Here is a 131,873-nt window from a genome sequence, read left to right as displayed (position 1 = left end):
ATAAACATAAATGTTAGAGCAGCTTTTCACCCTATGCATTGTGTACTCAATATCCACAGATACGATCGAAAGGACTTCTACTCTCGATTGCTATGATTTCGGTCTGAATGTGTTTGTTGATGAAGTGGAAGGAGCAGAGAAGCCTAAGCCTAAGTTAATAAAAACAGAAAACACGAAAATTATGTGGGTTGCGGACGGAAGTTGTAAAGTAAAAACAAAAACAAAAGATATATAAACTAAGAAGTTACTGGGTGTTTTGGTGGTTATTGGAAATAAATCTTCAAATGAAAACTGCCACTTGTGTTTTTTATATGTTTGATTTATTGATAGCAATCAATCGAACACTTTTCCAAAAACTTTAAAATACTTTTTATTTCAGAAGCAAAAACAATCTTGTAGTCAAGTCAATTATCAATGGATAAATGCATAAAAAATCAATCCAAAGAGAATAGACTTGAAGACATGATTTGTTCAATTTTTCATATTTATATTTTAAATCACACCATTTTTGAGTAACCCATCTGATGCAAAAGTCTCATCGTAATCCAAACACCATCACCGATAATTTTGTTTAAAACAAAAGCCTACCAGCAATGGTGATTAGACCAGCACGAGCGATTACTTTAGTTTGTAAATAATAACGATTTAATGTTGGATAGTAACTCTTACAGGAGCACACACAATCTTTTAAAAAAGTCAATACTAAACGGATTGATGCCTATGATACAGTCGAATAGGAATCAACCTAAAGAAACGAAAAACTTAATGTTTAAATATTGAATTTTAAATTACACACTTTTTTAGTGCCCATTTAATCTTATTTCTGAAACCGTTACCGACAGATTTGTTTTAAACAAAAATCAGTCAGCAGCGCTTTCAAAATCACGATTAATTTTTTTTATTCAGTGATAGTTTTTGGATTTGATTATAAGTAATTGCCAACCCTTGTTTTTAAATAAATAAATTTATTCTTTGTAAAACCAATCTTATATTGCAAGCAAATGCCAATGCATTGATGCAAACATAATAACAATGCATTGAAAGTTGCCTGCAAGACATGATTTATTAAATGTTTTAAATACACTGCAGAGAAATTACACAATAATGATAGGTACCCCAGAGTCCAATATTGTAATGAATAATAATATTTTGACTAAGGAGTACCTAGCATGATTGTGCATTGTTGTTTTTTGACTTGTTGACTCAATATGTTTGAACTTTAGTTTTAACTTTCAGATTAACACTGTTTTATGAAATAAGCAGCGTGTTGTCAGTAATGGTTACAGGGCACACCGTACAAAGACTTAGATGAATTAAAAACCTTGTTACAGCGTGCCCAAAAGCATTATTGCAGATTAAACCAGATCAAAAATTTTTTTTGGCTGCATAAAACATAAGTTTTTAGGTGTTTACCGTTTGATTCAAAGAATTTTTAATTTGGCGCCTGGGTTTGTGCCACCGCTAATCGTTCCCGATATCTCGGACTTTGCAGTGTGGTTATCATCGAAAATCGAAAATCGATTAGCTTTGCCATCTCTAATTCGGTTAATATTTTTTTTTGTTATTGTGCTGAAGAACCGATTTACCAACATATAATATACAGCTCCGCGATTCTGGTGACCTGGAGAGCAGGAGGATTACTTTGTAAGGTTGTGGTACACACAGGTTGCGATACATACGGATGTTCATGGTGAAACTGGCCGCTGGATAAGATGTGGAAACTGCTGCAAGGCTCGCGAAATGCAGTTTCGCGAGCTCAAAGGAGGTATCCAGCCGCCTTCCCGGATGCAGTGCGTCTGGCTAGTGGACAAGTGGATCCGGCGGATGAGCAAGTGCTGAGGAAAAGAAAGTTTCAGCCCCAAAAGGCGGCGGATCTCAGTGAGGAGCTGGCCGTCCAGCTGCCCAGCAAGTCGCGAGTGGTAATCTGCGGCGGCGGCATCACCGGAGCCTCTGTGGCCTACCACCTAGGTCTGAGTGGCTGGGGCGGGGAAACACTGCTCGTGGAACAGGACCGCGTAAGCGGCGAGCTGCCCTGGACCGCCTGTGGGCTGGCTGGGCGATTCGAGCCCAGCTACACGGAGCTCAAACTCGCTGAGTACTCCATCGATCTGATCAAGCGGCTGGCGGAGAGCGGCTTGCCCACCGGTTGGCGGCCGGTGGGCAGTCTGAATCTCGCCCGGAGTTGGGACCGCATGACCGCCTTCAATCGCATGAAGTCGCAGGCTCTCGCTTGGGGCATGCACTGCGAAATCCTCTCGCCGGAGCAGTGCGCCCAGCACTGCGAGCTGCTCTCGCTCGACGGCATAGAAGGTGGCCTGTGGATCCCCGAGGATGGCGTGTGCGATCCCCAGCTGGTGTGCCAGGCCTACATGTCCGAGGCGGAGCGACTAGGCGTCCGCATCGTCGAGCATTGCGCCATAAAGAAGATCCACAGCGAGCACGGGAAGGTGAGGAGCGTGGAGACCACTGCCGGCGATGTGGAGTGCGAGTACTTTGTGAACTGCACGGGCTTTTGGGCACGCGAGGTGGGCACTCTGTCCAAGCCGGTGGTCAAGGTGCCGCTCAAAGCCGTGGAGCACCACTATCTGCACACGAAGCCCATCGCGGGACTCAGTCCGGATACGCCCTTCGTGCGGGACTTCGACGGAAGGATCTTCTTCCGCGAGTGCGAGGGCCACATCCTCGCCGGCGGCTTCGAACGCGAGGCCAAGATGGTGTACGAGGATGGTGTGATTCCCCTTTCGCAGACAGCGCGCCAACATCCGCCGGACTGGGATCACTTCCACGAGCTGCTCGATGCCCTGCTGCTCAGAGTTCCGTCCTTCAGGGGGGCCACGCTGGACCGGTTGACCAACTCGCTGCAGGTCTTCTCCCCCGACTGCAAGTGGATCCTCGGAGAAGCGCCAGAGATCCAGAACTATTATGTGGCTGCTGGCAACAAGACGATGGGTGTGTCCGCATCCGGGGGCATTGGTCGCGTCCTCACCGATCTGATAACGAAGGGCTCCACCTTCTTGGATCTGCACATCCTGGACATCAGTCGGTTCCTGGGGCTGCACAACAACCGCAAGTTCCTGCGGGACAGGTGCAAGGAGGCGCCGGGCAAGCACTTCGAGATCAACTATCCCTTCGAGGAGTTCCAAACGGGCAGGAACCTGCGCATGTCGCCCATCTATCCGCAGCTCAAGGAGGCGGGCGCCGTCTTCGGCCAGTCGATGGGCTACGAACGACCCAACTACTTCGACCAGCAGGACAAACAAGGTACCGATCCGTTCAGATTTACTAAGTATTATTGTTATAGCGGTTAGCGTAGATTAGGGTTGCATAAAGTACAACTGGGAAAGCACACAGTTGTACCAAACGGAACCCTTATCCTGGTAACAATTATATGACAAATAGTGGCTGTGAATATCCACATATAAATTGATTTGTTAATTTGTAGTCAATTGTTACATTGATGTTATAACCAAAGCTCCCAAACTAGATTGGAAAGCACACAGTTTAGTGGCCCCGATTATAATATCATTGCAACAATGATGGGTAAATAATATTTGTTATAGGTATATTTTATATTTATATTTTTAAGTAATTGAATGCTGGTTACTATAATGGTTCTTTTCTGCTCTTCAGATGAGTTTGGGCTGCCGCGATTCAGGATCGCCCAAACGCGGACCTTTGGCAAGCCGCCGTGGTTCGACCACGTGGCCTCCGAGTATCGGGCGTGCAGGGAGCGCATCGGCATCGCCGACTACAGCTCCTTCACCAAGTACGACTTCTGGTCGAAGGGCAACGAGGTGGTCGAGCTGCTGCAGTACCTCTGCTCCAACGACGTGGACGTGGCGGTGGGCTCCATCATCCACACGGGCATGCAGAACCCCAACGGTGGCTACGAGAACGACTGCTCCCTGGCGAGGCTCTCCGAGAAACAGTAAGGCAGACCAGTGATTACATCCCATTCAACACAGTGTTTAACGAATAGTCTCGCTTAGCTACATGATGATTGCACCCACCATCCAGCAGACCCGCTCCATGTGCTGGATACGCAAGCACATGCCGGACCACCTGAGGGCCAAGGTGAACGTGGCGGATGTGACCTCCATGTACACGGCCATCTGCATCCTGGGTCCCTACTCGCGCATCCTGCTCTCCGAGCTCACCGACACGGATCTCACGCCCAAGAGCTTCCCCTTCTTCACGTACAAGGTGAAGTCCTCCAAGTGCTAAATGTTATTCTCAATGACCGATGAGTAATTTGTTTTTTGCAGGAACTGGACGTCGGCTTGGCCGACGGCATCCGAGTGCTGAACATCACCCACACGGGCGAACTGGGCTATGTGCTCTACATCCCCAACGAATACGCCCTGCATGTGTACTCGCGACTGTACCAAGCGGGCCAGAAGTTCAACATCCAGCACGCAGGTGAGCTGCGCAAAAATCCAATCCCTTGCTCAATTCTGTAAGGAAATGCCATTCCAACTTAGGCTACTACGCCACGCGAGCTCTGCGCATCGAGAAGTTCTACGCGTTCTGGGGCCAGGATCTGGACACCTTCACCACGCCGCTGGAGTGCGGACGCAGTTGGCGCGTCAAGCTGAACGTGGGTATCCCATCGAAGTATTAATGCGGAAATGCCATTGAATAACAACCTTAACCCACCAGAAACCCATCGACTTCATTGGCCGCGATGCGCTGCTGAAGCAACGCGAGGAGGGCGTCAAGCGGATGTATGTGCAGCTGCTGCTGAACGACCACGACCACGAGGTGGACATGTGGTGCTGGGGCGGCGAGCCCATCTACCGCGACGGCGTCTACGTGGGCATGACCACCACCACCGGCTACGGCTACACGTTCGAGAAGCAGGTCTGCCTGGGCTTCGTGCGCAACTTCGACGCGAACGGGAGCGAGCTGCCGGTGACCAACGAGTACGTCCTCTCCGGCCACTACGAGGTGGAGGTGGCGGGCGTGCGGTTCGAGGCCAAGGTCAATCTGCACTCGCCGAACCTGCCCACCAAGTTCCCGGACCGGGAGCGCGAGGCCTACCACGCCACGCGCGACAAGCCCGACCAGGCGGATCTCCTTTCGTTCGGCGGCGTGACCACCGCAGTCACCGGCACCGGAATACCCACGGACGGGCAGTAGGGATCCCTGCGGAGCTGGGCTCCCGACCGAGATCATCTGCCAGCTGGCTGTGTCACACGCAAGGCTGCTCCCCCTCTTCGTTCATCTCTAGTTTAACTCGAGAGTCTCAGTGCGATATTATTCGATTTAGTGCTTAAGGGAATCGAGCGAATATGAGTGACTAAAGGCCAGTGGTTAACAACAACCACAGGCAATCACTGAGAAGATACTTTTTAAGGCCGCCGGGATGCGAAAATTAGTTCATAACCCGAAAAAGGCTTTACCATAATTCAAAATTAAACAACAAGACTTGGTTTCCTGTTATAGAAGCATCGGAAAAAGTGCTGGTTAAAACGTTACTTTCTCGGTGAGTTTTTACATTTCTTTCGATTTGAATAGTTGTTCTGGTGTTAGGCAGACTTGTTGAGCTTTAATTAATTCGATTAAATTATATATAAAGTGAAGAGATAATACGTAGGAGAAGCCAGGAAAGCCCCATAATTATATGTTGTTCGGTTTTGTTTGTTTGTCAGACGTCGGTGTCAATTAAACTTATACAATAAGCTATACATACGATTCTATATCCGAGTGCGTCTAGGAATCTTCCGTGATGTTGGGAGAATTGGAGAAAAGGAGTTTTTTGCACATTGTTAAAAGTGGCACAAGAAATGTTGAAATGTTTGCTCAAAGCTGGCTCGGCTTTATTTAGCCAAAAAAAAAAAAAAAAATAACGATTAGATAAACAAAATTTAAGGAATGTTTTCGAGCAGTTTTTCAGGCGTTTTTGATTGATTTTTTACTAACCCAGACAATTGACTTTGTACATTTTGGTGTGCGACCATACAGATCACACCTCATCAAATAATAATTTATACTGTACTATATTTATACAAATAAATTTACTGTTTACAAAAGCTCCATAAGATGTTGATCCCCCAGAGAAGTGGCTGAAAGTTGGAGCAGCTGTTTGGCGCTCGGGGTTTGTTTGCTTTTCGGTTAGTTTTGGGTCTTGGGTTTTTCGGGCAGGTGTGTGCTTATGCCCGAAACCTCTCTCGTCCCAGGAATTGCAGCACATGTTATGGCCAAGTTTCGCTGGCTTGACTTGGCTACTTGCTTTTGCTTTGCTTTGCTGCCAAAGTTTGCTTCCCCAAAAATACAGAATGGAGAACTCGGGCTACCGGTGGTCGGTGGTCGGTTGACGGTGTCTGTTGTTCCATCCCCAGATCTCCCCGCTCCCATTTGTGTCCTCGAGGCACTCTCGGCCACGCTTGGCTAACTCTTCTGGCCAAGTTATCCGCTCTCTGCCCCGCAGCTGTGTGGGATTACAAACTATCTTTTTGTTAGTAATTAGCTGCACACGATAAACGTGACATTATTATTGTTGCCAGGCAGTTGGGCAAAAGTTTGGCTGCGAACTGAGACCCGCTGCCCCATCGACCATTTGTTGGATTCGGCCTGTCTGTCTGCGCTCTGCCGTGTGCTGCTGGGCCCATTTGAATTTGAGAAGGAGCTCTGCTCGGCTCGTTGGGGCCTCGGTTTACAAATGAGCATTTGTTAAATCAAAAATTCAAGTGGCAACGCCGCACTCCAATGGCGCCAGCAAGCCAGCTCTCCATCATCCGCAGTCCACATGCACATCCCGGCCAGAAATGATCAATTTTTAGAGGCCCCCTGCTCCCCTGAAAGTGAACCCAACTGTCTTGTGGTGGTGGTGGTGGTGGCTCCTCCTTCAGGTCGTGTAATTTATGCCCATTTATTGTGTGGTCGCTCCTACCGTCTTGCCTGTGGTTTCTGCGGAGGGCAATCACTGAATTTGCATACAAATGTCCCATCCCCAAACCATCCTATCCTATTCCATTCCATCCCAACCCATCGCATCGCATCCCAGCCAGACTCGGGGATTCAAAGTCGGAATCTGATTCAGAATCTGATTTCGATTTTGAGCGCCAGCAGACGCCGGTCGCCATCGTCGCCGCAAATTTTCGGACCGCGCGTCTAGGACCAATTTCAATTTGTGGTCTGCAGCGGCGACTTGCAACTCCGCATTTTGGGGACTCGGCGGAATATTTCGGAAAATATTATCAATCAAAATTCTGGCTGATGTTAAATGGCGGAAAGAGAGTGCACAAGGCGGGTCATTTGCTCAGTTTTTTGATACTGTTTGTTCTTTATTTTTCGAATTAAGAATAAAATAAAATATTTCGTTTATTTTATTTACTCTATTGATGCTTTAAGTGCGTACTGGCACTTTCTTTCTTTTCTTTTTTTTCTGTCTGCAAAACCGTGCGCCATTTTTTTCTTTGTTCTACACGTACGCCATTTTTTTTTTTGGTTTCACTTTGTCGTAATTGACAAAATATTTGATTTTCTTTTGCACCAAGAATAAAAAGGAATCCTTTTAACTTATAATATAAAAATACAACTCATAAATGAAATATTTTTCACTTCAAACTATGAATAAAAAGAAATCCTTTCATCTTATTTTATTAGTCTATATAACTCATAATTGACAAAATATTTGATTTCCTTTTGCACTTTAAACTAAGCCTAAAGAGGAATCGTTTTAACCTATGTACATATTTTATTATGTCTATACAACTACACGCGCGTGCGCTAGTAATTTTATCACATTTTGCAATCTTACTAGCTTCCCTCTCTTATTTCTGCGCATTAAGCTATGAGTAGAAAATCCCGCGCGCATGCGCTGTTTATCATCGCTACCCTTTTCACATGCGTTTGGTTTTTAGAGAAGAATATAAAACTGCTCCCGCATAATTTGGCTTTTGTTGCTAAATTATTGTTTCTCTATATAAGATTTCGCAAGCATTTTCAACTTGTATATAAACACTTACCCAATTCGGCTGCCCATGCGCATGGTTTTTAATTATTATTCCTAATTTTCGCAGAATTTTTTCTATTTGGCTTTGTATATGTTACTGCTTTTCCGATTCGAAATATCACAAATATTTGGTAGCCCAGGATATTGGCTTTCTTACCATGGCTGTTTGCTAACGATCCGCAGACGGATTAATTAAATATATAGGGATTAATTTTCTGTAACTTTTTAACACAACTTGACTTGATGCGTGCCAAATCGAAAAAGAAGGATTCAAGGCAGAGATCCAGGAATTTAAAATGGAAGATTTATTTCCGCTGCAGCACTTTTTAGAGATACCATATCGAAAAGCTCTTGAAAGCCGAGTCATAGATTGAAAAAGTCATATCGAAAAAAATTAAAATACATATTTGATTTTACAACAATGTCAAAGCGCAACAAATAACAAGTTGGCAGCTTTTTACAGTATTTAAATACCACATACTAGCAAAGGGCCTATTAAATAAAATTCTAGGAATTCGAGGAATTCAGTGTTTGTAAAGGAAAAAAGTTTTTCTATATAAATGGGGGAAATCAAAGAATGGACGAATATGATGTGGACTCCAAAAATTAAATGACAATAAATAAAATTAAAGTGAATCCCATAGTCTTAATGGATTTTCAGATAGTTCCAGGACAAGTGAGTGCCACTTTTACCACAATTCAGTTCTTATAGGAAATACAATTTTTACAGAACCGACTGCTCCTTCCTTCTCGTCATTTTCTTAACATCCCAAACATATCCAGACCTGTTTTCTACCCAGAATTCCAACGAACAATCAAGGTCCATGTCCTTGTGTCCACTGCTTCAATATTTGCCCATCCGGAGGACGAAGTGGGGTCGGAAAATGGGGAGGGCAGTCGAGGGAGATGGTCGAGCTCGAAGCCTCGGATGTTTGCACAAAATTAACAAATGCCGAAATGCCGAAAAGCCGGAGCCCATGAGCCGGATTAGTTTCGATGGGATAATGATTTCAAATCTGTGGCCGAAAGTAATGCGCCTCATTAGAGGTTAAGCTCCTGGCTCCGTGGTTTTCCGCCGCCTTCGGCCATGTGGATCCCGTCCGGATTTCGTTCGGCGGGCAAGAGCTTTGTTTGCCTAATTTTCCACGTTGATTTTCTAGCCGCAAAACAAATGAAACGTTCGCTGCATATTAAGCATCTAATTTAATTTGCCCGAGTCGAACCGAACAACCACAAACCGAAACGGAGCCGGGAAAAAAGATGTGCAGAAGTCAACCCTCGGGACCTCGACCAGTGGGTGGTGGGTGGTGGGTGATGGGTTGGTTTTGTGGAGTGAGCCTTTGGGTCTTTGGACTGGCTTAAATGCTTCATAATGAAAATCTGTGATATCTTGCGGTTCGGCTCTGATTTTTGCCGTCTCTTCTGTTTGCCGTCGCTCAAGTGGCTGATGTTGATTGTCTGTCAATAGAAGACGGCGAGTCGCACTGGGATTACGGCTTTCGAGTGCCGGGCACGTTTCAATAAGTTATTAGTGACCCAGCCTAAGCCTTTGATTGCCCAGCCACCCGCCATCTGTGTGTCCAAATCAATCCTAATTTGTTTACGCCACTCTCGGGCGTACATTTTGTCAAATTGCATTTGTATTCGCCGACATCTCGGTCTCGGATTGGTTATTTTGGTGCTCCAAGTGCCGAGAAATTAAGGGTTCAACTTAAAAGTTAAAAATCAAATCTAAAAAGGGATAAGGGATATACACTTCTTACCATTTAAAAATTTAAGAACTAATGTACATATTCTGTTTTCGTTTTCTCTCTTTTTTTATGAAGGGATGAGCTATTCAAAATTTGAATTAGTTTTCGTTATTTTTTAACTCAGTCTGAGTTTATAGGGAAGCTATGGAGGCGGTTTTCCTGCTTCCATCGCCTCGTTTTAATTGTTAAGAAATTCTTACAGATTTTTCGGTGACACTGTTGCCGCCCAAGTGACCCACCTTCGCTTTTCGTGACAACAAGCCACGCTTCGCTTTCCGCGCCTCTGCATGCGACGAGTTTGTCACTGTGATTTATGCCTGAGAGGGTTGCACCACCGCGCCGCCAGTGGGTGAGAAGTGGGTGCTGTGGGTGGTGGGGTCGATGAATAGTCAAAAAACGCGAGCACACAAAGCCGAGCAAGTGGAATAGATTTGGCAGTCAAAAAGGCAGCCGAGCAGAGGATGCTGAGCCAGTCGGGCGGTCGGTCGCAGGCGTCAACAGGAAGCCAAGGTCGAATGAGGGATGAGGGAGGAGGGGAGGGGGTGGCAGGAGTGGGGAGGCGAACCGAGGATGAGCTGGCGCAAAAGCCAACGGAGGAGGGTTGCGATTGCGATTACAGTGTCATTGGCAGCGTCGACGGCGTCACTTTGCGCACTGCCAAGTGCAGCCACCAGAACCGAATCCAATATCCAAATCAGAGACACCCAACCCCAACCACAACACCGACCCAAAACCACCCACTCCCAAGCCAGAGGAAACTGAAAAAAAAAAAAAAAAAACACCAAGGGCGAATCCACGCCCAACAGCTACAATTGAAAATTTTATTTCATTTTTATGGCTTTTGCAAATTAAATTGTTGTCAGCGCATACAAAATTAACCACAGCGGCGAGATTTGCATAGCCAGCCGAGAGGTGTGACCTCTGAACCCCGGCATTCAGCACCCATCACCCAGCACCACCCACTCGGCAGCTCAGCAGCGATGTTATAGCGATGGTTATAGCCGCCATATCACCCGCTGGGCCTGCGGTCTTTAACATTTAGCAAAACATTTGATTGCCATCAGGATAATCCCGAAGCGAAGGGAGGGCGCCCAGGATGCGAGGATGGGTTGCCGAAATGCCGGAATGCCGGGAGCCCTTGATTGCCCGGGAGGATTATCCCATCACCATAAAGTTGCCAGCCGAGGGCCCTAAATAACGTTTATTTTAAACCAGAGTCGGGCGTCGAAAGGGGTACTAAAAATGGAGCTGAAATCGATGTGTGATTTAGAAGAGGTTAAAACGTGGCTTAAGCTAGTTTAGCGATAGAAGAAAGTGTGAGCATTCCTCAGAGTTTAACAAAGTATTCCCTTCATTTATGTATCAAATGTTACTATTTGATATGTTCGAGTTTATAAACCCAAACTATCGGTTTTAAAAAACTCTTTTCTGTCAGTGAGCAGTGCTTTAAAACTGGCAGAGGAAAATCATTGATAACTTCGATGTCCAACTTTGAATTCTCCCTTTCGCCCAGGACAATTTGCAATTAGATCATATCCGAGGGAAAACGGACACCCAGGATGCGGGGATTTGAGCCAGATCCCGCATAAAAAACTAAGCACGCAGCAATCAATCGATTAAGAAGGCAAAGGCGAAAACTTTCGACTCCGCACGGGCGATGGAAAATCTTGGGGGAAAATGAAGGGAGGGGAGGAGGAAGGGTGAAAAGGATGAAGGCGCACCTATGGTGACCAGGTCGAGGTCCTGCGAAAAGGACGCCCCAGGGACCCGCAGTCTCAACTGAAACAAACTGAACCAAAATGAACCAAACTGAACTGAGTGGCTGAAGGAAGTCGTCTGGCTGGCTTTTGTCTAATGCGCCGCTTATCTCGATATTATTTGGCCATAAAAAAAAGGACACGGACACATGTCATTTGTTATGCGGCCAGCTTGTGCGAGGGTGTGGCGTGCACTGGGAAAAAATCGGACTACTTTCGAATAGCAGATGCTGGGAGGCAGCTAATAAGTGATTTATCTTAGAACCAGCTACGTGAATTCATAAATCCTTTAATGCTGATAAGTTAAAGTGTAATACTTGATACTGTGCATGCAATAATACATCGAACTACTGCATTTTCCAGAGTGTACAAATCACCAAAAGATCTTTGGACACCACAAGAAAGCCGAAACTGGGATGCGCTCTCTCCAAAATCGTTGGGATTCTACGGCCATCTTTTGGGTGAAACCGAATCCCCCAGCAGAGCAAATTGCAACATTTCACATGTCACAACGAGGGCAATTTCCCAAACCATAATAAAATGGACCATGTCGAATCCTGCGGGTTCCGTTGATTTCCCCCCCTCCGGAGTAAAATAACCCTGTGTCAGCCACGCGCGTTTCAAATCCCTTTAGTTACACTGTTTCGAAATTAAATATTTACATTTTGGATGCGGATGCGGCGGGCATGGGGCCCAAATCTCGACTCACATGTGGGTGTTTTCGATGGACACATGGACACTTGTCGGAGGCAGGAGCGGAGTTTCCAGAAGGATTTCGGAGCTTAATAGCTTGGCAAAGTCTATGCAAAATATTCAAAGTGAGTGCAAAATATTTAAGTTCCCAGTTTCCATTGTTATTTGCTCTGTTCTGTTCTGGGACTATAATTATCGTACTTTATCTGACCGCTTTATCTTCTGAATACTTCTGAATTCTTCTGAATACTTCTGAATAGTATAGAACCCCCTTGAGGACGCCCATGTCCACCCACACGAGCTTAGATCATCAGCAGAATGGCCACCATTCGGTTTGCAGTGCGCGTTTATTTAGTAATTTGTTTGTCCCCCGACTTAGTCACGGTTTATGGCTGACATTTATTTTATGAGCGTGAAAAATATATCACTCGCCGGTGGCAGGGTGGCATTGTTCCGGGCAGGTGGCTGCTGCACCACCACGCGCCGCACCACCCGGCTGCACCACTTAAGCCAATTTTGATAGTTGATAGCGGCTTATTGATGGTTCTTGTCCATCGTCGATTTGCGCGTTAGTCTCGCTCTCGGTTTTGTTTATTGAATCAGGAGGCGGACAAGATGGATGCCAGTTGAATCACATCCTAGCTGCATTTTAAGCCCAATCTATATCTATATATCCTTGATGCAAAGATGCAAAAAGCCTCTCAAATGGTGGCCAACGTCCTTCGGTTTTTTCTCCGTGTGTCACTTCCTTTCCGAGGGCATTCTCAACCGCTCGCAGGCGCATCAACTATGCCGGAAGGACCTTTACAAACTTATTGGCCTATAAACAAATCGCATAATTGCACAAAAGCAATTATCCTCGGGATGAGGATGAGGATGATAAGGGGATGAGCCCCGGCTAGCTCATTGTGCAGCAACTATGCCGTCGCATATCCTATATCCTGCATCCTTGCTGCTCAGTGATTAGACCTCAGGCCTCAGTTCTGATCTCCTTTCCCTCCGACAGCAGCGGTGCTCTGATTTTTCCACCTTGCTGGCCAACTATGCAGCTCATCCGCTTCGCTGCACGCCGCCAGAAGGAAGTGCTGCCTTCGCAGGACTCGAATCGCTGGCAAAGCAGTTGGAAAAACAAAACAACAGGACAGGCAACAAAAACAAAAGCAAAAACAAACACAAGGACAGGCCTTTGTTGGCGGAAAGCGAAAGAGCGGTGAAACTGAACCGAAATCAAGCTGTTGATAGCAATCACACACTCGAGGATGGCCAATGTGGGTAAGTTCAGGGGGAAATATTTGGTTTGCTACTAATAATAATAGGGAATAGGGAAGGGAAGTCATTTACCTGAGATCAAGGAATAGTAGGTTTCTCTGGGAGATCAAATCGAGTGTCCTGGCATAAATCATTATCAATACAGAAGCAAATACCTGAACGATTTCAAATTTCTTGCAGTGCGATGCAGGCATCTCTTTGGCTTCCGGATCCTGTTGCCCGAATCAGTGAATCTTCAACTGTCATTCATCATTCTCCTCGCCGAGTGCTGGCCATTTCTTTAGTTCGACTCTCCAACTCTTCATTTGCATCTCGTGGAGGAAAGTGAGGTAAGTGAAAAGGTAGAATATAGCATTTAGCATTAAGGGTTTAGCATGTGGGGTTGACATCCTGGAGTGGAACAGTGGCTTTGTTTGTCGAGCGTGCAGTAATTAAGTTGAAGTGGCTGAAGAGCCGACTGCACAGCAGATCCCCGATAAGCGATAAGCGATAAGCGGAGGGATCAGGATGCGGCCGAAGTGGCTGCGGATAATCCCCGAGGATCGGAAGGATGTGGCCTTACCCCTCGATCCTTTGTGAGGCACAAACTCAACCTCGATCGGGGCAATTGGCCTGACATCTTCAAGCTGAAGGGTCGCTGCCTGGCAATTACTGCTAAACGGATTGACATTTAAATGATGGAAATCCCCTTGTAATTGATTTGTAAAGGATTTCGAGTTCTGTTCAAAATCTGAAAGCAAAAACGAAAGTTTTGGGACAACAAACCATGAGAGATAATCAGGGAAACAGTTGGTTTGGCCCGGCATTCTCTTTAAAGCAATCTCATTAAGCTCTGCCATTAGTGATCGATATTTGCTGGAAGAACGGTAAAGTGAATCGCCGGAGAAGATCACTCTATTCCCGCCCCTCCCCCCTCGCCCCCAACTGGCGGCCTTTGCGGCCAATTAGCTGCTGCCACAAAATGAAATCATTTCTCACAGCTATCGCTGGCCGGGCAAAAGTAATTAATTGCCAGTGGATTCGGATTGTGGCATCGGATTGTGGCAGAGAGTGGAGTAGTCTTGCCTGCCACTCGATTCTCCCCCGGTTGAGTGATTCTCCAAGCCAACAGCCAATCGAATCGAGAGTCGTTCCGTTCTCCGCTCTCCTCCGAAGAACGAAGACTGCGAAGACCGAAGAGTTGGAAGACTGCGACTGCATCCGAGAGAAGCGCATACTTTCCAAGGCAATTATTGAATGCCAGCGTGTCAGCTTCGCTGCCCGCCCCTTCGACTCCCGACTCCGATTCTCCTGATTCTCCTGTCTCCTCTTTCCCGGTTCGCCGATCTTCAGACTTTGTAGATTCTACCGCTTCAGAGTCGCCAGGGCGTCGCCGGCTAAAAGAAGCGGGACTTTCGGCCCGTCTGCAGTTTTCCTGACGCCAACAACGCCTCATCGTGTTTGTTTGGCCGCCAGAGCCGTCAGAGCCGCCACCGCAGCGACGCCAGCACCACCACCAGCACAGACGGCACCACCGCACCACTACCACCACACAATGGCTGCCGCTCCGAGTGGTAGTGATGGCCATCTGGCCCCTAACCGGGCAGAAACATTCGGTTAATGGGGAATACTTGCCGAAAACTAAGTTTGGGATCAGTTTCAAGGGAAGATTTATTTATTTAAGGGAAACTTTTAAATGGAATTTATTTCAAAAACCGAAAACTGTACTCATAGCGGTCTAATAATTTAAATATTATTGATTTCCCTAATAATACCTTTTATTGGGACTTTATTTTGTTGATCCTTATTTTTTACCTTATACATCAATGCCATCTCTGGCTGGCTAAATGGCTCTACGCATCTGCAGCTCCTTTGTTGCCCCAAATTGGCCTTGAGGCAATGATTGGCTGCCGCTGCAGCCGAGATGCCAGCACCACCGCCTCCCTGCCCCCCCCCGCTGCACCACCTATGCACCCCCCTCGCCGCCACTGATCTCAGCTGTCGTCGCTTGTTAGTGCGCACGCGTGTCTCTCTCCCTCTGAGCGCGGCCAACGTGTGTGTTCCGCTCTCTCTCGCACCGACTGGCCCCCCAGTGCGGCCCTCTCGCTCCCACCGCCGCCAGCCCTTCCGCTCGCACCCGGTGGATCGGAGGATTGGAGAGGCGTTGATGGCGATGGCGCTGAAGCTGGCGCGCATGCGCAACGCAACCACAAAATCGCATTGCCCTGGCCAAAAACCAACAAAAAACCAACAAAAAGAGAAGCAAGAGGCACCAAAGAGGCAGAGTGAAGGCAACAAAAAAGTCGAGCTGGCACAACGTTGTAAGACATAGTTTGTTTCCAGCCCCCCATCCCCTCGCCCCTCGACCCCTGCGCCCATGTGGTTGTGTGTGCGGGACCTCCCGCAGATAATTGCCCATCATCTCATCAAGTTCCGCCCAGATATTTAAGCACGTTGCTGGGGCGGCCGAGAAGTGCGGGGCCTCGAAAGCAATGAAACCCACAAAACAAGACACCAAAATGATGAACGCGACCACGCAAAGTAGAAGTAGCTGCCCGATCTGGGAGTCGAGGAAGGAGTCTGGCTCCAGACTCCCAGCTCTCGTCTCACCGAGGGGCGATAGACGAGTTGCACCTGCCTCGAAATCCCATCGAGGGGTTAGTGAAAGAGTATACTTCCAAGAGTATACAGAGCAGTAGAGCTGCCTAAATGAAATCCACATTATTATGGTGTTTTCTGTTTATTTCAACTTTTTATTTTATAAATACCTTTTGAATCTTTACAAATCAAAGCTTAAGAGTTTTGAAAACCTCTTCCGAAACTTCTCGATCGGCCTTGGCCTGGCGCCACCAACACTCGGCAGCAGCTTGGGGCGGCGGCTGCAGATCGGCTCCAAGTCGCACAAGTCCCGGCTGCAGCTCCAACCACAGGCATCAATAGCACCACCGACGACGACGACGACGACGAGGATGAGGATGAGGACGACAACAAAGACGAAGACGACGACGAAGACGAAGACGATCCAAGCACGTTAATCGAGTCATATCGATTTTGGCGTGGTTCGTGTCTCGGACGTTTTGCCTAACCACCGCCCTCCGCCTACCCAGCGGTGCAGTGGTGCGGTGGTGCAGTGGTGCAGCGAAAGGGGGAGGGCTCGATCCCATCAGCGGACTCGTAACTAAATTGAATCCAATTGCAGACGAGTCGGGCCAAATAACTGTGAGACATAATGAATGAGTGTTGGCCAAATTGCATCTTGGCTCGCCAGCGGACCAGTCGCGGGTTAATGGCTGGCTGCCGAGGGGTTAAGGTCCAGGGGTCCACCGATCCGTGGGGTGGTGCTCTTCGTCTTGGCCCGATGGCAGTGCTGCTAATATCTCAATTGGCCAGCGGACGGTTCAACAAACTGGATCGGGCCACCCACCAGTATTTTCGGATATATTCTATTCCATATTTAGATCAGCACTTACCGAGATAGATACAAAAAACTAAGTTATTTTTAATGATTTTATAAATTTTTTTTTGTATTTTAAATGATTTGTTTGCGTTGTTTGGGAAAGAAATGACTTTCAGCTGAACAAAGTATAGTTTTGGAAACCAGAGAAGCCTTACAATCTTTTTAATTGAAAGCTATTTTATTGCCATCCTTTAGTTGGTTGATAAAAACCAATTTGGAATTGATTAGTTGACAATTTTGGTAGAAAATCCTATCTTTTTAGTGGTTTTTTGGTTGTAATAGGGCCAAAAAGTGACTTACAGCGGAACCAAACACTGTTTTGAGCACCTTATGACCACAGTTAACGAGCCCAATCACTTTTTTGACGATTCAAAAAAAATGATTTTTGGCCAAATTTTGCAATTTTCATAAGGGGTAACATCGTCATTTTTTGCGAAAAATGGCAAAATTTCAACTTTTTTGGGTGCTTATACCATCGGATAGGAAATTTTATTGCGAATTCAACGATGTATGCCATTCCACATTTGGAAGAGTACTTCCTTAGATAATGCAAAAAAACTGGGTTTTTTAAAGCCATTTTTTGTAGTTTTGGGCAAAAAAAAACTTTTTCCATTGGTAATTTGTCTGTTATTTGGGCAAGAAACAACTTACATCCAAACAAAGTATAGTTTTGAACACCAGGAAAGTCCAACTATCTATTTTATTGAAGAAAATATAATTGTCATTTACCTGATCCCTTAGCTAGTACCAAATTACCAGGCAAAATCAGCTGATCAGCTTAAACTTGTATCGTATAAGCGTTAAGTATTTAGATGTACTCATGTTTCTCGCTTTTCTCACAGTGCATCTGTTGCTGCTCCACTTTTCGCAGCTGACGAGAACAACAGGCCGAAGGCATTTGCTAGCCCAAAAAACTTCTAATTGAAGGCAAACATGCGCTGGCCGCTGGCCGGAAAGGGGATCTTGTCCAGGTCCGTGTTCCGGGATGTCCAGGAGGTCCTTGAGAGCAGCGCTGTCTGGCGGGCGCTCGCGATGATTTCTCCTCGCTGTGCATATTGTATTCCCCATTAGAGAAAGGAGCGCCCGCCTGTCAAACTTTCAGCCATGTCATGTTTGTCATGTCGCCGTGGCTCCACCTTTTTTGTTGCCTCCATTCCCAATCCCTTCACCCCTCCCCCCTTCATTCTGCATCCCATGTTTTCCACTTGATTTTCACTGCTCCTGCCTGCTTCCCTGAAAATCCTGTGCCGCTGCCTAATGGGCGCACTTGTCCGAATGCGTAGTATCTTTAAAGAGTGGGTGGCTGGGTGACATCTTGTGCTCCTTCTTCGTGGAGCAGCACTTGACCCGGTTCTTTTATTTTTTCGACTGCGACGATGCTGCAGCTTGTCCCGAAGCTTTGACTATGTGTGGCACAAAGCTAATTGCCTGACTGTCGGCAGAGTATTCCCCACTCAACCCCTCCGAGCGCCGACCCCCCAAAGCCACCCGCCCGATGAAAGTGCCCCTGATTTTGTCACACATTCGAGCTGGGGCTCTCAAAATATTTTCCACTTCGTTTAATGCCAGGCCAGAAGCCAGCAACTTCGCAACTTGTACAGATATGAGGTCAGATATTCTGAATTTAAAGTTTAAGTTGTCTCCACGCATAGAAACAAAATGAAATGAAAATAATCCAATGTCTGAAAATTACTTTCTATAAAAGAGCTTTTGGTAAATCTAGCAAATGTTGGTGGAATCACAATATTAGGAATAATAATCGCGCTGTTCAAGCAATATAATAAATTGCCTAAAAGTGGAGAGGGACTCTCGCAAAATGAAAAAATGAATTGTGGCATAATGAAAACAAGAAATATGCCGACAGTTTTTTTTCGGTTTTTGTGTTTTTGTTTTTGTTTTCGTGAAGGTATGAAGGTCCCAAGCGTAGGATCCCAGGGACCACCGCCTAGGTTTTTGGAGCCTGCTGCCCCATAATGTTGCTGTGGCGGCTTTTTGATTTACTGAGGTTGCCGGGGCGGCCACACAGAACGAAAAAAACAATGACTATTTTGTGGAAGTGTTACGTAAATATCTGAGCCTGTATTTATGCCTACCACGTTTCAAACTATATATAATAGTTATCTTCTATGCAAAACTGTTTACCAAGTGCATGCTCGTCTTTAGTTCATTTTGTGGCACACTACCTGTTTGAAGCAGTGCCTCAAAAAAAAAAAAAAGGATGAAGCGCGGCAAGTGCCACCACACACACAAGTGGCCGAGATATATGGCATAAGTAAATATATCCCCACTGGCACTGGCATGAAGGATGACGCCAATTGGCCTGCGTTGCTTAGCGCCAACGAAAGGCGCTGCGGCCAACACACAGCCAAAAGGGGAAGGAGCAGCAGGCAGGCGAAAGAGACGGCCTGTGCAGCTGCGAAAGAGACGGGGCGACATTGGGAAACATGGCATTTTTAGCCGGCCAGAAGCCTGGTGGCGCCTCAAGTAGCCCGGCATGAAAACGAAAAAAGGCTACCAAAAGGACTGTGGAGCGCATAACTCCGCTGAGGCGGCGGCATCGGCTTCTGATCAAACAAACGGCAACGGCAACGTCTTCAATGCACAGCAACAACATCGGTACAACATCAGCAACATCCAGCCAGCTCTGAACCAGAGCTCTGAAACAAAAGCGCGTTGGCTGCCAGTGAACTACACGAAAAATAGGGATTTCGATGGGGCTTTTCTGCGGCGTTTTCAGGTGGAGCTTAGAGCTTCACACAGCAAGAAAATAATGTGCAACAAGGATTCACTTAAATTGCTTATAACTCAATTGTGATCATTATCCGAAGTGATGTGGAGGTGATATCGTTATAAGGTATTTTGTACTAGCAGATCTATTTGATTTTTTTGTAAAAGTTGGACTGATATAGGGTCCAGGAAAAAGACTCATTCAATGAACCATTTTGCAATGGCATTTTCTGAGGAGTTTCAAGGAGCGTAAAACTCCAAAGTCTTTGGCAATCCTTTTGTCGTGTTCTTTTCATGTCCTTTTGCCTTTAAGTGTGCACTCGTTCGAATTTTTTTCGGATTGGATCGTCTTTATTTTGAGACAACGACGCCGGCAAACCTGCTCCTCCTGCTTTTCGAACCCTTTTCTCTCTGCGTCCAGCGACATCTTCGCCTAAGTTATTCAAGTGGCGCCAGTCAAACATTTTTTTGTGCAAGAACAACAACAGCAACAAAATGCTGCCAGTAAGCCACGGCAGCAACAATAAACACAACAACTTTTGGGCTTTCAAGACAACAATGAATGGTGCTTTACACACACACTTGCTCACAGGGAAAACCGGAGCAGAAATTAGGAGAAGTACTCGCCAGCTATTATTGACCATCAAATTGTCTTAATATCAAAAAAATGACAACTTTCCTACAAAGATTTAAAATTAGTTTATCCCACATATGTGTAAACAAACCTCTTTTCTGGACAAACAAAGCCACCACAATAGTTAAACATTTAGAGCAATTTACTTTACTTAATTCTCAAACACTTCTAAATTGTGGATTTCGGGCAACCCTCGTTCTGTTTACATATAATTAGAAAGTGTGCGGAATATATTTTACTGCAGAGGAGTTGGGTAAAAGGATTTGGGGGTTGGGTTTTCGGGGGTGAAAACCACTGAAAAAGTCATTGACAGATTAGCCGACGATTTGGTGTCACTTTGCCCGAGGACTTTTGAGGATGCGCCGGACGCAGGAGGAGGAGGCTGTCGCTGACATCGAAGCATCGAGATGTCCTTGTCGTCTGCATCGGATGTTTCAATTCGCAAGTCGAGCTTCCTTCCGATCACGTGGCCAAAACGCCAGCGGCGGCCGCTCACTTCCGCGCGGCCGATAGCTTCCGTCCGCTGCCAATGCTTCCAACAACAACATCCTCATTCCCATTCCCATTTTTATTTTCATTCTCATTCGGAATCGGAATCGGAGTCGAAGTCGGAATCCAATTCCCTAGTCATTCTCTCAGCCAGGCATCCTTCCATCTGCTCGTCCAACTCTCTATCCAAGTAGTTGTCCGCTGGCACACAGAGAAAAATAATGCAAAAAGGGATGGTTTAAATAATTGTTATGTCATTGCTCGAGATAAGCTTGGATTTAAGTTTCATTTTATCTTATTAATTGCTCTTTGCAAACTGAATCTACTTAAGGGATATGAATAATGCTAGGATATTACTTTCTTATTTTTGTTGCTATGCCTATTTTGTGATATTTGATTTATATATTGTAGAACTGCAACAAAATCTTAAAAGTAAACGAAAATAGTCAGTGGCTTAACAGCTCCCCTACTAATTCGCTATAATTTTCTGCCCGTGCGTAACCATTTCCCATCCTATTTTGCCCGCGTGACAATTACTCATGAATACATTTTGCGCCTGATAAAAGTGAATGCTGGAGAGTGAAATGGAGAGGGGGAGGGTATACTTTTGATTCGGAGGGGGTGCGTTTAAGGGCAGCGGACAGCCGTTTGCGTTTTATTTATGGTTTTATTTGCGGCATCACAAAAGCCTGCCACGAGCCGCGACTCGAGGACTTTGGGAGGACTAGGATGGAACGGGAATGAGGATGAGCTCGAGACGACGAGGACATTGTACGTCGGAGCGTCATATGTTCGTAGCCCTGGATATCTGCGGACATATCTGCCACCCCGTCTCCCCGCTGCATCTGTGGCTCTATCTCTATCCGAATGCGCTCCATAACCATAAAGTCAATTTATTTATTAAGTTTTTATCGCAAACGTCGCGCAAAGTAGAACAATTCTCAAAAAAGAAACATTTTGGGTATTCTGAGAAGGAGTCGAGGTTGAGCTGGCTTGTTTGTTGGATATTAACTAGATTGTTGTTGATTTGATTTGATCGAATCAGCTATGTATGTGTTTTGGCCACTTTGTGTGCTATGAATCAAGGACAACTTTAACCACAGAAAAATTTGTTAAGGGCGTTTGCCTGATACTTATTTTAATTTAGTTCTAATTATAAAAATATAAAGAAACAAGAATGGAAGCTAGCTTCTGCGAGCCGAAGCTTATATACCCTTGCAGTAATGACATATAATAGTACTAGCAGACCCGGCTACGCGTTGCTGTAGCTAAAGTTATTGTAATATTATATTGAAGTATACAATTAAAGAGGAACTGTAGGTAAGGCAGATAGTCTTAAGTCTCTAACAGTAATATTTATTATTTTAAACTATATATACTTTCAATTTCAATTTAATTTAGTACTAATTGCTGCACAATATTTTTGGTTAACCTGTCTTTTGCTAACGTTGTATGTATTCCTGCATGTTTCGTGGACTGCCAATGTAGCTTGAAGGTAAAATAAAAGCATTACCGATGTCATTAGGATTTAAATTTCCGTCTATATTTCCAGCAACAGCATCTCGTAAGTGAATATATTCTTCTGATCGCAATTTAGCCTGGTTGAATCGAATGAATCGCAAGCGTTCGCCAATAGTTGGAGCGTTGAATCTTCCAGCATGTTCACCTAATGGTACTTTATCGGCTTTTATAACGATTTGGTAGTTGTCATCTTGCAATCGTGGCGAAACTCTTTTGATTAATTGAAGTAGTTGATTCTGATCTTCTAAAAAATGTTCCAGTAATATCACAATTGCTTCTTCCTTTGCTTGTACAATGAAATTATACTGGCACCGAGTCGTTGCACGCTCTTGACAATTGCCCATAAAATAAATTTGAAGAAATTTCGGATTAACATCAGGCATTGGCATCAATGATCCAATTTTGTGGTACACTTGGCCTTGTATTTTAAATGTAGTTTCAAAATTACGTCCATCGGATGCAAGATCACAAATTTTAGTTGCCCCAAATGATGTCATTTGGAAGCAAGAATTAAATTTGCGTATTTTACGCAAAAACAATTTTGAATCATTTGAATTCCCAGCAAGAAGGGATAATAAAGGTTCTGGCGGAGGGGGTAGAGGTGGCAGCACGACTTTTCCTGCTGCACAGCACATACCGGTAGTTTCATTTCGAAATTTCAACGCCTGACAATATTGACATACTTTATCCATTCCACCAATAGCAATTTTTGAATGCGCAGAGTAGTTAATATCTGGTGCATATTCAAAAGCAAGACGAACGAATGATGTACGTACTAATGAGCGGCTGATCCGTTGCCTTTGTCGTTCTTGTGCTCGTACTGTATCTATGTTTCGTTCTCGTGCCGCTCTTGTTCTCGTAATATTCTGTTGCAGGCGTTCGCTACGCTGTTCTTGAGATTCTTGTGCACGACCTTCCGCTGTCCTAATTCTTTGAGCTGTATTTCTTGTATCGACTTGTTCTGGCAACTGATGAGCTCTTTCAACACGTTTGCGTCGTGCCTCTCTGTTGCTCACGTTGTTGAGATTAGATTTTTTCGGCGGCATTTTAATTTACTATTATAATTATTATGTGACAATACCTGTATGTGTATTTTTTATATCTACAGAATTTTGAATAATGAAGCACAGATAACTAAAAAGCAGGAATGATTTCACTGTATGACAATAATTCGTCACTATAATTTGAATTTGATTTACACTTCGGTCTACGTACGTGGTTGGCTATGCTAACACCAAAAATTAAAAAAGTAGAAATATTAGAATTTCACGCTATTTCGTTTACTACAAAATAAATTTTATTTATACCTTAACCTCAATAACACGTGGTAATCAGGCTATTGTCGGTTTAGCATAGCAGCAAATTTGCCAATATTTCGTAGACAAAACGTGGTGTTGCTCTTGCTTATTTTTTATAGCATACTTTTGCGGGCAATTTGAAAATATTAAAAAAAAGTAACCACCTACTATTGCATTCTGTTCGCCTGGTACTTCAAAATGAGGTTTGGTTGAATATGTTGGTATTGGCGGAACGAATTCGAAGGGACAAATTGGAAAATCCACTTCTAGGTACCAGGCGAACATAATCCATTATAGACAAATAATTAGCAATAAAATAAAATTGCGACTATAATTAAAGATCTAAGCTATCCTATCTCTCAAGTTGGACCAGACTGCTCATGGTATGCCAATTTAATTTAACATCGGTTAAGTAGTTTAGGAGTCCATCGCGGACAAACATCGTGACAGGAGATTTATATATATAAGATAATATATAACAAAAATATAATAATGCAATAACATAACAAAATAATATATTATATATATTGTAGAATTTGGACATCTTTGGCAACCTGGATCGCAGTTTCCGTGGATTTTGAGGCTTGGCTGGACGATCCGGTTACCGCTCCTGCTCCTACATCAACGAAACCTCGTGCAGATGCCGGTAGTCATCGATCAGGCAGCTCCGCTGCAGACCCACGGAGGCCAGCTTCTCAGCGGTGAGGATCGATCTTATAGAGACGCGCCAGGGCCTCGTCCTTTAGGTGGCAACAGCCGGCGAACTTTAGCTTGCGAAACTTGCTGTCATCTGACTTGCAATTCGGATCGGTGTTGGCATTTTCACCTGGCTTGGACATTTTCGAGGTCTAGGGCTATCGATTTTCGGTCTAGGAATTTCTGGCAAGCTTCAAAAATGAGCTCGAAATGTATATGCTCGAATTTCAAAAGGCTCATTGGATATTTAACACCGAGACTACCCGTTTTGGAGTTGTGAGTTTTATTTTAATGTAGATTTCTTTAGGATTATTATACCCTTGCAGAGCAAAGGGTATTATAACTTTGGCCAGAAGTTTGAAACGCAGTGAAGGAGACACCTCAGACCGCATAAAGTATATATATACCTGATTCCCTTGTGTGCCTCCTGCTAAGGGCTAATAAATACTACAAAAAATGGCTTTGAAGAACCCAGTTTTTTTTGCATTATCTAAGGAAGTACTCTTCCAAATGTGGAATGGCATACATCGTTGAATTCGCAATAAAATTTCCTATCCGATGGTATAAGCACCCAAAAAAGTTGAAATTTTGCCATTTTTCGCAAAAAATGACGATGTTACCCCTTATAAAAATTGCGAAAATTGGCCAAAAATCATTTTTTTTGAATCGTCCAAAAAGTGATTGGGCTCGTTAACTGTGGTCATAAGTTGCTCAAAACAGTGTTTGGTTCCGCTGTAAGTCACTTTTTGGCCCTTTTACAACCAAAAAAACACTAAAAAGATAGGATTTTCTACAAAAATTGGCAAAAATCCTATTATCTCAACGGAAGTTTCCTGACCATTCTTTTCCATACTCATCTACCCATCGATCAACGAGAGCAGCTGAAACCACGTTGGGGGATTCATCGAGGAGCAGCAGACAATTATTTGCCTTGGACGGGCAGAGTGATTTATTTATTATTAAGGTTTTATGTTACTTTAGAGATAATTTTTTAAATATAGGATATTTTATTATAGATTTTATGTTATTATTAAATGAAAATGAAATTAAATAAAATGTTTTTTCTTGGTTTGGGGCTATATTGAAAATTATGAGTGGTTTATAGAATATCCTCATAAGGAGTGGCTAAAAAGGAGATGATGGCTCAAATCCCTAAATTCGATGGAAAAAAACGAGTTCGAAAAGTATTACTGACCATTTGGACAGCCAAATTGGCAATTTCTGAAAACAAAGTACCAGGCAAACAGAAGTTCCTAGAAGGTGGAATTTATCAAATTAATTTATAATTTTATCCGAGTTTCAAACCCAATACTATTAGTGATGCTCAACACACAATCCCAGTATTTTGCGTGGATCGAGCATAGTCAAGTTTCGAACCACGACCCTTAGTACCATCCATAGAGGAAATTGTTGCATATCTTAGGGGGCTGCTGATTTTGGATATCTTATTTTGTTGCCACCTACTAGAGATTTCTGTTCGCCTGGTATTCTGTTTTCAGAAATTGCCAATTTGGCTGTCCAAATGGACAGAATCAGACGTGACGATAAATATTATTTAGATTAAATCGAAATACACCTGCTACACGTTTCTTTTTAGCTGGTGTCTAAAAAATTCCCCACACGCCTCTCACATTAAAACAGTCAATAATTTCATTAGTTAGTTTTTATTATCTTTAAAATATCGATTTCTAAATAAATAATAAGTTCGTTTCTTATATTAATAATCTTATTATAGTTTTTTGTTTCATATTATAGTATATTGTATCGCCGACTTCCTCCTCTATGAATCTGGCCCGAAACTTTGCCATGTCCTTCGGTTTCCAGCTGCCCTCGTTAATCGATGAATCCTGAAAGAAAAAAAATATTTAATATATTAAAAAAGGTCAAATTCTATTATTCTTATATTATATTTTGTATTATTATAAATAAGTTACTTATGCAAGTATATATCTTATTATTATTTTATGTTATTATTACACATTATTCTCTAATCATATACTTCAACAGAAAATCTAAAAACCTGATTCCCTTGTGTGTCTCCTGCTAAGAACTAATAAAATTGTTAATAATAATAGTGATAAATTTATTTATCCAACAAAACCGAAATTAAAACGAAATCGATGTGAATTACGGTACTGTACATACGATTTATTTTCCCCTGAGATAGAGACAATTTTTATTTTAAATAACAAAGTTATTTTTTATGATTTTATGCAATTTTTTTCATATTCTAAAATGATTTTTGTGTGTTGTTTGGGAAAGAAACGACTTACATCTGAACAAAGTATAGTGTTAGAAACCAGAGAAGCCTTACAATCTTTTTGATTGAAAGCCATTTTATTGCCAGCCTTTAGTTAATTCATAAAAACTGATTTGGGAAAGATCAGTTGACAATTCTGGTAGAAAATCCTATCTTTTTAGTGGTTTTTTGGTTGTAATAGGGCCAAAAAGTGACTTACAGCGAAACCAAACACTGTTTTGAGCACCTTATGACCACAGTTAACGAGCCCAATCACTTTTTGGACGATTTAAAACAAATGATTTTTGGCCAATTTTCGCAATTTTCATAAGGGGTAACATCGTCATTTTTTGCGAAAAATGGCAAAATTTCAACTTTTTTGGGTGTTTATACCATCGGATAGGAAATTTTATTGCGAATTCAACGATGTATGCCATTCCACATTTGGAAGAGTACTTCCTTAGATAATGCAAAAAAACTGGGTTTTTTAAGCCATTTTTTGTAGTTTTGGGCAAAAAAAAACTTTTTCCATTGGTAATTTGGGAAAGAAACAACTTACAGCCAAACAAAGTATAGTTTTAAAAAACAGAGAAACCCACCAATCTATTCGAAAGAATGCAATTTAATTGTAATTTAACTGATCCAATGTCCGCTTACTTTATATCCAACACTTGAAAGCCTATATCTTTTGAAGACCGATTCGGATTGGAATACCTCAAAATGCATGTGACATTTTATATAGATTTTTCGAACTTTCCTATGGCAGCTATATGATGTAGTTTTCCTATTTTTATGACATTTTTTTTCTCGGTTTAAGGGTTGTTGTAAAAGTCGAAATTCATAAAAACATGCACGTGGGATAAAAACAACGAAGTTATCAATTTATTTCATTTTTTCCTATGGCAGCTTTATGATGTAGTTATTCGATTTTGATAAAATTTAATTTGAAATTCAATAGTAGTTAGAAAATATCATCTGGAAGATGATGACACCCTCTGCAAGGTTATAAAAATGGTAGTTCTAACTATAAAAATATAAAGAAAAAATCTGTGAGCGGTCTTTTCCTTCTTGCAGTACTAATTTAATTTGATTCGCGGCCTTAAATGCTGCCCACCCTAAATGCAATTGAGTGGCTTTCCCAATTTCGAAAGTGCTGCGATCGCGCAGCCAGTTAACTGCCTGTTTAATGGCACGGAAATGAAAACCTCTCAGCGTTTTCCAGCAGTTCTTTTTCTCCGTGGGAAGGGCATTGGATGTCCGGGCATTTGTTTTAATTAACGAAAATTAAGCGACGACGCCTACGCACACAGTTTACTCTGCGTGGCATAAGTCCTCAGTCGCGCCGTCTCTTTCTGCGTTGAAGTGCCCCTCTCACTCTCACTCGCTCATAATCTTCTATTTTTTGGGCTCTCAATTCTTGAGTTTCCTTCTGGCTCGCGGCAGCTGAACGCGGGTGCTTGTTGTCCGTATGTAAATTAACTTAAATACCCTAGAAATTAATTAGCAGCGATTGAGATCGCTCGATAATGATAATACAACAACACACGAACCACCGAGCCACCAAGCCATCGACCACCGACTGTTCCGAGTGGTTTTCAGTGGTTCCGCCCCGGCCTTAACCCTTTGCTGCCCAGTCCCTTAACCCATACTTCTTACTGCTCTCTTTCCCTTTTTTTTCTGCTTTTTTGAGAACGTCGTCGCTGTGGCGGCGACAGTAATAATGATGCGTTTATCCAAAACGAGCATCAGATAAGCGCCAGCCAGAGGCGATCGACAAGTTTGATAAGGAGCTGTCTGATAAGAGAGGGACGGCTATAGAGCGGTGCACCCGGAGAAAAAGTGTTGGCCAGAGCTCAGCAAAAAGGATATTTTCTTTTTGGATCGAAAAAGAATGTTCAGAACAGGCTGTCTATTGCATTTATATTTTTGTTTACATTTTCAGGATTCTTATATTTTAGGTTTTACCAATTCGATTCCCCTCAACAATTTCTCGCAGTGCCAAAGGAGCGGGCAGCGTGTGTGCACATCATTCAAATGCCAATTAAAGGCGCCGGCTTACACGGAACCTGAGAACGGTCGATCGAACTGGAACCGAAGGAACCTCTGCCGAACCCACCGCACCAACCGAACCGATCCCATCTGAAGAACGGATCCCGAAAGGCTGAAAGGCAATCAGCTGTCATTTGGAGGCAAACAAAGTGGACATGACCAGCGCCCCCGCCCCCTGAATTTGGCGCAAGGGGCTTCAGTCTGACACCAGAGTAAATACCCTTCGGAGATCCGAAGCAGGTTAATGGGGCTTGAAGTCCCCCGCCCGAAAACTAGGGAATATCGCTCTAATTAGTGGAACTTAGCCAGTTGACAGACAGATGCAGTCGAGAAGGGGTTAGCAAATGAGTTATGCTGTTCTAATAGAACAGAATAGAATTCAGGTGTTTAAAACTCTTGTACAAAGAAAAACAAACTGGGTTTTGTATACTAGGAGGAGTAATAAAATAAAAAAAAAAAAATAAAACTCTGGTAAAATTATAGGGAAATTTTAAATATTCAAAGTATTTTGATACCTAAGCCATCGCCGATTTATATGGATAGTTGGGTCATCTAGAAACCTGTAGCGCCTCAAGTCGGTGTGTGCCGATCGAGCTGATCGCTTCCGAAAATGAGGCAAAAACAACTGGCGATTGGGCCGAGATCGAGATTGAGAATGAGAATAAGAATGAGAATGAGAATGAGAATGGGTCTAAGACGAGGCCCAAACCGAAACCCAAGCCCCAACCGAAAGCCAAACTGAAAGCCAAAACGAATGCCGGGCCAAAAGCGAGACTGACACTGACTGGCTTGGCTGCACCATTGTGATTGCGATTGTGTTGGCCCGGCTCAAAAGCGGCGCTTGGATTCGCGACTCGGCGTCGAAGTCGTCGTCTTCTGGGAGAATGGAAGAAGGGAGGGAGGGGAATTGGGGAGGGGGAGAATCGGGAGCATCGGGCGGATTAGGAGGCGGGGGCCTGGGTATTGGGTAATGGGGATTGGGGATTGGGGAATGGGGAATGGAGCAGCCAGCCGAATGGCCATTCATCGATCAAGTTGCAAGCGCCACGACGAGAAAGGCGAAACGTGAGGCACCAGAAGCTGCGGGTCAGAACAAAAAACGAGTAAAGTAAAACGGCCTGGAAAAAAGGCGAATAAGAGAGAAAAAACAATCCCGATTCTGGGATCTTGGCTTTGACTTCATTTGAATACCCCAAACTCGCACTCACATTTGCAGTTCTACTTGAGTTGCGATATTTGTTTCTTCAAGGTGAAATGTATGAAATAAAAACCATATTTTTTAAAGAATTTAAAATAGAAGGATAACTTAAAGTTTTACAAAATATATCAGTAAAGTGTGTTACTCATAAGGTGAATTGAAGTTTGTATGCTTGAGCTTTATGCTATTAAAATGTTGGTAATTTATAAAGAACATTCATTCTTGCGTGAATTATTTCCCAATTACTCTTTTCTGTCAGTGTACCCCTCTTGTTGACCTGTCAGTGTCGCATTTGCCGTCACTGTCGCCAAAAAAAGAGCAGACCCAAGCGTCGTCTTCATCGCAGCCCCAATCGGAAGGCTCATTGTCTCGGCTGAGGAATCGGGCAACGGGCATCGGGCATCGGGCAACAGGAATCGGGTATGTATATAGATATATACTCGCGCAATTCCCGATGCTGTGAGCTGGAAAACAGCGGATCATCAGATCGGGATCGCAGCGCCGTCTTTGATCGACTGAACCACTGAGAGATGGAGAGACTGAAGGACTGAAAGACTGAGCAACTGAAAGACCGTTCAAACAGTTCAGTGAGTGGAATCCGAATTTGAATCTGAGTCTCAAGCTGAAGCTGAAGCTGAAGCTGACGTGGTCTGGGCGATACCGTTGTATCGTATCCCTCGGATTCGCATCCACATCCGCATCTGCATCTCCATCTGCATCTGCATCTGCATCTGAGTAGCTAAAACTGGAGCTGTGTCTGAAACCGAAACTCAAGTTTTTCGGGCTGCGGCAATTGATTCGCAGTTTCATGGGGCGCTCTGCATTGATTTTGATCGGCCACGACAGGCGCGCCATTCGGTCGCTCGTCGGCGCCTTTCCCTCGCAGTTCCTCAGTCCTCTGGCTGAACTTTCCCCCGCTTTTCCCCGCGCCTTTGGGTCCTTTTTTGTGTGTGGAAACCCCTTCCGGGGAAGACGCAAATTTTATTGACAGCGCCTGTTGGCAGCCGGGGAACAGGGATTGGGAATCAGGGATCGGGGATCGGAAATCGGGGAATCGAAAACGGAGATTCAGAGCCACTGAGTCGCTGATGAGCGAATCATTTGGCACTCGTGAGAACAAGCGATGAGTGCAATGAGTGCACACTCACATGGCCACAAAGCCATTACGGCCATTATGGATACTGAATCAAATGCCAGATCGGATCTGCAACAAGATTTGAGTCACTTGCCGATTTTCAGCGGAGCCAATCATCACACTCCCGATTAATTGAAATAGCTACCTCCTAATCTCTATGTTTATTTAGCACACTGACTTAGTTAATAGCCTATGGCTATTACCACTTTAATTCTGTTTGCCAAATTGCCAAAAAAGCGAAGCTTCTGGGCCGAAGAATATTGAAGATGGGAGACTGAGGGGTTTTCCAAGGGACTTTGGGTTCCTATCTGGGTTGAGAAGACGGCAACGGGGCAGTCGAAACAAACAAAAAAGAAAAAAGAGAAAAAGAAGAGCATTTGCCGGGCCATTTCACTTGCAGCGTGGCATCACTACAAAGCGCCCCACGCTAATTGCGGCAATTAAGTGCACAGAAATCTAACGACAGAAATTCGCGGCATGTGGGACTTCGGGGGGCTTGCGGACTCTATTTCGAATAATTCCTCAGGGGGGAGGGGGCTGCAAAAGTTGAAAGGGGGTTGCGGACAGGCAGCAGCTACCTGCCTTTTGTTGTAAGGAATTCGGCGCTAAATGCTCTGCGCCCAGTTGCGTTCACCCTTTGAAGTTAAATAGCGCCGATCGGTTCAGATCCTGCGACCATATAGAAAATAATAGGGGTGCGGGGGGATCGCAGATCGGTCGAGATCCAAACGACATGCAACAGGCGAAAAACACACAAAAAAAAAAAACCAAAGGAACGTCGCCATTCTGACAGCATGTCAACAGCAAACAGCAGTTTGATGAGTGAGATTTTAAACTGATACAAAGCGAATTTCAAACTCCCTAAAGATCTCAGTTATACAAAAAATCCAAAATAAATATTTAATACTTATTGAACATCTGATGAATTCAAAAATCCTAAAGATCTCACTTCCACAAAAATGTGTTTTTGAAAGCTTTGACTTTAATCTTAAATAATCTAAAATAAATATTTAATACTTATTGAACATCTGATGAATTCAAACACCCTAAAAATCTCACTTCCACAAAAATGTGTTTTTGAAAGCTTTGACTTTAATCTTAAATAATCTAAAAGAAATATTTAATACTTATTGAACATCTGATGAATATTCAAACACCCTAAATATCTCAGTACCACAAACATGTTTTTCAAAAGCTTGGACTTTAAATAGTCTAAAATAAATACTTAATACTTATAGAGCATCTAATGAATTTTGTTATATATTATAGTTACTGGCTCTACTTACCGAAAGATTCGGTTCTCCCAGTTTTGTTCAGGGTATGCAGCCAGCAATTTGATAGACGCCAGTTGATGTCGCCGGAGATTGGTCAGGATGCGGACCTTCTGCTCTCCACTGTCGCCAGGTTCCCCTCCTCCGCCTCCATCCAAAAACTCTGCCCCTTTGACAGTCCTTTTTTTTTGCTGTAGCTCCCAAACTCCTACACTTTTGCTTATCTGAATGCCGGCAAGAAATTTGCGCCGCTTTGATATGATCGCCGACGATGACAACAGCGACAGCAGCAAAAACCACATTTACACTGAAAGAATACAATGTCATTCATTCATTCTAAGTTCCGAAAAACCATTATTAACTTCAAGTTGAATCATAGCAGAATGTTATTTTAAAATACATTTATATTTTGAAATTTTTTGGATTTAAATTCGCATTCTGCTTTGATATCAACTTGCATCAATATTTTACCAGAGTTCAGTGTGCTGGGAACGTTGCTGAGATTTTTGATGGAACAATATTTTCGCTTGTCCGTTGTTGTTGTTGCTATTGTTGTTGTTGGTGTTGTTATTGTGTCGTCCGGGCATGTCAAGCGCCAATTGGAGCCACACTTTGGGAAGAAGGGTGCAAGGGGGAAAAAGGGGCAAGGGGAAATGGGGTGCCAGCCGAGGAGGGGGAATAGGACAGCTCGGTTTTTCGGGCTCAGTGGCTGCGTGGCATGGTTCAGTGTTCCTGGTGGCTCTTCTGGCGGCTCCGGTGGCTCTGGTGGCTCCGGTGGCTCCGCTGGCTTCTTCCTGTGCTGCCGCTGACGATGACGAAGCGTTGACAAGGCGATGACAGATTTCTGCGAATTTTTCGCATTAGGCTTTGAACTCGAGCATTTGTTTTTGCAGCCAGTGGAACTGGGTCGACGATGAGGGGCTGCACAGAAAGAAATAGGAAATAAGAGAATGCTGAATTCATTAAATAATACTCTGGAAGTATATCTTAACTAAGCAACTAATTTATGATATTTAACGTATTGAAGAAATTCAATGGCTTGACCATATAAGGAATGTATATCTTGTTTTACTATATATCTTATTTAAATCTTGTTTTTTTTCTGCTGGTTATCTTGATTTTCTTCCAGTGTTTAGAGGATTGTTTGAGAGGGGGAGAGGGGGCGGTACCGTTGGGTACGGCGCTACTGTTTTCGCTCAAGCGCTTCGCTCGCTGGCGGCTCGGAACGGCGGGCAAGTGGCGCTGCCCTTTGATGCTAACGGTTCTAGAGAGGCCTCGATTTCCGCGGAAACTGCTAATAGAATCACAGCCTTCCTCCTCCCTTCCTCCCCTTCACCCTTCCTCTCCCTCATACCCTTCATCTGGGCAATTTTATCAAAGGGCTGACTTTGTCTAAGCGCCTGCTCCAGTCGCCTTTCCTTAATTTCCACCAGAGGATGCTCGATGTTCGTAGGACGTTTACGATGCTGGAGATTCTGGAGATTTGACTCTCGAGACGTAGAGCTCTGGGGGGAGTTGGTTTTTGGGTGAAAAGGGGTCCGCGGGGGCGGGACAATGCCACCTGATGGCGACACGTAGCTCGTTTATGGCAGCGCCTGATGGCGGCGCCTGTGGGAAAATGATATCCAGCAGCAAAGCTCTAACAAAGCTGCACTCAAAACATTTTAGCTATCACTTTTTAATAATAACCAAATTTATAATGATTCAATAAAAATACTTAACTTGAGAAGGTAATGAATGGTTTTGAGTTAAACATTTAGAGTAATTTAAACAATAATATATACAAATAAAATATAAAGGTTTCCCGTTTTTGAAATAGCTCTTGTATCAAATATTGTTTGTCTGTTTTTAGTAATGAGAACCACGTTTTAAGTGTGAATTTGAAAAGGGTGTGGCTCTTGGCTCACGGAACACGGTTCACGGTTCACGTTTGAAAACCCGACTCCATCTGCAACTGCAGTTCCATCAGGTCCATGTCCACGTTAATGTCTTTAGACCCGAGATCTCGGCTGCCGATGCCCTTTGACCAATCTGCGCAAAATGCCAGCAAGTGAATGGCACAAACACAAACACAGACAACCGGAAAACAGAAGCCGGCAATTCAAAATGGTAAGTTGGCCAAGAGTTGCTAATAAGGCGACATGTGAGTTATGAGTGCCAAGTGAGTGGCTGTGAAGAGGCTTGAATGTCAGATGCTACAAAGCTTCAGATTTCAACAAGATTGTTTCGTTTGGTTCAAACGAAAGAGCTGTTTAGCTCTTGTAAAAAATAATAGAATTCTATACAATAAATCCCTAATTCCAAAGCTTCACTTAATGAGTTCCTCAAAGTAATTAGAGAAAATAGAAATACTTTGGAAGCAAGACAAAAAACGGAGTGTGTGAAACCAGTAAATCGGGGAGTTAACCAGCGACACCAGCGATCAGATCGCCAGATAGGAGATATAGATAGCATAGAAGCGACATTTGTGGTTAATGGCGGGATGGCGATGCCGAGAAAGGGATATTATTATCAGACGGGATAATATACTGTGTGCCTCCCCAGAAACGGAGGCAGTTGGTCATTAGGCAGAGCATTGTCACAATATTTGCGATTTCAAACGGCTTTGGTTCGTTGGTTGGTTGGTTGGTTGGTTGGCGTAGGTCGATAACTATCTGGCCGATTGAGAGAGATAGCCGGGATAGTTAAATCCATACATCCAGACCCTCGGTGACTTTTTCAAGTGCACACGCGTCGCAGGGCTAAAATGACAAAGACGGCGGCCGCCGTCAAGCCATTGAGATTTAATTGCACAAACGCCAGTTGAGCAATAAAATTTATGACCTACAAATAATGGGTCTCTGCCGTTTTTACCGAATGAGGCGGGGGTGAAGCTCGGTGCACTGGGACACAATCGATGCTCTTTGATGAATGGCCGCACTGACAACTCAAATGAAATGGCCCTGCGGATGGAGACCGAGACTGAGGCTGAGAAGATGTGCGTCAATTACGCGTAAAGTGCCCAAACAACTGGGAGGTTGGATATGGATAATGGATCAGATCGGAGATGGAATCACACAATTACGATAAGCTCGCCTTCTATGGAATTGGGACTTGCTTTAACTATTTAATAGATATTATAGATATAGATAGATATTCTATTATTGTATATGACATAACTTTTTCTGATGTCAGTTTCCCCATTTAAGTGCTCACTTTTTAGTTAGTTAACCCGCAGAGATTATCGGTTACCTTAAAAACGAATTCCAAAAACCTGGACCTATAATTACTGATAATCCTGTGATCTTTGCTGGATTCCATTTAGTTATCGGTTTATGGGGGTATATGTGGGTTGATTTGCGAATGGGGATGCAATCAAGTAGATTTAATTGTCGCCAACCCTCGATTTCAATCGATGAGATGGATTTCACCATGCTTCACTGTTCTCCGGATTTTTTTCGTTTTTTTTTTATGTTAGTGCAAATGTTCTCGATTTCATTGATTTCAATTACTGCATTGCATTGCCCAAATATCGATTACAATAAAAGCAGAGTGCAGCAGACAACAAAAGCAGCAGAAGGCGGGATTTCAGCAGCAGAACAACAAAAGGCGGAGTGCAACAATGGATTAATGGAGTGGTCCAAATCGTTTAAGGCCATTATGGAGCGATCCCGGCTACCTGGGCACTGAGGCGGCGGTGTTCCTTCCCCGGATTTAGGATCGCTTAATTTCCTTTTCTTCTGCCTGCCTCCGCAAATCCTAGAGTCTGGATTCCTCCCGCAGATGCCAAATGCTTTATTTACACGTGTAATTGATAGCTGATGATAGGGCAGGTGGCGCTCCCTCACCAGAAACACTATAGGTAACCCAAGATCTACCTTCACGATGCATTTCGGAAAGGTAAGTAGTACTAACGAGTGCTATTTAAACTCTCTGAGAAACAACTATGGTTGGTTCCGCCATATAGTAAGGACCCCTTGGTCAAACCGATCCGATCTCTTGTCTTTCCCAATTGCCAGTTGCCCAGTTGCCCAACATTTTGTCAACCGACCGACAACGAATGAACACTGCCCCTAATTACAGGCTCCCTCCCACCCACAACCGCCCACCTCCCACCTCCCCCCTTCTTTTATGCGGCAAATCGCAAAAGCGTAAAAATATATGACAACGCCCGAGCAGCGCTCCAATGGTCACAGCTCGTTATGGACTACACACAGCGAAAAACCATGCAACTTCTTTTCTAAATTGATTCTGAACCACCAATAAATTAACCTACGATACCTGCAAGTTGAACTTCTAATATTTCTGCAGAATAAGAATTATTTTTGAATTGAAAACCCCTAACAAATATATAATATATTGAATGATATTCTTTACTATTAATTTCAGTGCCGCCATTATTACTGGTCGCTCCACTGGCCGCTCCAGTTGACGCCCACAAGTTGCGTCGCCTCTTTACATAATGGATATGGAGCAGGGATAGGAGCGAATCGGGGGAACTCCCATGCGAACACTGCAAACAATGCAATTGTTGTGCAAGTGGGGGGACGTCCAAAAGTGGCCGCAATATTTTCCAGTCCCAGTGGAAATCGGGAGTTACGCTCCGACTGCGCTCTGGGTGAAAGTACCAGTGCGACTTTTCAGTTGGACAGCGATGCCATTAACTCACAACTACAAAATATATAGACAGATCTTTTGAAGAGAACATAGATCCAACATAGGTTTAGCCTACGGAATTTCTGATTTGTATAATTATAGAAAAGTCTTTGCAATAGTTAAGAAACTATTTGCTAACAGATCTTTGAGGTAAAGTAAAATGGGGTTTTCTGTCACTCTTTTTCTTCAAAGTAAAGTGAATCCCATGATTCAAATTCCCAACTTAAAAGTTCTTAATTTGGCATAATAAAATCTGCAGTTATGTTTAAAGAGTGCGCCTAAAGAGTTCCTGGCACTTCAATTGAGTTCGTCTTCTGGACTCGACTTTAAGACTCGTCTTCTGGGTGGGCGATTCTTCTCGATCGCCCAAACTGCGTGGCTACCTCAGCAGGAGAATGTGCGAGGGGAATGGCTATAGAGGGAGATGGACATAGAGCGGGAAGAGGTGGGTGCGAGAGAGAAGGCATTTTGCATAACGCGACATCAGCATGCAATGCATTACACGCAAAAAAAACCTGACATATTTCAATAATTTATTCAAAGATCTTTACTTGAAATAAGAAATAAAACCAAGGCAAGTTAAAAAGAAATTAAACGATTAATTAGGTTCTGGTATATAAACTTATTTTATATATTTCTAACTCAATCTGGGGCTTAACTATAATAGATTTGCCTCTTTTGTGCTGTGCAATGAAGAGTCTCCACTGGCTCAGTGGTCTTTCATTTTCTCAGGCTAGCCATCAAAATGCTGGCAGCAGCGGGAAACTCGAAGGGGGACAACGACCAGCTAAATTTGAGACCAAAGTGGAGGCGACGCGTCGCCATCATCATCTTCATCAGGCGAGTCAGAAAAAAATTGAAGCAGCATCGTGCATTTACAATTTTCTGCGAAATTTCTTGAAATCTGAACGAACCCATCCCATCCTATTCCCTCCCATCCCATGCCCCTTCTTGTCCACACCCACTCCCTGGGTTTTCCATTCTTTTCTGTTGTTGTTGTCTTGTTTGCTGGAAATTCTTAGCTGTTGTTGTTGTTGTTGCGGCCCGCCCGCCATCATCGCTTCGCAATTATAATTAAGTTTAATTGAGTGATTGACGTTTTTAGAGAGTGCGCGGTCACCCACAAATCTACAACGACACTGCCAGCATTAAAGTCTTGTTCCCCAGATTGTTTGTGGCGAATTGAAACCCGATGGCCAATTAAATCCATTATAACTACTTTAGAAGCAGCATTTTGTGGCAGAAAAGGATGCTAATAAAAATTAATAATTAAAATGCCTTATTTCTCTCTGTGCAGCAGCAACAGAAGAGATTATGAAATCAACGAACAAACAACGAACGACTGCGACGTCCCCCGTCATAATCAAAACAAGTCAAAAATGTTGAAAGACAACAGCAACAATGGCCGTTTGTTCAAGTGCCTCCGCTCCTCTGACAACTGAAATCCCGCCCCCTTTGGCGTCCCCATTGGAATCCCCCTCCCCCTCTTTTTTTGGGGGGCGGGCAGCGTGGGTGGCCCCTTCACTAGACCAAAAGCTTAGGCTGCGATTGCAGCATGCGCTTTTCCACTCCCCCACTCTTCCACTCCCCCACTTTTCCGCCCTCCGCTGGCCACTGGACATTACACAAACTCGAGGCAGCAACCAGCAACTACTGCAGCAGCAGGAGCAGCAGCAGCAACAACAAAAGCAGCAACATCTGCAACAGCAACAGCAACAGCAACATCAACATCAGCCGACACAACAGCAACATGGAAATGTTGACAACTTTTTTGGCTCGATTTTGGGTGGTCCGTGCTGTTAGTTGGAGCTTGCGGAGGTGATTGGCTAACTGTTCTTACGAAAATTGGAAAACCACTGGCCAAAACACTGAAACGGTGAACAGAATTTTCCTCTTTTCTTGAAGGAAAATACACTTCGCGTTCAAATAAAACAATTTTTAGCCATATTATGGATGTTGTACGGAAAGTATAGAATAAAATGTTTAATATAATACCTAGATTTCAGACAGAGCCACAAAAAAGTGCCACCATCGGTGGGAAGCTTTAGTCGAACAGCCACATGTATAGTACCCCTCGACTGTCTTTGATTTCGCCCTGATTAAGTTCCCGCCGTCGGGTTGTGGGACTGGTGGCCAGAGCCATCAAAGCGGGTCATAAAATGCTCCCATTCAGCGATTTTTAACAAGCCACTCGTGTGGCGGAGGCCCATCGATAGACTCATCACATCCGCGCGTAATAAAATGCACGCACGCACGTCCGACACCCAAGAAGATATGGTGGAGTCGGGCAGGAGGGGATCCACTTTATAGGGGGAAAGGGAAAGGGGGCATCCGCAGTCATCTAATCAAGTCTGATGATCGCATCTGGGGACCCCTAAAAATGCCCACCACACACACTGATTTATCCGCTGCAGCTTCCCTTTCTTCTGCAGCTTTTCTTTCTCCGCTCTCCGCATTTCTTTTCTCCATTTCTCCTCCGTTTGTGCGCCATTTGTAACACCTAACGGTTTGATTTGTATAATCGTTTAACCCAAAGCACCACAATTAACATAAGTTGCTGCCTTGATTGGTCATAACAAGACTTTCTGATTCCTAATGGAACTTAGTTGTGTGTTGTCTTGATGAACTAAGTATAAAAAGAAAGGGATTTCGTTTAGCTACTGGAATTCATAATCTTACAACATATTGTGCTCTTTCGAAAGGCATTAAAATGGCAATGAAAACATTAGTTTCGGTTTGGTCATTGTATTCAATGGCTTTTCTGAAGGTTCTCAACTGCAACCAATGAACTTGGATTGGGAAAGATCTTTTTTGGCCGGGCTGCGATCCATCAAAGATCACCTGCCCGCATCGAGCGATCATAACTCCGGCGAAAGCCGGCGGTGACATCTCTCAATCCCCAGATCCCTCCATCCTCCAACCTCCATCTTTCATCCTCCAGGATCGAAATCGAAATCGCAGTCACCCAGAGTTACGAGCTGCTGTCAAGCGCAGGGCGAACCCAGTGACGTGACCCTTTGTCCGCAGTGCCTCCATAAATTGGATCTCTCGGAGTCGGAGTCTCGATTCGGGATGGGACGACATCGAATGGGATGGGATGGATGATGGGTTCAGTTCGGAATGGTTCTGTTCTGTTCTGTTCGGAACGGATCGGATCGGGCGGGAGTTGAATGAGTGAGTTCGGCGGAAAGTCGGCCGGTCACGGTGGTCTATGTATGTCAATTAAGAGCCAGCGGTTCGCCGCCGCTGATTTATGCAATTGTCTTTACACAGAGAAATTATTTGAGGCGATCCCACATAATATACTGCATCATGTTGGACTAAATTGGTATATTAAGTTACTTGATTTGCAGCTGTAAATATTGTTTAATTATTTCAAAATAATTCTCAATTAGAGATCTTTAAACATCGAAGAACTACTTTATAGACTTTTTTCTTTGTGTGAAGCAGCGCCCACGGCTTTGGGTTAGAGATCAAGAAAGAGATGGCGACTTCCTTCCGTTACAGTTGCCCAAAAAAGTATTTTCTCGGACATTGGCCAACTAATTGGCGGACGTTGCCCGCTTTGGGCGATATACTAACTATAACCCAAAAAGCCAAGCAGAAAGGCAGAAAAAAACCAGAGAAAACGAGGGACAAACGAGGAGGCGGGCGGCCACTGATAATAACTTCTTCAGCGAGCCCCATGAAGTGAAATTATTCGGGTAAACATGCACGCTAATTACAAAACCCTCAAACGAGCAGCCAGAAAGCCCAAAAAAAAAGGAAAAAAAAGAAACGGAGGAGTAAAAAGCAGTGGCGGAGGAGGAGGGAGAGAGGGGGATGGGGATTGGGGGAATGGAGGCAGGGGGCGGCTCAGAAAAATGATATAATATTTTATGAATCAATTCACGAGAGCGCCAAGTGGACCACCGTCGCTGTCAGCGGCGACGCCAGTCGCCAGTCTTCAGTCTTCAGTGTTCAGTGTTCAGTCTCCGGGGCTCCACAGTCCAGTCTTCAGTCTTCTTTTCGGCCCCTTCCGCCTGCCGCCCCCCGCCACGCCCCTTCACTGTGGTCACTTGGGAGGCACACGAATATCGCCATCGTCGTGCAGTTAGCGAATGAGCCACTTAAAGAGCCACAAATAATAATAACGACTTTAACGACAACCACAACAACAGCCGGAGAGATCAGGCCGCTGCCACACAGCGCGCTGCGGTCTTCGGGGCTTCGGATTCTTCGGACCCAGTCTACAGTCTGCAGTCTACAGTCCGAGGACTCGGACTCAGTCTTCAGGCCTCTCAGCCTCAAGTCTCTCCGCCGATCCACACAAAGTTGAGATGCGCTTATGACTGACCCGGCGTTCCTCGTTTCCCTATTTTTATTTTTATTTTCTTTTTTATTTGTATGAATTTTTTTCTTTTTTTTTTGTTCGGTTATGACTGGGTTTTCGGGATATTTTCGGGCTGCTTTTTTTCTGGATTTTGGGCCTCCTGGAAGAGGAAGGGTCTTTCTGGGGCCAGCGCCGCGCCCTAACAAGCACAAATCAACAGGTTTATTATGATATGGCCCAGAGGATCGGCCAGTGGCTGTCAAACTGTGCGCGGGTCATTAACAACAAGTCAATCATGCTGCGTTCAAAAGCGGGGGGCCACAATTATCGGCGACATTCTAAACGCCAACGAGAGTTTTATGAATTTTAAATAAAATTAAGCCTGCTAACTTATAACACTCCTTTAGTTTTCCATGCTAAATGTATAAATATTTAGTCTAAACTTAAACAAATCGCCTGTTTGCCAAGCAAATTTCAATTTAAGTCAAACAAAAAATGGAGCCTGGAGTTGTGGCAGGAGTGATTTGCAAACTAACAAAATCTGTTGCAAAACTAAGGTTCGCCCCGATTTGAGCACTCGGATGGCAGGCGATGTGATGTCAATCAATATTTGCACCTTTGACCCGACGCCTGCGTCATTAATAATGGCCGCCGGGTGGACAAACGACATACTCACACCTTAAACAAACAGGGAAAACAGGGAAAACGGGGAGAACAGGGAGAAAGCCAGGGAAAGTCCACATTCGACCGAAACTTTGTTTGCAAATCGTGTTATTAGTTGATTTAGCACTGCTGAAAAATACAGAAAATACAGAAACCGACAATTTTTGCTATGCTCAAATCGCAATATTATCAATATGTGTTTACATTTAGTGGGAAATTCGAAAGACACACAAACTATTTACCACATATTTGTTTTAATAAGACTTGAAATACTTATACTCCTTTGGCCAATCCCCTTAAGATTGCTGAACAACGGTGGCAGATGTCTCCTCTCTGTTTGCCTGGCACCTGGAAATCTGGCATCTAGCCTAGACTTTCGAGGGAAGGATAAAGACTTAGGGGAAATCCCTTTCGACAATGGTAACAGCTTAATTAGGTCTTTTGCCCAACGCTTACCCAATTAGGAATTAGCATCGCGGCGTTGTTTTCGTTTCGGCGAGGAAAGAGGAGATCCTCCGAAAGTCCCGAGGAGGAACCGCGGCCATATAAGCTTACACAGGCTCCTCCTGACGCTCAATGAATGAAACTTAAGCACAGGATATGCGGCGCTTTTTGATCCCCGATTCGTGGATCGGGGGACGTGGGCGGAGCTGCCTCGGAAACTTAGACAGCCAGGGAAAGATCAGAGGATCCCCGCCGACGCAGCAACTTATGGTAATTCGAGATTCCCCATCCCCGAAAGGATATGTGCAGATGTGTGTGTTGGTGTGTGTGAGTGAGCGAACGGATCCATTCAGCGGCAGGATAACTCAATAACACAATGACTAGGTCGTTCAACTGAGGAGTCAAAGAGCATCTGCATATTGTATGGCGAATTACGCTGATTAGCTATAACCTTCTGTTCTGATAAATAGAACTAGGAATCACAGTGATAAATATGACTTGAAAATCATGCTCATTCTTTAATATTGATGGCTGATTTTGGCCTGTGATGCCTTCAAATTCTTGAAGGGATTGCCTCCCTCCTACTTTTTAAGGGAGTAGATGCATTGACCTCCTTCACACGCAAGGACGAGAAGGAGGTGGAGGGAAAAGGAGGGGAAGAGCAGGGGAAGAGGTGAGGAGAGGCGCATACAACACACACTTACATGGCACTAGGCAATAATGGCCGGACCGAATGGCACACGGGGTTCCCCCGTAGGGATTTCGCCACATAAGAGCGTCTACATAGCACACACTCTCCATACTTGTGCGAATATTTATGTGTATGTATGTGTGTGGCTGTAATCGTCTGAGAATTCCACCCCGTGAACGAATGTTCGGTGTGTGGTTCTTGTGATTTCCTGCAGAAAGTGCCTTCGACGGAGCTCTAAGTGGCCTAATTAGCAGCCGTGCGGCGATCAACACCACTCGTCACCATCATCCTTATCGCATCGAGTGCACCACCCCCTACCGCCCAGCCACCCAACCACCCGATGACCCCTGCCCCACTCCCCGTCCATCCGCCACTGTTTGCACAGCACTTACACCACGTGCATGTGCATGTGTGTGTGTGTGTGTGTGCCAGAGTATTTTGCATATTATTTCACGCCATTGTAGCGCTTTCAACGCAAAACCGAACAAAGTAAAGTGAAAAAAAACACTGTGGCCAGGAAAAAAGATGGCTAAAAAATGGCATGGAGTGCGGAAAGGGGGGAGGGGGAAGGGGAGGGGGGGGATTGTTAAGAACTGACTGGGGTGAAGATGGAAGCAAACTACGAAACAATGAGGCGACTGAGTGCCATAAAAACTCTGTCGCCGAAGCCTCGGAAACCAGGGTTACACATATTCCAACGTCTCCTCACGGGATCACTGAGAAAAACCCATGAGCCAATTGATAGAAGGCTCTAAAGTGTGCTTGTGATATGGAATTATTAAAAGATTTTTTTTAAATAAATCATTTCACTTAAATTATAATTTTAAATCACATTCAACACTTTATTTGCATTCTTCAAAGTTGCCTTTAGTTCCCTTTACTTATTTCTGTATTTTTTTTAAGTTCCTCCACCGATAAACAGTATTTACAATAATATAATAAAACGCCAACTTTTCAGATAATACACTCCCTTTGCTCAGTGCTCGAACAGAGTCTGCAGTTTTTTGTGGTCTTTGGCGTTAGTCGCCGCACTTTGGGCGGCAAAAATGCTCGACACACAGCAATGGCGACCTCCATAGTTTACGGTTTGATTTAAGCCAACCCCCCTTACCACCGCCCTCTCCTCCTCCTCTCACCTTGAGGTAAATGCAGGTGTAACCCTCTTGCATTTCGTTGGGTTTTTGCCGGCTTTTGGCATGGCTTCCGTTTTGGGCTGACGTTGCTACTGCCACTGCCATGATTTGTTGAATTTTCTTTTGCCCTTTTTTCTCTGGCGCTGTTTTCCCTTGGAAGGTGTTGTCGTTGTTGGCCCACACAGTGGATCATTTAGTGGCTCCACATCCACTTGGTTCGCCCCCAGCCGCCTCGATATTTTTACACAGTGAAAATAGCAGTGGGGATGATGCGGAACTCTCCATTTAACTTTGACCCTTTGTGAAAGCAATTGATGACCAGCTTAAAAACTAAACCTGCTAATTCAGTAAATACTGAGTAATACAGAGTTTTTTCTAACTGCACCACCAGGAAAAATCTCTCCCAGTTCGGAAAATCCATCGTCATAGAGTCGTCCAGTTGGATGCCCGTTGTCATAACCATTTTGCACCGGACTTTGGCATTCCTCGGCAGAGACGACAACAAAGGCCAACAATCGAAGGTTGGTCCGAAAAACCAATGGAAAATAAGGAACATCATTTTTCGGCCCGACAACAAATAAAAAGGACAGCCTCTCGGCACTGGGATTCCCAAATCAGGAGAGGAATTCAGGACGAAAAGCTCAAACGGACTTAGTTGCCAGTTTGAACTGAGTTTGGTCAATCCTTGTCTTTCAGTCATTCTTGAATATCTGGTGATGTGAAATTTAAAAATGCCTTCATCCCAAATGGGGAAGGTTGAATAAAAAAGGGTGTTACATTGAATCTACGATCTGCAACGTCTTCATAATTCTTCATAATTCATAAGGAAAATGGTCCACATGAGGAGGTATCAGCTAAAGATTTCCCAAAGATCTGAACCGCTGGCATGGCCAACTGGTGACTAGTGGCTTTTGACCGCTTGGCATTTGGCGTGGGAGGGGATTGGAGAGCTCTGAGGTTGCACTGCTGCCCGGGTACAGTTGCCATCGCTGGCTGGTGCAGTTGGGTGCCTCAATTAGTGGCACTCCACAAGCGCAAGCGCGCTGAAAAGGGGGCGAAGAGGGTTTTTCGGTGCGACTGGTGGGGCTGGTGTTCTTCTTCTGGGTAGGCCCGTCCCGGGATTGGGGATTGGGGATTGGGGATTGGGCGAGGGAGCAGCCAGCACAAGTGTGTGCCATTTTAGCCGAGAGAGTCGCACACTCGGCGTGTGTGAATGACATGGAGGAAGACAGCAGAACGACATATGCACAAAAGCGGCAGCAACAACGACACATGAAGGCGGCATTGTCAACGCTGCAAACTGTCACACGGGAAAGGGGGTAGAAGGGGGGCAAGGGGGTAGAGGAGATGGGCTCAAAAGGGGGTGAAAGCGAAGACAAGTGGCTCTCAGTCGGGGTCACCACCCAACCCCCAACCCGCAATCCCCAATCCCCAATGCCCAACAACCAACTCGCAACCGCCGTCCACATCCTCCCACAAAACTGCGAATGGAACTGAAACTGGCATGCAAATTACTGTCGAGCATGCTCATCTAAATTAGCAGCGTTCTGTGGGGGGAACGGGGGTGAGGGGAGGGGGGTTTGGTTTAGGGGGGTTTTTAAGGGGGCCAACGGGGGTCTCTCACAAGAGGCTTCACGGGGTGAAGACGGGTGAAGGGGGGAAACTAAAGAGGCGCTGCGATTCGAAGAACTCCGGAGGCTCTGCGGCCGTAGGGTGGCATATGCATAATTATTTTTATTATTATTCTCTATGCCCGATCCCCGTAACCTCGCCCCTCCCCCCTCGACCGCCGCCCCTGGGCAACCCCATTAAAGGCACAGATTGCGACTTCAGCGCCTACTAAACACCAAACAGTGGGATATAACAATTATTCATTTCTATTTGTTATGATTGTTTTATTTCAGTAAAAGCGATAATAACTCCCAAGGTTAGTCTTAAATCCATTCTTTTCAAGGCTTTTTGTATGTTAAATTACAACAAAGTATTAATAAACATTTACTTTGAGTGTTACCAATGAGAATTTATTTTGTTTTAAATTAATTTTTAATATGGAATATATTTTAAAATGCATCCCACTGTTCTCCATCTTCTCTGGCGGCTCGGAGACCATGGAACCGACGCAATGTGCCGTAAAAATAATTATGGCTGCAACTGCACAATTTTCCTAGCCACCCTTTGGCCCCCGCCGCAGCCGCCCATGATTTGCCACACCCCCCAGACGCTTGCAACGCTTTCTGCGGCCCTTGACAGGGGCTTTTCCGCTGGAAAAGCGGCGGGAAAATGCGATTGGGGGAGTGGCAGACGGTCTTGTCACAAGAATCTAATGTGCAGGTTTATATTTTACCGCATACCACGCCCCCTTTCGACATAAGGAAGCCAAAGCCAACGCCAAAGCCAAAGCCGAAGTCCCAAAAGGGGCGAAACTTGCCGCGCAATGGAATCAGGCTCACATAATTAACGTACGAGTATGTGCCACAAATCGGGGTGGCAGTGCAACTATTAAAACCTATTAAATGCCTGACAATATTTTCTGGCTTTCAATCGTAGCAATAATCATTTAAATTTGCCTTCAAAAACTATGGAATTTCGAATTTTATATTTGCCACTTTCATATTGGGAAGAGAGCGTTCATATTCTTAAACATTTAAAGTCTAATCATTCCTGGCAATTCTTTGCCGCTTTAAGTCTCCACAAATCGTTGTGAAAAATCCCAGAGCAAGCAGGCTAATTTTCAGCCGACTTGCAGAGGCAACTTGAATTGGCTTTTGGGCAAATCTGAATGGTGCCCATTACGGGCTTAGGTGGTTGGGTGGTGGCGTAAAAGGCTTTGCATTAACACCACCCAAACACCCCAAATGCAGCCAACCAAATGTCAAACGAGGCTGCCTTCCTCCTCCTCCTCCTCCTCCTCTCGTTCTCTCACTAATTTTTTTTTTGTATTTTTCCTGCCGAGGCTTTCTTCCCTTCTTTCTTTAATGGGATTTACCTAAATGAGAGCTAATAATGCCCCGGTTGGGTCCGAGAGTGGAAAATATTTCCGGGTGCGAGCCGGGAGGCTGTACAATTTAACATGCCATTTGATGTTGAGCTTGTGCTGTTTCTGTTTCTGTTTCAGTTTCTGTTTCAGCTTCAGCCTCTGTGCCATGATTATTATTGGCACATTAGCCGGCCGACTCGCAGCCAAGTGGCGAGCCAGCCACTCCAGCCACACACTCGACACTCGCCTGGGTCCCCGGATTCGACCCCTGACCCCAGGAGCTGCCACTGCAACAAAAGCAGCCCTCAAATGCAGAAGCTTTTCGGAGAAGCCAAAGAGTAAAATATAGAAATTATCATAAATCCCCTAAACTATTATTTGGTTCAATTTGTAATTTAAACCTTAAAGACCCAAAAGCTTTTACGAATGAATTATATTTTGATATATTTGGTACTCCATATGTTGCTGACTAAATTGTTGAATGGTTATTTTACATTTTTCCCAAGATTTCTTTAAATATTTAATATTTAACAGAAGAAAATTAGTTCATTTAATTCTATGATTTCTTGTGACATAGTAAATGAATTATATTTGATATTGACTTGTGACAAACGAAACATTTTCCAGTGTGGAGGATATTTGCGAGGCGCAGCGGAAGCGTGGAACGGAACCTGCATATGTAAGCAAAAGCCAGCGGCAGTTTTTGGGTCCAACCCTCTTGCACTCTGGAGGGGATTGGGATGGGGACTGGGATGCGGATGCGGATGGGGATGGAGATCGAGTCCAAGAACAGGACGACAATTGTCGCGTCTAGAGGCACTTACGCTAAATTGCATTTCACTTGTGTGCGCGTGCCGGGAAAAAAGCAAATAACCAAACTGTACTAACACATGCACTGTACAAAAAATGACTTACAATTCAACTAGTATTGAGATTGCACTGAAGCGCACTTTGTCTTTATCTAAGATAGTCGAACTTTTAGTCGCTTTTAGTCAATTGTCTCCAGTTTTCTTTTCGGTGCACCATTAGCTACAGTAAAGCCTCGACGAGTGCAGCACGCAACCTACTTTGGACCAGGTCAAAATAGCTCAACGCGCATCTCATAATTATCTCCTCGCTTCGTTGCCGTTCTGAAGAGCCACAGCCACGGAGACAGTTTAATAATCATCAGAATAGCCACCGAGGGGTGAAGCCGGCCACCCGATATTTTCAGCCTTTTTTCAGCTTGTTGCATGTGGCTCGGTGGCTCGGTGGCTTGTGTGGTGCCACATGTGTCTTCTGTCTTCTGCGCCCGGTTACAGTTCCCATCCGAAGCCCTATCCCTATTCCCTATTCTGAGTCCAATCCCCCGGCCGTGTCCGTGACGATGTCCGTGTCCGTGTCCGGTTTTCATAAGTTAGCCAAACACGCCATCTCCGGCAACTGAGAACTGGCAATATTGAATGGAAAACTTGCAACTGGCAAATCATGAGTGTCAGCTGGCCGAAGGCGAACCTTTGACTCCCCAAACTAAAGGTCCTGCCACAATTACCTTACAAAGGTATTTAATGGATTGGGTTCAAATGAAAATATTAGAAAGCTTAACCAGAGGAATTTACTTCATTCTTAGAGAAAGTACATATAAAACCGAAATATTACCAACTCCTAGAGAGAGGAATCAGATCAGGAATCGGATCAGGTAGAGGACGATGTACCAGGTTATCAGGAAAATGACCGCATAGTAGATAACGCCGAACAGATCTTCGATAAAAGGTAGGTCCGGTACCGATGTCCACGTTTCGTTCTCCTCCGTCATTTTATAGAATATTATCCAGATAAAAAAGTAGTCAATTGAAATAGGTTTAAATGAAAAACGGAAAAGTGCCAGACGACTTGACTCGCAAACTTCAAAGCTTCACCTGGTTTCCACAACAAAAAATCATTATGTATTCACCTTTATTTCAGATCCTTTGTCGCAGAAAAAAAATACCTTTTGCAGAAGGCACTGACAATTTTCCACATTTTTCCCCGCTCATTTCACAAAAACCAAACAATGAGAAGAGAATACAAAATACAACAAAAAAAAAAGAGACTGTTGTCAATTCATAACTGAAAATGAAACGTTTTCCGCTGGGCCTGTTGTTTGTTGTTACCATTATTATTGCTACTACTACTACTACTATTATTGCTGTTTTGTTTCATGCAACTTTTACCATAATTGCGGGTAGCATTATGACATCGGGAAGCGACAAGCGAAACGCAACCTGAACATAATTACAACAATTTGTTGTCTAGTGTTTGACAACAACAACAACAACAGCAACGACAATAACAACAACTCGGTGGAAAAGAAGCCGAGGAGATGATTGTTGTCATGGTTGAATGATGCAACTGGAAAAGGCAGAAAACAGCAGCAACATCGGCAACAAAAGTCACGCACATTGACATCGCCTGGAGAAACCGAAAAAGATGACACGGTAAGGCAGCCAAGGAAAGGTGGGAAAGCCTGCATCACCCCTTCAATGCACTGAGCGAAAATGCAGCTACTTTGTTAGGCTTTGAGAACTAAAAATATAGCAATCACGCCATGATGAAATGAGTTCTCACCAAAAATAAATTGTAACATCAAAATCATTTCTTTAAACAGAGACATGGCTGGGAATGGCTGCTCTTTTTCGTTTCAGTGCAGTCCTTCCCCCGAGGATACGGAAATACATCTGTGGCAATGTGGCAGCTCCTCTGCGATGCTCGTCACACTTCATTTCGACGCTTTCAACGCTTGTTGCGCCTCCAAATTAATTGCCACAGCCTGTGCAGCGCCAAAATTTAATGCAAAGTTTAGCAAACACAAGGAGGGAGTACATCTTGTCCCCCTATCGCCACCCGACCTTATCCCTCGGGATCGGGAGCTTCGACTAATTAGCAGGCGAGGCGCAGGCGCCAGAGCCGGGTAGCACAAAAAATTAAAAATGGGGCTATATTAAATCGGGAATCGCGAATCGGGAGGATATGCGCGCCACATGCCTCATTATCAACAATTGCACATTGCGCCATATTTTACAGTTAATTCTCATCTGCCGCAGCAGCTACACTCGATGAATAATTACTTGATTTAAGCGTAGAGCCGAAAATGTATAGAAGGCAGATCTTAGTTCAAATCTATTTTATAATTATTTTGTTTTCTACCTAAAAAAATATATTCAGGATAAAGAGTGATCTTTAAGCTTTTATTATTACTTAAAAAAAAAATGGTTTATAAGTCCTGCAAATTTAGAACTAAAAGTAGTAATAAAATAAAATATTTTTAATAGAAACCGCTTAAGAACATCAAAGACTAAAGGTCTTTTTAGATAAATTGTTTGTCCTGGCAGTAAAAACATATATAATTCTATTATAGCAGCAAAATGGAATTCTAGATTTTACTCCCTTTTCTTAATTTAAGCCTAAGATTTCGCGCCAAAAGGTCAAACTAAATAAAAACAGCATCCTTAGAGAAGGAGTGGAAAAGGAAAAACGTCGGTGGAGGGAAGTGGAAAAGAAGAGGGCAAGGAAAAGGACATTCTTACTGTGTGACAAAATCGCTACCTTCGTGTGCGAATATTTTTCCTTCATTCTAGTTGCTCCATCTCTTTCACGCACACACACACGCGAAGGTAAGGCTCCGCCCATAAAGCGATCGTGAGGTGGCGAAAAAAATTCACCACAGCTGGGAGAAAAGCGCTCAACTTGGTAACACACACACACGTACACGAAAGGTCTTGCTTTCACTCTTTCTCTCTCACCGCACAAGCGCATTTGCGCAAATGTGTTTCCCTCTCTTTCCCGCTTGCATGATGGAGTGTAAAATGGTCGCCTTTCAGGGGGCGTTACTCTATATGCGTCTCTCTCGTACCAATGGCCAGTCAGTGAGTGAGAAAGAGCGAGAGGGAGTACGGTGAGGATGGGGGGCTGGGGACAGAAGATGCGACGCTATAAACGAATTTGCATATTTCTACTGCTTAACGCTTATTGCATATTTTATTCATTACGTTCTGGCGCTTCGGCGGATGAAAAAGCAAGGCGAAAAGCGAAGGAAAGTGTCATAAGGCATTCGGACTACCGTTACGGGCAGCTTGGCTCCCTTTCGCACACACAGCTTCTCACATGTCCCCTTCTTTTCGCCTTTATTTCTGTTTATTTGACTTTATTCTGCCTTTTATCGATAATGACTCCATTTTGTCCTGAGATTTTCTAGTCTTCCAATTATTTGACAAAAAAATTACCGCAAAAAAGGATTTACAATGTTTCGAGAGACTTATATTGAAAAAGTGTGCTATCTTAGTTATTTAAAAATTTTTCAACTAAGAGTTTGGTCAAGTGCAAAAATACCATTCCTTCAATTTGGCTGTTTTTTTTAAGTTTTTTTTTATGTTGAAATAGAAAAAAAATGGTGACGGTAATTCGGATGCTGTATTAGGTTTCAGTATCTTATAGCTCTATCTTTTCCTTTCGATATCGAACGTCAAAAACAATGTCTTGTTTTCCTGCTTTCATGTGGCTCCTTTTCCCGAAATTGGTTCCACGTTTATTTGTAAATTTGTTTATTTTCCCTTGGCAGGGACTTAATCTGTGCTCCAGTTTTTGGATGTCCCCCCAAAATGGCCACCACACGCACACATTTAACCGTTAAACTGTTGTCCGCTCTTTTTTTTTGGCCAACGAAGGATGCGGTTCGAATTTTCGTGAGTAATCCTGCGTGTTGTTATCCTGGCTCAAAATTAAGGTGAAAAAAAATGAAACCGGCTCTGAGTGAGTATCAAATACTCAGTTGCTCACTCACACGCACACGAGTATTCGACACACACTCATTCGCTCAAAACGAAACGAAACGAGGCGAATTCGTGTCTCTGTCGCCGTCGACGTCGACTGCACTGCCGTGGTGAGTTTGGAGGCAGCGCGCAGAGAGTTGAGTTGAGTGGCGAATAACGTCATTCAAAATTGGAATTCTGTTAGTAAACGTCGACACTTCATATGAAACGAAGAGCGGAGATCATAGCGGAAAATCCAGGGGTGAAGGTGGGTTTATCAACAAAATAAAGGGGGGCTACTAGAGGTTAGGTGATTTAAAGAAAGTCTGAGAGGAAAAGAAAGAGGGGAAAAATGGGGATGAGCCAGAAAAATATAGAATATAGAACCTATGGGGCAAGAATATAGTTGTGGGGTAGAAACCAAAGCAAGAATTAAAACCATAGACGGCAGAGTGCAAAAAGCACAGATAAAAAATATTCCCCATTGGTTAGGTGACACCATATAGCGAGTACAGACTACCCACGACTTGGGTGTCAAAATGCTTGTCATTCGGACAGCCAGCCGATGGGGAAGCCTATGCTAAGCTGGCCTAAGCTTTTTGCCCGTGTGGTGAACAACATAAGCCCCCCTTGAAGCCCGGGGGGATTCCCCACTTTCGCACTCTGCTCGCGTCGCTGCCAGCGTCGCAGCCGGCGTCTTGCACTTTGGCGCTCGTCGGCGTCTTGGCCCGGTTATACTTTTTTTCTTTTTGTTTTTCGGGCTTTTCGGCTTTTTGGATCGTTCTCGGCCAGCAGTCGCCGCCTGTCACACGCTCACGTCAAACGCTTTTGCCGTCGCGTCGCCAGAAAAAACAGATATAAAATGTCTCGCCGTGTTTACGTGTGATTTACCCTGTTTTTTGTCTAACTTTAAACTCTGACCTTAACCGATACGGTTTTCAATTTTAACCGTTAATCGTTAACCGTTTCGCTGTCGTAACGGGAAAGCAGAGGAAGAAACAACACCCTACATATTCTGTTTGTTTTGTTTTTTTGTGCAACCCAGCTTTCTGAAAACATGACAAAATTCAAAAAAGTGCTTGATAAGTGCATAGAATGTGGAGTATTTAACTAACAATAAACAAAACAAAAAAAAAAAAACAAGGTGGGCATTGTAAAGAAATTATTTGCCGGATATTTTCCAGAAACCGTTTGAATTCCTGAATTCCAGTAATGTTTTATGTATTTATGCTGCCCTGGTAGTGAAAATGTATTATAAATTCCTTAAGGACTATAACTTAAACCTTTTGCTGCTGTTACTATCGTAAATTTATGATGAAAAGTTAGTTTAGCTGGTTTGATTAACAATTGATTAACATAAACAGGATTACAACCTCGAGATTGAAAAGGCAGGAGATTAAAAACAGACTGCATTGAAAATAAGAACTTTGACTTCCCTAATCTCATCTTTATATCACTCAAACAAAATCTTGATAATTACCCTATGACACCAAGGATTTTATTGAGACTGACCCATCCCGTGATTCCTCTCCCACTCCACTCCACTGAAGCACAACGAAATCGGGGCCATTATCCAATTAGCTAACTCTTTCCAAACCCGTAACATCAGTTTATCGCCTCGCCAATTGTTTTTCCCATACGCTTTTTTCGCTACTTAACTGATGTGACAATTTGTAGCCATTAGCCGGAGGCAGTCAGTCAAACAGTCGAGAGATTCGCGGGTTGTTCAGGCATGAAAACAAAAGCAACGGGGGGAGGTGGGGGGTTTTGGGGTCGGCGCTCCAGAGACGGGGAGATCACGATCGCATCTTGACACGCAGCTAAAAGTGTAAATCAGCTCGCCTTCGATTATGTCAACAATCTCTTTGTATGTCCATATTATTTACATTTGTCAAATCAAATTTGACAGCTGCGGAAAACATAATATCTCAAGTCGGCCGTCTGCCACGCAGGCCGGTTTTTGTATGGGGTTTTTTTTTTTTTTGCCGGGGAGCTTGCGAGGGGATCGAGGGGCAGCCTAGGACCACCGATGCAAACTCGTATCCAGAACTGGATTTGTCGCTTGGCTCGGCTTTGTCAAACGAACCGAGCCACTTACTCTTGAGGAGTTGACAAGCATTCGATCAATATGATATTAGAAAGTTCTTTTCCAACTAGATGGGTCTTAATGCTTCATAAACCCAGCAATTTATCCAGTTGTTTGTATTTTCTGGAATAAATTATCATTGTCATTAGCGCTTAGTGACTTTTATGAGTGTTTAGAAACACGGTGCTTAACCCTTTGCAAAGAAGCAACCCTTAAACATTTGTTCTTAGCAAGGAAAGTTTCTGCCTGTTTCTGAGGCAACCTCTACTTGTAGGGATTATATGGTATATATTTGTGTTGATATTTTTCTTCCCTAGTTAGTTTCCCGGAGAATTTCGTTTTCACCTATTATAATTTGCTAACCATTTCCCAAAAAAAGATGCAATAACAATACTGGAAACTTCTCGAAGAAATACCTTGGTGTATATTTCTAATACTCTCTCGATTCGAACTGCTTATCCTGACTTTTCAATTAAATGAAGAGGTTTCCAGCCGGGGTGGCTCGATGGTAATGGTAAATGGTAAGCTGCTAACGGACTTAGGACATGAATTGGGCTTCGATTCGGGATATGATTCGGCTGGATATGCAAGTATGCTACTATAAAGTGCCAGCTCCATTGTTGTTGTTATTACCGGCGGAGAAAGCGGAAGAGGGGATTGTACTTTGGATTTGGGAATGGCCTGGATGCGGCACTTATCCTTTTTGGGGGTTGAACACAACAACACAGCACACTTAACCGATAAATACGCACCACGTCTGCAAATGTGTATGTGTGTGTGCACATCCCATGGACAGATCCTTTGTGGCCGCTCTGAGTATCGTATCGTATCCTCCTGTCCCGGTATCCTGGCCTATCTATTGACTGACTAACACGCCAGCTGACTCGGCAGGGGAAAACCAGGGAAGGCAGTCGGAGAAGGTCCTGCTGTCCCGGGCAAAACCGAACCGAACCGAACCGAGCCCAACTGAACTGAACTGACTGACATCCAGCAACTTCCTCTGGCCTTAGACTTCAGTAACAGCACACGCAATTTTCCTTCAATAAAACCCCACTCCACACCACACCACACCAGAGCACACCAACTCAACCCAACTCCCCCCAAACGATTGCTTTTCGGGGGTGGTTCTCATTCGGGCGATTTTTCAACGTGTTGTAATCCCATTTGCAGGATTGCGGATTCAGGAATCAATTACGAATTTAATTTATAAGCAAAGCTCGCTGGCAAATTTAAGAGAATCGAGCTCTCTTTTCCATTTGACAAGGGTGCGTATGCCTGCAGGTGGGTATACAATTTCAGTGGCAGTAGAGGGCCCGATGCTACTTGTTACAGAACGAAATTGATTTCGGTGGAGAAGACGGTGGAGACGACCGACTCCTCTCGAACGAACAACTTCAAGCACTTCATCGAGCCTTTTGATGGCGTCCAAAAGTTTTGAGCTCGCAGCTGTCAAGTGCATCTCGTCAGCCCCGCGATTTTCCCCATTTCCACAGCACCCTCTCTAAGATTTTCCACCCACCGTCTGACAATGCCAGAACTAAAATTCCTTTCTGTACTTCACGCTTTTTTTCTTTTGCTTTTTGGCTCCAAGTTGGAAACATTGCTGAAATGATTTGGCCGCCAACATAAAAAAGAAGAAAAAATGAAGCTTGAACGTCTTGGCAGCTGAACAAAACCCCCTGCTCCGCCCATGGTCCCTCCCCCTTTTTGAGTGGATGTGCATAATGTATACAGCAAATTTTTGTCTAACAATTTGGCGCATTTTCACGCGATTTCTCTTCTTATTTGTTTGTTTGTTCTGGAGGGTTAGCAAATAGAAAAAAAAAGAATTACAAAAACACTTGACAGTTTCCTCTTGCTTTAATTGCTATGCAAATCGTTGGAGGACAAAATTGCGCTGGGGAAAACTTATTCAAAAGGATTCATCATCCTTGGTATTATTGTGCGTAAAATAGGAATACTCTTTAGTGGGAATTTTAATGAAAAATTCGAAAAAAGGGAAAATTTGCGGGAGAATTTCTTTGGTTAACTTTCAGTTAACTTTCTTGAAGTCACTCTACAACAACAATATATGTTACCTTTTTTAGGGATTAACGAACTTTAGTTTGGAAACTCAAAAGAATTTGCAAGCTGTTAGTTACATTTGCGAGATATCGAGACAAATAAATTCAATGGCATTTCCTTCCATCCATTTAATTTTACTCGTCTTCTTCTCTTATTTTTTCCCATTTTCTTTTGATGGCGAAAAGCTCAAACCGAGCGCAACTTTTTATGACAGCATCACTTGGCACTTTCAATACAATATCATAATAGCCAGAAGGAGCTTAGGAGGCGCGGGGGAGGGGAGGGGGAGGGGATGGGTGCTAGGGGGAGGTTGCGTGTAACTAAAGTGTATTTCTATTCCAGCGTCGACGCCTCGATTTTTGCCATTGTCGTCTGCCCATCTCGCTCTAGCCCGCTGTTGCCGTCCCTGTCTGTCGCCTGTCGTCTGTCGCTGACTTTTACATTAATGAGCATGTTTTTATTTATAAGTGTTCTTTTCTTCTGCCCACAACACAGCTTTCCTTGCCATTCTGCCATTCTGGCCTTCTTTGTTCGCCCCACGAGCTTTGTTGTAACGCCCTGGAAGAAGGTCCCATGGAAATCCCCCTCTGAAAATCACTCGCCCCTCGTATATCGCCCCTCCAATATTTTCCACCCACTGCCCTTTGGCTTGACATTTTACTGGATTCGTATTTTGTTTTTTTTTTTTTTTTTGGGGCTCTCTCTTCGACAACGCTCGATTTCATTTGATGTGCCCGCTCGCGCGTCCGTTCGGTCAGATTCATTTAGCTGATTGGTCGGAGGAGTGGCATGGAATCATCGGGAGAGTACAGAAATAAAGTGCAAAAACAGCATCCCAAAGGCAAACACAAAGGCTCCAAGGATACTGCCACAATTTATGCGTACAATGGGAGAAATAAACTTGTTGTAATAAAAAGTACTCGGTTTACAAATTCATTATTAAATAAAGTACACAAGTTCAAAGAAGGTTCGACGTATCGATGCGTCCATTTTGTCTTTATATTGATGGAAACATTACTTTGTTTACTGGAATAAATCATTTCCTTTTTTATGATTGTGTATTTACAAATAAATCTATAATTGATATTGTTTAATATCTCAAATTTCGATATCTTGGTTAATACCTCCCACAAACAACATATAAATCCTCTGAAAATCTTGATTTTTATATCAGAAAAAGATCCATTATCTAACAGAATGGGAAATTACAGGAACTCAAGTGGCGTTCCATTAGTCAGCACGCAAATCCCCAGACTTGGAGGCCCCGTCCAAGTTCGATTTGAGCTCCGAGGGGGCCCAGTGCAATGTTGTTGTTTACCCATCGCACCTATAAAAGAGCCAGAATCGGGGATTGGGGATCGGGGGATCGCGGGGAGGTGGAGATGGAAGTATAGGTATGGCGAGGAAAAGTCCGGAGGGTGTGTTGACCCTTCTGCTCTTTGGAAACTTTGGCATTTTCTTGCGCTTGTTCTTGCGGCACATTCACATGCTCTCCCGTCCATTTTAGCCATTGTGTGGCATAATTGCTGAACGCGTCGTCAGCCTGGCGCCTTTTTTATTGCAACGCCCCTTTGGCCAACACCCCATACACACACATCGCACATATACATACGCACATGCACACTCACTTACCCATACAAATCCAATCCGGCTGGCAAACAAACATCGGCACACACGCACACAGCCACAGGTCCTGTAATGAGCTTCAGCCTCAGCTTTTCCAGCTTTTCCTTTTTCCGCTGGTCAGTGCAGCACTTCACGTTGCACTCGGTTATTTTGGGTGGGATTCTGAAGTGATACCCTATACGCAAAAAAAAGAAAGTTTGATTACCTTATGGTGTATAAAACTTTTGACTAAAACCGAACTTTTCTCATTGGTTTCACAAGCAAAGTACTTGATTAGGTAACTTGATATTGATTTGATAAAAAAAACACAGATCTCGATAGCTTTACAATTAAATTGATCTTTTTGATAAAAGATCCCAGGAATGCATAATATAACTTATCAATCAAAAGTCCCTTAAAAACATTAGTTAACCGCAAACTCTTAAGTTCGGGATCCTAATTAGCGGGTATCGCACAGTCGGAAAACTGCACTCCCAATCTCGTTAGTTCTTATTTTTTTTTTTTTTGTGCAAACCCCTCTGCAGCTATGCTCTTTGCATAATAAACGGAAAGTTTGCTTTTTAGCGCATCATAAAAGTTCTGCCAGGTGTCATGTTTTCATTTACACTTTGCTCCCCCGCTTCGGCCCCCCTGGCTTTCCTTCGATTTTCCCTGTTTTTCCGCTTTTCCAGATGCACTGCATGGGGTGCCTGCTGCTGCTGCTGCTGCTGCTGCCGAGTTTTATGAGCGTCATAGAGAGTTTTGTGCGGCTGTTTGTGTTGCCGTTGTTAATGGAATCGTAGTTGGCTTTTGAAAGACTTGACACGAGTCAGACACTTGAAGGCAAACATACACGCACACACACACACAAGCACACATACACACTAGCATTCGGGGAAATGAATAAATAAATATGTGAATAAAAGTTTTCAAAATGTTTCACAGGAAAGAGCCAGGAAAGCAAGGTCCTCGTCTTCTCGATTTCTCGACTTCTCCAGGAGCTTCCTATTTCAATATTCAAACCAAAAATCGATTGACAAAATTTTCATGTGATTTATAATTAATTTCAAATGGGTTTTACTAATTTTGCTCGACCAGCGATGAGATTTTCTCATCTGTTTAGCCAACTCGGGTAGCCTCGAGAATTGATTTTCCTTAATTGCCCTGTACTCAAATCGAAAGTGGAAAATACTCGTTTAATAAACAGAACTGGCTAGAAATTGCCTTTGAATATTCTTCTTGGTTTATTTATCGATCAAATAAAGTGCACACTAACTAAAGTGCGACTTAGATGGTCATTTCATGATATTTTTGATTAGTATCAAGGCGATTTGTAGTAAAAAGTTCATTGTGAAAATACGTTTTTAATATTTAAAATAGACTATTGGCAGATATCATGATATTTTTGATTAGTTTCAAGGCGATTTGGGGTGAAAAGTTTACTGTGAAAAACACATACTTAATATTTAAAATATATTATTGGTAGATTTCGATCAAACTTATTAACTTCATCACCCAAAGAACAATTTTTTCCGTATACTTTTGCGAGGTTTGGCTGTATCGAAATTACCCTAATCTTTGCTTGTATTTCAGAGTGCTTTTTCAGTTTGTTTATGGATGGATATAGCCACTTTTGCCGGGGATCAGATCCGCTTTGGCATCCTTGACACATCCGCAGCTCTCACACACACACAGATTCCCACCCACACACACTTACCCACACACATTCACCCACCCACCATGGACATGTGGGTGAGTTCGTTGGGTGCCTGGTATCTCTCACATGTCGTAGGTGGCTTTTGGCTTAGAAACGAAGACAACTTTGCCGTTTGCCCATTGGCAAAAGCAATCGCCCCGTCTCGCTCTGGCCCGGCTATTGCCCTCTCTGTCGCACACACTGTCTCGCCTTCGTGGAGACATACAGACATTTCCATTTTCGCAGTGAGTGGGAAATTGTCAAGTGTTGGTGTTGGTGTGAATTTTGTGTACTTTGGCCACTCCTTCGCCATCGAGGAGATGCCACCTCCCGCCTCCCCGCCTCTCCGCCACCCCGGTACTCCGATACCCCGATTCCCCGCTGCTGCCACCTTGTTTATCCATCCTGTCTCGCCCCCCCTCTCTTTCTCTCTCTCTCTCTGCCTGCTCCACCGCACCCGTCTCGCTCGCACACTACAGACGGGTCTCTGTGTCTTGGCCAATCGCTTGTGTAAACACTCGAAGCCCAGACATTCCCTATGCCCTCGGAGCTTTTCACACAAAAAGTGTTGGGTGCATACACCGCCACCGCCACCCCCACTTTTCCAGCCCGCCCTACGCCCCTGACACCAACCACTTTGCTAGACCCCCCATTCCCCCTTCCCCTCGTAGTTTCCTTTTTACACTGGAAATAAATGTCAACCTGAAAGCTAGAGAATCCTTTTTATACCGAACTTTATTCAAACTACTCCAAAGGGTGCTGAAAAGTATGCTACAGTATTTTTCGTATCCCGAGAGTCCTTTTGAAGTGAAAAGCTTTTTGCACCACACCAATAGAGATGGTTTTTTGTGGTTCTTAAGATTCCTTATTCAATATCCTTTTTGACATTCATTCATTTAACATTTAAAATTTGTGATAAAACCATAGCATACTTATGGAGGCACTTAAAGGGATTATTAAAAGGGATTATGGTTCGCAAAGCGATTTTTAATCTTGAAAGGAACACTTTTTACAAAACTCCCAACACATTTACATCTATAAACTTTTCGAGATTTTGATTTCTGGTATGTTTTCTTCCAAGTGTATTTCCCTTTTAGGCAGGCGATTATTCATATTGCAGTTTTGCAGCTGAGCTCCGGAGTTTGCCATCCATTTATCTTGGCCACATTGTTGGTGCTACCAGCTCGGAGTCCCCACCCCCAACCCCCTCTCAAAAGTCTCTCCCTGCACCTCCTCCTCCTCTTCCACCCCCTCCTCCTACCCAAAGTGCCCCGCCCCCTTTGCGCCCCCCTTAGTTGTCCGTTTTGCTTGCGGCGCGGCGTGCAAAACGCTTTTGTGTGTTTAATTGCTTGTGAAGAGCGCTTTCAATGGAAACTGCCAAACAGCGAGAAGAAAGGAGAGAAATTGGCGAGGGGTGAGGGGTGAGGGGGTAGGAGCGGAAGAGCCAGAAAGGAGAATCGAGAAGCAAAACAAAAGCAGTTCAGAACAGCAGAAAGAAACACCGGACCCGGGAAATCGCCATGAGCCGGAAGATGGAAAACGTCGGAGGGCAAAAGGAATAGTAGGAAAGGTGGATCTAATAAAAAAGAACCGAACTAAGAAGTAAGAAAACGGGAATAAAGATGGATAGCGAAATAAGCAAAAAAAAAAAAAGATTGAAAAAAATAGGAAAACAAATAGTAAGCCTTAAAGTGGTTATAAGTGAGGTGGATAATTAAAAATGGAAAGAACAAATTGTTACATATATATTTAAAGAGGGCAGGAACAAAATAAATTCAAAACCATTTTATTACTTCAAAAATACTTAACGTTTTTTTTAAACAAAAAAATGATTGCACGTCAAAAGTATAAAGCAAATTTAAACAATGTAAAACTGTTATTTAATAATATACAAATATAGTTTTGGGTAATTACGAAAACTATTACATTTTCACTATAAAGTAATAACTACTAAAATTTAATTTAAACTCACACATGCCTGCATTGTTAGCCAACTTTTCTTAATCACCAACACGTTAAAAAATAGTTTTAAAATTTCTCGTTGTTGATATTGTCAAATGAAATAAAAGCTGCTACCTAAACACACTTTGGCGTGGCCAGAACTCTGCTAACTCAATTTATGAATGGCCAAGAGCCAAGCAAAATGAATGCGTATGGAAGGCGTTTTTGGCTGAATCAGAAAAGGGACTTCACTTTGATCCATTTCTTTTGTTTCACCTCGGATACTTGGAAATAATATGTTCTAAAAGATATGAAACATTTGTTTGCAATCATCAGAAATTTGGAATTATCCAACATGTAATTTGATCAAAACAGTGACTGTCGAAAATGGAAGAAGGTCTTATACAGTTCATCAAATATTCGGACTTGAAATTTAAAAAAAAGAAAGTCAATTTTGAGATCAGTGAGAAACTTGCCATAGCTTGGATTCACTTCCAAAATGATCGAAACCCGAAAGAAAAGGTTTTATTGAAATTATCCGATTCACAAAATAGTGATATGATTAACTGGTAAATCCCGTGTAAGTAGCACCGAAACGCTTACAAGGTGACTACTGGATAATCCTCTCTGGAAACTCAATCCTTGTTGCACTTCTCAGCGATGGGCGATGACGGGAAGGAAGAAAGTGAGTGGGTGGGTGAGATGGGCTCTCGAGGGAAATGCACTTTGTTTTTCACACATTGCCCTAACTGATTAACTTTTGTGTTGAGCTGAAAAAACAACAACAAGCGCGCAGGATGCAAGGACTATGCACAGAATGCACTTATACACAGGACGAGGCACTCACACACACACACACACACACATCCGCGCACATACATGGAAAGCCAGACACACACAGACAGCAACCAAAGCCGAACAAACAACATCGAAAGTCTGTCTCTCCGTCGGCTGGCAGACGTTAGTGTGTGTGTGTGATAGACAGGCGTAAAGTTAATTAAACAATAAATACACACACACACATACAGACACAGACACGCGGGCAGCCGGCACACACATACGCAGACGCGTTAAAAATGGCGAAAAACTACGGACTACACTTGGCAGCCTGGCGTGAAATTCAACACAACATAACACACACAGCTGCGGTGCGCGTGCATCTGTGTGTGTGCATTGTCTGTTGCACTGTAATTGAGCAATTGCAATGGCCACCCATTTTCCACCCACGCCCACGCCCACCAGTCCAAACGCCCACAATGGTTGGCAATTTACTTGACGCTCCAAAGTAGGCAACACTTATCAGACGACGGGAAAAGGGGTGAAAGGGATCAAAAAGTGAAGAGTAGGGACAAAACAATATTCTTTCTTTTATTAATACCACCCGGAGTTGTTTACCACTAAAAAATATTTTTTTTATAAAAAAAAAAAATTAAAAACATTTTTTATTATAGCACAGAAAGCAGTTAATTAAAGGTGTTTCGCCAGAGAGTTTTAATTGGGAAGTTTTAAGAAGGTAATAACATAGGTGATTTAGCCGTAAATTGGATAGATATATCCGTAAGATATCATAAATATTTGAGATAAGTGAACGCTGGGGAGTTTGATTTTTGCGGAACAGGAGAGAAAACTAAAGAAACTCACTATATGCGACACACCCACACACATTTATAGGTTAACATTCATGTACCTATATACTGTTCACATAAGGCTAGACATTTTCTATTCCCCATTTTACGATGCTCTTTCTCTATTTCCACCCGATATCTGATTTTTCCTCCCCCATTTTTTGGTCGGCTGCCAGTCCAACCATTGTTTTCCTTTACCATATATTACATTTAATTTTATGCTAATTTTATCGATTGCCTCAACCGACGAGCAAGAAAAACAAGCGCCAATTCGTCATTTTTCGAATCTTCGCTTGAAGCAATTGTAAATTAGTAATGAAAATGGTGGAAATTTATGGGATATTTCTCAAGAATTTGATGGATGAGTTTTCTTTTGATTTAAGTGGCCATTTAGGAATGGTTAAGGCTTCTTCTTAGACCATTCTAACCAAGATTTCATCATGTTTCCGTATTGGACTCTTGAATGTATATGTGTGTTATTGAATGCCCGTAAAGATAGGGATAATCACACACTCACACTCCACTCAGGCCCACGAATCCACAATCATCTAAACTAACACAAATAAAGGGGCCGCATCGCATCAGCAGCTTTTCAAAGTGTTAACCCATTCGTCGTCACCTTTTTGCCCCAAACATATTTAGATAATTTAACGCGCGCAGCTCGTAAATTTCCACAAAAACACACACAGGCACGCACACAGAGAAACAAGGAGAAAGGGGCCCCTACACACACAGACAGAGAGAAAGATAGAAATGCCTCCCCACACACAGACAAAAAGCAAACAGTCGCAGACTCACACGCACACGTACGCATCTAAACCATGTTAAGCAAATAAACAAAAGAGTGCGAAATAGAAAGAAAGACGCAGATACCTGGAAAAGACAGCTAAAGTAAAGTTTTTCTCTGATAATTATGAGGATTTTTTTACTTCTTTCCTTTTAACACACGCGAACATCAAGTTTTAATTAGCTTCAAAGCGCCAACAAAAAATCACTTAAAGAGAGCAAAAGAGAACGAGGGATGCTGTGTAAGTGTAAGCTTTTTCAACACACCTCACTCATACACATACACACTTAATCAATACTCAGAGAGCTGGAGAGCGTGAGAAAGGGAGAGAACTTCAAAACCCTTTGAAAAACGCCGAAAAACTTGAGATTTTCTGAAGACTTCTCGGCATTTTGGTTGGTTGTTTATTAACACCTTTTTACTTTTAACTTTTCACAGACTTTTCACGGCATTCGTGTATATTCGTGTGTGTCTTTTGTACATTTGAATTTGTCTTTTGTAATTTGTAATTGGTGATTTAGTTTTCATAACATTGTAAAATTTTTTTACATCTGTAACTCTTGCATCGAAAAAAGTGAACTGAAATTAGAGGAAATCTGAGCCCTTATTTTAGGATTTGTTTGTTTTGAGGGACGGAATCCGAAGACCAATTAAATCACCTTACACCTCGCCATCTCCAGCTGCCCTCCTCAATATCCGTCCTTATTCCCATCCTCCTTCTTAGCACCCACACCACTGAAAAAAACAAAAACAATCGAAAAAGAGAGTCGAAAAAACCAACCAAAGCGAAGAAACGAGGAACGTCGCTGCTTTTGCTGTAATTTTTCACACCACAAACACTCGCACACACACACTAACACAGACGCTCCAATGTTGTCACCTCATCTTGCATCTCTTTCGCGCAGGAGAGAGAATTAGAGGTTCCATTTTGATTGTGCTCTCCTCTCTGCAAGTGAGTGTGTGTGTGTTTGTGGTTAAACTTGTCACACAAGCAAAAGAGGAAGAAGCAAGTCGCTTGCCGTCTTTTTCTTGCACACGGTAATGCCGCCATATTGCCAGCTCGCTCTTTGTCTCCTCTTTCAGTGTGTGTGTTTGTATGTGTAAGTACGTGTGACAAAATACATTTGGCTTCTTGGTGTTGGTGACTTGAGCCGGTTGCCTTTTCATTTGCACGCCTCTCGCCATCTGCCATCTCGCTCGCACTCGCCGTGTTTGCGCTTTACTTTTGCGACAAGTTTGTCACACAACGTCGCTGCTTCTGTCGACGCCGCTGCCTCTGTCGGCGTCGAAGTCGTTGATGCTCTTCTGCTTTTTCGCACTTGCGAATTTCTTTCGCTTACCGCTATCCCCTTCGCAAGTCCGAAATCTTTTCATTTACATTTAAGGGACGCATAAAAGCTGCCAAAGCGGCTAACAAGCGTTTAGTTTTTGGCGGGTTAAGAGTGAGCAAAATGGGGTTAACAATGGATAGAAGGTGGGTAAGGTTGGTTAGGGAGAGGCTTAGACTGAACAAACAGGCAAACACTTGGTGTTATCTGACAGTTTTCTGTTATAAATGTGACAGAAATCACAAACTTAAAAAAATAGTCCCCAACTTGGTTATACAGTCTACAGCATATACGATACAAAATTGTTCGTTGACCATCAGAAGAAGTAAAGACCAATTTGTAAATACACTTAACGAGCGTTTTCTTAATTTACAATATTATTTATTTATTGAAACCCAAAATATATTGAGGGTTACCTGGCATCCTTTTCGAGCAGTGCCTTTTGATTGTCTGGAGGTCATTCTAGGTCAACTTTTGTGCCTTAAAGTGCTTCTCGCAGCCGCTTTTTTTATCTCTGAATGGGAAATACCATCCCCTTTTGTCCCGCCTGTCCTCCTCATTTATCTCACCACAACCCCAACCCTCTAGCGCATTTATCTCACCACCCCACCCCCTTTCTCCGTCCACACGACAAACATTTGACCATTGAAGCGCATTTTTCGCTTGCGCGTCATTTGTCAACTTGGCTGATTTTTTTCATTATTTGCTCCTTTGCGATTCTACCGCCCCAGTGTTACGCCCCCTTTTTTAGTCGTACCCCCAAAGGTTGTGATTTACTGTCCCTTTTTATTTGCCTTTAGCTTCTGTTTACTGACCATTTTTTTAATTTGGTTTTTTTGTTCTTAATTATGTATATTTGTTTTTTTTAGGAAGTTACCTATATGTAGTTGTTTAGGAAGTTAAACCTATTGTATTAAAATATACCATGTCACACATTTTTTTAACTTTGTTTAAACCATTGTATTTTGATGTTTTTTACTAACCCCCTTTTTAATCAGAAACTGAAGCATTTGGCTTAAAACTTAGTGTTCTTTAATTGTTATTTATTTATTTAAATTTATTTCCTCATTATTTAACTTTGATTTGCCTAATCGTTGGTTTTTTAATAATTCTTCTCTGCACATTTTCGGTATCTTGTTTTTCTTCCTCTTATTGGTTTTTCTTTTTATTATATTTAACTATTTATTTAATATATTTTCTTCTGCTTGATTTTGTCCGCTCTTAGGCTTTCTTCTGCTTTTACTCCACCTCATCTTTTTTCTTGCTGACCCCTTCCCCTATCCACAACCTGTTTCTTCTTCTTCTTGTAGTGGTGTCAGCTGCCTTGTTACTTCTAACACGCTGCTTTTGACGCGACGTCGCTGCCGCCGTTGGTTGGTGCCATTTCCCATTACACACACAGGCTTACAGACACACCGACACACACAGACACCCGCTTTCACACTCACTCACACACACACCTACACCGGCGTCAACTCAACACTTTTGGTCCGAGTTTTTGGTTTTCTTATTGGAACCCCGCAGCTCACTTACTCTCTCTCTCGCTCTCTTTCTCACTTGCACACGCCCTCTGTTAGAGAAACTCAACACTCCTGCCCTCTCGCTCGCTCTTACTCGTTTGGAGCACCCCCGTGTATCGCCGTCTTACTCGTACGCCCATATGGCATAGCATGAGAGAGCGAGAGAGCCTCAACAGTGGGCAGAGGAGGAGCAGAGCGACAGCAGCGCAGTCGACGCCGGTTTTGGCGTGTGTGTATTTCCAGTTTCCAGTTTGAATGCGACCGGCGTGTAGTTCGTGTCGTCATCGCCGCTCTGTCGCCTTTGTCGCCTGTCGGTTGTCGCTTTTGTCGTTTGTCCCCCGTCGTTTCTCGTCGTTTGTTGTTTCTCCCTTCGTTCGTTGTTCGTTGTCGTCTCGTCGCCTACCACCTCCTTCTTCGCTCTCTTTTGCGATCTCATTCGTTGTGCTCGCTTTTTTTTTGCGTTCTCTTTTTTGGTAACAAACATACAAGCATTACAAAAAAAAACAAACGAACATCAACTATTTGCGTCAATTTGGGAAAACTTACTAATGCCAAGTGAAACTGTGAAAAAAACAAAAAAACAGAAACTTAAACCGAGGTTTATAAAATTTCAACGTTTTGCCGTCGCCAAATCAAACAAAAGGCAAGCGAATGTTTAAAACGAACAACAAGCCAAAAAGAAATGAAATAAAATAAAGAATGAACAAACAAAAACAGGAGAAAAGAAGAGAGCTTTAGCATTTAAAATTAGAAAAATTTAAAACCTCAGGAATACTTTCGAAAAAAACTATTAGGCGTATACGTGATGTATGCTGCAATTGTTGTTCTACGCTGAATAACGTGCTACATTTCCTTATTTTAGTTTTAAGCCGCAAATAAGAAACCAAGATGAGAAGAAAATTATTATCGTATAGAAAAAAAAAAGCATTTGCACTTGAGTATTATAAGGTTGTATACCGACAAAGATTTTAAAGATAGGTCGATTTCTGAAATAGAAATAGATAGGAATAGGTTTTTAATAAACAAGTATGAAACTAAGCAAGACAGCAAAAAGAGTATAAATATTATTATCTCTTAAAAATGTTCATTACAAAGTCAGGTTTGCTTACATAAATTAAAGCCACAATTAGGGCAGTATAAACTATGAGCGAAGTTGTTCAAAATTCATCCCAAAATACTCCTGTTAAATCCCCTCATAACGTTCTCGAAAATCTCAAGCGGCTAAATCAACTAAATATCCTCTTTATGTTTTTTGTAGCAATTAAACACAAATTTTTTTGAAACAACAACAAAAAAATAAGAGTGCCAGTGAGTGTCCCAAAAAAAAAAAGAAAATAAAACAAAAATAAGTACCTGTAGAACAAAATTGAAACAAACAAAAAACAAACAAACATTTAAGGAAATTGGAGATTAGAGATCCCGAAAAGAGATCGCCGTGGGAAGTCCTTTCTGCATGACGCACTTGGTTGTTTGAAACGGTTATGTGATGAGATACGACGTCCAGGAGCTGCTACTTCATCAGTCTGCTGAGGATCCATTCGCCAGATTTGCCAATGGGATGGCATATCATCCATTTCTTCAGCTAACGCAACGACCCACTGACTTCAGCGTCTCCTCGCTGTTGACGGCGGGTAGCAACAACAGCAACAACAACAGCGGCAACAACAACTCCGGTAACAACGCGAACAACAGCAACACCAACAGCTCCGTCAACAACACCAACAATCTAGTGGCCGTTTCACCAACGGGTGGTGGTGCGCAGTTATCGCCGCAAAGCAACCACAGCAGCAGCAACACCACCACCACCAGCAATACCAACAACTCTAGTTCCAACAACAACAACAATAATAACAACAACACCAGCAACAACAATAACAACAATACAAATAATAATAATAACAACCATACGAATAATAATAATAATAACACAACTAATCAAAAACAAGGACACCACTTGAGCACCACCGAAGAAACGCCCTCGCCAGCGGGCACACCACCGCCCACAATTGTTGGTGTACCGCCGATACCACCGCCGAACAGTAACAGCAGCAGCAGCAGCAACTCGGCTGCCGCCCATCCGTCGCACCACCCAACCACCACCAGCGGAGCCCATCATTCGCCGAGCACGGGTGCCGCTGCCCCACCAACGGCTGGGGCGACGGGCCTGCCGCCACCCACACCGCCGCACCACCTGCAACAACAACAGCAACAGCAGCAGCAGCAGCAACACCCGGCACCACCGCCACCGCCGTACTTTCCAGCAGCGGCACTGGCCGCTCTAGCGGGCAGTCCGGCCGGACCGCATCCGGGTCTGTATCCCGGCGGCGGACTGCGCTTCCCGCCGCACCACCCGGGCGCCCATCCGCACGCCCACCACCTGGGCAGCGCGTACACCACCGCCGAGGACGTGGTCCTCGCCTCGGCCGTCGCCCACCAACTGCATCCGGCGATGCGACCGCTCCGGGCGCTCCAGCCCGAGGACGATGGCGTCGTCGACGATCCCAAGGTCACGCTCGAGGGCAAGGACCTGTGGGAGAAGTTCCACAAGCTGGGCACGGAGATGGTCATCACGAAGAGCGGCAGGTGAGTGATCGAATATAGAAATGGAATATAGAATATAGGGAATGAAGTGATCGAAGCTTTTTGGGAGGGATATATCATACCATATTATATGTGCATATGCAGTGGGTGTGAAACGCGGGGAGTATCTTATCTATGGTGTAAAGTGTCCTTTGGCGATGTACTATCTTTTTTGGGTTTCCTACTCCAAAAATTAAGTGCGGGGTTTAATACTGATACACTGATACACCAAAAACAGTGATCACAGTGATGGCAATATTCTCGTTCTACTATTTTACAGTTTATTCCTTTAAGTCCTTAAAAATGGGTATTGCGAGTTGGAAATAATAATATTGCAAAGGATTCTAATTGAGTTAAGCCCAAGTTCAAAATCCTTAGAAAAGTTTTATTAAAGATATTATAAGACAAAAGAATATCCTTTAGAAGTACACCAGTATAAAAGCAATCTATTTGTCGATGGGAGAGTACTGTGTGCTTTATTTTTTTTATTCTGAATATTTTCGCTGCACAATATTGGCAGCAAATAATTTTTCCCGAGCTTTTGGCAATCGAAGAGACCAATCTGCGAACATGAATCTCGAGGCGTTCCCGGAGGTCACAGGCCGAGCTGCAGCCTTGGCCACTTGAGCACGTGTGGCGACGTCTCAAGCTCCCGTTAGCCGTCAAAACCGCTCCCAAGTTCCACGCCCAGTTGAGCTGAAAGTAGGTGAACAGATGCCCCTGTTCTTCCCCCTTTTTGTACATTTTTTGTACATTTTTTTTATTGTTTTTTTTTGTATGATATTTTCCACATTTTCATCAGTATGTCGCCAGCCTTAGAGCCTCAGACCCAGACTCTCTCTCCGTTGAGAAGATGATGATGATGCGACGATAATTATATGGCGACGACGTTGACATTCAAGCTGCGTTGGCGCGTGAAAATGCGTTTTGAGCTTCACACCTACTTGAGAAAGTATTCACGGAGACACTCACACACGAGTGGAGTGAGTGTCAAGTGAGTGCAAGACGCGGCAGCTGTGAATGCACTCAGTCCGCCGACTGAGTATGATCGGGCAGGAGAGTTTAAGGGACACCAGCAGCAACAATTTTTTAAAGCAATTGAGAAAACAGCTTAGAAGAATTCTTCTTCGAAATGCGTTTTAAAACATAGCAACTAACTAACGAATTTATGTTAAACTAAAACTTGTATTAATTTCCTGCAGTATTCCCCTGGATAATTCTTTCCACTCAACGGTTATTCATTTCGCAGCAAGCCCAATTCAATTAGCTTGAATTGTTGCTTTTTTAAGCTACAAATTACCTGACGCCTCGGCTAAGCTTCTTTGGCCAACGCCTTCGCCGCCCCTTTTCCGTATATATGTATGTGTGTACATATACACTAACTACTACATACATATAGATGGAGAGTTACTTATAGTTTCAATGTCAGTCTGGCGGCGTAGGCGTGGCAGCAACACCAATAGAAAGTGGAAATAAGCGCAAAAATAAAATATTTGCAAATAGTTTTGTGTGCTGAAAGTTGCGAATACGTCTGGCCAGGTGTCTAGGCCCTCTGGCCACGCCCCCAAACAGCCGCCCACGCCCCTTCTTTGTGCCAGTGGTTGCATTTTGTTGTTGGTTGTTCGCACTTGGGAAAGTACACACAAAAAACACAAAACAACCGCATAGCAAACAACAGAACAAAAAACAACACAACAAAAACAACAAAAAACAAACAGAAAAACACAAAACCAAAAAGTTGATGGAAATTATATTTTTGAGCTAAAGAGTGAGCAGTGTTCCTGCTCCTGCTCCTGCTGCTGCTCCTGCTCCTGTTATATTCTTAAGCTCATTAGCAGTTTGGCGACTTGAAGTGTGAAACTAAACCAAGTGGCCAAGCCATAAGCATAAAAAACAACATTGCAACTCCCCTCAAAAAAAAAAAAAAACACCAAACCAAAACCAACTCCTCGTTTCTTCACTTTTCAAGTTGGTGGGCAAATATGTGCACTTAAAACAAATAGTTTTACTATATCTAACACAGATCATGGGACGAATATAATCTGTATGCTGTGTAAATGCACCTCAAATCCTGTGGCAAGTAAATGATTTAATAATTCAAAGTGACTTTTGAGTGCAAAATTATTTAAATGCTAGTTGGGAAGTTGAGTAGAACATGACAATTCAATTTTCTCGCCGTGTTGCCGAGTTCATGACCCTGCAAGGGGGGCGAGGGAGGAGCGGGGACTTGGGGGATTGCCCCAAAGTGTGGCATGCAATTGTTGTAAAAGGGGGCGTCGGTGGGGGGCGGCCCTAGATGAGGAATCGGGGCAGGCGAGATGGAGAAAGGGGGCGAAAGGGGGAGGCGGCAGGGGAGCCCCGAGTGGCTTGTAAAAGTTTTAAGTACTTGTACCTAGCACACATATGGAGATTATGGCTGTGTGTAAGTTGCAACTTTTTTGCACGCCACATACTACGTACGTTGTTTTTGCTATTACTGTTGTTGTTGTTGCTGTTGCAGTTGTTGCTGTTGCATGCTTGCGAGACGTGCGAAAAAAAAGCAACAACCAAATGGCAAAACAGCAAACAGAATTATTGTTGCCGCTTCTGTTGCCGTTGCCCCATCATCATCAATGTCAAAATTATTGTTTTTCCTGCCGCCTGCCCCCTGGAAAACACCACCCTCCTTTTTTCTCCTCTCCATGTGAGTGCCACTTGAATGTTTCGCGAGTGGATTTGCATTCACTTGGTGCGATTCAATCGTTTTTGTTTTTACCATTTTTTCATTTTTTTTCCAGCGAATTTCGCTTCGATTCATTGATGCAATAATTCGATGTTTCTGGCTTTAGTTTTTCGTGCACAAAAGCTTGGCAGCTGTTTCGGGAAAAAACAGTTTTGTTGATTAACATGTTTGGCCATCTAACAAATTGCTAAGTGCCACAGAAGAATATGTCACGGTATAAAATTTTCAATTTTAAATTGGTTAATAGTTTTCAACTATTTTCTTGAGAGATCAGCTTGAATTTATTTTTCATTTGAAACAAAAATCGCCTCGTTACCTTGTCCCCTTAAATAAAATCATCTGACTTCAATCGTTTACAGGCTAAAATTAAATTCCACTCAAAGCGTTTCTCTATTTCTATATTTCTATATTTCTCTCCCTCCTTCTCAATTTGTCGCTGGCAATTAAATCGCTAAAGCAAACAGCGTGAAATCTCTCTATGCTTTTCAGCTTGTTGCTGTGACTTATCAATTAATTGAAATTGCTGTCTAAGCGCAAATAAATAAAGTCTCGTCGAGCTGCGGCACTTCCACTTCCCTTCGCTTTTCCACACCCCTCGAACACTTGGCGACACTTTCGGTGCGAAGTCAAGGAAATGGCATTTCAAATGAGGGAAACCATTATAAATAAATCTATAAACAGTGTCAAAAATTATCAAGCGTTGACCTCAAGTGCGATGAAAACAGGGTGCGAGATAGCTTTGATTTCGCCAGTATTTAGCTAATTGAAAGTGGCGTTTTATAAGCACAGACATTTTCTTTAAACCCTATTTAAAAAACGGATAAAAAAACAGCTGCTTTTGGCCTTATAAATTTTTGTATTCACTTTGGATATTTAAAAAGTATGACTTGTGTAAAGATATCACCACTTTTATTGTTAAATCCACTCCCACGTAGCTTTGGACCCCCTCGATTTCAATTGATGTCAGCGTTTGTGCCTGGCATGCGATAATGTGACAGACAAAAATATTTAATGACACGCCAAAGGATACACACTATGTCACTTTTCTCTCCATATACATTTATTTTTTTTTTATTCTCGGGTCAACCCCTGGGCAACCGCCTGTCAAAGTTCACTTGTTTAATTTTCATAAATAAAAATTTCCCGTTTCCTCCATATTTATTTTTTTGCTCCTTTGTATTTTCGTTTTGGGTAAAAACTCAGCTGACGGCGACAAAACGCAATCAAAGTGCACTGGCCTGTCCCGCCCTCACACGCCCACCTCCTCCAAGCCGTAGGCTCAATTAAATGGGCGTGTCCGCCCCCTAGTTTTTTCGGTTTTTTTTTTTTTGTGTTTTCCCCCACAAAGTCTTTGACGGACGGAGTAAGAAAGGGGGTCAATTGGGGGTTGAGGGCCAATTTTTTTTCATTTTTTTATAGTGTACAACCCTTAAAAGGACCACCCACCTCCCGAAATTTTCCTGCTCCACCATCTTGGAAACGTTTTTCATAATTGTGTTAAAATTGTCGTTCGGCAAAGGGGGAAGGAAAAATTATCGATGTGCTAAGTTGACAAATACGCAAAGGCAGGGGATTACGAGAGAACCCCTACTAAATTACACTTAATTTGCTTAGCAACTTGGAAATTTCCTCGGCTCGGTGCAGCAATTTCTTTCTCTTTTTTTTGTTTTTGTAAGTCATGCCAAATTTGCTTGACCATTCCCAGTTTAATGAAAAATGCATAATAATTGCAATAGCGATATATAGAGTCGCTTCATGCGGCACATGGATACGTATATCCTTCGGGTATTGCGCACTTCTTGGAAAATTCATGAGGACGTTGGATAATTTGCGCGTAATTTGATTTTAAATTGATTTCACAGGGTAGAGCGTACGGGAAATCGGTGGGATCCTATAGATAACCCCGCATATCGTGTGTGCGTGTGGATGCAACCGATAATTATTTATTCAAAATTGTTTTTAAATGGCTAGTGCGCAATTTACTTCGGCTGGTTATGTGTAACAAAAAATGACTGCCTATTCTTATATTTGCAGTTGTTTAAAAATAACTGTACAACCTACAAGCCAGAAGATTCGCTGGCATTCCACATAGAAATTGATTCATTTTCGCACCAATGACCCTGTGGTTCTCTTGGCTTGTATATCGATAATCCCCGAGTGAGAATGCCTCTGGTTCTTTATGCGATCTTCACAAGACAACCATTTCGATCATGGCCGACAGACCGGCAACCCTAAATGCAATCCTAACCCTTCGAACAAACGCCGCTCCCTATCGTCGATCATAAAATAAAAAAAAAAAAACCGTTTTATTCAAACTACAATCGCCACCACCCTAAATCGGAAAACCAAAATTCAAATCCGACGCTGCTTAAATTACAATAAAAATGTCATAAAAAGTTTTGAACAAATTAAAAAGCGAAAAGCGTTTGAGAAAAAGGGAGACAGAGAGACATTTAAGTGGCACATTTTGGTGGCTGTTAATTTAAATTGCATTTACGCCCACTTGGAATTAAATGGAAATTAATTTGACGAACACCAAATTTCTGTTTTTTTTCGGTTCGGCTAATTAAGTGAGCGCTTCCGCCACCGGTAAAATCCAGGTCCCCCGTCCAAGAAAAATATAAAGCGCCCACGCAGCGGAAGTTGCAAGTTAGAGTTAGCGGTGCTCTTAACTTGGCTTAATGACGTCTGAGTTTTTGGTCAGAGAACCGCAACCAGCTCAAAATTGATGGTAACAAAATGCCGCTTAATGGTTTTGGTCTAATCGAGAAAATTCCGCTGTTTACACGCTTCGCTGGCTAATGAGACGCCAGTTTTGGTAGCTAACTGATAAGCCTAATGGGTGATTATCACTTTTAGGGAAAAAGTGGATTAGAATAACCCAAGAGGAACAATGGAATAAAACGGGGAACGTTGGAATGAAACGCAGTGAACACTTCAAAAAGTCCTGTTCGCAAAGAACCACTCATCGTGTAGACTTTGTCATAGGAACGCAGGAATTGGCACACATTTCGAACCCCAAATCCTTGACAACCACAAGCAACGCAAGGAATTCGAAACAGCGCGCCTTGAATTGCATGGAATGGAATATTTAAAACGCATTCGCTGGCTTCCAAGTTTTTTTTGTCGCTTCTTATATTTCTTTTCTTCTCGGACAACTTGAAAATGCATAAAGCAAACAACGCAAAATATGACAACCAACAACGACAGCAACAACCCAAAACGATGACGATGATGACGTCCTTTATAATGAACAACATGAGTTCAGAAGAACCCAAAAAGAAGAAAAGAAAGAAAAAACACAAAACCAAACAGAAAAAGGAGAGACAGCGAGCAAAACCAAAAAAAAAAAAAAAAAATTTGCACAAAGAATGGAGCAACATACGAAAAAAAAGGAAATACCAACAACAACTACCAAAAACAGAATGCCAGGCGAGTGAGCAGCGAAAGTGCAAGCGAGACAGCCTGCGTTGCCAGAAAGAGGCAGAGCTATCGAGGACGAAGACGGCGTCTTTTTGGCGCCAGAAAAATAACGACAATGCCTGACGAATATGCGTGGAGTGGTGGAGTCTGCTCAAAAATCGGGTCGTCAAAAGGGGGAGGGGATCAAGCACAGCCAAGGTCAAACATTTAGCACTCGAGTTCCGAGCTTAAGAAGTAAAATTTTTCTGATTTGTAATGGTTTGGGGGTCAGCTTCACTATCGCAACTGAAAATATAAAACTTTTCTAAAATATTTTTTTTTTAACGATTTCATCATTAAATGCGTAACCTACGTCAGATGTCCTTAGATCTAGTTTCTTGACATCTGCAGTATTTTCGCCAGTGGGTTCGGGGAACAATGCTTTGAAGTCGTTAGTTGCACATGTGTTTGGCATTGGCGCTCACTGAGCAAAAAAGCCAAGAAAAAGCCTCTCTCAACAGCAGAGAAAGTGATCGGGCAGACGACAAACAAGTCGAAGAAGCAGCATCCCCAGTCACCCAACAGAAACAACAACAACAACAAGAACAACAACAAAAAGGGAAGAAGCAACAGCAAAGACTAAAAGAAATGTCAAAAACAATGAGAACGGTCGAATGAATTTGACAAACATTTTCTAGATGTGCGATGGCAGATCAAAGAAAAATCGCCGGCAATGTCAGCGACAATCGTTGTCTATCTCTCTTTCTCACACACTAAGCAAATTAGACAAATTAGCCGTCTCTTTCACAAAAAAAAAAAAAGGAAGCATCCTGGTATTTTGAATCCTTAAATTATATATATTAATGTTTCTTTTTTAATTTAATTTGCAAGTTAGATTTTATATTCAAAGTTATAACATTTTTATTTGATTTTTTTAATGATTTTTTGATTATTCGTTTTTTAATCGTATCTTTTTTTGTCCCCACTTTTTTTTGTTTGTTGAACCCTTTTCAGTTTGTCCTCGTGGCAAATTCACGCGTTCGAGGCAAACTCGGCTTGGCTTTTAGCATTAGTTTACACTTGATTAGAACGCTAATTGGCCCAAAAAAAAAAAAAAATAAATAAAGCCAAAGAGGAACACGACGGCAAAAAAGGACGCTCACTGAGCTGGGAAATTTTCGCGGAAATGTGGCAGGCAGTTAAGCTGGTCCCCTGATCCTTTTGATCTATGCGATATACCTGAATGAAGATCTTGCCTTTTTGGTTAAGAAGCTTTTTAGACTTTTCAGAAACTACAAGTAACGTTTTCAAAAGATTAGATATTTGCTTAGATGGTTACTGTGCTAATTGGGAGGTAACAATAAATTAAAAAAAAAAAAAACTACCATCAAGTTGTAGACCCTTATCAAGCTGCATACATAAATGTTTTAATTGGTTTTATTTGCCTTGCTAAAAAGTGATGTCTGAAACTGGAAATCTTTAAATGTCATACTCAGCAGTTTTAGTTTAATGCAATCCTCCTGGAACTCCCTTCCCCTCCCTTCCACTCCTTTCCCCTCCTTTCCCTCCTTCCACGATTGTGCTTCTATACATTCTGCTGCGCCAAAGTTTGCTGGGGCTCAAGCGACGCTTTATGAATTTTAAGTGGAAAAAATTGACGAGTTAGTTTGGTTTTATTTTTTCTTTATTATTATTATTGCGGCATGCACATGTGTGTGTGTGTTAGTGTGCATATTTATTTAATATTTTCTGGGCTGAAAAATTATACAAATTGTATGGGGCATTTGGTGATTTTTAACTGCTCTGCGTGTTCTGTGTGCCTGATTAAACTCCCAAACAAAAACAGAAACAGAAACCAGAAAAGAACAAACATCAGCACAAGCACAAAATACAGGCAATACACTCAGGTCGGTCGACCGGCTACGTTTTTGGTAACACACACGAATTTATGTTGCCACTTGATTTTTATGAATAAAAATTCTTCTTATTTCGGTTTCGGTTTTCTCGGAAAAATACAAATCAAATTTATGTAGCACCTACACCTACCTACACCGTGGGTGAAACACCCATTCCAGTTTTTCCTGTCGAGGGTTTTCCACGAGGGAAATTAACACGAAGCCAAAAGGCAATTACGCACGCACATCTGCAGAGTGGATGGTGAGAGGTTGGGGAGGGTCCACTGCGCCTACTCGGGCTACAGTGGCCCCTCGCTGGCTGATCTATCTGAACTTTTTTTGGGCTAAGAGCCAATTCAAAATTCAGTTGTAAAACTCCTTTTGCGTCTAATATTTTACTTAATCAGATGCTTTCAAATTCTATTCTGATTTAAAGCTGAGTTTTATGATTCGTGTTAGTGGCGAGATTACTGTAGTGGCACTGAACCTTTGTGGTTGTTGCTTTTAGGTGTCAATGACGTGAGCTAACCGTTTGCACTCATGCCAAAGTCTTTTAAATAGTAAAACGCCAACAACAACCAACAGAACGAAGCCAAAAATGTTCAGAAACTTTTATCATTATAATTACTAAAAGGCACTAAAGCAACTACAACAACACACCAACAAGTACACCAATTAAACAGTTTCCCAAACAAATATGTAATGTTACACCAAACATTATAAAATTGTACAATACCTAAACCAACAATTACACTATAAACTAAGCCACTAATTTTACCAAAACTGAAACCAAAAAATGCTCCACGAAGTACACCGTCAATTAAACCAAAAACCCTTAAGAGCTACACGGAAAAAAAAAACTCTGACAAGAATTTAGCTTTTTCGCGTGCAAATCCTATCTCTTTCTGTGCATCTCCCGACTCTTTCTCACCCCCAACTGCTTTTTGTGTGTGCAGTCAATTAATGGCAAACAAAAGTTTTGCAGTCTGCGCTGCGTTTCGCCCAACTCCCCCTCATTTTCCGCCGACTTCATCTAGTGGGTGACGAAAAAAAAAACGTTTTTACATACATATATATATACACATACATACATATATTTTCACAGCAGCAGCAAAACTTTTTTTCGCTTTATGCTTTACATATGTATGGTGTTGTTGTGCTGTTATATTTTTTTGTTTGTTGTTTTGCTTTATATTGTTTGTCTGCCTGCATCGCGTTAATTGAGTGTGAAGTTGGGCTTTTGTTGCTGTTATTGCTGCTGCTGCTGTTGTTGCTGTTGTTGCTGATTTTAATTGTTAAGCAACAAAGGCGCGAAATATGTTTTAGCTGTTTTGGCTTTTAATTAAGCTGCCAGGCCCAAAAAAAAAAAAAATGAAATAGCCGGGCGAGAAATGTAAGACAAAAAAGAGCAAAGCGAGGCAAAAAAGAAACATAAGGAGGCAGTAGATTGCGTGCAAGTGGCAGTAAAAAGTGTTGATTTCATTAAAAGCATTAAAGGCAATTGTAGCAACAAAGTCAAAGTCACTCTCTCCATCTCTTTTCATACGTTTTGGCCGCTCTGGTTAATATATTTATTTATTTTTTTTGTTTTTCTGTGATCGTGTGTTGACTGCATTTAATTGTTGTTGTGCGCATGCTTTTGTCGACGACGCCGGCGTCGCTGCTCGCGTTCGTTGTCACTTTGAGTTAACAACTCGATTACACGCTCTGCCTCTGCCGGCGTCGCTGCCAACGTCGCTGTCATCGCCGCCGGCCATGTGCAATTTTTTGAATTATTAATGAATCTCAGCAACGGCCGCTATAAAAGTGGCAAAAAAGCTAACAAGAACCAAGAATACCCAACACGTTTCTTTTCGTTCTGGTTCTGCTGTGAAAGCATGCTTTTGAAGACTGTAATTCTGTTCTGCCTGAAAATCAAGATCCCTTTTGATTACCGGCTCCAAACTTGAGATAACAACTGCAATAGAGAAATAGATGTGTCCATACCAAAATTGGTATATCTTAAACACACAGGAACCGAGATCCTTGGGATCGCGAATACCCAATCTCGAGTATAGGGTACGAAAAAAGGCAGCAGAGAGGAAGAGCATGGAGCATGAAAGCAAAGTAAGTGCTGTGTACAGCAGCAGCCGGATCGTGTTAATAAAAAACAATTAATATTAAGTGTATGTTTAGTGTGGCTCTTGACGCCGTTGCTGTTATTGTTGCTCCTGTTGCTGCTCTGCACTCGTTGATTATTTGTACTATTAACGCGTTGTCAGCAGAACTCGTTATCTGCCGTCTCCCTCTCTCGTCGCGTGTAATTACTTTTAGTTGGTCATAATTTGTCAATAGCTATTTTGTTGCACTGCCAATTGCTAGGCAGTCGTCAGCAGTCAACAACAATTGCAATCGCCCCAGCAACAACAAAAACCAATGCAACGGAAGTGCAAGTGGGCAATCGTGTGTGTGGAAAGGAAGAGGAACGACACAGAGTGGGGCAGAGAGAGAAGGAACATGGGGGAGATAGGGGAAAACAGAAAGTGGAACAAGTTAGGTGACAGGCAGAAACAACTTGGCCAGATCCGAACTGTCAACCGTCAACGGCGGGAATTCATCGCCTGGGAGATTCCATTACTCGTTGCTCGTTACTCGTTACTCGCCACTCGTTGTCGATCATTAAAATATAAATGACATGGACACTTTTTTATAACCTAAGTTATAAATAAGTTTATTTTACTCGCTACCGGTTTGTTTTGATTAGCTTTTTCCTCAGTAAAGTATACAGATTTAAAATCCGCACTCGTTGCTTGCATTCGTAGTGCTTTTTAATTAGCATAATTGAGATAACTGGATGGCCGACTCGGAGGCAAGCAAGAGAGAAGGTAATCCCCTATTTTCTCCTCCCTCTTCCGGTTCGCTTGGCTCTTGGCTCTTTTTCTCGGTCGAGTGGTCAAAACCCTCTCGCTCAACCTGTTCCCGCTCCCCTGCGCCGGCGCCTGAGCGATTTTCGCAAACTAAATCGCACATAATAGAAAGACAAAGAGGGAGGCGGAGGCCGAGACCGAGGTTTGGTCAGAAGGGGCGGAAAGAGGGAGAAGGTCAGCTGCCTGAAGGGATCCTGATCGCAACCCTCGGGGGTTTGTTTTCGCCTTTCTTTGTTTGATCCGTTTCGTATAGCGCCAGGTAAGCCACATCCTCTGTCCTCTGGCCTCTATCCCCAGTTCTCTGTTCTCATCCTGATCCCTCTCCATCCATCTCTCTCCTCGTTTAGCTTTGTTTGTTTTTCGGTCTCTTTCGGCCCTTGGGTTCTCCCTTTCCGTGTTGTTCATATGGCCACTTGTTAAGTGTCGTTTGTATCTGCATTTTATTATCATCAAAAGGCCGCTGGGCTTTTTGGCTTCCTTGTCTTCTTCCTTCCCTGCCCTTCGATCCTGCCGATCCTTTTAGTTTTTGCCCCTTCACTTAAAGTAGAAGAATGCCCTTCTTTGAGGTAAATATTAGTTCCCCTGTCCCGTATAGTTCTTTGTGCATATATTAATGAGTAAACGAATGCTTCAAATTGTCCTGATCGTATTTCGTAAATCTGGGTTTGCGTTTTAAATGGGTTACAACGCTCCCAAGTTTCCTGCTTCTTTCCAGAGCTCTTATCGTTAAGCTGGATCAGCTGTTGATTTGGGCTTTGGCTTCCCTCGTCGGGCAGCTTTCCGGGGGAGTGGTCAACTATCTGGTCGGTCATCAAGTGCTCTCCTATCTCTCGCTCGGGCCCCCCCGTTTTTGGGCTGCACCCCTGGCTACTCGAGGAGCTGGCAAAAAGGTAAACAGACCACAAATTGGACAGTGGAACACATGTTTGGCGCGTTAAATGCTCGAGCGTGTTATTTATAACGTTTTTTATGCGCTCAACAGCTTTTCGCAGCCGGGCCAACCACTTGCTGCTCTCTTCCTCTTCCTCACTCTCTTCAGTCTTCTTGTTGGCCGTGTTGGTCGTCTTCGAAATTCTGAGCCATGGTGTTGTTGTTCTTGTTAAGACGCGTGTACCCAGTTGCCCCTCGTGTTTTGGCCAGTTGCTGCCGTTGTTGTTTGGTCAACACCTTTTGTAGACTCTGGCTCCGGGCAAGAAAAGGAATCGCCCCCATCCCCCCTCCCCCCTTCTTCTCCACTCCTCTCCACTTCGCTTTCGGAGAAGAAAAGGGGCTCTGGAAACAAAAAACAGCAGCAGCAGCAGCAGTTGTAAGTTTCTGTTTGTTCTTCGTCGTTTTTCGTATGACCGCAAAAATATGCGTATGGACATTTGTCCCTTTTTTTGGCCTTATGACAGCCATCGGTCATCGGGGTCCTCTCGAGTCCTTGAGCACAACTGACACTCCAGAAAACACGCAATGTCCTCGGGAGCGCCACCAAAAACCAAAAGAATTCTCATTCTGGATCAAGATCGTTATCTCAAACAGGCAGTTAAGGCGTCTTAACTGGATGAAAGTCACGAAGAGGTAGAAGAATTCAAAAAAGAAGAGGTAGCACACAGTTGGTAAAAAAAAACGTTAGATCAAGATGCGATGTTCGCGAAGAAATTGCAAAGGTTTTTTAAAAACGATCTTTTTAAGAAACTTTTTTGAGCCGTGAAACTTTTATGGCAATTATAACTTTTTATGAAACCACAATCCCTTTAAAGAAGAAACCATCGATGGCTTCAATCTCCATGAGCTCCTTGGGTAAATATGATTTTGTGGCAGAGCCAGATGTCTTTAGTGCAGCTTGCTACCAAATCTTTTGAAAAAGAACAAGCCCCGAGCAGCAGGAGAATCGAGCTACAGAGAATACCCAAAGCGTCGAACAGATTCGAGCAGAAACCCAACAGAATTGAACAGGTGAACAGTAGATCTCTCTGTCGAGATTCTTCCCCCGGGGTTCTTCATTTTTCTTATATATTTTTTGTTTTGTTTTTTCGGGGCTTATCAGCTCTTCAGTGGAGCTGAATTGGGAGGAGGTTTCTGCGAATCGTGTTGATTTGATTTATTTAAAACCAACAAAACAAAACGCGCAGGCAAGCAAGGAGGGGGAATGCGAATTTATCGCTTTTCGATCATAACTAAGAATTATATAAACATGCGTTCGGAACCTCAGTGCACACCACCCATGAATGGAGGCCCTCGCTGTCTGTTGGCGTTTTTTTTTTTTGCTTTCTGTGGGCTGAAACAAGTTGCAGTTTGTTGTCCGTCTTCATCATGATGAAGACGATGATGATGGTGATGATGGCGATGATGATGAGGAGGCTTGGAGTTCGCCGTGTGTGGGACACATTAGAATCCGGTCCTTGGGCTGTCCTGTCTTTCAACTGCATGTCGGTTATGTTAACAACATTTAAACGCAGCTCGTTTAGAATCTGAATCTTCTCTCCATTGAGAAACTGGAACTGGTAACAGGGGACAGGGAACAGAGACCTGGCAACTGGCAACTGGGAACTGGGAACCCGGAGCATTCCAGCCTGGAGCCTCGGACCCTGGAACCTCGAAACCTAGGCTCGTTACGTGCCCTCCGCCTTGTTGACTTTGAGGATTTATGAGTGTCTGACGTGTGTGATGACTGTTATTAGCCGCGTCCGCGTCCTCAAACCCAGTCTACAACAATTCAAGCAACAACGCGCCAACAATCGCAGCAACAAGACAACAAGCCATTCAACACTCGGAGAAACTTTTTGTTTTAAAACCAAATCAGTTAATGACAAAGCAAACAAACAAAATAATTTAGTTAAAGATGCAACTTTCTTTGGAAATTATATTGGTAGTATTGTTTTTAGTTACAAACTACTAAACTAAGAAACATCACAATCCAAGAGCTCTCGTTTGTCGCAGTGTGGCGAACAATCCCAGGCAACCTCCACATTTCCCAGTTTTCAGAGCTCTTTAAACGGATGTGCGGATGTGTGCATCGACATGGCCATCAGTGTGCCCCCTGCTTAAACTTTCCCCCTCTATCGTCATCATCATCATCATCATCTTGGTCGTGATCGTGATCCCAACCACAAAAGAAGGATCTTCAGCTTCGGCTTTTTATTTGTACAGCGAAGAAGAAAAAAAATAACGAAAATCAGCAATGCAAACAAACAAACAGAAACGCGTTAATGGCGCCTACCACCATAATTTAGACATTAAACGTGGGCGCTGGGGGCGTTGCAGCTATCAGGGTTGTTTGTTTTAGCGATTACTCACTGTACATCAAATTGTGCTGGGGGAACCAGAACAGAACCTCCTTGTGGCGATTTAGGGAGCATATAAATAACAATTTCTTATGAATAACATTTAAATTAAATATGATAAAAAATGTCGAATAAATAATAAATTTGTTTTTTTGTATTAAGCATATCAAATTTATATTGTTTGTGAGTCCCCGCACTTTGAAAAGTATTTAAGTAAATCGTTTACTGTTGGCAAAAATAGTTACTCAGCAGTTATTCATAGCGTAGCTAATAAAATTAATTATTTTTGCTATAAATCCACTGGAAAGTTGGAACTACTCGTAAAGGAAATAATCATATGCATCTCTACTTATTATTTATTTTTCTGCCACTTTAATGGCTTTCAACTGCGACAATTTGTATGGAAATGAGCTCAGTCAGCGTTTTATTCAAAGGCCCTTCGCCAAGTCCCCGCCCTAAACCTAAAATCCACTCCCCAGCTCCAATTGTAGAGCATCTTGAGCTCATCTTTCTTTATCTGCTCGCTTTGAGCTCACTTGAGCACTAAATGCGCATAAATTACTTACACTTTGGCAGGCAAACATTGACAGGGAAAAAATAAAGTAAGTCGAAAGATGGGAGCCACGCCCAGTGAACAGCCCAATGAACCACCCACAGAACCACCCACAGAACCACCCATTGAACCACCCACTGCACCACCTAGAGAGCCACCCACCACTCTAAAAACTTGGCCAACGAGCTGCAAAACATTTGACGCACAATTTAATTAAAAATAAGACAAACTCTCGCCTGCCCCCTGACAAAATGTATTTAAAACTTGGCCATAAATAATTTAGCACCGACTTTGGGGTCGGACGGGTATCTATGCGATACTTTCTTGCCACCGCCCCCAATTCCCCGCTGATCTGTTGGAAATGTCATTGCTGCCACTGGGGGAATTGCATCTTGGCCAAAACCAACTTGAGTCTCGGGCCAAGAACCTAATTGAGGTTGAACCAATTAGTGGCGGGTCTTCAGGGATCTTTGCCTATGCAAATATGGTTTATTATTAACTGATATTCTAGAGGCCTTAACTTGTCCAATATGATTCTGATTTCAAAGTGGCGCACATCTAAAAATTTGTCATCCAATTCTCTAACCATTCTGTTTACGAGTTCTGGTTTTAATCAGACGCTATTTTAATATTACTGCAATATTTTTTCATATTTTAATCTAAATCAATCATTTTCGCCGTTTAATACTTGTAAACGTTTTCTAAAATGAAAACCTGAATTCATCATATTATATTCAACCGTTTTACTTGCGTTGCATGTGCGACAAATGAAAATGAAATAAAAATTGCCGCTAAATTGTTAAGCCAATTGTTGTTGCTGCTGCCTTTGATTATTGTGCGAAAAGTCACACAACTGACGAAGCCGCCGGCTTGCATATTAAACAGACTAAAAGCCGGAGGAAACTGAAAATTATTAATAAATGAATGCAAATAAGCAGGGGGAAAAATAACAACAAATAACACACATAAAAGCAAAATTAAAAAAAAAGGGGAAAGAACATTTCTTGCATGAAAATGAGCTGAGGAGCAAACGAGATGGGGCGATGGGCGGACCAACTGGCAAAAAACTGACCAGAAAAAAATACAAAAAAAAAAAAAAAACAGGCGAAGCAAAAATAACAAAGCAGAGCCACACACACAAAAAATTAAAAAGAAAAAAAAAATAAAAAAAGAAAACAAACAAAGTAAAACGAAAAATAAATGCGGGGGCGTCGCGCCATCCCTTTTGCGCCAAAGTGGGGCGCACATGTGGAAAGAGAGGGACAGCAACAGCCCAAAAGCAGAGCAGGTGAAACGAGGGAAGGAGTGGGTAGCTGCCAAAGGAAAGAGAGGGGCTGCATTTGCAAGGTTAGAACTCGCAAATAAAATAAAATAAAATAAAAAGAAGGGGGTGAGTGTGTGGGTTTTTGTTTGTCTGTGTCAATTGACCGAAAATGATGGCGACCAAAAAAAGTGTTTCGGCAAAAATGGCGCAAATGCACGTGTGTATATTCCGTGTGTGAGTGTGTGTGACAGCAGCCGCAATTATGAGCAATTATGACAAAAAAATCAACAAAAAAAATAAAGAAACAATGCAAGGGCAGGCAAACAAAAGCGGCGTCAATAAAAAGTAAAAAAAAAGAAACCAAAGCAAAGGGGTGGACCTTGTTTGTATATTACACTCATATACACCCATATAATTATCCATATTGACAATGAACGCTTAACATTTTTAAATATTGAGAAACCTGTTTTTTTTCTTCTTAATATTGTATTTATAGCTATTAACAAAAATATGTTCGACAAGTATATCCAATTATATTAAAAATAAAAGCTAAAAACATTACATTAATTTACCTCTCACATTATATTTTATTTATTTGTTATGTTTAATGCAAAATGAATTCCCGGATAGCCAGTGATGCACATGATAAACAAATAAACAATTGTTGATGTTTTCATTTCCCCAACCATCAAATTCGAAAGTGTTGTTTTTGCTGCACTTGTCAAACGCCACTTGTTGAGGTTGTTTTTTATGCTACATGCGGCCCATGCGGCAGACAACATAAATCAACACCCAAAGTCGCAGAGTCTCTGGAATCTGAGTTTTTCAAAGCCTGACCCCTGGACCCCTGAACCCTTGTCTTTCCGCTTATCTGCGTGACAACTGCATTTCAATTCATAACAATTAAGTTGAACAACAGGCGAGGAAACTGCTCTGAGCGGCGAATGAAAACGGGGCGGGGGGAGAAAAAGATTGAGGGGCGGCCACTGCGTGAATTCTAATCGACGACAAGGTTAACGGGTTCAGCCATGTTTTTTACTCGATTCCCCCCAAAAAACTACTTTCTGAACAAAACACCTTATCAGGCCAGGAAAGTAAGTGCGATGACAGCGCCACAATTCCAAACGATACCCTCGATAAGGATACGCCCCAAGCGACTGCCAATCCTCTTTCCAAAAGTAACCTTAGTTTTAAAATTCTTTTGAAAAATAATTAAATAATAAATAATTTTCCCACTACAATCCCCTTTAGGATTGTTAAATTTTTTCCAATTTCTTGAGGGTAAGGGTATTCGAAATTCGTTTAGTTCTGGTTGACAACACTTATTAGTTTCGCTCGTTTCACGCTCTCCTAAAATGAAGCGATCAAATTGTAATTACACCCGATCTCCCACTTTTGATTTATTGATTGCGGCAGATTTATGCTCAGGGTCAGGCGACCATCGCATCGATAAGGCATGCGATAGTTTTCCCTATCCCTATCCACTTTAAAAACTACATATACTTGTCTTGTGGAGTTTTATCCCCTGTATTTGCGTTTCGTCTGCTGCTGCACTTCCCCCGGGATCCTGGTGCGGGGTTTCGGGCCTCGGATCTTAATGACATGGCCATTCATTTTGGACCAAAACGAGACGGGAGTGGGCGTTACCACTAACTGACAGGCTAAAACAAACGGGCAGCGTGTTTACGAGGACTTGGGACCGTGGTTATGCCTTCATAAATTGTTTTATTATTATATAGACTTGATATATGGCCCAGCCACTTGGGCAGTCAGTCTGGGCCTGTCAGTTTATTGGTTTAACTAATTTGCCCCGATCCTACTGCCCGATCCTCTGTGTGTGTGGGTAATTAACGTTTATAATGCAGCTGCCTTTTGTTCCTTTATTTGTTGTCCCTGTCTCTGTCCGAGTTGGCAAAGTTGCCCCCAGTTACCTTTTTTGATGGGCTCACGAATTTGTCAAATACCCAAACGATGTACATCTGTAAAGTGCAAAAAATGTAAGAAGAAACGTTCCCTTTTCTCAATGCAATTTGCATGAAATTGTCATTCAATAAAATTCAAATTAAATGCAAAGCAAAAGCTGGCCGAAACAAATAAATCAACTGGACGTAAAGACAGATGTTCGCTAGGCAAATGATGTAAGAATGATGATGTTGAATATGCACCCCTTTGCGAAGCTATCGGAAATCCATTGGCAATGTGTTGACAAAGATTAAGGATACCAAAAAAAATAAGAAAAAAAAAAACGACAGCAATTTTGTTGTCACAAAGCCAAACTGTCAACGGATCCCCAGCCCCTATATCTTTCCGAACTCCCCGTTCTACCAATTTTCAGTTCCCTTTGGGCCAACTGCAGGTGCTACTTTAATCCCCGCGCCTTGTTGACAAAAAAGAGGAACCACGAATGCGTTTTGCAAGCCAGCCTTTGTTGGTTTTTATTTTATTTATTTTCTCTGTCGGCGTCTGTTGCCTGTTGTCCCTCCTTCTGTTTGTCCCCCATATCATCTCCAGTGCAGCCTCCTTCCCTTGTTTTTCTTCGGGTTTTTGGGCTGCTGTTTGATTGACTATCTGATAATGCATTGACGCTTCTAAGGCAGGTCCGCTGCCTCACCTTTCACCTGTGCCATCGAGATCGCTGTGCACAGGTGCGTTAATAGACGCCGAGAGGATCGAAAAATGTCCAGAGGACACAGGACACAAAACACAGAACGCAGAACACAGGACGCTCGGCACAGGATACACAGATGTCACCTGCGGGTCCGCTGATGGCATCGCTAATCGATTACATGGGCACCGCAAGCATCGAAGATTTAGATAAGTGCAGGATCCACTCTGCCGGTGACGAAAGGTCAATTTTGTAAAATAAAATACTTTACAAACACGTTATGATTGAAGGTCCAGCTAAAACGAGTTGGTTTCTTAACAAGATACTTTGTATCATAGGGGGAAACTGTAATAGTTTTATACTATTCGTTGGTTCAAGGCCAACCGATAATTATCATAACTTTTTTGCTCAGAAGAAAATATGTTTTCAGCAGTTAATTAACACATTGTTAAGTGAGCACTTGAATGTTTATTTAAATGCGTGCTTCATACACACTAAGCTAGTTGTTTGTTATTTCCTATAGTGCTTATCAAATTATACACGTTGTCTGGTTTGAATAATTTATGTGGCCTGACCTTTGGCTTATTTTAGTTTAAAAAAAAGGATAAATATTTTGATTAATTTCTGGACTATATCCTCAAAAACTTATTTTGTAAATGGATATAAAAATTAACATTGCTGACCCTATTTTATCTTCTCAACTTTACTCTCAGCTTTATTGTTACTTCCACTGCTTATCCCTCATTTCGATCTTTACCCTGTTTTTTTTTTTTTTCTGAGCCCAACCCAATTACAACTCAATCGTTGAACATTTTATTTTCGGGCCGGGCTAATTGATTAGCCATTAACCCCTATGTGGGTCTGACGAGGCTAAGGACAACTGAGCGACACCTTAGCACTCGCACAAACAACAGGGCTCGGAGTAAAATACAACAACGAGAAATAACACGGAGAACGCACGGAGCCTTAATTAAGCTTAATTATGGGCTCATGGGCTCCTTCTCCTTGGCGCTTTGCGTTGCCAACTGCCTTCAACACTTTTGGCCGGGGGAAATTGAATTAGCCGTGGTGGCTCTCCGTTAAAATGTGTGTGGCACAAAACAAACAGCGCTGGGTGCTCTGGTCTCTGGTCAAAAGGTGCAAGTTTTACACGTAACGATTTGCACGAACCTGAATCTCGGTCTCGGTCTTTTGGCCAGAAGTCTCTGGCGTCTCAGCGCGCAGAGCCTGTGGAACCAACACAAACGAGAGCAAATCGTTTTGTTGTCGAGCAAGCAGCCAGGCTTTTGCAGTCCACCAGAAAACCAAAAAAAAATAACCCAAGGAAAAAGAAAAAAAAAACGAAATACGGCGTGTGGGCCCAGGAAACTGGCTGCAAAGTCGGCCTCGCTTGGGGCCATGTCTCTGGTCTTGGTTTGGTCTTGGCCTGGTCCCTGGTCTCTGGCCATAACAAGCTGCCAACAACTGGCGCCAAGTGCTCAATAATGTTAACGAGCTATTCAGTTAAGACAACACACACACACTCTCTCAAAAAAACAAAAGCCCAGGCAGCGAGAGAAAAGTAAGAAAAAAAAAAAAAAAGAGTCCAAGCCAAAAGCCAAAAGCAAGGCAAGGCAGCAGACAGACGTGCCTTCGTTCCTGGCAAATAAAAAATAATTTGCAGTCGAAAAAGGCTGGCAGACGCCCCCCCTCCCCCCTCTCGCAGAAACCACCTCCCCCAATCCCTCCGTGAAAAAGGGGGTGCGCTCTCCTCCAAATAGAAACATCCTCGGTTCGGGGCTCGCCCTCCTCCATCCATCGACTCCACCGTTCGGTTCGGTTCTGTTCTGTTCTGCTCTGCTCAGACCCGTCCAGTCAGTCAGACATCACTCAGCTTGTTAGCCCTCATTCCACCAGAGACCCCCGGTACACCTCCCAGGTGCCCAGGTGCCCCGGTATCCACCGATGTTTGTTGGTTTTTATCAAAATGCAGTCGCAGCTGATGATGATCTGTGAACATGAACAAGACGTTCGTTAAATTTGATTCATGAGGCGCTCTCGCTCCGAGAGGCCCAACTTGAACCTGAATCCGTTGCTCCGAATGGATACTGCAAAAAAATTTTGCGTTTTTTTTTTTGGCAAAAGAAATTCTCGCTTTTCCAATGACTAATAATTTATTTAACCATTTATAGCAAAACAAATGTATTATTCCCAGAACCAGTTGAGAATTATAGGGTCTGTGAACTAAAAAATACCTCTAAGCTTTACTTTCTTTTTCAAACAACTTAGGGAAAAGACTTCCTTTGAAGGATCGCCCTTTTGGCTCAGTGCATCCGTGCTGAACCTGAACCCGAACAGCGATTGAGTGATTGCTACTTAAAGTTATAATTTTCATATTTATGCCCGTGTGTGTGCAGGGCGAGATCTCCTCTGGCCGGAGGAGCCTCCTCTGTCTCTGGGTTCCTTTTTGGGTGGATTGCTGGCTGGATTGCTGGACTATTGGACTGTTGGGCTGTTGAGCTGCTGGGCTGCTGGGTTGTTCGGATGTTGGGATGTTCCGAGGGACAACGACATCGCATCGGATCGGAATCGCCTGTGTGTGTTCTCCCTTCTGGCCGGGGCCATGTAATTTTCGAGTTTGCACATTGCCACCAACATGGCTAATCAACCCGGCTCGCTCGTTCCTTCTCTCTCATTCATTCAGTCAACGGCTGGCGCTGCTTTTTGCGCTGCTGCTGCCTCTCTTTTTAGGCCAATTTGAATCTGAGTGGCGGGGTGCTGGGAGTTTTGGAGTCGAGCCGAAACAATTTGTGGCTTGGCGCCACTTGATAGCCCGACTGGTCTGGGGTTTTGTTTGCTTTTTGGCCAGGCCAACTCGTAGTCCGAATCAGATAATGATGATGATGATGATTGTGCGAGTGCCAGTGCCAGTGCCAGTGCGAGTGCGACTGTGGTTAGCAGCCGAGATCTTCGGCGGATCTTGTGGCCCCGAAGGTGGACCCCTGAGAACCAGATCGTGGTCTTCGGATCTTCGGGTGTTCGAGAGCTGGGGCTCGGCTCGGCTCTATGGGCCGCACTGATTAATGTTTTATTTGATTAGCCCGGGAAAATGACTATACCCCTGCCAACTGCCCACTGCCTGCTGACTGCTGCCCACTGCCAATATCCTAACCGTGGACACACCCATCTCTAATCCCTCATTTCGCTCATCTCTCTTTTCTCTTTTCGTTGCAGACAAATGTTTCCGCAAATGAAATTTCGTGTTTCGGGACTGGATGCCAAGGCTAAATACATCTTGCTACTGGACATCGTGGCGGCGGACGATTATCGTTATAAATTCCATAATAGGTGAGTCCCAAATCCGAATCCCCTCTTCCTGCAGATGTGAAGATCTTATGATCGTCTAACAATCATAATTACAGTCGCTGGATGGTGGCTGGGAAAGCGGACCCCGAGATGCCAAAACGCATGTATATCCATCCAGATTCGCCCACAACGGGTGAGCAATGGATGCAGAAAGTTGTTTCATTTCACAAATTAAAATTGACCAACAATATTAGTGATAAACATGGATTTGTAAGTACTGTACGTCTTCTTTGTTTACCGCATTAGTTATCTAAGCTACACACCACCAAACCCACAATAACAAATATACAAAATCCAAAACTCAACGATGCCAAGATGTATTGCTTAGTAGGTAGTTAGGTATTTCACTCTATTATATCTAGGTTTTTATTTTAGTTTTTGCTTAGAAGTTTTCACTACTTTATTTTCTATAAGTATTTCCTGGGGTTCGGTTCCTGAAAGTAATTAACTTATTCGACAATGAAGCTTGAAGGAGAGAAGAACTCCGCTGCTCCAACGGAACTGCAGCAGCACATCAAAGCAAACTTTATCTAGGCCCCATATCAAAGAGCCTGCGCCTAACACTCTGCACTTCAAATATCATCTCCGCCAGTAACCCCATCCATACTCGATCCCCTTTTTTTTCATTTTTTTTTTCTTGCTTATCAATGCAAATTTGCATGGCATCCGACTCGTTTTCGCCTGACTTTCTCGGGCCTGCACTTTGAAGTACTCGCTGCAGTCTCAAGTCTTATCTAAAACTTCTCACACGCATAAAGCGGATGGATAACCATGGGATCGGGGATTCTGGATCTGAAAAGTGGGGAACGACAAAAGGGGGTGGGGTGGGGGGCGCCAGGCAAATTGTCGACGGACTTTTGCATTTGAAGGCCACGCTCGCGCGCTTCTTTGACTTTGTAGTTGTGCCGACGCCGATCGCGTAAATTTCATCAACTGCTGGGCAAATTTTCATTTTTATTGATCGGACGGTGGACGGTGGGGCCCACCCGTTGTGACTGTATATATATATATATATATACTATATACATATATATGTGCACTCGCTCTCTCCCTCTTTCTCCTATGATCCATGATCATTATGATCTTGGGCGGGCGCCATGTGGTTCTGCATTTTTTGTCATGTCTCCGCCTCTTTTCTTTCTTTTTTTTCGGTTTTTTTTATTTTATATCTTGGATCGTTTTGCATGCCGAGTCATAAATCGCACAGCGAACAAGCGGCGGATAAGGGCTTCCCCTCCACCTTCTGCCCGTCGAGATGTACACCTCACCTCTTCCGATCCAATACGATCCGATCCCCGATCCCCGATCCCCAATCCCCGATCCCCGGGACAATTGGACAATCCGTGTCTCGTGTCCGGCGGTGTGCGTGGGCCTCCGCCTAAGTAGCCTGTGTTGGCCATTAATTTCGCTTAGTTCAAACGCCGAAATGCCGACGCTGCGTGTGGTGTGGCCAGCGATTCCGAATCGGTGTCCGAATCGGAGGGGTACTTATTTAATCAAGGGGTTCTCCATATATATACTGGATATTCGTAGCCAATATTTCAATGAAATATAGTGAGGAAGAAGTGCGGGCAGAAGAACTAGCGTTGGTTAACGAAATCTATTTAACTTTGCTCAATAAACTTCAAACTTGATTGGACAAATTTTGTTAAACTAGGCTTGATCAACCGCATAATCAAGAGCCTGCAAAATATTGTTACATACGGTGCAATTACATTTAATTAGTTCGGTTTCCAATAAAAGCTGCGGTAGAAAGGAGTTAATAGCTGAGAAACATGTATTTTATTTTCCAAGAAAGAAAACAAACTACTTGGCTACGGGAACCCTTGGCGGTAATGGCCACCCCAACCCAATAGGTAAATTAATATGTAATTTACTCGAATATCGGAGATAATGCGGTTTAACTTTGATAGTTTCTGGAAACAGCAACAACCCCTGTGTGTCGCCAGCTGTTGGCGCTCTCAAAAGCGTTATAATCATATAATCACGGGATAGCGAGGACCCGAGCGTTATTAAAGTCTATAATTTAACACTTTTTGCGGTCGCGGGGTCATCGGGTATGGGGGGTATCGGGGGTATGGGGGTGGAGGTCGATGGTGGGCGTTGGGTCAATGGGTGATTTCAGTGCTGACTGCTTCTTGCTGGCTGCGTGTCAAAACAACAGCGGCAAAGTCGCCGTCGTCGTCGTCGGCGGGCCTTTAAAGCCGCAATTCCGTAATTGTGGCCCACCATTGTTCAGCTGTATAAATATATATATATAGAGCCAGTCAGCGATTCATTTGGATGAGGAGGAGCCCCCAAAGCATTGCGGAAACGGAAGCGGCTTTTCATACATTGAAATGCACTTAGCGGGCGGTAGAAAACGCGCGCGTTTTTAAACGCCCCTTGCACTCCGCATTCTACACTCCATATATATTTGTATGTGTGTATCGCACAGAAACGAATGACTCTGTGTGTGTGCGTGTTAGTCGGCCATGTTGCCGCAAAGAGCCACCCTAATAAGGTATAATGAACCACCAAAGGGTCAAAGGGGGTGGGTTAACGGAGGGTGGGTTGCAGGCGGCAGGAAGGTGTCGCCTAATGCGTTTAATTGTTGCAGCTGAAGTTGGTTACACTCTCTACTCCAATTAGCAGCCCCAACTCCATGCTTTTTCGGCGCAAAAGACCTGTCTGCAAAGGGGGCGAGATGTCACATAATTTGAATAGACTGTCGCAGCAAAAAAGAAAGGGTTCTCAGAAGAAGCAAATAAATTAAAAAGTCTTAAAGAAGAAGGAATTTATGTAATCAATTTAACTCAATCATTTCGAATTATTAATTTTATTTTTATACTTTGTTCTTCGGTGTCGCAGGAAACACATTTATAAGTATTTTTCTCGGTGTGCTTAAATTCAGCCAGTCAAAGTCGAGAAGGGGGCAGAAAAAGATGTGAGAACGGGAGGAGGTGGGGAAGCACATGTCTGCTGCCATTAGTTTCCACATAGTTCAAAGCATAGTTGGCCATCTTCTGTGCCCATTCAACCATGGCCAAGTGGTCTCGAGCATCCCAACTACAGATTCCCAGGTCCCAGATCCCCAGATCCATCCTCCATCCCAGCAATCGGCAGCAGACGAAGCGAAAAAAATTGTGTCCGAGGAGAGGAACTGAAAACGGATCGGGTTGACAAACTAAACTCAAGTGGAGTTCCATTTCCGGACACGAACACGGACGCAAATCAAATTAATTGAGGCGCAAGCACACACACACACACACACACACGCAGGCACACACATTCGGGAGTCCTTCAACCCATCCTTTCGAATATTTCCTTTACCAACCTCAATCTCGGGCAGCGTTCTCTGGTGGTTTTCTTGAAACAATTCGCTTAGAAAATCAAAGGCGGCCCGCAACTGCACGTGTGTGTGTGTGAGTGAGTGTGAGTGTGTGTGTACGTATATGGGATTTGGGATATGGACTGTGGGATATGGGATATGGGATATGGCCAATTTGTCTGCTTTAGACGCGCTCTTAAAGGCCATCCCGGGGTCAGGTAGTTAGGTGTTGCCCAAAATACAATTTGAAAGGCCCTTTTGAAGTTGACAGCCTCCGTTCAGATTCAGATTTAGACTCAGACTCAGACTCAGGCGCAGATCCTTGCTGTCCTTGCTATCCTCGTGGCTCGTGGTCTCAGAACGAAGAAGGACGAGGAGTAAGGAGTAACGGTTCTGCGCCGCATTACTTTGAATTGAAGTGGATTGGAGTGGACGGAATGCTCATTGTGCCACCAATTAGGCTTGGACAAAGTCCTGGCTGCCGTGACAACCACCTTGATCACTTAACTGCGAATCGATTAGCTATTTCGATGAAAGTGAAGTGTTCCAGAGACCGTTAAGATATGTATCTTTAATAATTGAGTTAAAACAGTAGAGTGGGATAAAAAGTTAAAGCATGTTTTCTTCTTACTTGTGAGATAATTTCTTAGCTTATGAGAAAGTTTTCATTGCTTAACAAGTATACAATAAATTATGAAGTTGCAAGAAGTATATCCCCAAAAGAAAGCTTATTGTACATTGATTTCTAAAGCTAAACAACATTTGTGTGTAATTTGGCAGTTATTTTTCTTGCTGATGAGGAGTATCATGATTTGAATCATTCGAAGTAGATGAATTAATTCGTTTGCCATCGATTTGCGATCGCTACTCTCCGCTTTTATGGTGAATGGTTAGCAGTTGGGTTCTGGTGGTGCATCCCCTCTGCAAAAGGCAGCCCTCGAAACACTAAGCCAATAATGAGGATGCTTCCTACCTCTCTCGACCGATGATGATATTCCCGGGTAGCTGCTGCTGGTGCAACCACAAGTACGCCCTACCCTTGTTCAACTTTTTGGGCCCAAGTGCCCGTGTATATGCGTGTATATATAAATGTCTGATTTCTTATCTAGTGCCTAATGCCACCGCTATCGGTCGACCATATCACATCATGCGGTGCCCGAGAGTCCCGCGACTCGAGACCAAAAGGGTATCAATGGCTGGCTATCAGTGTCGATCAGATAGATTAGGCCTGCTGTTCTGCTGTTCGCTCGCCGTTTGGCCAAGTGAAAGGAGGCAATATCGCCGGCGCGGCGACGACAGCAGCCCAACTTTTTTCTTCTTTTATTTTTTTTTTCGCAACAGCTGGTTATTTCTGCCGTCCGTCCGTCCGTCGTCGCCCGCTCGTTTTATAGAAGAAACTGGTCTGGGCCATCAATCATTCAACTGATGGAAGCCACACGCAATTTGCCGGAGGGCGTAACTCGGTTTGGAGCATGGTAATGGGATTGGGAACAAAGCCAGGTGAGCGGGGCGCAGATTAAGTTGGCGCTTGTGATTGGGAAATCATTTTTAGGTGCTTATAACTCCAGAAAAGCTTGCAAAAATGCCTCTGCAAGATTTTATAGATCCTTTTTAAGTGAATCATTCAATAATCAAATTTTTAAGTCGAAAAACGACTAGATTACTGAATTATGTTGTTCCAAGTAATTGAAAAAGTAACGGAAAATAGGTATAAAAATATATTTTCCGACTTTATTTAAGTGGTGCGAAAAGTTCAAAAGCAGAAAACCACTCGTGAATCGATCGAGGATGTCCTTGTAAAATCCCAAAACTCTTAAAAACCCTCTGTTTTTTCCAGGAATTCTCCATTTAAAGTGTTGACTTTAAGGTCCTTGAATTCGGAAGCGAATACGTCACAAAAAAACAGAAAAAAAAAAATGAAACTTACCCTGGCGAACTCCACAAAGGCAAATTTCGCGTCTCCCTTGCGCGACTTCATTTGAATATTAAAAAATTCCAAAACACAAAATGGAATTTTTATTTGCGATATTTTGTCGCACCTCAGCGACAACGTACTTGCCACCTCGTTCTACATTCAGTTCACTTTGGCGTCGCTTTTACCACCCCAAAAAAAAAAAATAGAAGAAAAAAGAAAAGCCCGAAAATAATACTGAATGTGGACGGATCTCGGTTTTAATTTAACATAAAAGCGCGTTCGCCATTAGGCGCTCGACCAACCCCTCTCGAAAATAAAATAAAATATAAAAAAGCATAGAAGGGGGGTGCGAGGGAGTGAAATTTATGAGGCATGCTCAGGTTTTTATTAGATTTTAACTAGGCCTGGCGCCAGGACTCTTTCGCTCCTGCGCTGGGCCGAACCCAGGAGTCAAACGTGCCAAAAACATTAAATATGTTAATTAGTTTCAACGCCCGGCGACCGCAGAAGGCTAAACTAAATGCTCCAAAAATTGTGACAAAACACCCGAAAAAGAATGGAATGTGGCAAGAACGGACTTTAAGTGCCGCTGGTCACGTTAGCCTGCCTCAGTCCCTGAATCCGGATCCGGATCCGGGTCCAGGAGTAATATGCTTATGCCCCAGGTGGCCCTACGAACCACCTAAACCGCAATGGGCGTTGTCCATTCCGATTTAACCCGGCATTTCTGGGCTTTATCTACATCTGCATGTCCGCATTTGAGGAAAACACTTCGCTTAGATAAGGAGCACAGAAATTTTTGGGAAGCTCCAATTCGGAGACGGAGGAAATTTAATTAAGTGGATGTGAGCTTACGGAGGATTTATTTTGAGTAATTTGATTTAAAAAAGTAAAGCACTGTTCTTAAAATCGAGCTAATTGTAACTGTGTAACGTAGGTTAACCAAGGGTTGATCTACGATAGGTAGAAATGCGAATGTGCGTTGCGTTTTCGGATCATTTCAAGAGGTTCCAACAATGCGCCTACTGTCTACCTTTCCAATCCCTCATTAACATCGGGCCGCAAAGGAGAGAAGTCAGCCAGCAATGGGCCTCTCAATGGCAGTTAATCCCCTTGATGATTAGTTGCTGCCCGCCCCTGGATCGCGTCGATTCGATTCTCGATTCTGCTGATGGGATCGAGATCGAATTGGGATCGGAGTGATGCTGAATGGCAGGATTATGTGAGCCGCAGCAACAAGATTATCCTATCCTAATATCCTTAGGGGAGAAGAGGCAGTGGAACAGACGCATCTCTTCGGCTTGGGATCCGATCGCTGTCTAACATCATAATTAACCAGGCCCACACCCACTTTTTCCTTTTGTAGTCCCTTCTTTCTGTTCTGATGCCTTCGGAGGTTGGTTGCTCATACGCCGCGTCTCCCGCGGTGCAGTCACCGCAATCTTCTGGTCGCTTTTTATTATTATGTTTCTCCTCTATTTATTATTATTCTTCCCGGGATTTCTTTTGCGCCGCGGTGCATGTCTAAACAAATGCTTAGAAATTAAGGGCGCGCGATGACAGTTGAAGACGAGTTTATGATGCCAGGACAATGCACACACGCTGTGCCCCGGGATCCTATTGTGCGGCAAGTGTGCGTGCAGAGCGATTAAGACCCCTTACCCCCCCATCCCATCCAATCCGCCCAATTCAGAAAAGAAAAAAAATGTATATTCTCATCTTAGTGTAGTATCTTGTCATACAGAGTCATATAAGCGCACAACAAATCCAAGTGAGCAGCGCCAGCTGGCGAGGAAAGCCCATTGTTTGGCCATTGTTGCCAAAAAGGGGATCACAGGAAATGTTTTCGGGGGCGGGCCGGTGGGTTTTCCATTAGGCCAACGCAAATAGACAAGCTTGACTTGGATTTCCACCCAAAGAGAGCGAAAAGGGAGAGGATGGGAGGGGTATAGGCTGGCTGGGGGCACAGGAAGTGCAATATTTGCCAGGCAAATAGATTTCTAAACGCGACTATCTACTGGCGAACGCACTTTGCCCCGAAGTGTGCCTCTTACACAAAGAGAAAATACATAAAGACATTATTCGAATTAAAAGTATTTTAACTTACTATAAATGAAATAATAAATATGATTCATTTAATATATAGTTTAAATCGAAACATACTATTTTGTTAGTTGAATCAAAAGTATATAGTATGCTGAAAAATATATTATAATATTTTTTCAAGTGTGGAGCCACGTTTTCCGTCCAAGTTTCTGTTTGGCTTTGCTGTGACGGAACAAGCGCCATCAGAGATCTGTTGGCTGGAATGGGATCGCTATGCTATATGCTATATGGGATGTTATCTGCGGAGTGCCTAAGTCTGAGGTGACAGTTAAACACCTCAAACATGCTACCACATTGTGTAAATCTCTATTGGTATTCAAATGTTTGTCCCTAACTCAGACTGTCTCGCATCTCGCATCTTTCATCTGTTTGTCTGTTTGCCTTTGTTTCCATTTGAATTTAAGATATTTGCCCGTGCTCTCCCGTGTTGTTTGACTTGTCTGCAAGTCTACAGAGAGATGCGGACTCGGATTCGGATTCAAATCGAGATTGAGATGCAGATGGAGACAGAGCTGAAGAGTGAGGTTCACCTGCCGCTGCCACTCGAAAAGAAAAGATAGCGCGTTTTGCAGACGACTTGCAACACTCGAGTGGGACAAACGGAAGCTGCCTCCGCTGGCGCCTCAAACTAATCTCACTAATCTCGGAGGTCACCAGATATCAGAACATTATCTTGACTTTTGTGGGGAAAGGGAATATTTCAAGAGATTAACCCATTGTTTAGTCGTTTCTTTGGGGTTCTATTCATGTATTTTGTATGGTGCTTTTTTTTTAGCGTTACGAAGCAACGAAAGCTTACCATTTATAATATATGTTAAATATTGTAGTTAGCACTTAGTATGATAACTTGAAGGAATATTTTCCTTTAGAATGTTAAATATATTAGTACCCATTTTTTGCAAATTTTGACATCGAAAATTAACCAATTATGCAGCTAGATAGATATTTTAATAAAAAATTCATAGAGGTATCCCACTTTCAAATCGGATAAAAATTAAAAAAAATTTAAGTCCATTTTTGAAATTTTACGCCTTTATTTTAAGGGGCATATTATTTAAGAAAAATGCATTCGATTCCTTGCTTTGATCTTTAAGTGTTCCGATACTTTTTTCGGATACTTTCCTGATCTATTTGTGCATATATATTAGGTTGGCGCCACTGCCATATATAAAGATACCGAAAACTCCGAAAACCTTTGGGCCTCTTGTTGATCTTTACTTAGACAAAATGTTTGCCGAGACCCCAACTTCAGCTCCCAAAAAACTATTCATTCTTTTCCCTCTGTTTGCCATCGCTTATCTGTCTTTGTTTTTGGGAGATTCTTATTCTTTAATTTGCGGCCAAGTGAAAGTCGTTAAACAGAATGTCACCTGTAGAAAATGCGGTTTTAAAATCATTGATAAAAAAAACCAAAAGATGCACGGTTCAATGGCCAAAGATGTTCCAAAGAAAATAACTAGTTTGAGCTTTTCTAGTTGAGGTTTTTATTATAATCAAAATTGACACTCTTATGGTTACACTTCCCTGTTTGATTCGATTGTTGCCCTGAGTTATCGTCGCCATACCATTTACCATATACGTAGTTTCAGTTAGTATGACAACAATTATGGCAACAACTTTAACAACATCTAATACCCAGACAACAGCAAGAACAACTCAGATGTTGCACGCAAATTCTGTGTTCTCTCGTTAAAAACGGGCGACCTGTGAAGTAAAGGGGGGATTGTCATAGATTGATAGTTGCTGTTGCTGAATATTGTTAGGGATATGGGCTCCATATGCGCAGATAGTATATATCACAACTCCGCTGTGGACACGATTCTTGCGTGTTGACAACTAAGTTGTCTCTGTCAAAGCGTCAATCACAGGGAAAACAATTTTCAAAATATATGAAGGAGTGTGTTTATTTGCATAAAGGAGCACACAGCTACCACACATACTGTGTGTGGGTATAAACATATAGAAAATATAGAGAAAACTTGATTACTCGAGGCACACGCACAAATAACGAAACAAAAAAAAAACAAGAAGAAAAAGGGAAGAAACGAACTATTAGTGGGATAATTAATTGAATCAATCGATGCGATGCCGCTGGCAAATGGAGCGAAGCGTATTACTAAATGTATTCCACTATACGTATATTTCCCCTCGATGATTTACACACGGGTCAGCAGCAACAAATACAACGGCTATAACGAAATAATAACCTAGAAAATGTTGGGCAATTATTGTTATCGTTGCAACTCAGCCGGATGATGAGAGTCCAAACTGAAGCAAACCGGACCCTGATCTATGCACTGACAAAAGTAACACCCTTGTTTCGAATAAAAAAAGAAAACACTAAAACTCACAAAAATATAAAATCGTTGAATAGTTTTTGGTCATCGAAATATATATACATATTTTGAAACAAGTTTCTCGTCTTAATTTCTTTGTGTGTAGTGTAATATTTACCTGACTTGCTGGAGTAAAATAGATGAATGACTATATATGCCCAGACTAGGGCGTTGCAAAGTGGGCGTGGCGGCTGCACAGTGGGGAGATAATGGCCTCGTTTTGTCTTGTGGCGCAGTTTCTTCGCTCGAGTGAAAATGCCCACTGGAACAAAAAAAGAAAACGAGTGTTAATACATTTAATAAGTGAAACATTCAAGTGGCTTTTAATTTAATAGATAAAAGCAAAGAAAATTTCTATCAATCAGATAACAATAATACAAAAAAGTTTACTGCATACATTAAAAAGTTCACAATTCATACATAAACATTAAATTATCAAAAATTTCCCGATGCTTGCAAATCAATAATATTTTTATGATTCGTCCGACTGCAATAAACAATAGCTTTATTTGCATGAAAAATTCAAAAATCAAAGCTTCAAATTAAGCACCTGGTGAAAAAAAAACGTTTTTGTACAAACATTTGAACTTCTGTCTGGCGGGCAGTAAATGTTTTTCCACTTTTTCAACTCCCCTGAGGCGGCGGCCACATTTTCCAGCTTGTTGATAAATTATCGCTCTTAACGAGAAAAGCGCATGAAATTGGCACCCGAAACGCGCAACAAAAAAACACATTGCACATGCAACTCAGGCAGCCAAGCGCCGCCCGTCATAATTACCAAAAAAAAAAAAAAATACAAAAAAAACAGAAAAATATTAATGAATTATTTGGAAAAACAAACGCCACGGGTGAGCGAAGGGGAGAAGGGGCAGCTCAAATTAGGCATTTAATTGTCTCGGCCATAGAGCTCTCTTACCAATTTATAGAGGCCCTCTCGCTCCCGCCAACTGAAAAACGCCAGCTGACAGGCGTCACGTTGGAAAACCAACAAAAAAAAAAAAAGAAAATTTAACTGCCAGCGATGAGAAAGCCAGGAAAAAAAGGGCGGAGGAGGCACATGCAATGCCGACCCTGGCGCCACAAAATGGGCGCAACGTGGTCAACCACCAAAAAATAATACAAATAAATACTCGAAAACTCAAGAATGAGAAGGAAATTAGTATGCGTCTGTGTCTGTGGCGGTCGGTAACTTCATTTTTCGATGATTTATTAAATGAAAAATCCAACCTGATGATCCTGACGATTTCTACACGCGTCTCATTATTAAATTAAAGTATACTTTATATTATAGATTATTAATAATTTCTGACACGTAGTCGGTCGGCTGCTTCCACCGAAATCGTCGAGCGAGAAGAGAGAGGAGGAGGCATTTTGGTGATTCTGATTTCATTCCCGTCGGGCGCCGATTTTGATTCGATTCCCAAACCTGAGTCACGCCATCCTCGGGAATGTCTGATCACTTTTGCGATGCGATCACTGCTAAAAATACATAAATAAATTCGGTTCAACCCATACCCATCCCCACAACACAAAACAATCTCAACGAAATTGCAATCGGAAATTATTCAAGGTTGAATGATAAAAACATGATTTTAAGTGAATAGTTCACATCCATGGATAAAATATCATCTTTTGGCATGCACCCGGAAATCGAGAATTGTTTTTTATTATTTCATAAAAGTTTTAAAAGCACAACGTACACAATGTAAATCAAGAAATTGTTCAGATTTTCTATATATAGATAACAATCCCATATGTAGGTACTATCATTTAAATGTCAACACTAGTCCAATACCGCATTTGCTATACCCAATTACCAATGGACTTCTTCAGTTTCGGAACCTGAATAATTATATTTGCCTTACAATTTCGCTTATCGCGGATTGGATTGAAGATGGGGATGTGTGGTTGGTGGTGCACTAGTGCTACGACCGCCTAATGACCGGCTTCATTTATTGATGACGATTATAAAGCAATTTGTGCAAGTCAACAACTGTTGACCCACTGGTCGAGGTGGTTTGGCCGAGTAGTGAGTGTGGTGGTGCAGTGGGCGCTTTCCAGTAATTAAGCGGGCGACGATCGACCAAGTGGGTTAGCAATTAACCCTTGGGCCACTCCGGCTATTTATTATTTATATATAAATATTTTTTTATTACGTTTACGATTAAAATTCACTCAAGGCGATGACAAATTGCAAGGGGAGTGTACCTAGTTTAATTGCACGGGCTGCATTGTGAGTGCGTTTCGCGTGCGTCTTAAAAAACCCGCGCGCACCGTGCTAATTATAGTTCGCCCCTTCTCTTTCTTTTCGCATATAGCCCTCTCTTTCGTCCGCTGGCTCGAGTGGCCACCTCATTCACACATTTCCGCCATTGTGGCAAAGCCATTGCAATCGCTCGCTCTCTTTCTGGCGCCTCTGCACCTTTGGGCTTTTGCTTTCGCTTTCTAGTCCCCTCTCTCTCTCTCCCTGTGTCTTTCTCTCTCGCTCTCTCTTTCTGGCCAGCTTCGTCATCTTTATTTATGCCCCAGTCGATGTTGTTGTTGTTGTTGTTTTTCCCTTTTTCTTTCGGCCTCAAGTGTCTTTTGTCAAGCGGCCATGGATTCTCCTGCCTGCTGCTTCTTCATAAACAGCTTTCGGCCTGCATTTCTTCACTTCCCTTTCGAAAGATCCTTGGGATGCATTTCAGTTCTTCTTTTTCGTTGTCTCTTCAAAAATGCTTTAATTTTTTTTTTAATATTATTTATATTTATTTTTAGACCGTTTTATATTTTATCAGAATATTTTTTTCATATTTTAATGGCAATACCAAAGTTGTAAGATTTATTTTGTATTTTTAAAGCATTATTTTCTTTGTGTCCGCTCTGGCTTAATTTATTCTGCTCATTTGTTAGCTGCACTGCATTCTAATTGCCAACAGCGATTGCTATTTCGTTCGCACACTTAACCTGACACCCGGAAAAAGAGGACCGACCAAATTTTTTGGCGGTATGGGTGGCTATGTGGATCAAGTGGAGTGCTGGCGTACTTGACAAACACCCAAAAGCCACCTCTCTCTTTCCCACTTCCTATTGCCAGCTATGGCTGTCTCTTTCGCAACTCCCTATTTTCACATTTTGACGCTCATTAGGGTAAAAAATGAAAAACATTTCCGTTAGCCGAGTGGCAGGCCATATTCTCGCATTTTGCTCCCTGGTTCAAGTGCGCTAATGTCTTTGGAGTGCTTCGCACTCTTCACTCACTCATTATTTAGGCATTATTATGCAGACATTCAGTGGGGGTTTTCGCATTCAGCATTCAGCATTCAGCATCCAGCTTTGGCTCCTTATTGTCACAGCTCTCCTTTTTTTTTTTTTTTTTGCATTTCATTCTCATTTAATTGGATTTCTTAAAGCTGCGCCTTGACTTAATGGGATTGCCATTTGGGACCGAATGCGATTTGTAATTTTGCGATTTTCCGATTTACCATTTTCCGGTTCGAAATGTTGAAGTGGCTGAACGGATAAATGGGTAATTCCAATGAGTGGCAGGTGTTGGTCTTGTAGCATAGGAATAAAATAATCGACAGTTTGATTTGTGTAATGAGACTACACGGATGGGAAAGGAAGTGGGTTGTGTCTCTAGAAACCTCATAGAAAACATGCTGAGTTAAGCTTTTAAATAAGTCTTCCTCGACTGGAGAGTTTTTTACCTAAATAACACTATCAATATTTCTTTTTAATTTCTTAAAAAATTAAACATAACTTCCCCAAACCCCCAAAACAAATCCCCCAAATACCATACATCTTTGATGAACCTTTGATTGCTGACCAGGCACACTTTTGAACCCTATAATTTCGATAGTCAGTTGCTAAGTTTTTTTTTTTTGTCGATTGTGTGTGGGTCCTCCAATTTTGAGCGACGTAAAGTGCGTGTGTTCCACTTTTGTCTGGCAGCCATTTACAAACGATTTGTCAACTGGCTAACTGACTTGGCTTTTCCTGCCCCTTGTTTTTTTTTTTTTTTTGGGGGACCCAAAAATACAAAAATCGTGGCTTGTTTTGGCCGATGGTGGCCCTTGGCTAAGAACTACTCAAAAACATATTAATCATGAAGCATCAGCAGGCCCAGACAGCTAACGACAGCACACGAAACGAAATCGTTTAATTGCCACAAACTCAAACTCAGACTGAGGCGATCCAGAGCCCAGACTTCAGACTTCAGACTTGGCCTCTCGGACTAAGCCAATCATGGTTTGCTGGCAGTGAGTCAGTTAGGGCCCAATTATGGCTGATAAACTGGGTAGATGCAAAGATATATACACGGCAAAAAAAAAAATAATTCATAATTTTATAAGAAGATCTGGGACTGGAAATTAGCAGAGTCAACAGGGGAAGGAATTCATTCAAATTAAAACGTAAAGGTTACATATAATCTAATTTAATAGTTTGGATCAGTTTCCAAAATCAAATATTAAATATATAAATTATTTTTCAGCTCGAATTAAGCAATTTTTGTCTCTGTAAAATCGGAGATATACGATCGGGTGGTTCTGATGATCTGCTGATCTTAAACTTTGGCTGGTAGCCAATTTTCGTTTATCTATCAACTACCGGGAGATCTTTTGTGCCCTTAAGAGTTGAGAGCACCTCGCTGAGTTGGTCAAAATCAACAATGCTAATATGTGTAGGCCGCCCGCAGGTCAAAACCACAACAATATCTCTGGGCCTTAGCTTAGCTTTGTAGTATCTGGCGTTTCTGGTGTATCTGTCTGTATCTGTGCTAACGACTAATTTCAGTTCCCACGGAGATTTGAAAATTAACATTTAGCTTAGCTCTCGGGCTCCGAAATTCGGTTTGTTGTTACAGTTCCTGCGGCTAAAATCCAATCGAATTCAATCCACCTGTGTGTATTTCGGATATTACCTGACCCAAGCGAAACGCACACAGAGGAGCCCAATAATTTTGTAATTAATGATGTGAGAATGAGCTGCGGACAGCCGCGGTCTCAGTCTGAGTTTGAGTTTCAGTTTTGAGGCTGAGTTTTGGGCTTGGGTTTGGGCCAGAGATTTAACCCCTTTTGGCCCTCTTATCCCTCTGGAGCTGTCGACAGTAGGGTGCCCATTTGAGAACCCCGGGCTGCTGGCTGGCTGGCTTGGCTTTTGTCATCATCATCAACAAAATCAGCAGCAGAAGCAGCAGCTGAGTAGCATCATTAGAGCCAGATTATACACTCATCTGAATCTGTTTGTTTTTTTTTTTTTGTATTTGTTTTTGTATCTGTATCTCCATCTGAATTTGTATCTGTGCCTACATCTGCGGCTTTGCCTTTGCCCCTGTTTTGTATCTGTGGCTTTGTCTTCAGAATCTCGGTGTGTGTGTGTGTGTGCTCGAGTGTCGCCAAAGGCTTCAAGTGGCTTTCTATTGTTGCGAGGCTGCTGCCTGCTGCTTCTGCTGTCTTCCCTATTGATTAATTGACTAAAGTCGTGTCTGGGGATTAATGCGCACTGCTACTTGAACGCCACACAGCTCCTCACAGCTAATGGAGGCAAGTCTGCGCCGATATCCGAATCTCTGGGCCAATTAATTAAATGATATTCGAAAATATGTATTTGTTTTGCTGTTCAATTAAGTCATGTCTGCCTATTTTGATACAATGTGATGTTAGCTAGCCCTTGAAATTTAAATAAAAATAGTATATAGTAATTAAGAAGAGATCTCTTGTGAAATGTGGTATAAATACATAGCTTCTCCATTGATCACTGCTTTGTGCAATGTGTTGAAAAGGTTTCCAACGAAGCCCTTATTCAATTTTTCACCGCTTAGTTGCCATTGTGGAGCCTTTCACTGAACTCTGATTGGGGATTTTCTTGGCTTGTTTGTCGGGGCGACAACACAGCTACCATCTGGTGACGGTGACGGTGTCGGTGACGGTGGCAACTTCTGGTTGTGCCCGCGGCCTTTCGGCTTAACCATCCCCCGTTGTTGAACTTATCTGTCTTTCAGTCTGTCTCTTAGTCAGTCTTTCGGTCTTTCAGTGGTTCACAGTCTTTCTGTCTTTTGCCTGTTTTGCCTCCCACTGGCGGCCATTTGGGGCGGCCACCCGCTGCTCACGACGACGCCCAGCTCAGCTCGTTCGCTGATAGGCCACCCCGCCGACGAGCTAGAGCCACAAGCCACAAGCCACCTCGAAAGCCAAAACCAAAACCACCTTCCTCGACTCGGCGGGCACTGCAGCACCACCAACCCAAACCCAAACCCAAGCGCAATCCCACTTCCAATCCCAATCCCAAGCCTCGTCTTCGGTGGTTAAGTGTTGCGCGGCTTGTAGTTTTGTCGTCTGGTGGCTGGCAAAAGGTCAGAACTCAGGCTGCTGTTTTTGTCGTGCCAGCAACATGTGTACCCCATCACATGGTCGCCACGACAACGTGGATACCCAAGAACGAGGAGGCCCTTCTTTTCTCCTTCGCGTTTTTTTTTCTTTCGTTCGCTCCTTTTTCCCTTTTTGATTTGGCTAACCGCCCCCGATACGATTTCGATTTCTATCGATGAATTTCATTTGTGTTCTATTTACTGATAGCCATCTAAACTGCGCTCTGCTACCGACGGCCAGCCAGCCAACCAACCAGCCATCCAGCCAGCAACAACTTAAAGTCAAAGACGCTGCCTACGCCAATTTGTATGCCCCAGACCCAAGGCACAAACAAATTTTATGCAGTCAGGGCCCCCGTCAATATATATATGTGTAGATATATATATATATATATATATATATATATGGGTTGTGTATATATGAAACCGGTCGGTCGGTCTGTTGTCGCTTCCTTTGGCGCACGAGTTTTCAGCAAAAATTTCTTATCTGTCCCAGAGAGCCTGGCCGTTTCTCGGGCTGGCTTCAAAAATTTTATGGCAGCAGAAGCGGCGACCACCACCGCTTGAGAAACAACAAAAAGAAGACGCTCTTTGAGACCCACACACTGAACTGAAGAGGAATCTAAAAGACACTGGCGTTAGCGACGTGGCGACCTTCAGAAGACGAAGAGCCACGCATTTGTCTCTACGCCATAAAAATGCAGCGGACCTCGGCTTATTATTTTGGCAGTTCGAATTTGTTTTGGCCTGGAGCCTCCAGAGCGAACGCCCGAAAAGAATCGCGGGGAATCGGGCATCGGGCATCGGGCATCAGGCATCCAGAGGCCTCTGGTCTCCGTTGATTTCGAGTTAAGATTTGAATGTCGCTCCTCCTCCGCCACGAAGACAATGCCCCAAAGTTCCAAAGTTGTTGTCGTCGTCGTCGGCGTCTTCGTCGTCGTCCTGTGGCGCTCACAAAAGCAAAAGCTCGTGCTCAGCTAAAAACCCCGTTTTGAATCCCCGACTTTGACTGGCCGCTGGTGGCCTCAACTTCGTCGTCGTCGTCGTCGTCGTCTGCATCGTTGTCTGGGGCTCGTTTATTTTATTTGCTACGTTTTTTGGTTTTACTTCTCTCGTTTTTTTTTTCTTTCGATTTTTTTTTTTTTTTTTTTTTTTTGGGCTGGCTGGCGCCTGCGGTATTCCTTTGTCGTCGTCGTTTTCGCTTGTCGTCGGCTTTGGAGACCGCTCGCCTATATGAGAAATGATCGGACATGGGAAACAAAAGATTTGCAAATGTCTTTGGCTTTTTGGTTGCCGATTTCAGTGGGGGGCAGGGGGGCGGGCAGTGGCACTGTACAGTGGACACTGGACCGCGGACGGTGGACGGCGGACGGCGGACAGTGGGCGACAGGTGACGCCAGCAGCAGTGGCCAAGCCATCTATTTAAGCGAGCCAAGAACGGCAAGAGGCGAGCAGCTACAGCCAAAGTCAAGCCAAGCCAATTACATACAAAAAACAAGACCTGACAACGACACACATTCATCTTGGGACGAGGCGACGCGACGGCGGCAACACAGGCGCCGGCTAAGCCGCCGTCCTGTAACAAGCTTTCGGGGGCAACATCACATCGGCCCAGTCCAAGGGGTACGTACGTATGTATGTATGTATATATGTTTATCGAGGTATGGAGGTATATGCGATGCGGCATGGCAGAGCACCGCCTGTCCTGCCCCTTCCTTCCTGCTTTGCATGAGGATGTTGCTGTTGTTGTTGTTGTTGTTGGGATGCTGCTGTTTGCTGTTTTCTGTTTGCAGTTTGCTGGGCGTGCTGCCTGCTGACTGACGCCAGTGAAAATCCAACTTGTTAATTAGGCACAAACGAACCGACCGAACAGCAAACGCGACAAGGTCGTTCTCACTGCCGACTTTCAGCTAACGGGTTTTCGTTTTCGGATGTTGCAGCTGCAAGACTCACGCACCGCGGCAGGAACTGTTGCTCCGGGGTAGCTAACCCAATTCCAGAAGTCGAGGTTAGGTGGCTTTTATTGGCTAATGCAACTTGCAGTCTAATTTCAAAGCAATTTAAGTGGCTTGCAAACTAGACATTCTAACATTTATTAAAAGAAATCAATTACTTGTACAGCATACATTTTTAAAAGCCTTACTCGGGGCGTTATTGTTTGGCTTAAATGGCACAGACTAATTTTTGAGAGCAAATTCGCTGACATTGGGCAAATTGCTTAATTCGAAATTATTCGAAAAGTTTGCATTCAAGGAAGCCTAGGTTTTATGCCGCACTCACGTTGCAATTGCAATTCAAATTTGTGTCACTTCAAGGCTCCACGTTGGGCGCCACTTATGGTAGACAGTGCAGAGTGCAGAGCACGTACAACAATGGAAATTTAGCGCTGACCGCCTGCAGCTGACTCTCGCCCCAGCGGTGGCCCGCACTTTGGGCGCCTTATCGCTCCTCGTTTGTGGCAGCTGTCGTGGACCACCGGTAGCGAATCGCCGCGAGCGGGAAAGAGAGAGGGCGATCCGTGTGTTGTTGTGTGTGTGTGTGTGGCCCGGGCAGAAAAACGCAATGTGGCACTTAAGGTGGCTACCGCTGGCAGATCGCTACGCAGGCGCGCTCCGATTGCCCCACAATCCCCCGCCAATCGCCCCACCGGTGTCCATTCCCCATTCTTCTTTATCATTAAACGCATAAATGCGAATCTGCAACATCCGAGGCAGCAGCAGCAGAAGTAGCAGCAGCCTTGTGTGGATATTTATGGGACGTAAATTTTTATGTCCCGGCCTGGGATCGATATGTACTTGGCATAGGCCACCGTCGTATTTCCCACCAAAACGCGTCGGTAGCAGCGCCATTCGCCATCGTCATCATCATCGTCAAGCTTCCTCTCATCGGTATCGTCATCATCACATGAATCTGCCATTTTATTGCCAACTTCACTTTGGCGGCAATGTTATTAACGCACATTTTAATGGTCTTCATGACGATGCTCTACCTTTTCTGTTTTTATTTTTGTTTTTTTTTTTTTTTTTGGTTGCTCCCACAGGGCTCCCCCCTCTTCGCCTATAAAATCGAAATTAATTTCTATGTTTGGTTGACTTTCTTTTGTCGGATTTAACTCTGACCACCCTCATTAGCATAGATCGCTGTGGGAGCACGGAAATTGTGGGCAGCGGACCTACTGCCTTAAAAGACTCGTGTTGATTTTCTCCACTTTGTCGATTTTTGGAGGGATTTCCGTTGCAACTGATTAGCCGCCAAATTGGAAGCGGGGAAGCCAATTTCCAGTATGAATGATCAACAACGACAATTTCCTCAATCAACGCAGCGAAGCGGTGTGCTGATTAACATAATTTTACACTTAATTTCTCGATTAGCCGCAAGAAGCGAAAAACACACATAGAGAGGGAATTGGTTTTTATTGGACCCATTTTCGGGGTGATTGCAGCGCACCTTACCTTCTCGAAACGTTTATGACCTCTAAAATGTTAATTAAAAATACGTTTTCCGTTTTGGGCTCGAAGGCGAGGAAATGCTGCCGGCAGAGTGTAAAATATCTATCAGTTCAATAAAATTTCCCTTTGCTTCTTTTGTCGTCATAAATGTTTAATGAATTTATAATTGGGGCTTAATTGCTGAGGTACTGCAAGTGCATCTAAATGGCATATCAAGATTTTATGAATAGCGAACATCTTTTCTTGACATTCGAATAAGTGGCGGCAGAACTTTCCTGACTTCATTTCTCCCCGTTCGAGGTTGGAGTTTCATGCATTTGATTTTGGGTCTACTAATTAATTTTTATATCCCGCTCTTCGCCACGCTCTGGCATTGCCAGTGTGTCTTGGCCATTTCCTTTTTGTTAATTAAGCAGCGAACACAAATAGCAGCCAGTGTCTGTGATCTCTCCTGTTCTGTTCTACGCCACCGATAAGTTTTTGGGGAGTGTGTGAGGTCGTAAAAGCGGGTCTCACAGCGTGTGGCGCTGCCTTCTGCCTGTGAGACACTGAAAACACTATGAAAACTCCACAAAAACTACACAAAAAAACCCTGCCCACACACACGCTGCGCTGACCCATTATCATGAGGCCCAAATCCCATTCCCTGTTTTTCATTCATTAAAACAAAGAAATACAAAACGCCACAGTTAGAGAGTTTAAATATCGAAGAAGCTACAATTTGTGTATTCGGAGCCTTCGAGGGCGGGGTGTTCTCATAGTCAGATGACTGACTGACTGACTGATGTCCGGTTGCCAGTAATTAAGTTATAAAACAATTTTAATGCTCCGCTGCCTCAGTGCTGAGCTCTGATAAGATAGCGGCTGTCATCAAACGGCTGTGCTTCGCTGGATCTTTGGATCATCTGCAGGTCACACTTACGAAAAAAAATGAAAAAAAATAAAACAAAATGACTAACAAAACCAGCAAACAAAAACTCGATCTGAAGCAAAATCTATTGGCAAATTAAGAACCCAAAAGTGACACTGATTATTAGTTCGTACGGTTTTTGGGTCTCCCACTACCTACATCGTACATTTAACCGCCTGGCGTATAAATGCGACTCATTAGCCCAACCTGCGCAGCCCATTAATTGCCTAGATATCTGGGCTATCTGACCCTGCTACTGTATTTGCCATCTCCGCTTAAAGTTCCCCTTCCAGTTTCAGTTTCAGTTCCAGTTTGAGTTTGAGTTTGGGTTTGGGTTTGTGTGTTTGGAGTCTGAGCTCTTCTGCTCCCCTTGGCTTTCACTCCCCTTTGCGCTTTTATTTTCATTAACATAAAATGTTTTGTGTTGATTTTTATATACAGTAAATTATCGGCAATTTATGCCGCAGTCGGGGCGGTCGAGAGACCAAGTGGAGGAGCTCGGCGGCTCCGTGTGGAACCTTTCACATTTTTACCCCGCTTTGGCTTCCCATTCATAAAAACACGGGGCGAACATTGCGTATGCTTAATTTATCGACACTTAATGTCAATGATGCGAGTCGGGCCGCACTTCAATTAAAGTCCAGATCCACTCCATCCATTTACTCCGCGCCAGCAGAAGAGTGTGTGTCTGCATTATGCTTAACACTTGTCGAACAGTAGCCTGGCTCTCAGGTCCGGGTTCCGAGTTCCCAGTTCCCAGTTCCCAGTTCCCATTTCCATGCCCACTTGGAGTCCCAAGTTCCAAAGACCCAGCCCGCATCGCATGGCCTCGCAGCGCAAAGCTCTTCTGCATGCGTGCAAATAAATTTGTCTTTTAGTAATTGCCCAGCTTTCGGGAGAAGGGGAGTGAGATCGGGTCCCAGTCGAGGATCGAGGATCGGGGATAGGGATTCGGACCTCAGAACGGCGGCATAATCATTAACGCTTCCAGTTGAATTTCATTAAGCCAGCTGGCTAAAGAGCTAAAGAGCAAAAAAGGGGAATAAGAAAACTCCGAAAGGGAATTGGCCAAAATCGAAATAAGCCAATAAATTTGGGATATGTTGAATTCTAAGAACACCAACACAAGGAACAAATTGGTAGGCAAAAATCAAACACTTTTTAGAACCCCCACCAATCAACTAAAATGGGTTCAGAGTGAGTGAACTCAATTAGATCAGAATAGTTGCTCAAATCAACAAGTCCCAAAAAGACTCATTGCAGCTCCCGAAAACCTCGGTTCTCTCTTTTCTGCATCATCTCGTTGATAGTACCAGGTAGATGGGCGATATTCGAAAAGCAGCTGAGCTACTTAAGGTAAACAGCAACACCGATCGCAACACCAACACACTCGTTATTTGCCTAAGCGAACAACTTTGGTGGACAATCGCTTAATGGCTCGCCTGCAGAACATGAAAAAATACTCAAGTGTTATCGATTAATGTCCAAGTCTAGCGGCTACCGAACGAGCGGCTGAACCTGAACCCAAAATACACAGAGAATACACAGCTCTGGAGGAGCCCAGAAGAGACACCGAACCCCGAGAGCCCAGAGAACCCAAGAACCCGAAACCCAAATCGAAATCGAAAGAAGATGCGACTGACAAAACCCGCTTGGCAATGCGGCTGCTCAGCCAAAACTCAGTGGCTAAATGGACGACAACAACTTGAACGACAACGACAACGTCGCGAGTTGTTGGTTCTTTATTATGATTATTCGCCTTTTTAATAAAGAAGAACAAAAGGCGCCGACAAATATGGCAAAAGAGCGACACAGTGGACGAAAAAGTGCGGGCTTAAAAAAAAAAACCAGCAGCGGGGGGATCTATAAGGTATATACTATACTCGTATATAGTGAGAGTAAGAGGGGTTCGAGTTCGAGTTGATTGCGGCATTTGGATGGTGCTAATGTCATCGAGAGTTGAACACCTTTATCAGTGTTGCATTGAAATGCACACACGCATGCGCCGCCGAATGGCCAGTTGCATGTTGCATGCAACACTACCTACTGTTGCTACTTCTTCTTATCGCTGCAAAATAGCTACCCCCAGACCCGCGATCCCGAGTTTCTGTGTTGCCGATCGCCGGTCGCCGTTCGCCGGTTGCCAGTTGTCGATCTCCTCCCGATCCTCGTTCCTCCTCGTTGCAAGTTCCCCCCGAAGTTGCACCGATCGCAGTGGTGGGTCGCCATTCAATTTATTAGCTGCAATAAAACGCAAATCATCGAGCCGCAGAGCCGAAAGAGCGCGGCATCGGCAAAGTGTTGAAATCATTTGAAATATTTGTCATTCGCTGATAGTCCGAAGGAGCGAGCGTATGGCGTAAAAAGGGGGTTCGGTCGGATCGGTAGCTCTCTTGGTTAAACCATTAGCCGCCCCTGGGATCCGTTTCGATCCGATCCGATCCGATCCGTTCCGATCCTCTCGCCCGCTTCACTTTTTTTTATCTATGGCCCGCCGAGCTCTCCATAACTCGACTCATTTATAAAACAGGCAGCGGCGGCGGACTTCACATAGACGACGGGGCCTCTCTTTCTGGCCAGTCGCAAATTTATGGCCCTCCTATAAGACTAGACTTCCCGGCGATCCAACGATCCAACGATCCAACGCGGGGGAATCGGCAGGGGCAATGGCAAACGCAAACGCAAACGCAAAAGCGATAAATAATCATCGATAGTTTGCCTAGGTGTTTGCAGTACGGGTGTGCGCTTTATGTGGGTGGCGGGTACAAAACGATTATTAATGAAGCACCCGACACCGGGTGTATTACAAATCGATTAACGTCCATTGAAGGAGTGTTTTTAACGATCTAAATTGCTTCAATTGGGTATGACCAATTTTGCAAATCGGCTACTTGCCAATAAGTTATGGCTCTGGGCTAAATTTGGTGGTTTATAACTTGGATCTATTGGGAGGTTGAGCACGGGGTCTTTAAACCTCACCTGGTATCCTTTCTCTTGTTTAAATCAATTTTAAATCATTTCAAGTTCATAATTAATTTGTATCTGCTATAAAAATCATCGATTTAATCGAAAACCGAGCGATTTTAAAATGTTAGCCACTTCGTCTTTCTGCTTGACTTGCCAAGCTGGCGACCTATCGATAACCCGTGGCTATCGAGTCTGGTGGGGATCAGTGGGCCGCGTCCAACCGCAGCCACTGGGTGCCAGAACTCATGTTCCGAGTTGGCTTTTAGCTGGGCACTCGCTTTCAGCTCCCGGCCAATCGACTGTGACTTTTGTTTTTTTGCGGAGAGGGGTGGATATTTTTCTGAGGGGAACAAGCACGATCGATTTGCATACAACAAATGCAAACGAAAAATAAAAAAACAGGAGAAAAAAAAAAGAAAAACCGCCTCAGTGGACAGGCAAAGGCATCATTAGGCAGCTGGCGCAGCGATTTCATTGAATAGCGAATGGTGGGTTTATTATTCTTGCCTTCTTTTTTTTTTTTGCTTTTCTGTGGCCCCAAATCACCGCCCATTTTGCTAAGCAAATTTGCAATTGGCTGCAGTCCGCTGGAGTTCTCGAAAGTGGGGGTCCGTCGTTCGCATACAACTCTTTCTGTCTTCTGTCTTTCTGTATCTCAATCGGTTTTCGGCTCGCTGTGGCCTTTGCTTCGTGTTGTCATTAAAATGTAAATCCGTTTAATTAACATTTTCCCCCCAAAACAATCCCGACGACCACCGGCCGATAAGGCAGCCGAAAAGAATTGTTATAAATTGTAAATAAATTTTGACTTTGTCACCGTATTTCGGATTCGGATTCTCGGATTCAGAATCGAATTCGTTTCGATTGGCAGCTGCATCGTGAGAGTTTTGACATGTCCGGCCGAAGAGATTTTGGACTTGGGTGGCTGTTTGTTTTTCCCCGGTTTCTCGTTTTTGTTTCTCTTTCGGGGGGCATTAAATTATGCATAATTTACAGATTAATATGAGGCAGCATGGTGGCCGGTGGCCCGTCGGCGATCTCTATTCGGGGGTCTCCTCCTCATCCTCCACTGAATCTACCTGATCCGTTGGCTTAATTAAGACATGGACCGCGAGGTCTGGGATCTCTGGGTTGATCAGAGTTTTGTGTTGATATTTATGGTATAGATCGCTCAATATGCATATCGCCTTAATACTTATTACAGCTTAATAAAAACGACTCAACTCGGTCCGAGTTCGAGTTCGGTTCGACTCGATTCGACTTAGTCATCATCAGAGGCGCTTCATTATGCCCATAATTGGTCAACAGGTAGCCGAAAATGGCTGTGCTGCCTAATTGAGTCCGGAGATGATCGAAATGGGGATTGAGCAGAGAGTTTATCATTGTCATTGGCTTTGGGAGCGGTGCCTTAGAACTCGCCACCGAGTTCGGGATCGTTCGCTTAACCCGTGGATCTGATCAGTGGTTTAGTGGATCAGTGGATCAAGCAATCAAGCCATCAGTTGTTCAAGCCAAAAACATTTTGTTGATCACTTGCTGCCAATTTCAATTTGGCATCGATCTTCTTCACACGATCTCTCGATCGATCAGCATTTTTATTTCTTTTGTTTTTTTTTTTTCATTTTTTTTTTGTTTTGCCAAAAGAAACTTACCTGAGGCGGCCAATTAAAGGCCAAGTTGGAGCATTCAGACATTCACTCACGATCACCTCCTCTTGCCAGAGTTCTCTTCTCTACTTCGCTATTTTTCCGAACTTTCCACTGAGCGGAGTAGAGTAGAGAGTGGAGTCAATTCAGTCTAACTGGCGATCACCGTTAACTCGCTGGTTACATGCCAAATCGAATCAAAGTGTGAGTGATCATTCAATTAACCCAGCACGCCAGCAACACCAGGAACACAGGCTGCAGCAACAGCAACAGCAACAACAACTGCAACATCGACAGCGACAACAACTCGACGACAGCAATCACACAAGGCAGCAACGACAGCAGCAGTGCCATCATCAGTTAAATTATGTGATAATATGCCAACAATGAGTGTGCAACAACAGCAACAGGGAGAGCAACCGCGGCAATCTCTCGGCAGCAACAGCGATTTTACCTTTTAGCAATCAACACGCAAAAGCCCAAAACAAACGTGTTGCAGGTTGCGGGGAAGGAGCAGCAACATCAGCAGCAGCAGCAGCAACAGGAGCTCAAGCTGGGTGCAACGAGCAAGCAGCAACAGCAACAAGTAGCAACTGCAACGCGGGAGCAACAGCAGCAGCAACACCAAAGGCAACATGAAATTGTCGCACCATTTTTGGTATTGACCGCCGGCGGCTCAATCAGTTTGTCACCAGGGCGATATATAGAGTGATTAACTGCTCTACGGATTGGATTGTACTTTGTCAATATATGCGGAGAGCAATCACACAAAACTTGACACTGCAAACTGCAAACTGAAAACTGCGAACTGCACACGGCAGCAACATTCAATCGCTCTACGTGCCGCAATGCATAAGTGCAATCATATACTCGTATGTGCTAAAAATCTAGGCAATATTTGATGCATAATTGCCTTAGGTTTTTGTTCGCCAATCAATTCAATCAGCAAATACAATCACGACAGCCAGCAGAGCCAGCAGAATCAGCAGAAATAGCGCCCAGCGGCAGCAGCAGCAACATCAGTTGCAGACCCAGCAGCAACATCAGCAGCAGCAGCAGCAACATCAGCAATCTGGTTGTTGCCTGTTTGAGTGACGACAACTGGCGACGACTGCGTGGCGTCCGTGTAATCGCACTTCATGTCTAATTAGACTTGTTTATGCCAGTTTCGAACAAAAGTGCAGAGCAGTGAGCAAAGCAGGCAGCAAACTGCATTGCATGCTTATATTTTTATGGCTATCTTCACGGTTATTTTCATTTAAATCGCAATTCAAACTCGCAGCACAAACACAGCGACCGAAAATGACATTTTAAATGACAATTTTGCGCCTTGTGCGCCATGCATGGCAGCCCAATGAAAAATTAACGTAATAATGCAAATTGTTTTATCAATAAATTCTAGACACACACACACACACACACACAGAGTCACACACACGCATACAGATAAACACTGGCGGCGTAATTATGATGATTGTTGAAATGAATTTATGTGTCAATAAATTTAAAGCAAATTAGCAAATGACGTTTTAAGTAGACGACTACGACGACGCGTTTTGCCCGCGATTTATGGACTGCGATTCGTTCTTTTTTTTTTTTTTGGTTTTTTTTGGTTTTTGTTACTGCTTTTTTTTTGGCGTTTCGAATTTGATGGATGATCGCCCGGCTATAAAGTGTTTGTCTTTAAAAGGCATTCAAACTTCGGCCGATTGGGGATTTTCCGGGGGTTCAAAAAGCGGGTGGAGCAAAAGCGTTTAGTTCAAAATGGCGGGCAATTAATCAGCTCTTTGTTGGCATTTTGTTTGGCCTTTTGTGCCTTTCGGTTTTTCGGTGTTTTCGGCTCTGTGAAGTGTTTGCCTGAATTTGCACTCTTTTCATGCCAATGGAGGGACGAAAAAAGGCGGAATTTATATCTGATTTAATTGGCGCTTTTCCATCACAACATCGAACTGTGAACTGCGATGTGAATGGTAATAAAAGGTGTATTTTTCTACTTTGTTACTACATTCATCAAGCTATCTGAGTGATATTTCAGCTCTTTAATAATTCTGGAATTTAGTGGTTGAGATCCCTTTTAGGGCATTTAATTACTACACATTCGTGTTGTAAGTAATTTTAGTGCTTCCAAATGAAGTCGTATTCCCATATTTCCACCTCATTCATGTTTCGTGTGGCAACATCCCCCACTGATTCATCCTTGAACTCCCCAACTCACCGTCGTCGACACCCAAAGCCATGGACACACACACACACCACTGGCATTAGTCACACCTTCATTTCTTTGGGAACGAGTCGCCATTGGTGGTCTTGGGGTTTTGGCTCTGGCTTTGGCTTTGCCGTTGGCTTTGGCTTTGGCGAGAGGCGTGCGAATCCGGCGCAGATACAAGATACAAGATACTCGTACTATGAGATACACATTGTGGGCTGTCTTTGTTTGCTCTCTTTGTCTCCCTTTACTTCGCTCGTTCGATGTAGCAGCAACAACGAAAAACCCAGGCAAAGTTGCTCTTGTCTTTTTTTCTTTCGATTTCTCGTTTTTTGTATTTTGTTGTTGTTTTTTTTTTTTTTTTTTCCTTCCAAATTACACAAACAAAATGGCGGCGGGTGCTACTTGTGGGGTCTCCGCACGCAGCAGCAACATCAACAGCAAAAGCAACAGCAACAGCAACATCAACAGACACAGCAGCAACTTGTCCGGGGTTTACTAGGCCTGTTTGTCGCCTAATCGAAGTCGAGCCGACGAGTTATGGTAATTAAAAAGGTGTTCCTTTCTGCAACACAACGGATCGAAACGGATCGAAATGGATTGGGCAATATATAAAGAGAGGGTCTTGCGATGCCGAGGACTGGAGACATTGCAGCTTGCTTGGGGGGTCTTCTCCTCCATCGCCCTTTTCTCCGCCGACAGAAAAAAACTCCAATACTGCCGTCGTCATCGTCGTCGTCGACAAATTCATATTTTATGACAACAACTTTGTATTGGCACAGGGCTCGGGCTCGGGCTCGGGCTCCCTCCTCGAAGTTGCCCCTTCTATAAATTCCCCACCTTCGATTTAATCGTGCCATTTGGTGGGTGGTCGTTGGCTGTTCTCTGTTGCCTGTTGGCTGTTGGCTGTAGGCTTTTGCCAATCTTTTGCCGCCGCAGCCGTCGATGTTGCTGGCGTGTAAAGTGAACGGCGAGGCGACGCCGCCAAATCGTCAGCAAAAATTTACGGTAACCGGGAAAGAAATTACATTCTGAAAAATGGTTTTAGTGTAGATTAAAAAAAAAACTATTTCCACAAAGAGACTATCCTTTCAGCAGTAATGTACTATTAATAGGAAGTTAAAAGTTGTAAGATTCAGCAAATATTAGAGAGCATTGTTTCTTTAGTGGGTTTCTCTGTTTCTTTCAGTGCTTTTTTGTTTTTTTTTTTTTTTTGTTTTTCGTGTTAGGAGTTTTCCGCCGTCTGAGAGTTTTCGTGAATTCCTTGCACCGTTCCTTGGTCTCTCGTTTTTGTTTTCCCCCGGTTGGTCGAAACGAACTAGCCACGGCCCTCAGACAATTTCACTAATCGCCACCATTTGCATCTATTTTCGTTTTCGTTTCGGCGCCCGCAGACGATCCTGAACTCGATGCACAAGTACCAGCCGCGTTTCCATCTGGTGCGAGCCAACGACATCCTGAAGCTGCCGTACTCCACGTTTCGCACGTACGTCTTCAAGGAGACCGAGTTCATCGCGGTCACTGCATATCAGAATGAGAAGGTGAGTCCCCCATGCAAAGTGCCTCCATGGATACTGACCTCCTTACTTGCATTTCCTCCCCACAGATAACTCAGTTGAAAATCGACAACAATCCCTTCGCGAAGGGCTTTCGTGATACTGGTGCCGGCAAGCGGGAAAAGAAGTGAGTATCAATAGATAGAACAAAGGGGGATTAAATGACAACAAAATATATGTTCCACTACAACTCAATTTAGGAGCTTTATAACATTTGATACCCAAGATCTAACCATGAGTAAAAAATCGTTACTTCCACTGTAATCCCTGCCGAATTCTCTATTCCCCCGAAAAATCATTATCAAAAAGCGAACTAATCAGGACACGGCTAATGGGAAAAAGGGCAGAGTGGAATTGGTTGGCCTTTTGTGGCTGTCAGACAATCAAAAGTTTGCAGCTCCCTAGCCGAGAACTCATTTGTCTCCCTGGTCTGGGTATCTACCATTTAGCATTTGCCATCCAGCAGCTACCAACTACCAACTGCCAACTACCATCTACCGTCTACATCTCCATCTCAATCGGGCCAGCCATCTATCCATCCATCTATGTATCCCTATGTAGTCCCCCCTTTTCCTGTTTTGTGGCTTGATTAGCAGGCCAAAAAGCGCACACACAGATACTCGGATGTACAGACACAGTTACACAGATTCCACTGACACACACAGATACAGATACAAATACAGATACAGATACAGATACAGATACAGATACAGAGGGACATTAATTTTTGTCAAATCTATGCGGAACTAATTAGCCTGCAGCTTGTCAAATTGCAAGTCATACAAAGGAGGCGGCCGCAGTGGGCGTGGCGCTGGGGCAGCCAATGATGGTGATGATGATGATGTGATGCTCATGGCCATTCTGTTGGCTTCTGTTTTTCGAGGGTAATTCTGATGACTGGCACCTCCGATGGCAGCTCGAACATGTAATCCATATTGATGGATTGATTTCAATTTCCTGTCGGCGGAGGGAGAAATCCCCCCGAAGGGCTGTTAACGATGCTCGATGATGGTCGTTGGTCAGGAAAAGCTTTGAGTTTTTAGCACACACACAGATTTTCAATTTCTGTTTGCCACCCGCTGGCGGGTTTTTTTCCGCAGGGATGGATGGAGAGAGGAGGCTTCTGAGATCCCCTTTTTGGGTTTTTGGTTTTTTTTTTTTTTTTTCGTGGAGTGGTTCCGGTTTCCTGTGGGCGGGTGATGACTTAGCATAATGATGAATGACATTTAATAGCCAAAGCTGACTCTTTAGCCCCCTCCCTTTGCTCCCTTGTCCAAAATGTCCATGTTTAAACGTTACAAATCAATTTTCACCCACTGCTGGCATATTGCAGCCACCCAGCCACCCAACCACCCAGCAACATCCACCGCATTTGACACAAACAATTTACTCAAGTCGAGTTTGGGTCGAGTTTTTGTGTGTGTGCGGTGGAGAACTGATTACTTCTGGCTTGATTGGCATTAGCGTGTCTGTCTAACCTAAGCTCTCTTTTTTCCAGGCCGTAAGGGAAAAAATCAAAGAATTTGCCTGGTCATTGATGTGACAGGCAGTTGTCAGTAAGCCAGCCAGCCAGACACACAGTCAGTTAGCCGGGGCAAGAAAACAATTGTTAATTAAATGCTTGGCGAAAAAGGGAAGCCCGAAAAAGGGGTCAAACACACAAAACCGCTAAACCGCTTACAATTCCGCAGAGCAAAATGCCAGAAGAAGTTGAAGGCGAACACGAGTCCTGAGGAGAGCTGCCAAAAATCCTTGGCAATTAGTGACGACTTAGTCAACTCTTTTTTTGTTGTTGTTGTTGCAACCCCCTTAACGGTCACGCCTCTCCCATGACAACAACAACAGCAACAACGATAACGAAAAAGGGGAAATAAAGCCTGGGTGCTGCTGTAAAATGCTGATGATGATGATGATGATGGTGATGGCATTCCAATGTTAAGTCCTTCACAGCAAGAGATGCTAATTGGTGGCAATCTAGTGCGCAACTTCCGGCGGAATGATATTCAACTGCAGTAAACTCCCTTTCTGCGAAACTCCAAGCGAAACCTTAACCCCCTCCCAACCCCCTTTTAACCCCTGCCACTGCCCGCGGCAAAACGAGAACCGGAAATCCAAAGTGAAAACGTTTTAACAGCAGCAATTGAAATTCGCTTTTCTCGGCGCCTTTTGTTGTTCCTGTTGCTTTGGGCTTTTTGCGCAAAAACTCTCACCCCATTCGAGATTCTATTTGATTCTTTTTTTTTTAATTTTTGCTAACCCGAGGCGTTAGTTGACAATAGGTCTCGGTCTGTGGATATTTATATACATACGTATATATTATATATATGTTTGTAAAGAGGGAAAATGTGAGGATGCTTTGTGGGCGTGCGTGGGCTGTTTAAGCCGCAAATTTAGACTAATTCAAAAATTACAGAGCACACAAAACAGCGCAATTTCTTTGGACCTCCTGGAAAACCACACCCATGGCAAAAAAAAAGCGACTCCCTTTCGGAGCGATTACTCCGTCGCTTGCAACAACAACAATGCGGGAGAAAAGGGCAATAGATAAACGTCTTCGGCTTTTGGGCCGAACTTTTATGGCCCTGCTGCATGAGAAAACTCAGGGTCGAAGTTGAAGGAAAAGCGGCCCAAATGGGGCGTGAAAATTTGTAATACAATTTACAATTTATATAAGTACACACAATGTGCATATTAAATGTTTAGCTGTGAACTTTTAAACTTGTTCCAAAAACTTACTACACTTTTTCCTATGCTGATCTTAGTCAAATATAATTTTGTATAATTACACCAGCATTTATATAGATCCCACAGATCAGTATATTTTTTATCGGTAAATTTTTCATAGCCCCAAAAATTTGGGCCTTCGCTCTTCCTCAATTCCTGTGTTACCGCACAAATTGTGTTTGATCCTGAGAGACCCCGTGAATAGTTCGCCGTCTTGGCCTTTGTTGCTAAGTGGGTGGGTCAGATACGTGGCCTGGATTAACACAAATTGATTTGCTATTAAATTAGGCTCACCAACACACACACACACTCGCACACACCCACACACGTAGACAGGTGGAAAAACAGTTAAGTGTAAAGGAAGACGCCCTTGGCGAAATGCCAGCAATGCAAAAGTGGGCGGTTCGGGTGGTTTGGGTGGTTCGGCGCGTGGTTTGGGCTGGGTGTCCTGCGTTCCTGGCGGCTCAGTGGTTTGGATGGCGCCTTTTGCACTGGGTGTGGTTGCTGTGATAATGATACACACACACACCATTCGCATGTGTGTGTCGGCTGCTAAAATTGCCCAATTTGTGAGGCAGTTTCGGCTTTGATGTGTGAACAACAGCGGTGCGGAAAAATAAGGAAAATTGAAATGGAAAATGTATGGCGAAGGGGAGGTGGATGGAGGAGGGTAAAAGATTGGCCAGAGCACAGACACTAAATTACACTAACGTGTTTTGAATTATTTTTCAATTTCATTGTCAGCCGCAGACATACGGACGGACAAGCGGACAGAATACGGACAGAAAATACGGACGTACAGGCGGCCCTTTCCGCCTCCTCACATTGTTACATTTCAATTAAGGTTCAGTTGGGCGATATGGGCGGTGGTTTTTAGGGGAAAGGCGGGTGGTTGGGCCGAGTGGGGCACACGTCACAGGTCTGACAGCAGGCACATTGCCGGCTTTTTCGGTGAAACACTGAACCGCCGGTAGCGCTGGTTTATCATTTAGCAGATATTTCTGTTACCAAAAATATTATCAAAGCTTGAGCCCTGATCCCAACGAAAATTCCGCTGAAAAAAGCCACCGACAATTGAGTTTGGAATCCTACCTCTCGCTTGGTTAAGGGATTTGAATCTAAGTGGGGATAAGGTTTAAGGCAATTTAAATACCCAACTCACAAGTGCGAATTACTCGATTAAAATACAAGGGGGTTTTCTCTCCTGTCCCACCTGACTATTGGATGTTCTAATTTGTGGCCCGTCTCTCGTACAACTGTTGTTACAGGCAGGCGCTGATGTCGAACCGAGGGTCCGATTCGGACAAGTTGAACCCGACGCACGTGAGCAGCTCGCGGGCACCGCTCCACTTGGGCCACGCCGGCCGTCCGCCGCACTTGCATCCGCACGCCGCTCTGTTGGACAACCAGCAGGACGACGACGACAAGCTCCTGGACGTCGTCGGCCCGCCGCAGAGTCCGCTCCTGCCGCTCAGCCACTCGCTGCAGCAGATGCACGCCCACCAGCACTCCGGTGAGTAGTTTACTCAATATTTTACCGAAATATAGAAAAAGCTATGGAAAGGTTTTTTGAACTGGACCTGCTTGTAATATCATAAAAGCTGAACAGAAGGGTTTGCTCAATGGCGTACTACTATAATAATAATAACATGTTAAGTAAGCTAACATATCAAATTTAAATTGCTTATTAAATTTTCAAATAACTTCTATAAAAAAGGCTAAAATATCAAATTTAAGTTAGTGATTATATCTACATTACTATTTTCCATCACTACGCCTTAAGAGATTCCCTTCTGATTTGTGTATCCTCTAAACTATCCTCACTAAATGTCATTTATTTGATTCTTCCCCCACATAACAGCCCTGGCCGCCTGGTTCAACCACCTGGCTGGCGCGGGAGCCGGAGCCTCCGAGCACGCGGCTGCGGCGGCAGCGAATGCGAGTGCGGAGGACGCACTGCGTCGCCGCCTGCAGGCGGACGCCGATGTCGAGCGGGACGGGAGCGATTCGAGCTGCTCGGAGAGCGTCGGCGGCAGCACCGGCGGTGCCTTTAGGCCCACCTCGACGGGCAGTCCCAAGGAGGCGGTGGGCGCGGCTGCTGCCGCTGCAGCGGCTGGCTTAAATCCCGGAGGCGGCGGCGCCGGCAGCTACCCCTCGCCGAATATATCGGTGGGTCCGCCCATCCATCCGTCGCCGCATCTGTTGCCTTACCTGTATCCACACGGCCTCTATCCGCCGCCGCATCTCGGCCTGCTCCACAATCCCGCAGCGGCGGCGGCCATGAGTCCCGCTGGCTTGAATCCGGGCCTGCTCTTCAACGCCCAACTGGCGCTGGCCGCCCAGCATCCGGCTCTATTTGGCCACGCCTACGCGGCGGCTGGACACACGCCGGTGTCGCCGTTGCAGGGCTTGAAGAGCCACCGCTTCTCGCCGTACAGCTTGCCGGGCAGCCTGGGCTCGGCCTTCGATGCAGTGACTCCCGGCTCAAATGCCAATCGATCGGGTGATCCTCCCGGCGGCGGCGGCTTGGCCGGCGGTGTGGTGGAGAACGGACCGCGGAGCCTGAGCTCCAGTCCGCGACCTCGACCGGCCTCACATTCGCCGCCGACGCGACCCATCTCGATGTCGCCCACCACGCCGCCCTCGCTGATGAAGCCACGGGTGGGCGTGGCCCAGTCGCAGCACTCGCCCTCGGAGCTGAAGAGCATGGAGAAGATGGTCAACGGGCTGGAGGTTCAGCATAATGGAAGCGCGGCGGCAGCGGCGGCGGCTCTTCAGTTGGCCGAGGAGGCTGCCCAGCACCACCAGCACCACACACAGGCGCACCACCAGCAGCAGCACCACCACCAGCAGCAACAGCAGCAGCAGGCACAAGCACATCCGCACCACCAGCACCACCAGCAGCAGCAGCACCTTTCAACACTCGACGCACCACGGAGCGACGGCGGGTGGTGCGGATCAGTGACAATTACTGGACGGCCGCTCCGATTGCGAGGATGCCGGCCTGGAATTGGAACTGGAGTTGGAGGAGGACGTCGACGATCAGGAGGATCCCGATGATCAGGACGAGGATCGCAGCTCGGTGATCGATCTCGATCTGGATGTCGACGTCTGACCGCGAACGGATCACCGGCAAAGTCTCTAGCCTCCGAACTACACGGCCACCGTCTTCGTGGTTTAGCGGAGTGTGTACATATGGATTTGGATATGGATTTGGATTTGGACCCCCTAGCACCTAGGCATTTGTAGCATATAGTGTACTATGTAATCCCCCCCTCTCTCTCCCACACACTCTGTCTCTTTCTCGGCTCGAAGTCACTTTGCCTGCCCATAGCCGGCCTTAAGTAATTTTTTTTTGTCTCGTTTCTAAGGAAAATCTAGCCCCTAGAATTCGCCGGCGATTTGGAGGCAAAGTGGTGGAGAGAGGTTTGCGGAGGGCAGTAAGCGAAAAGTTAAGGGGGAGTGGCAAAAGAAATGAATGGAACTTTTTACGCCTCGAAGGAGCAGCACTTCAGGATCAAACAAACGGAAGGGAAAGGAAATTGAAGGGAGAAATATTGGACAAAGAGCTCCCCTCAGACAAATTTATAAGGCATATAATGTATATGTATCACCCATATATGTATATTAATTGGATTGAAAATAGCAACATCAAAGATGGCGCCTCTTTATATACATCTAGAAAACACACATATATATATATATATATATAGTATATATAGAAGCTGATATATATACAGAAGATTGTAACCTTAGTAAAACATAAAAAACATGAGAAGAAAACCCAAAAAAAAAATACCACAAAAACAAAATAAATGCAATTTTTTTCTTAGTCTTAGGTGGATGAATTTTTTTTTAGTAAACGTAAATAAAACCTATATACATAGAAATAGAAATAAATATATATATATATAAATATATATATATACATGAATAATTTATGTAGCTCTTAAGTACCAAGATACCGTAAACACTCAACAAACACACACACACATGCAGCACCACCCCACACACACCCAAACACACACACACACACCAGTGACGAGTTTTCTTCGTAGACGATGGAAAATGCTTATAAAAACAAAAAACTATATTAACACAAAGAGCTTGAGTTTTCCTAATTTAACTATAATTTTTTTTTCGATTTTTTTTCGTACTTTTAAGTTCTAAAAACCAAAGAAGAAAGTAATCGATTTTTTTTTTCATATTTTTATTTTAATTTCGGAACCCCCTGAGATGCTAATTTAGGGCACGAGTTCTGTGTGTGTTTATATCATAAATATATATGTATACTATAAATTTATGCATAAAAAAATATAATTTTTTTTATTAGTAAAGTACATTTTTTTTGTGTAAGGATTTAAATAAAATTAAAAGAGTTGAATTCAACGCATGTTCCTCGCATAATTTAAGAGAGAGCAACAAAGACGCAGCTAACACACACCCACACATCTCCCTCGCACACTCACTCGCACACACCCACACACACACACACGCGCACACAAAAAGTCCCCACAAATAAATAAAAAAACGAAGGAAATTCACAAAAAAAAAATTAAAATAAATTTCTGTAGCTATTTGTTTTCCTTGTAACCCAATAATAATTGCAACCCAATTGCAACACACCATCATCATCATCATCATCATCATTATGATCTTCACCTGCACCATCATAGGCAATCTTATGACGGAAGCGAATTAACTTTTTTTTTCTCTGTTGGTTAGCTGTTTTTTGAAAATGAATTATACGCAAAGCAATATTAATTATAGTTAATTAAATTTAAAACAAACGCAAACAACCCGAAACAAGAACAAGAACAGCAGCAGCAACAACAACAACAAGAACAAGAACAACAAATTATGTACGAAAGGATATATATTTAAATATATATATGTATATGGATAAAATTAATGAAGAAGCAACAACACCTCATGTCACTGCAATTATATATAAAATTAATTAAACAACAACAAAACAAAGGAAATTAAATAAAAATTATTACTAAAAAAAAAGACACAAACACTGCATTTTTAACAAATATTAATGGTACAACCTAAACAACAAAGCCGAAACATGCAAGCGAAATTGGTTCGTGTTTCATTAGTTTCCCCGCTTATTTGTTTGGATTTTTCTTTTTTTTATTTGGCTCATTGTTTGTTCTCTGCTCGCTGGGGAAAATTACCCTCGCATCCTTCCCCGAAATGAGCAGCGCCAACAGGAATATTAAATAAATGAATAAATAAATAGCAGCGGCTGGTAAACAGTGCGTGTCATAATTAACTGTTCGCCCGCTGACCCACTCTGCCCGCCAATTGTCTGTGGACGTGGGCCAATGGCAGGTTTGCCAGGCGATGGCGATGCTGAGGATTCAACCTTATAGACTCTTTTCACTCTGCTCCCCAATCGAATTTGCAGGAAAATCCCATTGAATATCAAAACTGAGGCATAAAAGTAGGTATTTCCAAGGCTCAACAGTTTTATCTACTTGAAACTTCAAATCTACTTGAAAATTATGCTTCCAGCGCAAAAAATACTCTATTAACATATTGGTTAACTCAATTTAATTCCATCACCGTCATCTGTGGCTGAGCTGTGCTGTTAATTTTTTATCGCAAACTGTCGCTTATCTGCACCAACGACTTGCAAAGTTTTTGGCTTCTCTCCTGTTCCTCCTAATGGAATTACGATGATGGGCCTGAGGAGTTGGCCAACTTGACGGTCGGATATCGAAGGTGTAACACTTAATTTAATAAAAAGTTTGTCTGTCGGAAGGAAGGCAGGCAGTTCGGTTCGGATTAGCCAAGCGGCGATTATCGACGGCGTGGCTAAGCCAAGCGTTAAGCACTGGCTAATAGAATTTGGCACGAATGCTCCGAGCTCGACGAGATAACGACGGATTACGGCAAATTCGTATATTTGGATCCGTAATTGAATGCCCGCATGCGGGGGCATATAATATATATACATTATACAGTCTGGAATCGTTGGTTACGCCCGACCGCCGGCGGTTGTAAATTGTAACGCTTCACTAGCAAAAGGCGCAAAGAGTTTAAGTGCGGCCCTAAAAGTTGCACAAGTTCCCCCGCCACTTTTATTAACCCTTTTTCCTCTTTTTTTTTTGTCTGTTGGCCCACGCACTGTCGATGGTTGTGAGTGTTTTGGGCCAAAAGTCAAATAGAATTGAATGCCGAACATAAATTACGTATTATTAATTGCCGCCGTCGCTGTCGCCAGTGTCACCAATGTCACCACCAAACAGCCGACCTAACCAACTGTTCTACAAAAGGGTTATGTCGATGTTGACAACAATAACTTCTCCTCCGCCTCCACCTCTGTGGCCACATCCACCCCAACCTACTCGTTCCACGCACTCAGATCATTTCCCGTGCAAGTCACAGATGTATCTTGTGGGGAAAAAAGGAAGGAGACTAAATAAAGAGCGTTAAAAATAAATGCAAAACATTTAATTAGGGATTATGAAAGATACCTCAATCTTCATAGAGGAATGCCACTTGGAAATCGAAATCGGTCAAGTTATAAACTCGAGAAGTCCAGTATTGAATGAATGGAAAATAATAATACCAATACTTTAAAGCCTTTTTATTTTAAGATCTGACATGTCCCACCTGCTGATCCCGACGACAGCCATCCATCACCGGAAACTTTCTGCACGTCATTGGGTCGAACATGCAAACACCCGCCGGTATAAATAGTTAGATATCTACCCACTAAACATGAATTGGCATTATCATAACTTGCGTTTTATTGCCAAAACATTTATGAACGACAGACAGCGCAGAGAGTTCGGTTCGGTGGGGGCAAGGAAAAAGGTGGGAAAGTGCGTGTCGAAAGTTACTGGGTATTCGAATACCCTTCGCTGGATTTCGAGGGGCGGTCCTTGTGACAGGGTCCCAGCCATAATGATCATAATAATAGTTTTACGGGTTAGAGAAGTCACAGTCGCAGCGACAGTGATAACGAGCAGCAATAATTTACCAGCAAATCGACATTGGGTTAAATCGACGAAATGTTCTTTCCTGTGTTTCCAGTAGTGATGAGCGATATCTATAGGTATTTGTATTATATTTGTGGTATATTTGTATTCCTAATTACTTTTTCTTTAATGAGTGTTCATTTCAGAAAAGCTTACAATATATTTATACCTTAATAAGCATTAGTTCCTATTGTAATGGTTCGGTTTTCAATATATGAAATACCATAATTTACAACAACATGTTTTGCAACCCTGTACCTTGTACCAGAACTAAAGGTCAAAAAGGATACACAGTACCTTTCCCAACACTGATTTTAACCCTTTGACGGTGCGTAGAAGTTGCGTGAGTTAACCCAAAAGGGGTGGCCTTCGGCAGGTCGACGGTGGGTGGGTCGCTCAAGTTTGTTATGCATATTTGATTAGTTAGCGCATTTTGTGGATACGCACAGGAAGTTGACTCTTTGCGTGCAGCACGTCGAAGGGGTTGAGCGCAGCCCCCGAGAACCCCTGAATCCCCCGTACACACTTTTCGTATTGGTCGATGGGCGGAGTTGTTGTTGTACGTAAGCGGCGCACGGCAGCAATTAAAATGCTCAACTTGTCAACAACGCATTCTATCCCCCAGTCCTCCTCCTGTCAGTGGCTTTCGCAAAAGGCTTTGATTTGTGGACAACAAAAGTCCAAAAACTGTTGACAACATGATGATGGAGATGATTCAGTTGACTGGTTGTTGGTGGCGATGATTCAGCCAATTTGCGAAGTTCCGCAAGGGCGGGGCCTCGTGATTTCGGATGCTGGACACTTTTTACCGGCTTTCTTTTGGCACTCGTACAATTTCTGAGTTTTTATTTCCAGCTTTTAATTTAATAACAACTAACATATTTAGGTTTTAAGTTCGTCGTATGGAAATTTTCTGGACCAGTTTGACATTTTATCAATCTCTGCAATCCAGTTGGCAGATCATAATTAAAATCCAGCTAGTTTAAAACAGCTTGCATGCAACATTGTAAGTTTATTTTGCATATGCTTCGTTATTCAGCGGCGCTGTTGAGTGGCATCTGATGTGGAGAGCCAGAGCCATTATCCAATATTCCCGAGGCGGAGATCCCCAAGGCCACAAAAAGCTGCCACAGTCAGCACCTCGACTTAATGGACACGACCTAATCAGGAAGCGAGGAAGCGGGGAACAGGAGCGGTGTGTGGGGCACGCATTCAACCACACACACTGGCGTGTCCTGGACCGTGATCATTTTATAAGCGAAATTTCCCTCTTTTACGATTATCCTCTCATGCGAAACAGGGTCTCGAAAAAAGGGGTTTGCGAGGGGAAATCGAGGGGAAGACTATCTATCAATACGTGGAAATTTGTTTTCAATTTTTCGGTTGCAGCGGTCATAAAAAGAGCTCACGCACACACACCTGTTTTCGGTGTGTGTGTGGCTCGAAAAAGGGTTGACAGGGCCGTGGAAAAGGGGTTAAGGGGGGGCTCGGCTATATCCCTGTACTCTATATACAAATACGGGTGTATTTGTGCAACCATCAAAATGCAAATGCGCGACCATAAATAATGTGCACAGACAGACGTTGGAGACGGAGACAAGAGGCCTAATAAAAACCACCCAAACGATTTAAAAAAAAAAAAAAAAGTGCCGAGAGAATATATATACCTATAAAACCGAGACAAAGCCCACTGCTGCCGAAATCGAAATCGAAGTGGGCGTGGCACGGAGGGGGGTTCTGTTTTTCGGAAGGGGAAAGGGGAAGCGGGGCTTTTCGGGTGACGCTTCAATGGCTGCGGCGTTAAAGGGTTGCCATCGATATGGTCGCTCTGCTCGCGTTTAAACGACGCGACAAATTAAAATTCCCTACATCCGGGAAAGGTATAACCCCTGCCATCTGAAATAAAGAGATCCCCCCCTTCGAACACCCCCGCCGCTTCTGCTGCGTAGGCGTTGCTCTACAAGTTTAACCAAAAGTCATGCTCGATTAAATTGCTTTTGTTTGGGACGCAAACGGAAGTTGAGTTACCGAAAAAACTTGAAAAAAAAAAAAAAAAAAAATAAAAAATCCATGGGACACCAGAAATATACAAGTATTATATAGAGGTATATCCCTCTCCATTGATCTGTGACGTAGGTGCGGCTTTTACATCATAATAAAAAGGGAGTTGCCTCCTTTTGTATTTTGCGGTGGGGGCGCAAATTTGAAAATCAGTTAACGGCCAATTTGTTGGTCGGCCGCAAAAGAGCCGAAAATAATGTGGTGCCGCTTGGTGTGGCACTGTGCCACTATTCTCAACAGCTACCAGCAAAAAAAAAAAAAAAAAAAACATTAAAGCAGAAACAGAAATTCGAGCAGCCCCATCATCCCAATGGCAGCAATCGATCCATTTACTTATTAACGAAAAACATTTTCCACATTTGACCGGCGGCTGCCAAAAGATGACAAGATGATGGGATGTGCCCGATAT

General features: G+C 43.5%; 4 protein-coding genes and 1 pseudogene across 8 annotated transcripts; 4 read left to right on the top strand and 1 right to left on the bottom strand.

The window, feature by feature from the left end:
* Positions 1 to 1,524: 1,524 nt before the first annotated feature.
* On the top strand, positions 1,525 to 5,256 carry LOC108091345 (pyruvate dehydrogenase phosphatase regulatory subunit, mitochondrial). The gene is made up of 6 exons (XM_017190493.2): positions 1,525 to 3,261; positions 3,631 to 3,928; positions 3,990 to 4,203; positions 4,266 to 4,419; positions 4,482 to 4,597; positions 4,660 to 5,256. Exons 1-6 carry the CDS (start codon positions 1,713 to 1,715, stop codon positions 5,137 to 5,139), a joined length of 2,811 nt encoding a protein of 936 aa, XP_017045982.1. The 5' UTR covers positions 1,525 to 1,712; the 3' UTR covers positions 5,140 to 5,256.
* A 6,516-nt stretch (positions 5,257 to 11,772) lies between these two features.
* Positions 11,773 to 24,155, top strand: LOC108091361. 2 transcript variants are annotated; one of them, XM_017190517.1, is made up of 4 exons: positions 11,773 to 12,283; positions 13,168 to 13,430; positions 13,608 to 13,756; positions 24,066 to 24,155. In XM_017190517.1, the coding sequence occupies exons 1-3, from the start codon at positions 12,152 to 12,154 to the stop codon at positions 13,753 to 13,755; spliced, it is 543 nt and encodes a 180-aa protein (XP_017046006.1). In that variant the 5' UTR covers positions 11,773 to 12,151; the 3' UTR covers position 13,756; positions 24,066 to 24,155. The 2 variants fall into 2 exon arrangements, with proteins under 2 accessions (XP_017046006.1, XP_017046005.1); XM_017190516.1 differs by having other exon boundaries at positions 13,165 to 13,430.
* LOC108091276 lies at positions 15,926 to 16,441 on the top strand. The gene is given in 3 exon segments (XM_017190389.2): positions 15,926 to 16,033; positions 16,207 to 16,328; positions 16,330 to 16,441. Coding segments are annotated over 3 exon segments (342 nt in total).
* On the bottom strand, positions 24,139 to 24,851 carry LOC108091363 (annotated as a pseudogene).
* Positions 24,852 to 66,649: 41,798 nt separating this feature from the next.
* LOC108091318 (optomotor-blind protein) lies at positions 66,650 to 127,421 on the top strand. 4 transcript variants are annotated; one of them, XM_017190452.2, is made up of 7 exons: positions 66,650 to 68,976; positions 90,803 to 90,916; positions 90,991 to 91,144; positions 119,523 to 119,669; positions 119,735 to 119,811; positions 123,671 to 123,921; positions 124,270 to 127,421. In XM_017190452.2, the coding sequence occupies exons 1-7, from the start codon at positions 67,880 to 67,882 to the stop codon at positions 125,466 to 125,468; spliced, it is 3,039 nt and encodes a 1,012-aa protein (XP_017045941.2). In that variant the 5' UTR covers positions 66,650 to 67,879; the 3' UTR covers positions 125,469 to 127,421. The 4 variants fall into 4 exon arrangements, with proteins under 4 accessions (XP_017045941.2, XP_017045940.2, XP_017045939.2 ...); XM_017190451.2 differs by having other exon boundaries at positions 123,668 to 123,921; XM_017190450.2 differs by having other exon boundaries at positions 90,991 to 91,153.
* Positions 127,422 to 131,873: the final 4,452 nt, after the last annotated feature.

The sequence above is a fragment of the Drosophila ficusphila genome, unplaced genomic scaffold (assembly GCF_018152265.1).
Source record: "Drosophila ficusphila isolate 14025-0441.05 unplaced genomic scaffold, ASM1815226v1 contig_198, whole genome shotgun sequence".
Classification (NCBI taxonomy): Eukaryota; Metazoa; Arthropoda; class Insecta; order Diptera; family Drosophilidae; genus Drosophila; species Drosophila ficusphila.
The sequence above is the reverse complement of the archived record's forward strand: the minus strand, read 5'-3'. Positions and strand labels throughout refer to the sequence as shown.

Coding starts and splice junctions, on each gene's coding strand:
- LOC108091361 (XM_017190516.1), top strand. CDS start 12,152: ATGGGGCCCAAATCTCGACTCACATGTGGGTGTTTTCGATGGACACAT. Junction 12,284..13,164: donor GTCTATGCAAAATATTCAAA/GTGAGTGCAAAA, acceptor TCCCTCCGACAG/CAGCGGTGCTCTGATTTTTC. Junction 13,431..13,607: donor CTCGAGGATGGCCAATGTGG/GTAAGTTCAGGG, acceptor AATTTCTTGCAG/TGCGATGCAGGCATCTCTTT.
- LOC108091318 (XM_017190449.2), top strand. CDS start 67,880: ATGAGATACGACGTCCAGGAGCTGCTACTTCATCAGTCTGCTGAGGAT. Junction 90,917..90,990: donor CGTTATAAATTCCATAATAG/GTGAGTCCCAAA, acceptor TCATAATTACAG/TCGCTGGATGGTGGCTGGGA. Junction 119,812..123,667: donor GCCGGCAAGCGGGAAAAGAA/GTGAGTATCAAT, acceptor CTCGTACAACTG/TTGTTACAGGCAGGCGCTGA.
- LOC108091345 (XM_017190493.2), top strand. CDS start 1,713: ATGTGGAAACTGCTGCAAGGCTCGCGAAATGCAGTTTCGCGAGCTCAA. Junction 3,262..3,630: donor CGACCAGCAGGACAAACAAG/GTACCGATCCGT, acceptor TCTGCTCTTCAG/ATGAGTTTGGGCTGCCGCGA. Junction 4,598..4,659: donor GTTGGCGCGTCAAGCTGAAC/GTGGGTATCCCA, acceptor TTAACCCACCAG/AAACCCATCGACTTCATTGG.